We start from the raw sequence: 140741 nt of genomic DNA, 5'->3' as shown, positions 1-140741 counted from the left end.
GAGGATCCAAAGTGGGCTCTGTATTGACAGCAGACAGCCCGACGCGGGGCTTGAACTCACCAACCGTGAGATCATGACCTGAGCCGAAGTCAGATGCTCAACTGACTGAGCCACCCACGCGCCCTGAGGAAGAACAATTTTAATGTCAACTCCAGCAACCTAAGTTGATGGAGGAATTCTGCTGAAATGGAAGAAAGCCTAATGCCTGATGCTAAAGCAGAATTTTTTTTTTTAATAAACTGCCCTTTGTAACTCATCCCGCCTCTCTTTTCTGCGTTAGTACATACTCGGACGTAGCACAATACATATTTGCATTTAGTTTCAAGCCTAACTTTATGTGCTTCTTAAGGCATTTTGTAATGCTTCACAGGAATTATACTTCTTGCCCTTTGGCCATACTGGAATTACTTTGGCTTGATAGATCCTTTCTTCTTGGTTTTTCTTTCTTTTTAACCTCGTGGCTTGCTGAATAGCTTGATAGCAAAAGAAAAAAAAATTTTTTTTTTGCAATAGAGGGCTGAGGAATTCAGCTACCTGGTGACCTTTTCCCTACCCAGTCTCTGAACGTTGAGGAACTGATGTATTATTTCACTGGCAAATAAGAATTTTTGGTTGAGTATAATGTGGTTTCTATATTCTAGCTTCAGCTATTTATCTGTAGTTGCTACAAGTACCAAGTAAGCTACAGTAGTAAACCTTTATGACCACAGAGATAAGAATTAGGATTTCGAGGGGCGCCTGGGTGGCTCAGTCGGTTAAGCATCTGACTCTTGATTTCAGCTCAGGTCATGATCCCAGGGTCATAGGATCCAGCCCCACGTCGGGCTCCGTGCTGAGCGTGGAAGACTGCTTGAGATTCTTTCTCTCTCTCCCTCCCTCTGCTCCTCACCCCAGCTTGTGCACTCTCTCTAAAATAAAAACAAAAATAGATAAATAAATAACAGCAATAATGAATGGATGGATGGATACATAAATATAAATAAAATAGTAAGAATTAATGTCTAGTAGTGATAAGAACAGCTTTTCAACTTCCTGTTTCAGTTATTCTTAGTACGTCTAGCTACCTCTTATTAAATAGTTTTTACTGTTCTCAATAATACTAACTCAATATTATCAAAAGAAATAAACGTTGGATTTGAGAATAGTGTCTTGATTAACTTCCTGGTCTCAAATATTTGTTCTGGCTACTTTTACTCATCTCTGTGTCCCTCATTACCTGTGGTAACACTAGACAACCATACCACTCACTCATTATTCCTAGAAATAAGGGCTTAAATTTGAAGAAAATGTTTTCTGGGTTATTGGCTTCTACCAGTTTTTCTACTTATCTCTACTTATTTCTAGTTAACTAGTTCGCTTGATAACCTGGTTAACTGTAGTAGTAATTCATCATCCCAAAGAGAAAGAAGAAAGGGTTGAGTAGACTATGTTTTCAATTTGCTGGATTCAACTAATTATCTTAATTATCACAAACTGTAGTTTACTCATTCCCTAGGTGTCATGAATTAGCAGAATACCAATACGTTATGCCAATAGGAAGTGGGATTCATTAGGGCTGAGAAGAATGCTTTTCGTCTTACTGGCTTACTCTACTCATTCTAGTTCTCTCCAGTAATCCCTCAATATCTAGTTTTTTAGGTGCTAGTTCTTTTTTTTTAATTTTTAAAAGTTTATTTATTTGAGAGAGAAAGAGAGGGAGAGCAGGGGAGCGGCAGAGAGAGGGGGAGAGAGAATCCCAAGCAGGCTCCGCACCATCAGCGCAGAGCCCAACGCAGGGCTCGAATCCACGAACCGTGAGATCATGACCTGAGCTGAAATCAAGAGTCGGATGCTTGGGGCGCCTGGGTGGCTTGGTCGGTTGGGCGTCCGACTTCGGCTCAGGTCATGATCTCACGGTCCGTGGGTTCGAGCCCCGCGTCGGGCTCTGTGCTGACAGCTTGGAGCCTGGAGCCTGTTTCAGATTCTGTGTCTCCCTCTCTCTCTTCCCCTCCCCTGTTCATGCTCTGTCTCTCTCTGTCTCAAAAATAAATAAACATTAAAAAAAAAAAAAAGAGTCGGATGCTTGACTGAGCCACCCAGGAGCCCCTAGTTCTGTCGTCTCAATTCTAGGCTGTATAGTTCTAAGGCAATGTTCCAGCAAAGAATTACAACAGAGTATTAGAAGGCTATGTTTTTCAGCTTTCAGGCTTCAAATACCCATTCTAATTATATCCAGTTATCTCTAGTTAACTGATGAAATAAGTACACCAGCCGTCTATTGTACTAACTCATTATTATACCAAAGGATAAGAACTTAGAGTGGTGAGTCATGAATTCCCAATTTCTGGTTTTATTTATTTTAATACAAGTTTTAAAAGTAAACCCTACCCCCAGTGGGGGGCTTGAACTCACAACCCCCAGATCAAGAATTGCGTGCTCTACCGATAGAGCCAACTAGGTGCCCCCAGTTTCTGGTTTTAAAGATTTCCTGTGGCAATTTCCCATGAGCTTAATTTTATCACCCACCTAGGTACCACTATAGATATTTGATCTATAGTACACATTCATTTTTTTAAAGTAGGGATTCAGAATTGGGAAGGATGTGCTTTCCAGCTTCTGGGCTTCTCTCAAATTTTCAGTTATCTTTAGTTGTCTCCAGTTCAGTAGTTACCTAGGTACAACTAGTTATATGGAACTAACTGATTATGGTAGCAAGAGTATAAAAAGAATGTGTTTTCACTCGTTGGCTTCATCTACGTATCTCTCTAGTTATCTCCAATTAACTAGTTTCCTGGGTACAAGTAGTTATCTGTAGTACTAACTCATTATTCACACTCCAGATAAGGATGTAGCATTGAGAAGAATTATTATCAAATTCTTGGATTCAACCACTTTTCTTCAGTATCCTGGTTTTGACTCATGATTCTGAATATCATCATTTATCCCTAGGTTACACAAGGTTAAGGTATCACTAGATATATGTGGCACTAACACGTAAAGAGAATTTAGAGCTGCAGAGAACTTGAGTTTTAGCTCCCTGCCTTCAACTAGTTATTCTCATTATCTGCAGTTGTCTCTAGGTAAGTACTTACAAAAGCACAATGAAAATCTGCAGCAGTAATTCATTTTTCCAACAAGAAATGAGAATCCGTAGTTGGGCAGGTTATGTTTTTCACATCCACAGACTTAACTAGTTGTTCTTAGCTCTCGATAGCCATAGTTTACTATATACTGCTAATTATTTCTAGTAATAATTCATTCTTCCTTTTAAAAAAAGATTTTAGAGATGAGATGTATGTGTTTTTCAGCATTTGGGCTTCAAGTAGTTTTCCAGTTATATCTAGTTACTTCTAGTTAAATTTTATGTCCCATTCCATGCCTTACTTGCTTACTTACTAGTTACCTACCTTTCCAAGATCTTATTCAAGGAGAAATAAGTTGCACTTCAAAAGAATCTGCTTTTTAGCATCCTGATTTCAATTACTTTTCTAGTTTTCTGTAGTTGTCTTTGGGTAAAGTTACCCGATTACCACTAATTTTAATTATATTACTAACACATTTCAACGAGAAAAGAGAAAAAGAGAAACACTTGTTTTTCAGCTTCCTGCCTTCCCCTGATTTGTATATTCAGATAATATACAATTACCTCTATATAAACCGAACATGATAAATGTAGTTATTTATAGTACCACTTCCAGGGGCCCCTGCGTGGCTCAGTCGGTTGAGCGTCCAACTTCGGCTCAGGTTCACGATCTCACAGCCCGTGAGCTTGAGCCCCGCATTGGGCTCTGTGCTGACAGCTCAGAACCTGGAGCCTCTTCGGATCCTGTGTCTCCCCCTCTCTCTGCCCCTCCCCTGCTCATGCTCTGTCTCTCTCTCAAAAATAAATAAACATTATAGTACCACTTCCACATTCTAAAAAGATTTTTAAAAAATTATTTATTTTTATTTTTTTAGTTTCAAATTTTTAAAAAGTTTATTTAGTTATGTTGAGAGACAGAGAAGGTGAGTGGGGGAGGGGCATAAAGGGAGAGAGAATCCCAAACAGGCTCCCCATTGACAGGGTGGAGCCCGATGCGGGGCTCAAACTCACAAACCGTGAGGTCATGACCCGAGCCAAAACCAAGAGTCAGACACTTAACCGACCGAGCCACCCAGGCGCCCAAAGATATGAGAATTTATATGTGAGAAGGAAGAATGGTTTTTTCAACAGCATCAATATGCCAGTGCATCTTGTTACATCTAGATACCTCTGAGAAAATAGATGTGTAGGTATGATTAATTTCCTATTGCACTAATACACTAATCCAACAACACAGATGAATTTAGATGGGAGGATAAGTTGTTTCCCATTTCCTGATCCCATGTGATCACCTTATATTTCTGCTTAACTTGTTACCATTAACTATTTCTTGTACGAATTCATTATTCAAATGAGATAAGAAGCTAGTGTTGAAAAGAGTGATTTTACAATTTCCTGGTTTCATCAATTTTCTTAGTCGCCTCTAGTTAACTCTAGTAAAGTAGTTGCTTAAAGTATACCAGTTATCTCCTGTATTAATAATTTATTCCAACATGAAATATGAATTTGGGTTCAGAAAATGGTTTTTACCACTTGGTGACTTCAGTTTCTATAAAGGAGCCAAAACTGGCCTCAGTCTATTGGCCTCCAGGTTGCTTTGTTTCTTCACTCCAGGCTGAGACCCATTACCTCAAAAGCCTGCTGGAGCCAAACTCAAATTTTCACACATCCAAACGCTTTAGAACCTATCCGAAATAATCATAATCATTTTTAAAAAGCAAACTCTAGGGGCGCCTGGGTGGCTCAGCCGGTTAAGGGGCCGACTTCGGCTCAGGTCATGATCTCGCGGTCCATGAGTTCGAGCCCCGCGTCGGGCTCCGTGCTGACAGCTCAGAGCCTGGAGCCTGTTTCAGATTCTGTGTCTCCCTCTCTCTGACCCTCCCCCGTTCATTCTCTGTCTCTCTCTGTCTCAAAAAAATGAATAAACGTTAAAAAAAAATTTAAAAAAAAGCAAACTCTACACCCAACACGGGGCTCAAACTCATGACCCTGAGACCAAGAGTCACATGTTCTACTGACTGAGCCAGCCAGGCACTCCCCGTAGCCTTATTTTTAGCCATTTATAGCCCAGCTGCTTTACATACTCCATGAAATTGTTCCCAACAGATTCTAGCCATAGATAAAACAGGCCCCGGGCCGTAAAGACTGCAAGCCCCTTCTTTGGTGCCTTTTTTTTTTTTTTTTTAAAGCGAGCACGCACGAGGGGCAAAGGGAGAGAGAACATCTTAAGCGGGCTCCATGCCGATGCTGGGGCTCAAGCTCAAGACCACAGGATCCTGACCCGCCAACTGAGCCACCCAGGCGCCCCAAAGTTTTTTTATTTTCTTAGTAATCTCTACCCCCAATGTGGAGTTCGAACTCATGACCCCAAGATCAAGGGTCTCCTGCTCTTTGAACTGAGCCACCCAGGCACCCTGCCCTTTGGTTCTTTTTGACACAGATACTCTCCATCGTGCTGCTAAATGACATCACCTAAACTTGTAAGCCTCTCTCGTTGATCCCCTTCTCCCCCAGGAGTTAACTTACCTACCCCCCCTTCCAAATGGTGGCACCCACAAGCCTTATCCTGGGGACACAAGCCTTGCCCACTGACAAAACTGGCAAAGCCTCACCCAAATAAGTCTTGTGTATCTTACTGCCACCTTGTGGTCATACAGTTTTCCTTAGTCGGCCTAGAAATCTCTTGAACATTTACAACTCATATTTTTCTGGTTTACCTAGATCCCACTGGATGCTCTACAATGAACTCATTTTTATTTTTTTAAGTTTAATTATTTTTTTTTTTAGTAATCTCTACACCTAACGTGGGGCTCGAACTCACCACTGTGAAATCAAGAGTCCCTTGCTCTTCTGACTCAGCCAGCCAGGCGCCCCCAATGAACTCGTTTTTGGGACAAGGAATAAGAATTTAGACATGAAATGATTGTGGTTTTCAGCTTCCTGGTTTGGACCAGTTATTCTCGTTATCATTAATTATCTATGTTAACTAATCATCTGGGTCCCCCTGCATATCTATGGTACTAACTCATTGTTCCAAAAGAAAATAAGAATTCAGATTTGAGAGGAATATCTTTTTTAGCTTCCTGATATCAAGTATTACTAGCTATTTCTAGGTATCTCCTATAAACTAGATACCTGTGAACCGCTATTCATCTCAGACTTATGAGTTCTTTTTTTTAAGTTTATTTATTTATTTTGAGAGAGAGACAGAGAACAGAGGGGCAGAGAGAAAGAGAGAGGAGAGAATCTCAAGAAGTCCCTGCACTGTCAGCACAGAGCCCGATGTGGGGCTTGAACTCACAAACCGTGAGATCATGACCTGAGCTGAAACCAAGAGTCGGATGCTTAACTAACTGAGCCACCCAGACGTCCCTAGTTCTTTTTAAAAAATTTACTTTAAAGAGTGCTCAAGCAGGGGAGAGGGGCAGAGGGAGAGAGAGAATCCTAAGCAGGCTCCACGTTCAGCATGGAGCCCTATGCAGGACTCGATCCCACAACCCCAGGATCACGAGCTGAGCCGAAATCAAGAGTCTGATGACACTCAGAGGACTGAGCCACCCAGGCGCCCCTACCATTCTACTTTCTATTTCTAGAAATTTACTCCAGGTATCACCGATAAACGGAATCATACAATATTTGTCTTTCTGAAGCTTAATGCCTTCAAGGTTCATCCCCATATGCTACATGTGTCAGAATTTCACTCCTTTTTAAGGCTGAATCAAATTTTATTGTATGTGTATACCACACTGTCTTTACCCATTCACCCATCAATGGATACTTGGGTGGTTTCCATCTTTTGGCTCTTGGGAATAATGCTGTTCCGAACTTGCGTATGCAAATATCTGTTCGTGTCCTTGCTCTCAGTTCTTTGGGGTGTGTGCCCGGAAGTGGAATTGTTGGATCACGTGGTAATTCTGACAACATTTCTGAGGAGCCACTCTACCATTTTCCACAGTGACGACACCATTTACATCCCCACCAGTGATGCACAGGGTTCCAATTCCTCCACACTGCTGTTAACAGCCAACCTGCTGGGTGCGAAATTATAGCTCATTCCTTCTGTTAAGACTAATGTGTAAGAAAAATGTGCTTTTAGACTTCTGGCTTCAAATATTTATTCTGCTTTTGTAGGATTAACTCTATTTTTTCATGTTTAACTTTTTCACGTTTCTTTATTTATTTTGAGAGAAAGAGAGAGACAGAGCAAGAGCAGGGAAGGGGTAGAGAGAAGAAGAGAGAGAATCCTAAGCAGGCTCCGCGCTATCAGCGCATTGCCCGACACGGGGCTTGACCCCACGAACCGTGAGATCGTGACCTGAGCCGAAATCAAGAGTGGGACGCTTAACGACTGAGCCCCCCAGGCGCCCCCTCTCGTTATTTTTTTCAAGCAAACTCTACCCCCAACAAGGGGCTCGAAGTCACAACCCTGAGATCAAGAGTCGCATGTTCTACTGGCTGAGCCAGCCGGGCACCCCAATACTAACTCATTATGATCTCAAGAAATAAAAGCTACATCCGAGAATCAGGTTGTTCTCAAGGGCCTTGTCTCAAGGATGTACTCTGGCCATTGCGAGTCACTTTCAATGAACTCATTACCTACGTACCACTAAATGACCATCCTGTTCCCTAATTTTTCCACAAGTAATGTGAATTTAGGTTTGGAAAAAAAAATATTTTCCAGGTTCCGGATGTCTGCAAGTTTTTCTGCGTATCTCTACTTATTTCTAGGTATCTAGTGCCCCAAGGACACTTATTTAACTCTAGTATTACCTGTTTGTTTCAACAAGAAATAAGAAGGCACAGTTGAGAAAAATATGGTTTTCAGCTTTCTGGATTCAACTAATTACTTACTACGGTCATCTCGAGTTTACTCATTCTTTAGGGATCCTAAATTCTAGAATATTCACCCCCTATGCCATTGAGAAATATGATTTCAGAGTTCAGAAGTATGAGTTTTGGCTTCCTGGCTTATGCTAGTCAATATACTAAGTTCTAAGTTCTCTCTAGATTATCTCGTGTTTGTTTGTTTGTTTGTTTTTTAGGTGTCATCACTCATCTACAGTTTTAAGGCAAAATTCCAACAAGAAATAAAAACCCGGTATTGTAAGACTGGTTTTTAGCTTGCAGGTTTCAAATACTTGTTCTGATTACCTCGTGTTTCTTCCACTGAACCAATGAAATAGGTGTCACTAGAGATATATGCTACTAACTCATTATTAGAAGGAAAGGCGCCTGGGTGGCTCAGTCAGTTAGGCATTCGGCTCAGATGGTGATCTCCTGGATCGTGGGTTCAAGCCCCACGTAGGGCTCTGTGCTGGTAGCACAGAGCCTGCTTGCGATTCTCTCTGCCTCTCCCTGGCTCTCTCTCTTTCTCTTCCAAAATAAATAAACTTCTTTAGAAAAAGAGCAGAAATAAGTTGGAGCAGTGAAGAATGATGCTTTTTTTTATTAAGTAAACTCGGCGTCCTGTGTGAGGCTCGAACTCACAACCCTGAGATCAAGAGTCGCATGCTCGACCAACTGAGCCAGGCAGGTGCCCCAAAGAATGATTTTTTTTAAGATTTTATTATTTTTTAAAGATTTTTATTTATTTATTTAAAATTTTTTTTAACGTTTATTTATTTTGAGACAGAGAGAGACAGAGTATGAACAGGGGAGGGGCAGAGAGAGAGGGAGACACAGAATCTGAAATGGGCTCCAGGCTCTGAGCTGTCAGCACAGAGCCCGGACGCGAGGCTCGAACCCACCGATTGTGAGATAATGACCTGCGCGAAGAGATCATGATGCCTAACTGACTGAGCCACCCAGGTGCCCCCTCAACTTCCTGAATATTCAACTACTTTTCTTCAGCATCTTGATTTCAACTTGGTATTCTAGATATCACCACTTGTCCCTGGGTTACTGATGACTGAGTTACCACCAGATTTCTATGGTACTAATTTATTAGTTAATAAAGAAAGTTTTGAGCTGAAAGATGCTCTTACGTCTGGTTATCTCTCCTTAACTAACTACAAAAGTATAATAATAGCATATAGCAAGCATAATAGCAAAAGTTACTGAGCACGTCCTCTGTGCGAGGGATGGTTCTCGGAGGATAGGTTCAAATCATTTAAACAGTTCACTGGTACATTTCCCAAGTGAGTGACTTTAAGCAGGTTATTTAATATCTCTGTGACCCAATGACATCACCTATAAAATGAAGATAATAGCAGCTCTAAGTCCACAGCGTTGTTAAGAGAATTAAATCTGTTAATATAAATAAATCACTTAGACCATCGTCTGGAACACAGTAAGAACCAGCTTATGTGTGAGCTACTCTTATTATCTCAGTCAATACTCACAACAACCCCATGAGTTAGGTACTATTATTACTCAATTTTACCGATGAGGAAACGGAGGCACAGGGAGAAAAAGCAACTCACCAGCTTAGCCAGCTAGCAAAAGAAGAGGAAAGCCGGAATACAGATGCCAGCAGTCTGACTCCAAGGCTCTCTGCCCTCATGAATTTGGTACAGCAAACCCACGATTCTCTTCCATGCCTGTTTTTACGTAGACGAGGCTCAATTAGGTATGTAAGGCTTTCAAGAAGGGAATTAACTAAAAGTTTTAAGTAAATACTAACCTGCCTGATGCTTAGAGAGGCGACACCCAAGGAGCACATAAATGGCTGGAGTTTAGAAAGTGCTGGAATAGGGGCACCTGGGTGGCTCAGCCGGTTGAGCGTCCGACTTCGGCTCAGGTCATGATCTCGTGGTTTGTGAGTTCGAGCCCCGCGTCGGGCTCTGCACTGACAGCTCAGAGCCCAGAGCCTGATTCAGATTGTGTCTCCCTCTCTAACTGGCCCTCCCTCGCTCGTGCTCTGTCTCTGTCTCTCTCTCTCTCCCCCCAAAATAAATAAACATTAAAAAAGAAAGCGCTGGAATAAATTGTGGAAATCTCAAATATGAGAGACCACACCACGCAAACTGTAATGGGGGTTCTAGCCAGGCTAACGCACACCATGATCCTAACCACTGTAGGTCTCTCATGTTATAACTGATCCCAAGCCCAAACCGATCATAGAGTATCTAGCCGAGAGAGGGGGAGGCCTGCGGAAGCCAGCATGAGCGGCCTGAGGAGGCTTGAGTAGTTAGGGAGAGGCTGTGGAAATGAAATGGTTTGACAGCTTTTTCAAAGTGAATTCCACCACCATCCTGTAACTGTTTTTCTACTCACCCTTCGGGAACAAGAGGCATTGAGAGAGTATGTTTACTTGGCGCGCACAGTGGGTGATAATTGTTATGAATTGGAATAATGTGAGGTGGACAGGGGCCCCCATAATTTTAGGGGCCTATGAAAATGGCCTCATTTCTTTTATTAAATGGGTCTGACGACAGTGGTGGTTGTGAAAGTAAAAGCAGGATAAATCATGTACATTGTCGAGCATGGGACCCATTATTAGAGGCTATTCTCAGCACTCAGGGTACTAACACATTCCCACCTGCAAAACATTTCTTTTTTGAGGCGGGATCTAAATTAAATTTACTAATACGAGAGCTTGATGGTGCTTAATTCCAGGGACCAGAGCTCAGGTTACTGGTGCTTGATGAAAAGTAAAGAGAAATCTTAAGGACTTAATTAAAATCATGACTTTTGGGGCGCCTGGGTGGCTCAGTCAGTTAAGCATCTGACTTCAGCTCAGGCCATGATCTCCTGATTCATGGGTTTGAGCCCCACATCTCTGTGCTGACAGCTCAGAGCCTGGAGCCTGGAACCTGCTTTGGATTCTGGGTCTCCCTCTTTCTCTGCCCCTCCCCCGCTCGCGTTCTGTCTGTCTCTCTCTCAAAAATAAACAAACATCAAAAAAATAAAGAAAAACTTGACTTTCACCATCCTCGAAATTCTATGAATTCTTCACCCATCCTTGAGACATGGGTAAAATTGAAAACCATCAAAATATTTGGACTTCTTAAAAACTGGGTTGTATGAACGGTGTTTATGAGAAGGTGTTTATGAAAAATCGATGACCCTGGATCTTATCCAAGAGGACAGCACTGAATAGTTCATATGTTCCTTGAGGAACTAAGATGCTGACGTCTTTCTGACACCGGATCATTACGTGATTGCTGATTCGGCATCAGGGAGTAAGTTAGCTTTCATTCGCACCAGGTCCAGCGAGTTATTGGGCACTGGGTACATATACATACATATTTTTTGACTATAGCCAGAGGAAGTGGCAGGGGCGCGCAGACTGTCATTAAGCGGTATTCGACACTATGCAAAACATTTTTGGAAGGGAGAAACAGAGCCCTCAAAATGCCTTCTTTTTTATTAGACGTTTATCAGCGCAGAGCAAGAACTCAAAAAGATGGTTCTAGACACAGGGAGATGGAGAAAGACGAAGAGGACCAAGAGGAACAGGAGGAGAAGGAGGAGAGTAAAAACCTGGAAACTAACCCGTCCCCAGCCCCCGCCCAGCGCAGAAACACGTGCGCTTTTGCAGAGGACCTACAGCTAGAGAGGGGACAGCGGAGCTTGACATGCAGAGGTTGGCAAGCCCCACAGTCCAGGGCCAAAGGAAGGGCCGCGGGCAGTGCAAGCATTCTTGGATGCACAAAACTGGGGGCAGGGTTCTACACTTGTACTACCAACCTGAATTCCTTACTACCAATCTAGAATATTCGTTGCTTTCGCAAGAGACGGGTTGGGTTTTTTACAGCGTGCATCTGAGCACCCACGGTGCTCTGCAAACCTAGCCTCAAGCTCCCGCTCCTGATCGCGCAGGGAAGCTTGGTGGGCTCCGCTTTCAGCGCGTTATTGCAAAACCCCAGAGCAAGCAGCCCCCCCCCCCCCCCCCCCAGCTAATCGTTTCATCTGAATCGCCAGCCCGGCTCGTGGGCTCTGGGTGCGAAGGGAGCCGAACCAGAGAGTCCCGTCCATTAACTACCGACTTCTCGGCGGGGAGTGGCGCGCTCAGAGCCCACACGGCGAGGGGGACCACCGTCGCTTCCGTGCTGGGGCTGCCAGGGGCCCCGCGCTTTCTCCAGCCCTCCCTCTGAGTCCCTCGCCCTGGAGGAGCTTAGGGCGACAGCCCTGCACCGACTTCGGTGCAGCGACAGCCCGGCGGTGAGACGTTCTCGCCACACTTCTCTCAGGGCTCTGGGGGCTGGTGGGAGGTTTCGTGCCCCGCCCCCGCCCCGCCCCGGCTGGCTGGCACCGCCCAGCAAGGCCCCTGCCCCAGGGTAATGCCCCGGGTAAGCGGCTAGTTAGAGCCCTCGGGCACGCCCCCTCCCGCAGCACGCTTCCGGAAAGCGCTCCGCCTACCTCGTGGCCACGCCCCAGCCTCGTGTGCTCCCCGGCAGGTCCCGCCCACCACGCACGCAGGTGCCAGGGTAGTGGGCGTTCTAAGCGAGCGACCGTTGATCCAGGGGCAGGCGCGCGGTAACCCGGACCCCGTGCCAGAAAGACGACCCGACCCGGGGGGTTGCCGCGGGCCGCAGCGCGGAGTCTATAAAGGCGCACGGCTGCGTCGACAGCGCTCGGGACATGGAACCTCCGCCCGGGAGCCCCCTAGAAGACACCGCTTCCCAAAGCCTGGGAGACGATGAGTTCCGAGAACGGCAGGGTCGGGGCCTGAACCGGGACATCCGTTTGGCGAACCGTGGGAAACGCCCTTTCCCTGGGAGAGGTGAGGGGACGGGACGCGCGGCCAGCGTCGCTGCGCTGGGGTCGCTGCCCCACGCACCCTGGGCTCCAACGCAGTGATCTCTCTTCTTTTCCAGACGCGAAGCCTACCGTGATCTCAGTAACTGGAGGAGACATCGGGAAGGATCTACTGTCCGAACCTGAGCGGGGAGCAGCAGCAGAAGGGGAAGAAAGCCACGGCGGCGCGGGAGCTCCCGGCCCCGTAGACGAGATCCAGAAGGGCGGCGGCGGCGGAGAGGAGCCCCCGCAGCAGCAGCAGGAGGCCCACGCGGCCACCGAGGATCCGCAGCCCCAGGACAGGCAGCCACGCCTCCACCACCTGTTCATGCGGTTGGAACTGAAGGAGCTGGAGAGAGTTTTCCAACGCACCCAGTACCCCGACGTGTTCGCGCGGTGAGTGGCTCGCTCTGGAGGCGTCCAGTTCTCTAGGACGCTAGGGGCTCGGCGGCGTGGGACGCCTTTGGCTCTCTCCCGGGTCTCTCTCCCTCCCTTCCAGAGCCAAAGCTACCTATGGGCTGGAAGCCACCGAAATCTGCCAGCCCTTGCGCTCCGTCCAAGGTGGGAGTGATGCCTACAGGGCTGGGCCTCGAGGTAAATATTTTCCTGCAGTATGTAAATGAATCGTCAAGAAACTTGGGCCGCGCTCCTGTTTTCCTAAATCTCATTCTCTTGGCTCAGGATTGAGATCAGGATGAGGGGTCAGGCACCCTCATGCAAGTGCAGGGTTGGATCTGGTCTTTATTTTAAATGCTGATAATTTGGTCGTCCCGGAGTTTTTTGTGCATCCGTTTGATTCAAGTTATATTGATCTTGAACTCTGAGTTTTTCAACGTACCCTGAAATTTTGCTCACAAAGGAAAGTTGTCCCTGAAGCAAGCCCGGACTTGGGTATTACAGAAATGTGTGTTGGGGAATTGGGGAAAATAGAAATCTAAAAGCAAGCATGAACTGTGCATTGTATATCTCATTTCATCCACAACTCCAGATACTAAATATTGGCGATTCTCTTCCCTCGGAAAGGAGATTACCATCTGTATGGATGTGACTCAAACCGAGGCACAGGTCAGTAAACTTGAAAAAAGCAATGTGGCTGGGCAGCCGTTTTAAAATCTGCTTTGGGTCTTGGACACTTTTGTTCTAGACATTCTCAAGTTGTTGCTTCGGTTACCTTTTCCATGTTTGGGAACTAAGTTTTGAACTTTAGGTCTTTGGTGAATGGAAGTTGGGATAAGTACACCCCGGTTTGTGAAAATTGCCCATTACCAGAAGGATCTTGATTTCTTAAAGGAAAACAGTAAAAGAGAACCAAACTGCTTCTTCGAATTCCCTGTACAAAATCGAGGGCGGATAAAGTTCAACTCCTTTTTTGTAAAAGTTTATTTATTTTGAGAGGTGGGGGGTGGGGTGGGAAGAGAGAATCCCAAGCAGGCTCCACACCATCAGCACAGAGCCCGACATCATGACCTGAGCTGAAACTGGACACTTAACCAACTGAGCCAACCAGGTGCCCCAAGCTCAACTCCTTCTAACACGTCTTTTAGGGAGCATTTCTGTGTGGAGTCATGTTGGGCTCAGTTAAATCTGGGAACTATGCACATTAACACACAAAGGACCTAGGTTATGAGAGGGTTCGACTGTATTGTTACTTTAAATATTTAAAACCAGGCATAAGTTCTTAGCTAAATCCACACACACACAAAAGTACATTCAGGCCTTGGGGTAAGGGAATTATTCACATACAGAGAACACACGATATGAGTAACTAATGTCTGTTTAGTTACACCAAGATGAATGCAGGGAGACGGCTTTAAAGTCCAAGTGCCTGGTTCTCCTGCTGTTTTAGTCTGTAGTAAAGCATTGTAGAAAGTGGCAGCCCTACTTTTAATGTTCTGAAACTCTCATGTGTCAGCCTGAAAACATTATAGTGGAGGGTTGGAGGAAACTGGAGATTTGTTTAGAAACTGAAGCAAACAGGGGCACCTGGGTGGCTCAGTCAGTTAAGCGTCCGACTTCGGCTCAGGTCATGATCTCATGGCTCATGGGTCCGAGCCCCTTGTTGGGCCCTATGCTGACCACTCAGAGCTTGGAGCCTGCTTTGGATTCTGTGTCTCCCTCACTGTCTGCCCCTCCCCTGCTCATGCTCTGTCTCTGTCTCTCTCAAAAATAAACATTTTGAAAAATTTGAAGCAAACAATTTTTTTTGGTGCCAAAACCTGGGAAATAACCATTTTTTTTTAATTTGAGAGAGGAAGAGTGCACGTCGGGGAGAGGAGCAGAGGGGGAGAGAGAGAGATATCAAAAGCCACCAGGGTGCCCTAAGAACAATTTTTTTCTTTCTTTTTTAACGTTATTTATTTTTGAGAGAGAGAGAGAGACAGAATGCGAGAGAGGGAGGGCAGAGAGAGAGGGAGACACAGAATCGGAAGGAGGCTTCAGGCTCTGAGCTGTCAGCACAGAGCCCCATGTGGGACTCGAACTCACGAGCCATGAGATCATGACCTGACCCGATGTCAGACTGACTGAGCCACCCAGGCACCCCAACCCTAAGAACAATTTTTTTAAATATTTATTCATTTTTGACAGCAATGGAACACAGGTGAGGGAGGTGCAGAGAGAGGGAGACAGAGGATCCGAAGCAGGCTCTTCACTGACAGCAGAGAACCCGACGCGGGGCTTGAACTCACAAACCATGAGATCTGAACTGAACTGACGTCGGATGCTTAACCGATTGAACCACCCAGGCGCCCCAAGAACAATTTTTAATACAGTTTCACTGAGCTAAGAAGGGTGAAAAGCTTAGAGAAGAATTGCATACAAACATATACCTTGAAGATACGGCACAGATTGAGCTCTATGAGTGAATATTCTCGAGGACTTTCTAACATCTAAGGATTTTTTTTTTTTTTTTTTTTTGGTGGTACTATTTTGAAGAGATGGGTTTTATGGAATTTGGTGCTGGGTAGGGGGAGGGTTTCAATTTATGCCAGATTCTTACCTGTGTTAATTTGAAATATTCTTTCATTTGTTCAAGCAGTGATGTCTAATTCATGCGTCAAAAGATAACCATTTGAGACGGTAGCAGGTCATGTTGTATTAAGAGATTATTTGTGAAAAACAAAATCCGGGATGAGTTTGTTATTTTTGTTCCATGGTATGTATGTGAGTGCAGTCATGCAGATGGGGTGTAGATCTGGTGGTATGGAGTTTTAGTGAATTTGGACCCAGTTTGTCTAAATTTTCCTTAATTCTATAGACGAAAATATCATGGCAGTATTCAGGGTGTCAGCAGCTCTTACATCCCAGTAAGAAGCCACAGTCCCCCTGGGCCCTCCAAACCAGGCCTTCCTCGTCAGATCATCCTTTTAACTCTCAAGAGGTTTCAGAGGATGAATAACCCATTAGGTATCTTTGAGGGAAACCTGTTTAAAAGTCCAACCTGCTGGGGCCCCTGTTGAGAGAGAGGAACATTCAGGAATGCACCTGTGCATGCCCACTGCCACCCTCACCAGATGATTTTGAAAACAATATTTTTATTTTTATTATTTTGAGAGAGAGAGCATGTGCGCGTAAGCAAGGGAAGGGCAGAGAGAGAGGGAGACAGGGATAGGGAGGGAGGGAGAGAGAATCCCAAGCAGGCTCCGAGCCCGGTGCAGAGCCAGACACGGGGCTCGATCTCACATCCATGAGATCACGACCTGAGCCCAAACTGAGAGTCGGGTGCTTAACCGACTGAGCCACCCAGGTGCCCCAAAACAAAATTTTTAGTCGAACACGTGGCTTTGCCATGCTGAGACTGAAAGCCAGACGGCACTCAGCCCAAATCCTGCAGTTAACATTCATATCTAGTCTGACACACTAACAACATTTCTTTTTTCATGCTCAGACTGCTTGCGAGAATAACAAGTCCCTTTTCTGTTCTCTGTAGATGTTAGTTTGGGCTGAAAAGTTATAAACACAGTCTCGGGGAGGGGAGTATACAGTAGTTTCAGCATTTTACAGTAATTAAACATTCTGGATCTTTCTAAAGTTTCTAAATCTTTTTCACATCAAACAATGTAAATTTTCCTAGGTAAGTGTGAAAAGTAAGTTTTTAAACAAAGAGTCACTGCGATTACATACAAAGTAGGGGAAATGGAGTTTGTTCTGAGTCGTTTTAGTCTTTTTAAGTTTATGTATTTAATTAGAGCACGAGCAGGGCAGGGGGCAGAGAGAGAGGGAGAGATCTGTCAGCACAGAGCCCAACGTAGGGCTTGAACTCAACGAACTGTGGGATCATGACCTGGGCTGAAATCAAGAGTCAGACGCTTAGCCAACTGAGCCACCCAGGCACCCCGTTCTGAGTTGTTTTAAAAAGGACAGGAAAAAATGTTTTGGGGTGCCTGGGTGGCTCAGTTGGTTAAGTGTCTGACTCGATCTCAGATCAGGTCTTGATCTCAGGGTCGTGAGTTTAAGCCCCGCATGGGGCCTGCTTTAAATAAATAAATAAGTAAATAATAAAAAGAACAGAAATACGTTTGCCAGAATTGAGGTGATGGGGTGTCGTGCTTATCATCGGGCGTCCTCGGAGCACACACGTGGATGTGCTGACCTGCCAGGCAGTCGTTTGGTGCTGATACGATACCTCTGGGAAACGTTGGCGTCCTGGAGGTGAAATAAGAGAGCTAAAATAGAATCCTCCACTGCATTTCCTGCTAGGGAAGCTAAACTTGGCCTCATTTGACCTGCTGTAGCCCACATGTGGCCTGGGCTTCTCAACTCCTGGAGCGGACACCTCGGGAGTCAGTTGCTATGGTAACATAGCCCTCATCCTAGGAATGCTGCGTGCCATTACCTTCATCGGGGTTCAGTGAGACTTCTGCTCACCCCCATTAAGCCCAGGCGGTAAGGTGTCCCAGCGAGAGCCGGTCCTTGCCTCGGCCAGATCATCGTAGGAACCATATTCTCATTTTCCTTTGTGGAACTCTCACATGAGGTTTTTTTAATTCGGCAAGTGAGACAAACGCTCATTGGCCCTGCGGTAAAAGACGGGCATCCACGGAAGAACCAGTCCCATTGTGCCACGTGGCTCTTCCAAGCCAAGTACCTTTCTCTTCTGTACCCGGCTTAGGGGAAGAAACCTCAGTAGTCTCTGCACCGCAAGGGGCTTTCAAGGTCATCCAGTCCACTCCCTTCATTTCACAGATTTGGGACATAGGCCCAGAACAGTGGAGCAGGCAGCTCAAGAAAGCGCGCAGAGTTCCTCAGCCCCTGGGTGGCCGTGCCCTCCCCCGAGACCTAGATCATCCAGCTCTGGGCAGCACACGCCAGCTCAGGCTCAGTGCCTCAGCGCTTGCCACCTGCATCCTGCCTAGAACTCTTTTCTCCAAAGGGCTGGAGACTCAAAGTTCCCAACTCCTCGCCGAGTCATTTTACTTCTAGGAAAATAGGAAAAGTTACCAACCTCCCCTACAGACATTCAACCTCCTGGTGCTTACAATTTCAGGCCTTGAGAGAGTTATGCGATTTGTACCCTTTCCACAAAAGGCCGGGTGTGCTTCCATCATAACCGCCCTCATTTCTCCCAGTCTCCTTTCAAAACCAAGTTTGCCAACCTGTGGCGCAACCTGTGAGCAAATGCCAGCTCTGAACGTATGGCGAATTAACTTTAAAAAATGTTTATTTGTTTATTTTTGAGGGAGGGAGGGGAAGGGCAGAGAGGGAAAGAGAGAATCCCAAGCGGGCTCTACACTGTCAGCACAGAGCCCGATGCGGGGCTGGAACTCGTGAACCGTGAGATCATGACCTGGGCTGAGGTTGGACGCGTAATCAACTGAGCCATCCAGGCACCCCTAGAAATACAATTTTCAAATGCGTTGAGCTGTAGTCCACCTCCATCCCTTCCACACACAAAGGGTAGGTCTCACGGTGAATGTCTTAATTCCCAACATTTACAGGCCAATATTTTGGATTCTAAAAATACAAAAGGTGCCGCCTGCACGCACTCTTGCTTTTAAAATCAAAGGACACGGGGCGCCAGGCTGGCTCAGTCAGTAGAGCCTGTGACTCTTGATCTCAGGGTCGTAAGTTCAAGCCCCACGTTGGGCATGGAGCCTACTTTAAGAAAAAATAAAAAATATAAAATCAAGGGACACAAGAGATTTAAGGGGTGGCGTTCAGGCCTGGGTACATAACTGAGATGCCTCAACCCATCCTAAGCACAGTACCAGACAAAATTAGAGCCGCTATGAGAATTGCAGATTCGGAGCTCAACATTCTCATATTCCAGGCCCAAGAAGCTTGGCTTAGAGGGGAAAAATGGAGGCAAGATAAAGACCAAGGAAAAGCCTCTGTCCACTTCTCCCTTGAAGAAGAGAGACAAAGGACGAAACAAATGATGTTTTTAAACAGGAAGCGGAAAAAGAGACTGTGGAGACCTAGGGGAGGAAGAAATCCACGTCAACAGCTGGACCCAGAGCTATTGATGAGGTTTAGGGAGCGGGAGAGTGAGGGAGGCTGGCAGCTCATCACTTCCTCTGGGAGGTAGCCAGTGGGGCACGAGGACATGGTTCTGGCCAGCTGGGCATAGAAGGGAAAGGAAAAAACAGAACTCAGGCTCATATGCAGATGAGTTCCTTACATCTCCTTCCATAGCCCCCATCACAAGGTCAAGCAACAGAGCTGTCTTTTCTCTTTTTCTCACTTGCCTACCCTCCTTTTAACTCAACCCTGGCCCAGGTGCATAACCACAACAGCCCAAGAAACATCCAGAAGGGTCTTATTTCTTCATTTTAAGCAAAAGAAATTCCAATGAATTCTGTAGGCCCACCCACCACATCAAAACCTCAATTCCAACAGAGATTCAGGCAAAAATATTTCAAGGTGTTAAATTGGTTCTTCTGCTATTTATTTTATGTCTTTCAGGGTTTTTTTTAAATATAATTTATTGTCAAATTAGCTAACATACAGCGTGTACAGTGTGCTCTTGTTTTGGGGGTAGACTCCCATGGCTCATCGCTTCCATACAACACCCAGTGCTCATCCCAACAAGTGCCCTCCTCAATGCCCATCACCCATTTTCCCCTCTCCCCCCCATCCACCCTCAGTTTGTTCTCTGTATTTAACAGTCTCTTATGGTTTGCCTCCCTCCCTCTCTGTTTGTAACTATTTTCCCCCTTCCCCTCCCCCATGGTCTTCTGTGAAGTTTCTCAGGATCCACATGTGAGTGAAAACATAGGATATCTGTCCTTCTCTGACTGACTTATTTCACTTAGCATAATACCTTCCGGTTCCATCCACGTTGCTGCAAATGGCCAGATTTCATTCTTTCTCATTGCCAAGTACTATTCCATCGTATATATAAATCACATCTTCTTTATCCATTCATCAGTTGCTGGACATTTAGGCTCTTTCCATAATTTGGCTATTGTTGAAAGTGCTGCTATAAATATTGGGGTACATGTGCCCCTATGCATCAGCACTCCTGTATCCCTTGGGTAAATCCTGGTAGTGCTATTGCTGGGTCGTAGGGTAGCTCTATTTTTAGAGACTTAGACTTCAGGGGTCTCCACGGCCAAACCTGTCCTTCCATTAGATGAATGCATTCTATAGTTTCAAAACGCCACTTAACCTTTAGCTTAAAAGAGTGTTCAGTCCGTTTATTCCAGAAACAAGAAAGCTGACCACCATCCTGGTTGAGATGGGGGTGTGAAAGATGAGGAAAGAGAGCTCACCATCATGAGGTGACTGTCTAAGAAGAGCAACCAAATTCAAATTCAAGGCCAGAGAATTGAGGTCCATTAGCCTCAGCCTGCTCCTTGTCAATGTTCCTTCCCCTGACAACCAGGAGAAGACCTTAACCCCTGGGCAATAGACAAGTGATATTTTTGAATAATTCTTGCACGAGATTGAGTCTTCTGCATTTTTTGTTTCCCCCAATATGGCGAGGTGGTGGTTTACATGTAACAGCAATGAATAATGACAATAATAGCTACAGTTTTCTGCGGGCTTACTGTGTACCAAGTACTGTGCTAAGCAACCTGCATGAATTACCACTAATCTCTTATGCAGACGAGGAAACTAGCACAGAGGGAGGCCAAATAACATGCCTAAGACCACACAACTGACGGTGGCTCCAATGAAATTCACTGAAACAAATATACAATTCATGTTAATAAATTCTTTGAATTTGAGAGAAAAATGTAGTGCATGTTTTCACATTTCTCTTCTTTCTTTTTTTATCTTAGAAACAGAGAATGTGAGTGGGAAAGAGGGGCAGAGGAAGAGAGAGAGAGAGAGAGAGAGAGAGAGAATCCCAAGTAGGCTCTATGCTCAGCTCGGAGCCCGATGCGGGGCTTGATCCCATGACCCTAGGATCAGGACCTGAGTCAAAATTGAGAGTCGGACACTCAACTGACTGAGCCACCCAGGCCACTGGGTCACCAGAACATTTCACTAACCAAAATAACCCCATATGTTAGACGTTCTGCTGAATGACAGATTCACATTAATATACCTTTATGCAATATTTCTCGATTAAAAAGCAGATTAAAGCATTAGGTATGAACTAAGTATTTCTCAATTCTTCTTGTTCTTGCACCAGTTAAATGGATTCTCTTTTCTATGGTTTAAACTACCTTATTTGTTATTCATTCGTTCATCCATTTATTCTCTGTCTTAGGACTTAAGGCAACATATAAAGTTAATGATGTATATAATACAATAAGTAAACAAAGTGAAAAGTGGTTATTTTTTAATTTTTTTGAATGTTTATTTACTTTTGACAGAGAGAGAGAGAGAGAGAGAGAGAATGAATGAGCGGGGAAGGGGCACAGAGAGAGGGAGACACAGAATGGGAAGCAGGCTCCAGGCACTGAGCTGTCAGCACAGAGCCCGACGCGGGGCTCAAACTCACAGACCGGGAGATCATGACCTGAGTGGAAGTTGGACGCCCAACCGACTGAGCCATCCAGGTGCCCCGAAAAGTAGTTATTTTAAAAAAGTGGATTAAGCTGTGATTTTTCAGAGAAAATGCAAAGTCCCTTTCCCTGTCTGAATGGTAAGCAGTGTGTGAACACACAATATTAATGGAAATATAGAATTCTCACACTTTATTTTTAAATATTTATTTACTTTGAGAGAGAGCACTCATTGGAGGGGCAGAGAGAGAGGGAGAGAATCTCAAGCAGGCTCCGCATGTTAGTGCAGAGCCCGATGTAGGGCTCAATCCCAAAAACTGTGAGATCATGACCAGAGCCAAAATCAAGAGTCAGACGCTCAACCAACTGAGCCACCAGGCACCCCAAACTCTCACACTTTAAAAAGAAAGACAAGGACTTCCAGTTTCCAGTCCAAAATGTAAAGAATAAGGAAGGAATTCTCATCTTCATAACAAGAAAGAATGGAATAAACTGAAAACAATTCTTCTTAGATCTGTTAGAGCACTGAGGTCATAGGGCAAACTGCTGCCCTGGAAAGTAGGGAGAAGACCGATAAACACAGTTTGCCAGAAGCAGAAGCCTAAGCAGAAACCCACAGTTAGAGCCAATATGAGTTGGAACACAGTAAACTATAATTGATGAGTTTTATTTTATTTTATTTTATTATTTTATTTATTATTTTTTAAGTAGGCTGCATACCCAGCATGGAGCCCAACGCAGGGCTTGAACTGATGACCCTGATATCAAGACCTGAGCTGAGATCAAGAGTTGGACACTTAACTGACCGAGCCACCAGGCACCCTGTAATTGACAAATTTTAGAAGCTTAGTATGGATTGCCTTAAGAGTTAATACTCTGGCCAGGGAAGGGTTCCGAGGAGCTATCACTGTAAAAATTGGAGAAAACTCCACTTGCTTAAAGCAGGAAGAGGGGAAAACTATTTTGAAACATATCCAGAGCTCTCTGATTTTCTCAACCAAGGCCTACCCTGAAGGGAAACTAACCATAGCCTAAGGGACTTGGGTTTTACCAAAGCCTGGTCGTGATGGTGGAAGGGGTGGGTACACCCAACTCTGGCCCCTTCCAGCCTTCCTGTCTCACTTAGTTAAAGGAAAGGGTGGGGAAGCTGAGAAGCCCTTGTGAAGGTCACAGCCCAGAGAGACGGACTCCCTAAAGGACTGAGATCTAATCATAGGACTATAGAACGTTTTTCCTCCCCACAGACTTACCACCAAATGAATAGTGCTCCTGTTTAATAGTGGACTACACCTAAAAGAACTGCAAGCCTCAGACCCTATTTAAGAAGAAGCCTCTAGGGAAACTCAAAGATGACAGCCGAGACAAAAACAAGGACACTAAAGGGAATTTTAGCCTCTGACACAGCAAACAGTAAACACATCCTAATTCCTAGCCAGATAAACAGAAAACCTTGCACTAAAGCACTATCTACTCCAGCTCTTTTACCCAGTACATCACATCTGGCTTTCAATAAAAGGTATAAGGCATGCTAAAAAAAAACAAAAAAAAACAAAAACAAAAAAAAAACACATATTCTGAAGAGACATAGCATCAGAAGTAGACTCAAATATGGCAGAAATTTTGGAATTATTTGATGTGGAATTTAAAATTACTATGATTTGGGGCATCTGGGTGGCTCGGTCCATTAGGCATCTGACTCTTGATTTCAGCTCAGGTCACGATCTCACAGTTCATGAAATGGAGCCTTGCATCAGGCTCTGCAGTGACAGCACAGAGCCTGCTCGGGATTCTCTCTTCCTCTCTCTCTGTGCCTCCTCCACTACCTCTCTCTCTCTTTCTCTCTCAAAATAGATAAACTTCTAAAAATAATAAAATATATCAAAAAATAAAATAATAAAATAACTATGATTAATATGCTAAAGTCTCTCATGAAAAAAGTGGACAATATGCAAGAACATATGAATAATGTAAAGCCAAGAAATAAAAACTCTAAGAAAGAATCAAAAGGAAATACTAGAAAACAAAAACACTGTGACAGAACTGGAGAAGCCCTTTTTTTTTTTTTTTTAAGATTTTAAGTAATGTCTATACCCAACATGGGACTCAAACTCACAACCCTGAAACCAAGAGTCGCACATTCCACCAACTGAGCCAGCCAGGTGCCCCTGAAGAGTGCCTTTGATGGGCTTATCGATAGAATGTACAAGGCAAGTAAGGATCAATGAGCTGGAAGATATGACAACAGCAACTTCCCAATATGACAGAAGCTCCCCAATATGACAACAGAAACTTCTGAAAATGAAAAACAAAGAGAAAAAAGAATGAAGGAAACAAAACAAAACAGACCACCTAAGAGCTGTAGACAACTGCAAGAGGTGTAACATGTGTGACGGGAATGCCAGAAGGAGGAGAAAGAAAAAAGAGTGGAAGAAATGTTTAAAGTAAAATTGGCAGATCTCCAATTTAAGTCTTCAATCCATTTTGAGTTTATTTTTGTGTGTGGTGTTAGAAAGTAGTTCAAATTCATTCTTTTGCGTGTAGCTGTCCAGTTTTCCCAACACCGTTTATTGATGAGACTGTCTTTTCCCTAATGTATGTTCTTGCCTCCTTTGGCATAAGTTCATTGACCATATGAGTGTGGATTTCTTTCTGGGCTCTCTGTTCTGTTGCATTGATCTGTGTGTCTATTTTGATGCCGGTACCATACTTCTCTGATGACTCCAGCTTTGTAGTATATCTTGAAATCTGGAATCGTGATACCTCCGGCTTTGTTTTTCTTTGTCAATATTGCTTTGGCTATTGGGGGTCTTCTGTGGTACCATACAAATTTTAGTATTGTTTTAGTTTTGTGAAAAATGCTGTTGGTATTTTGGTAGGGATTGCATTAAATCACTATGCTGTACACCTGAAACTAATACAACATTGTGTGTCAACTATACTCAAAAACTCTTTTAAACCTTCAAAAAAAAAAGTTATACTGGCAGAGATTTGTTCCAAATTAATGACAGACACCAAACAACAGATCCAGGAAGTTCACAGAACATCAAGCAGGATAAACACCAAAAAAATCTATACTGGGGCATATCATATTCAAACTGTAGAAAATCAAAGGCAAAGAGAAAATCTTGAAAGAAGCCAGATCAAAAAAAAAATACCTATACAGGAGCAAGGATAAGAATCACATCAGACTTCTCTTTAGAAAACATGCAAGCAAGAAGATGGTGAAGTGGGGAAAAAAATGTTTTTGAGAGAGAGAGAGAGTACAAGCGAGGAAGAGGTGCACAGGGAGGGAGAGAGCGAATCTTAAGCAGGCTCCACGCTCAGCATGGAGCCTGATACGGGGCACGATCCCATGACCCTGGGATCATGACCTGAGCTGAAATCAAGAGTCAGATGCTCCATTGACTGAGCTACCCAGGTGCCCTAAGTGAAGTGAAATATTTAAAGTGTTGGAGGAAAAAAATCCATTAACCTAGAATTCTGTATCCATCAAAGTTATCCTTCAAAAGTGTGGAGAAATAAAGACTTTCTCAGACAAATAAAACTTAAGAAAATTTGTCACCAGTATACCTCCTTTGCAAGAAATGTTAACAGGAGCACTTAGAGAGGAGGAAAATGATATAGGTCACAAACTCAGACTTGTGGGGTACCTGGCTGGCTCAGTTTGGAGAAGCATGCGACTCTGGATCTTGGGGTTGCGAGTTCAAGTCCCACATTGGGGGGCAGAGATTACTTAAATAAATAAAAATTTTAAAAAAAGAAATTCAGATTTGCATAAAGAAAGAAAAGGTGTTAGAGAAATAATAAATGAAGGTAAGATGAAACATTTTATTTATATTTTTATGTGATCTAACAGATAACAGTTTGTCCAAAATAATAACAGTAAAAATGTCTTCAGTGATATAGATAAGTGAAATGAATGACAGCAATGTTATAAAAGACAGGAGAGAGGAATTGGGAACACTGTGCATAAGGTATTTGTACTACCAGTAAAATGATATAGTGTTATTTGGAAGTGGACTTAGACTCCTTGTAAATGCATATTGCAAATTCTAGGGCAACCACTAAAAAATTTTTTTCTAAGTGTTAATGGTATGTTAAGAGAATAGAGAAAATTGAATCATAATAAAAATCTCAATTAAAACCAGAGAAGGCAGAAAAAGAGTGAAAGATAAAATAGAAACCAAGAACAATGACAATGAATACAAAGCAATTACAAAAAACAGTAGATACTAATCTGAATATATCAATAACAATTTTAAATGTGAATAGTCTATGGCAATTAAAAGATAGAGACTGTAAGACTGGATTTAAAAAACACAAGAGCCAACTATATGTTGCCAACAAGAAACCTACTTTATTTGTTTTTTTAATGTTTGTTTATTTTTGAAAGAGAGAGACAGAGTGTGAGCAGGGGAGGGACACAGAGAGAGGGAGACACAGAATCCGAAGCAGGCTCCAGGCTCTGAACTGTCAGCACAGAGCCAACACCGGGCTCAAACTCACAAACCGTGAGATCATGACCTGAGCCGAAGTCAGACGCTTAACGGACTGAGCCACCCAGGCGCCCCGGGAAACTTACTTTACATGTAAAGAGAGATAAATTGAAGGTATGGAGGCATTGAAGGTATGGAGAAAGATATACCATGCTAACATTAAGCAAAAGAAAGCTGGAGTACTTCAGACAAAGCACGCTTCAGAACAAGGACAATTATCAGGGATAAAGAGGGCCATTACATAACAGCAAAAGATCCAATTTTCCAGAAGACAGCAAACCTTAATGTGTCAACCCAGTGTCAAAACACATGAGTCAAAATTGACAGAACTACAAGGAGAAATAGACAAATCTACTGTTGTACTTGAGAACTTTAACATCCCCTCTATTACTAATTGACAAATACAGCAGGTAGAAAATCAGTATAATCAAATATAATTGAACTAAGAGCATCATCAATAAACCAGATCTAATTGACCTTTGTAGAATACTTCAACAACAGCAGAATGCACATTGTTTTCAGGCTCACATGAAACATTCACTAAAACAGACTATATTCTGGGCCATAAAACACACTTCTAAATAACACATGGATCAAAGAATAAATCTCAAGAGAATTTGAAAAAATATTTTTAACTAAATGGAAATGGAAATACAACTTATCAAAATTTGCAGATGCAATGATATCAATGCATAGAGGGATATTTGTCACACTGAATGCATATGTTAGAAAAGAAGAAAAATCTAAAATTAATAATCTAAGTTTCTACCTTAGGAACCTAGAGAAAGAAGAGGAAATTAAATGCAAGTAAGCAGAAAAAAAGATATTAAAAACTCAGAGCAAAAATCAAAGAAATTGAAAACAAGAAAACAATAGAGAAAATCAATGAAACCAAAAGGTGGTTATTTTGAAAATATTGACAAAAGTGATAAGTATCTGTCCAGGCTAACCAAGAAAAAAAGAGAAGACACAAATTGCTACTATCAGAAATGAAAGGGGCCCATCATGGGGCCCCTGGGTGGCTCAGTCAGTTCAGCATCCAACTTCGGCTCAGGTCATGATCTCACAGTTTGTGAGTTCAAGCCCCATGTTGGGCTCTGTGCTGACAGCTCGGAGCCCGAAGCCTGCTTTTGAGAATTCTGTCTTTCTCTCTCAAAAACTTAATAAACATTAAAAAAATGTTTTTAAACAAAAAAAAAAAGAAAGGGGGCCATCACTTCTGATTCCACTGACGTTAAAAGGATAATAAAAGAATATTATGAACAACTCTATGGTCACAAATTTGATAACTTAGAAGCAATGGACCAATTCTTTGAAATACATAATCTAACAATACTCATAAAAAGAGAAATAGACTATATGAATAGGTCTATATCTATTTTAAAACTGAGCCAATAATTAGTAACCTTCCAAAACAGAAAGCAACAGGCACAAATGAGTTTACTGGGGAATTCTACCAAACATAATAAATGATACAAATTCTCTACAATCTGTTCTAGAAAACAGAAGCAGGGGGAATGCTTTCTAACTCATTCTATGAGATCAGCATCATCCTAATACTAAAACCAGACAATACATTACAAAAAAGGAAAACCAAAGACCCGTATCTCTTAATATAGATGCAAAAACCATCAACCAAATATTGGCAGATCAAATACAACAAGTTATGAAAATAATTATATACTCTGACCAACTGGGATTCATCTCAGGTACGCAAGGCTGGTTCACACTCAAAAGTCAATTAATGTAATCCATCACATCAACAGGCTAAAGAAGAAAAAATGACATGATCCTATCATCAGATGCAGAAAAAAGCACTTGACAAGGTCCACCACCAATTCATGTTAAATACGCTCAGCAAACTAGGAACAAAAAGGAAGTTCCTCAACATGATAAAGGACATCTATAAAAATGTCTACAGTTATCATACTTAGTGGTGAGAAATTAGATGCTTTCACCTTAAAATCAGGAAGAAAGCAGGGATGTCCCCTCTAACTACTTTTGTTGAACATCATACTGGTAGGCCTAACTAATGCAATAAGACAAAGTAAAATAAAAGGTATGTAGATGGGGAAGGTAGAAATAAAACTGTCTTTGTTCACAGATGACATGATTGTCTAGGTAGAAATTCCTAGGGGAATCTCCTAGGGGAGCCAGAGGGCTATAGAAAACAGGCTCCATTACTAAAGGGTCTGTGCGTGAACTCAGACCCCACACAGAGGCAACAGTTTGAAAGGCACCTGGCCCTTACATGAAGGAGATTTATTGACTAATTTTAGGGGGTGTGCTGAGGGGCAGGAATCTGTAGGAACTTTCCTTAGGACAAAAGCACTGTAAGAGAAAATAAAAAAATAAGACAAATGAAGTTGAAAATAATAACATTCCAAAATCTTTGGGACACAGCAAAAGCAGCTCTAGGAAGTAAGTTTATAACAATACAAGCCTACATCAAGAAATAAGAAAAATCTGAAATAAATAACCTAACCTTACACCTAAAGGAACTAGAAAAACAACAAAGTCCAAAGTAATAAATATATAATAATAATAAGGAATAAATATCAGAGCAGAAATAAATGAAATAGAGACTAAAAAAGCAATACGAAAGTAGTGAAATTAAGAGCTAGTTCTTTGAAAAGATAAACAAAATTGATAAATCTTTAGCCAGACTCATCAAGAAAAAAGAGAGGGGACTCAAGTGAGTAAAATCAGAAATGAAAGAGAAGTTACAAGTGACACCACAGAATCACAAAGCATCTTAAGGGAGTACTACAAAAAATATATATATGCCAAATGCCAACAAATTGCACAAGCTGGAAGAATAATAAATTCCTAGAAACATACATACCTCCAAGATTGAATCATGAATAAACAGAAAATCTGAACAGGCCACTTACTAGTAATAAAATTGAATCAATAGTCAAAAACTCTCAACAAACAAAAGTCCAGGACCAGATGGCTTCACGGGTAAATTATATTAGACACTTAAAGAGAGTCAACACCTATCCTTCTCAAACTATTTCAGAAACTTGAAGAGGAAAAAATGCTTTCAAATTCATTCCATGAGGCCAAAATTACCCTAATACCAAAACCAGAGATACTACAAAAAGGAAAATTACAGGTTAATATCCCTGATAAACATAGATGCAACAATCCTCAACAATATATTAGCAAATTAAATTCAACGATACATTAAATGGATCATACACCATGATCAAGTGGGATTTATTCCAGGGATGAAAGGATGGTTTAACATCCTTATCTCAATCAATGAGATACACCACATTAACAAAATGAAGGATAAAAATGATACTGTCATCTTCCTTAATTTTTAAATGTTTATTTTTGAGAGAAAGAGAGCGAGCAGGGGAGGTGCAGAGAGAGAGGGACAGAGGATCCAAAGTGGCTCCACGCTGACAGCAGAGAGCCCAATGCGAGACTCGAACTCACAAACTGAGATCATGGCCTGAGACAAAGTCCTGAGCCAAAGTCTGACGCTCAACCAACTGAGCCACCCAGGCACCCATGATCATCTTAATAAATTAAGAAAAAGCATTTGACAGAATTCAAAATTCAGTTATGACAAAAACTCTCAACAAAGTGAGTATAGAGGGAACGCACCTTAACATAATAAAGGCCACATGTGACATACTCATAGCTAGCACCATACTCAACTGTGAAAAGCCGAGAACTTAACTCTAAGATCAGGAACAAGACAAGCATGCCCATTCCCGTTCTTGCCAATTTTATTCAGCATAATACTGGAAGTTCTAGCTGTGGTGATTAACAAAAAAATAATAAATAAATAAATAAATAAAAGGCATCCAAATTGGCAAGGAAGAAGAAAAACTGTCACTATTTGCAGGTGACATGATATACAATATATAGAAAACCCTAGACCCCACCAAAAAACTATTTGAACTAATAAATGAATTCAGTAAGTTGAAGGATACAAAATTAATAGAAATATGTTGCATTTTTCTTTTTTTTAAGCTTATTTCATTTATTTTGAGAGAGAGATAGAGAGAGTGCGCGCAGGGGAGGGGCAAAGACAGAGGGAGAGAGAGAATCCCAAATAGGCTCCACACTGTCAGCACAGAGCCCGACACAGGGCTTGACCTCATGACCTGAGCCGAAACCAAGAGTCAGACACTTAACCGACTGAGCCACCCAGGCGCCTCTCTGTTGCATTTTTCTACACTAATAACAGTCAGAAAAAGAAATTAAGAAAACAATCCCATACACAATTGCATCAAAAAGAATAAAATACTTAGGAATAAATTTAAGGAGGTGAAAGACCTGTACTCTGAAAAGTATAAGACATTGATGAAAGAAATTGAAGATGACGCAAATATGTAGAAAAATATACTATGCTCATGGGTTAGAAAAATTAATATTCTTAAAATGTCCATCCTACCCAAAGCAATCTGCAGATTCAATGCAATCCCAATCAAAATACCAATGGCATTTTTCACAGAACTGGAACAAATAATCCTAAAACTTGTATGAAATAACATGAGACCCTGAGCAGCCAAAGCAATCTTTAGAAAAAAGAACAAAGCAGAAAGTATTATATTCTCAGATTTCAAACTATACTACAAAGCTGTAATAATCAAAACAGTGTGGTACTGACATAAAAATAGACACATAGATCAGTAGAAGAGAATAGAGAGCCCAGAAATAAACCCACAGTTATATGGCCAATTAATCTATGCCAAAGGAGGTGAGACTATACAATGGAAAAGAGACAGTCTCCTAAATAAATGGTATGGGGAACACTGGACAGCTACATGCAAAAGAATGAAACTGGACCACTGTTTTACACCATACACAAAAATAAACTCAAAATGGATTAAAAAGCTAAATGTAAAACCTGAAACCACAAAACTCTTAAAAGAAAACATAGGCAGTGGGGTGCCTGGGTGACTCAGTCAGTTAGGTGTCCAACTTTTGATTTCAGCTCAGGTCATGAGCTCATGGTTCATGAGATCAAGCCTCATGTCAGGCCTTGCGCTGACAGCACATAGCCTGCTTGGGATTCTCTGTTTCCCTCTGTCTCTCTGCCCCTCCCCCACTTGTGCACGTGCACTCTCTGTCTCTCTCTCTGTCTCTGTCTCTCTCTCTCTCTCAAAATAAATAAACATTAAAAAAAGAAAACTTGGGCAATAAACTCTTGAACATCAGTCTTAGCAATGTTTTTTGGACTTGTTTTCTCAGGCAAGGGCAAAAAAAGCAAAAATAAATGAATAGGACTACATCAAACTACAAAGCTTTTGCGCAGCAAAGGAAGCCATCAACAAAATGAAAAGGAAATGTACTTAATGGAGAAGACTATTGCAAATGATATATCTGATAAGGGGGTTAATATCCAGAATATCTAAGGAACCCATATAACTCAACACCAAAAAAAACCCCACACATAATGATTTAAAAATGGGCAGAGTAGTGGAATAGACATTTTCCCAAAGAAGATACAGAGATGGCCAACAGACACATGAAAAGATACTCAACATCACTAGTTATCAGGGAAATGCAAATCAAAACCACAGTGAGATGTCACTTTATACCTGTCAGAATGGCTAGAATCAAAAAGATAAGAAATAACAAATATTGGGAAGGATATCGAGAAAAGGGAACCCTGGTGCACTGTTGGTGTGACTGTAAATTGGTGCAGCCACTATGGGAAACAGTATGGAGGTTCCTCAAAATGTTTAAAATAGAAATACCACACAATCCGGCAATTGCACTCCTGGGTGTTTACCCAAAGAAAACAAAAATACTAATTTGAAAAGAAATATGCACCCCATGTTTACTGTAGCAGTATTTACAATAGCTAAGATATGGAAACAACTCAAGTGTCCATTGATAGATGAATCGATAAAGAAAATGTGGTAGGGGGCTTGGCTGGCCCAGTCGGTAGAGCATGTGACCCTTGATCTCATGGTTGTAAGTGTGAGCCCCAGGTTGGGTGTAAAGAATACTTAAAAATAAAATCTTAGAGGGGCACCTGGGTGGCTCAGTCGGTTGAGCGTCCGACTTCAGCTCAGGTCGTGATCTCATGGTTTGTGGGTTTGAGCCCCACATCAGGCTCTGTGCTGGCAGCTCGGAGCCTGAAGCCTGCTTCGGATTCTGTGTCTCCTCTCTCTGCCCCTCCCCCACTTGTGCTCTGTCTCTCTCTCTCAAAAATAAATAAATGTAAAAAAATAATAATAAAATCTTGGAAAAAATATGTGATATATCATCCACAAAAAAGAATGGTATCTTACCATTCATTCCCGACAAAATGGATGGACCTAGAGAGTATCATTATAAGTTAAATAAGTTATCCATAGAAAGACAAATATTAGGGGCACCTGGATGGTTCAGTTGGTTAAGCATATGACTTTGGCTCAGGTCATGATCTCCCAGTTGGTGAGTTCAAGCCCTGCGTCGGACTCTATGCTGACAGCTCAGAGCCTGGAGCCTGCTTCCGATTCTGTGTCTCCCTCTCTCTCTGCCCCTCCTGCTGTGCTCGTGTGCTCTCTCTCTCTCTCTCTCTCTCTCTCAAAAATAAATAAACATTTTTAAAAAAGAAAGACAAATAGCATATGATTTCACTTATATGTAGACTCTTTTAAAAACCCCAACAAATGAAGAAACAAAACAAAATAGAAATAGACATAAATACAGAGGACAAACTGGTAGTTTCCAGAGGGGAGGGGGCTGGGAGAACGGGTAAAATAGATGAAGGGGATTAAGAGGTACAAACTTCCAGTTATAAAATAAACAAGTCACAGGATGAAAAGTACAAACATAGGGAATACAGTCAATAATATTGTAATAACTTTGTATGGTGACAGGCGGTAACTAGACTTCTTTTTAAATTTTTTCTTATTCTTTTAATGTTTATTTTTGAGAGAGAGAGACAGAGAGACAGACCGACAGGGTGCGAGCAGGGGGGAGAGAGAGAGAGAGAGAGAGAAAGGGAGACACAGAATTCGAAGCAGGCTCCGGGCTCTGAGCCGTCAGTACAGAGCCTGATGCAGAGCTGCAACTCACGAACCGCGAGATCATGCCCTGAGCTGAAGTCAGATGCTTAACCGACTGAGTCACCCAGGCACCCCTTTAATTTTTTTTTAAATTTTTAATGTTTATTTATTTTTGAGAGACAGAGTGAGAGTGGGGAAGGTGCAGAGAGAGGGAGACAAAGAATCTGAAGCAGGCTCCAACTTCCGAGATGTTAGCACAGAGCCTGACGTGGGGCTCAAACTCACAAACTGTGAGATCATGACCTGAGCCAAAGCCAGACACTCAACCAACTGAGCCACCCAGGCACCCCAAATTTTTTTAGTGTTTATTTATTTTCGAGAGAGAGAGAGCCCACGCAAGAGCAGGGGGAAGGGCAGAGAGAAGGAGACAGAAGTTCAGAAGCAGGCTTCACATTGACAGCAGAGAGCCCTATGTGGGGCTCGAACTCACGGAACTGTGAGATCATGATCCTAGCCAGAGGCTTAATCAACTTAGCCACCCACGCACCCCAGTAATTAGACTTCTCATGATGTTCATTTTGTAATGTATATAAATGTGTAATTACTATGTGGTACACCTGAAACTAATATAATATTGCATGTTGGGGAGCCTGGGTGGCTCAGTTGGTTAAGTGTCCAACTTTGGCTCAGGTCATGATCTCATGGTCTGTGAGTTGGAGCCCCATGTCAGGCTCTGTGCTGACAGCTCAGAGCCTGGAGCCTGCTTCAGATTCTGTGTCTCCCTCTCTCTCTGCCCCTCCCCTGCTCGTTCTCTCTCTCAAAAAATAAATAAACATTAAAAATATATATAATCTTGTATGTCAACTGTACTTTAATTTAAAAAATATTTACTTACGTTGATGGGAAAGAAAATGTGTGCCCTGCAAAAGACACTGTTAAAGAATGAAAAGACAAACCACAGACTGGAAAGAAAATGAGTGCAAAACACTTATCTGATAAAAGACTTGTGTCCACAATATAGAAAGAGCTCTTAAAACTCAACAATAAGAAAACAAACAATCCAGTTAAAAAGTAGGCAAAAAGTTTGAACAGAAACTTCACCAAAGAAGATGTAAAGTTGCTAAATAAGCATATGCAAAGATGCCTAACGTTATGTGTAATTTGGAAACAACAAGATACTCGGACGCCTGGGAGGCTCAGTCAGTTAAATGTCTGACTCTTGATTTCGGCTCCGGTCATGATCCCACAGTTAGTGAGATTAAGCCCCACTGTGGGCTCTGCACTGACAGCACGGAGCCTGCTGGCAATTCTCTCTCCCTCTCTCTCTGCCCCTCTCCTGCTCACTCTGTCTCTCAAATTAAATAAACTAAAAGCTACAACAACAAGATACACTACACACCTATTAGAATGGCTAAAATCCAAAACACTGACAACAGCAAATGCTGACAAGGATGTGGAGCACCAGGAACCCTCATTCCATGCTGGTGGGAATGCAAAAATGGTTCAGCCACATTGGAAGACAATTTGGCAGTTTCTTATGAAACTAAACATACTCTTATCATATGATCCAATAATCCCATCCCTAGGCATTCACCCAAGTAGCTTGACAGTAGATATCTACACAAAACTTGCATGTGAATGTTTATAGTAGCTTTATTCATAATCATCGACACCTAGAAGCAACCAAGATATCCTTCAACGGGTGAATAGGTAAAGTATGATACATTGGTACAACAGAATATTATTCAGCAATAAAAAGAAATGAGCTGTCAACCGAGGAAAAGACACAAAGGAAACTTAAGTACATATTGCTAAGCGGAAGAAGCCAGTCTGATTCCAACTATGTGACATTCTGGAAAAGGTACAGCGGTAGCAAAGTGGAAAGATCAGTGGTTTCCCAGGAAGGGGAAACCTTTTTTTTTTTTAGGAGAAGAGGAAGAGAGCAGGAAAGGAAGGATGAGTAGGTGGAGCACAGGGGATTTTTAGGGAAATGAAACTATTCTGTATATACAGTAGTGGTAGATACAGGACATTAAGCACTTGACAAAATTGATAGAAAACACTACACAAAGAGTGAACCCTAATGTAAACAATAGACTTTAATTACAATGTACCGATACTGGTTTATCAATTGTAGCAAAGGTACCACACCCAATGCAAAATATAACAGGAACTCTCTGTACTTTCTGCTCAGTTTTTTTGTAAACGTAAAACTGCCCTAAAAAATAAAGCCTACTAATTTTTTTAAAAAAAAGCAAGACAAGATAAAAACATGAATGCTGCTAACATCTCCATTCATATGAAGCCAATGTTTTCAAGATATGCCTATTCTAGGTTTTTGGTTTATTGGTCTGGTTTATCTGATAATAAAGAAGTACTTCATGTAGTGTTGGTTAAATTGTGCAAAACTGTGTTCTCAGGCACTCCTGTTCTTTGTTTGTTTGTTTGTTTGTTTTTTAATTCGGTGTTTATTTATTTTTGAGAAAAAGAGAGACAGAGCGTTAGCGAGGAAGGGGCAGAGAAAGAGAGAGGGAGACACAGAACCCCAGGCAGGCTCTAGGCTCTGAGCTGTCAGCACAGAGCCCGACGTGGGGCTTGAACCCACGAACAGTGAGATCGTGACCTGAGCCGAAGTCGGACACTTAACTGACTGAGCCACCCAAGCGCCCTTGTTTTTTCATTTCTAAAGCAAGGGAAGGAAGAAGGAAGACCTGGAGAACTGGAGAAGGAGAACGAAGAGGAAGAGAAGAAAAAGGTGGCAGCCTGAGGAAATCAAATGCCACAGTTCCACACTTAACATTTTCTCTTAAAGAAATAGCACATGTGCAGCACGTTTCTCTCTTAATATCATCACAACAGAAGTTTTGTACCCTAAATGCCACAAATAAAGAACGTCAGTGAACTGGAGGAAAGCAACGCAGGAACAGAGGGCTGTATTACCTTTATCTCTGTATTAAACCTTCTTTCCCTTTCCTCCTCTTTCATACATAGGTGTGAATCGACAGCTGTTCGATTTTCTTTGGAATCTGTGACACCACGGGCACTGGCTGTGCTTCAGGATCTGGGTTATTTGCCAAGTTCTGGAACTTCCTTACTCTCCACCCCTCTCAGATATTGACCGCGAGCTTCATTACACTCAGCATTAGCCACTGGCATAGTTGGCCAACATCATAGTCCCATAGGGACCTAATGGGCAGCAAAGCACTCAAATTCTCCATCCAAGTCACACGCTGGGCAGGGCGACATTCGCTCTTCCTTCTCCCTGTCTTGGGCCCACGTGGGCGCGCGCACACACACCCCAGCAGAATCTTCACCTCAAATATACGCCGGAATGGTCATATCATTCCGTTTCATCCTGTGTTATTTTCAGTCATCAGAACACTCCCACAAGTTCTGACCACATTTCTACCTGTTGGCAGACACAGCTCCTCTCAGTGAGGTTAAATTAGAAATAATTGTCCATTGGTGGCTCAGTCTTTCCAATGTGAAATTCCTATGGGCTGATCCAAGAGTTAGAGAAATTTTCCATATGTCTAGAGGCCTAATATCATCAAACCCCTTCCCATAAATGGAGCACCAATTCATCATCAAAGGAGAAATCCTAGTGAGCCATGAGTTTGAGGGACTGTCAAAGCCAGCACTAGAGATCACAAGTCTGAACCAGGAACAAGAAGTATTTGGGAAGAAAATTATTTTGTGAAAGTATTTAGTTCAAATCTGGGGTTGGCGTAACCATGGTGGCTCATGTCCTCTCCACTTGTGTCTGCCAACTGTCCTCAGCCTTGACACCGCTGCCTGGGGGCTCTCACGCTGGCAGTGGCCTTGTCCCTCAGCATCACCCTGTGCGGCGCAGGGACCTGGAGGAGGCCTGGGGCTCTGCAGCCCACCTCAGTGCTCCCGCAGGTCCCAGTTACACAAGTGTGCCACCTGCACAGTGATGCACTTTGACGTGGGAGGAAATCAAGGACCGTGTTCTTTATGTCTTGAAACTCTATGGCAAGATTGACCCAGAAAAGCTCTCGGTAAATTCCCACTTTATGAAAGACCTGGGCTTAGACAGTTTGGACAAGTGGAGATTATCATGGTCAGGGAGAATGAATTTGGGTTTGAAATTCCTGATACAGATGTGGAGAAGTTAATGTGTCCACAAGAAACTGTAGATTACATCGCAGAGAAGAAGGATGTATATGAATAAAATATTAGACCCCTTTTTTTTCACTGAGAGCTCTCAAAGACTCAAAAGATGCTGGCGAGTGTCTGTAAGTGAGAACATGTTTTGGCATGATCGCTGCCTTTGACAGAGTAATTCTTTTTTTTTTTTTTTAATGTTTACTTTTGAGAGAGAAATGGAAAGTGTGAGTGAGGGAGGGGAAGAGAGAGAGGGAGACAGAGGATCTGAAGCGTTCTCTGTGCTGACAGCAGAGAGCCCGATGTGGGGCTCAAACTCATGAACTCTAAGATCATGACGTGAGCTGAAGTCCCACACTTAACTGACCGAGCCACCTAGGTGCCCCTTATTTTTAATTTTTTTAATGTTTATTTTATTTTTGAGAGGGAGAGAGAGACAGACAGAGCTTGAGCGGGGGAGGGGCAGAGAGAGAGGGAGACACAGAATCTGAAGTGGGCTCCAGGCTCCCAGCTGTCAACACAGAGCCCAACGAGAGGCTTGAACTCACGGACTGTGAGATCATGACCTGAGCCGAAGTCAGATGCTTAACAAACTGAGCCACCCATGTGCCTATAGACTTGTATTTAAATTATCTGTTCTGTCCTTTGAAAATAAATCTATACAACAAACAAAACAATTATTTAGTTCAGGTTTTGAGCTCATAACTCCTTTCAAAAACAGATCAGAGATTAAAAACTTTGTTTTGGGGGCGTCTGGATGGCTCAGTCGGTTAATCATCTGACTTCAGCTCAGGTCATGATCCCCTGGCTCACGAGTTCGGGCCACACCAGGCTCTCTGCCTGGAGCCTGCTTCAGATCCTCTGTCTCCCTCTCTCTGCCCCTCCCCCATGCTCACTCGCGCACTCTCTCTCTCTCAAAAATAAACATTAAGAAATTTTTAAAAACCCAAAACTTTCAGTCTTGCAACTTTTTTTCTTTTTAAGCTTACGTAAGTTTAAGTAATATCTACACCCAACGTGGGACTAGAACTCACGACCCCGAGATCAAGGGTCATACGTTCTTCCGACTGAGCCAGCCGGACACCCCATAGTGCACCTTCTTTAACAATTATTGGTATAAAAGAGTCCCCCTGACTCCCACTACCTTAATGCCCATTTCCACAACCTAGTGGACTTTCATTTAAAAACAGTATAAAAGGGGCGCCTGGAAGGCTCAGTCATTAAGCATTCGACTCTTGATTTCAGCTCAGGTCATGATCTCGAGATTGTGCGAGCGAGTCCTGAGTTGGGGTCTGCACTGATAGCACAGAGGCTGCTTGGGATTCTGTCTCCCTCTCTCTGCCCTTCCCCTCTCCCTCTCCCTCTCAAAATAAATAAATAAGCATTTTTTAAAAAACAGTATAAAATGAATCGAAAAAATGACCATTAACCATGTATTGCTGAGCTAGCATATGATGGGACTAGTTTATGGGGTCTGACAAGAAATGGGTTACAAATTCCTTTTGCTGGAGCACATTAGAGGAGATGGATTTCTGGGGATGAAATATGCAGTTTTCTCCAGGCTACAAACTTAACTATAGTGTATCAGGCTCAAGTAATTTTTTTTAAAAATGTTTGTTTGTTTGTTTGTTTGTTCATCTATTTAGACAGAGAGAGAGAATGGGTGTGGGAGGGGCAGAGGGAGAGAGAGAGAGAGAGAATCCCAACTCAGGACCCGAACCGAAATCACGAGTAGGTGGCTCAACCCACTGAACGACCCGGGCACCCCCATGCTCAAGTTATTAACACAGAATTTGTGCCCTCTAAGCTAACTGGGCAAAATGGGGCTGACATCATAGCTTACCACCAGTTTTGATAAACACTCCTTACTTTGTGTGAGATTAGAAAGAAAAAAAACGCGTGTGGGGGTGAGTATACTCCTACATGCATGTACATAAACACAAACATATACATATAAAGTCATACTGGGTTTGTTATTCATACGGCTGCTCAGTGGACTGTCTCCTGGGGCCTCTCGTCCTTCCCTTCAAGTATTTCGATTCGAGGCTGAAGAAAAGACAAGGTCTCTAGTCCGGTTTAGATTTGAGCCGCTTCACCCGGGACCGGAAGGATAGGTGGATCCGGTTGCCCCACCGGCTTCATTATACCTATACACACATCCTGTCCCGAAGGCAGAACCACCTAGGTCGGGGGAAGGGATTTGCCGACGTACCCGGAACTGTTTCCAAGGTTTCCTCACATTCGGTGGTGGCGCGACGGCGGGCTCTGGGATCCGAAGCAACCGAGATCTCCCTTAGCTCGCGAGAGCGCTCCCTTCTCTAGCGGCTGAGGGGACCCGGCGGCTCGGGGGACCCGGCGGCTCGAGGAACCCGGCGGCGGCGATGGCTCCGGTGTCGCGTTCGCGCAGCCCGGAGGGGGAGGCCTCGGGCTTTGGGGGGAAGCGTCGCAGTTTGTCCAAGAGCCCTAAGCCCAGCAAATCCGCCCGCTCCCCGCGGGGCCGCCGCTCCCGCTCGAGCTCTCGCTCGCACTCTTGCTCTCGGTCTGGGGACCGGAATGGTGTCAGCCATCAGCTAGGTGGCTTCAGCCAAGGGTCCCGAAACCAGTCTTACCGATCCCGCTCGCGGTCACGCTCCCGAGAGCGGCCCTCGGCGCCGCGGGGCAGCCTCTTCACTTCGGCCTCATCGACCGCGTATTATGGCGGCTACTCACGCCCCTACGGGAGCGACAAGCCGTGGCCTAGCCTTCTGGACAAGGAGAGGGAGGAGAGCCTGCGGCAAAAGTGAGTGACACGGGCACGCCTTCTCTTGCGGGAGCCCACCTGCCTCCGGAGTCGGACTTTCGGTTCGCCCCCCCCTCCCCCTTCTGACTGTCCGCAGTTCACTCTCTGCCTGCCTGGCGCCCGTTTCCGTCCCTTCTGTCCACCCACCACGACGCCTTTTTTCTCCCTTTTCTTCCCTTCGGTTTTCGCCCCTCCCCGCGGCCCCTTCATTCAGCGCCCTGGTGTCTCCTACCTCTGGCTCCTGGCGTGCAGCGCTGCTGTGCAGAGCCTCAGACCTAACGGGATTACAGTATTTACTTGGTTTTGTCATTATTACGTGTAAAGCATGCTTTTTTTTTTTCTTTTGTAAATGTTTACTTCTGAGCCGGAGAGAGAGAGAGAGCGCGCGCGCGGGCGCGAGTGAAGGGAGGGGCAGAGACTGGGAGAAAGAGGACCTGAACGGGGCTCCGTGCGGGCTGACGGCAGGCGGCGGGATGCGTGGGGCTCAAACTCGCGAGCGGGGCCGAAGCCTTAACGGACTGAGCCATCCAGGTGCCCCCGTGGAGCGGGCTTTCATTTGGCACTGGGTTGAGCTCATGGAATAGAACGGCCCCGTTTTGTTGATCACAAAGTTAGCAGAGTGCCTAGCACTTTGTAGGCGCAGAACCATTGCTCGTTGAATGATGGGACGGGTTGGAGGTGATAACGGGATGTGGAAGCGGAAACGTTTAGCGGAGAGGTGGGAAAGCTTTGAGGTCAAAGAGTTTATCTCGGAGAGGAGAAAAACCTCTGAGACTGAGACGATTGCATGTAGGGAAAGTGATCGGCGGAACTGTTGATTAGGCTACACTGAAAAGGGTCTTGTTAAATGGTTTCTAGTTTGGCCATGAAAAACGGGGTCAGGGCGAAATCAAGTGTCCTCTCAGGAGAGTGAGTATTGGAGAGGGAAAGTGAATCGTTTGAGAAAGAGAAAGGAAAAAAGGTTATAATTCATAGCTGATGCTTATTGACTGTTAAGTTATGCCAGGCACTATATTAAGTGCTTTACCTGTACTGTGTTGGAAAAGAAATTGAAAAGTTTCACAGGCATTGAGGAGGAGGTTAAGGTTCCGACCGCGGGGAGAGGTCTCCATAAATCTTTTTCTTCCAAGAATGGGAAGTAATAAAGCATTGATGAAGAGGACAGGCTCCAGGATCAGACTGCCTGAGTTTGAAGCTCTGCTTTATTATTATTATTATTATTATTATTATTATTATTATTATTAACTTTGATTATCTTTATAAGCAGTGTTCCCTTTTATCCACACACATTTTGGGTTTTTTTTTTTTTTTGAATTGAAGCCCCGTTTTGCTGCTTAATAGTTGTGTAACCTTGAGCACGTTTCTTAACTTCCCTGAGCTTTATTTCTTAACCATTTAAAAAAGGATAAAATTAGTGCCAAGGCTTTTAGAGTTGTTGTAATGATTTAGTGCCTGGAACCTAATAAATAGTCGTTGAGTGTTAGGTCTTAGAGTTTCCTGCATGGAAGCAGAAATGATAAAAACAGTACTGACTTAGGTTGGAGACCTCCCTCTCCAAATTAAATTTGTCAGCAAGTTATCTCCTGGCTGTGTTAGTCAGAAAGCAACCAGCTTCTTACCGGACAACCCTCACCAAAAGATGTCAGAACTTCTTGGATGAAATTTGCATTTGTACACTTAGGAGATGAATAACTTATCTCTTTTTTTTAATTTTTTTTCAACGTTTATTTATTTTTGGGACAGAGAGAGACAGAGCATGAACGGGGGAGGGGCAGAGAGAGAGGGAGACACAGAATCGGAAACAGACTCCAGGCTCTGAGCCATCAGCCCAGAGCCTGACGCGGGGCTTGAACTCACGGACCGCGAGATCGTGACCTGGCTGAAGTCGGACGCTTAACCGACTGCGCCACCCAGGCGCCCCAGGAGATGAATAATTTATCTTAAGAGTACAGATGAAGCTGGTGGCAGTGGGGATGAGAACTTGACTGCTCCTACAGCGTGTCATTCTTCCCCCTGTATGCATATATTCCAAGTTAGGTTATATATGACCCTTTTAATTTTTTTTTTAACGTTTATTCATTTCTGAGAGACAGAGTGAGCAGAGGAGGAGCAGAGACAGAGGGAGACACAGAATCCGAAGTAGGCCCCAGGCTCTGAGCTGTCAGCACAGAGCCCGGTGCGGGGTTCAAACTCACTGACCGTGAGATCATGACTGAGCTGAAGTTGGATGCCCAACCGACTGAGCCACCCATGCGCCCCTAAGTATGACCCTTTTAGGCTGTTTCTTCAAAAGGGAAACCTGAGTCTAATTCTGCATGATTATAATACCTTTTCCCCTGAATAAAGATGTAAAAACTAGTATAGTCAAGCAATCAAATCAATTTATTTTGTAAAAGTTTGTTTTTTGTCTTTTTTAACAAATGGAGTCACAAGCAGCTAAACTTTGAGGAATTGAGCCTTAGTTTTTTGTGTTTGTTTGTTTATGAGCAAAACTAAAAGGAACCACAGCATAAAAATTTTTTTCATGTCCTCCAAGAGTAGATGGAGGATATATCCCTTTTCCAAAAAGGAACTAAAGGGAAAATAGAGAAAACAAACCCCGTATCGCATTGAGGACAGTTTTAGTCAAAATAAAACTTTTCTTTCACTTTCAGAGCTCTCTTTATTTTCTATTTCTAATGCTTCATTTTTATTTTCTTTATTAATTCCTGAGTTTCTGAACATGGGTTTGATTAAATCAAAAGTAGAGACTGCTCTTTACTCTCATAAATGTGTATAAACAAAGAAGTTATTTCCAAATAGAAAACTGTTTGTGCCACTATTGCAGAAGATGAAATGAGCAGTTAGGAGCTGTGTCATACATGAGGTTGAACAGATGCACTTGACAGTCTTTTAGGCTGTCTGGCCTGGACTCTCAGGCTCTCTATAGTCTGTACCATTTAATAGTACTGTCAAGAACATGAGATCATAAATGTTGAGTTTACACTTAATTTATTAATTTAAATTTTAAAACGTAAAGGGAAAATAGAACTTAACTGGACCCCTTTGAATTGATTATCGATTTAGGAGACAGTTTGGCCATGGAGTTAATAATTTGTATGCCTGTATCTTCTAGGAGATTAAGTGAGAGAGAGAGGATTGGAGAATTGGGAGCTCCTGAAGTATGGGGACTTTCTCCAAAGAATCCAGAACCAGAGTAAGTGACTTGAAAATATACTTTTAAACTGTAACATTTGTTTAAATCCAGAGACTATTGTAAAAATTTTTGTTAAGTGAAGAACTTTAAGTATAGCTCACATTTTTCATCTTGTGATTTATGCTATTCTACCCCTTAACATTTAAAAACATTGAACCTACCTAATGATTAAAATATGTTGTTAGTGGATCTTAACTTATTAATTGTTCTTTTTAAATTGTAATTCATGGGGGTGCTAATTTCCTATTCACAGAAGGGCTCAGTATTAAAACAAATGTGTTTATATTATTTTGAATTATTTTTTCTCAGCATAACAGCAGATTGCATGTCACATGTTAGCCTTACAAAGGGCTTTAAAAAAAAATTTTTTTTAAATCTATTTGTGTATTTATTTATTTATTTTCAAGTTAGTTAGCATACTGTGTAGTCTTGGTTTCAGGAGTAGAACCCGGTGATTCATCACTTGCATGTGACACCCAGTGCTCATCCCAACAAGTGCCCTCCTCAATGCCCATCACCCATTTACCCCACCCCCATCAACCCTCAGTTTATTCTCTTCATTTAAGAGCCTCTTATGATTTTCCTCCCTCTCTGTTTTTATCTTACTTTTCTTTCCCTTCCCCTATGATTATCTGTTAAGCTTCTCAAATTCCACTTATGAGTGAAATCATGTGATATCTGTCTTTCTAACTGACTTATTTTGTGTAACACAATACCCTCTAGTTCCATCTATGTTGTTGCAAATGGCAAGATTTCATTCTTTTCCATTGCTAAGTAGTAGTCCATTATATAAATACCACATCTTAATCCATTCATCAGTTGATGGGACATTTGGGCTCTTTCCATAATTTGGCTATTGTTGAAAGTGCTGCTATAAACATTGGGGTGCAAATGCCCCTTCGATTCAGCACTCCTGTGTCCATTAGATAAATTCCTAGTAGTGCTATTGCTGGGTTGTAGGGTAGTTCTATTTATAATTAAAAAAATCTTTTGAACGTTTATTTTTGAGAGAGAGACAGAGTGTGAGTGTGGGGGGGGGGGACAGAGAGAGAGGGAGACACAGAATCTGAAGCAGGCTCCAGGCTCTGAGCTGTCAGCACAGAGCCCGACGTGGGGCTTGAACCCACGAATCATGAGATCATGACCTGAGCTGAAGTCGGACGTTTAACCCGCTGAGCCACGCAGGCCCCCCTCTATTTGTAATTTTTTAAAGAACCTCCACACTGTTTTTGAAAGTGGCTGCACACCAGTCTGCATTCCCACCAGCAGTGCAAGAGGGTTCCCCTTTCATCACATCCTCACCAGCATCTGTTGTTTCCTGAGTTGTTACCTTTAGCCATTCTGACAGGTGTGAGGTGATATCTCCCTGTGGTTTTGATTTGTATTTCCCTGATGATGAGTGATGTTGAGCATCTTTTCATTTGTCTGTTTGCCATCTGGATGTCTTTGGAAAAATGTTCATGTCTTCTGCCCGTTTCTTCACTGGATTATTTATTTTTCGGGTGTTGAGTTTGATAAGTTCTTTATAGATTTTAGATACTACCCTTTATCCAGTATGTCATTTGCAAATATCTTCTCCTATTCCATCAGATTGCCTTTTAGTTTAGTTGATTGTCCTTTGCCGAGCAGAAGTTTTTTATCTTGATGTGGTCCCAGTATTTCATTTTTGCTTTTATTTCCCTTGCCTTCTGTGACATGTCAAGTAAGAAGTTGCTGTGGCCGAGGTCAAAGAGGTGCTGCCTGTTTTCTCCTGTAGGATTTTGATGGTTTCCTGTCTCACATTTAGGTCTTTCATCCGTTTTGAATTTATTTTGGTGTATGGTGTAAGAAAAGTGGTCCAGTTTCATTCTTCTGCATGTTGCTGTCCAGTTCTCCCGGCACCATTTGCTGAAGAGACTGTCTTTTTCCAGTTGGATACTCTTTTCTGCTTTGTTGTTTATCTGTCCTTCTCTTCTGAATGACAGCCTTGCTGGATGAAGGATTCTTGGCGCATGTTTTTCCTGTTCATCACATTGAATATTTCCTGCAACTCCCTTACGACCTGCCAAATCTCCATGGACAGGTCGGCTACTACCCTTATGTGTCTACCCTTGTAGGTTAAGGCCTGTTTGTCCCTAACTGCTTTCAGAATTCTCTAACTTTGTGTTTTGCCAGATTGTCTATGATACGTCATGGTGTTGACCTGTTTTTGTTGATTTTGAAGGGAGTTCTCTGTGCCTCTTGGACTTGGATGCCTGTTCCCTTCCCCAGATTAGGGAAGTTCTCAGTTGTAATTTGTGCAATAAACCTTCTGCCCCTTTCTCTCACTCTTTTTCTTCTGGAACTCCTATGATAAGGATACTGTTTTGTTTTATGGAATCATTTAGCTCTCTAATTCTCCCCTTCATGATCTAGTAATTTCCTTTCCCTCTGTTTTTAGCTTCATCATTTTCTGTAATTTTATCTTCTTTTTCACCTATATTCTCCTCTACTCCTTCCATCCTCCATGTCACTGTATCTGGCTTCTTTTGCATCTCGTGTATAGCATTTCTTAATTCATTATAACTATTTGTTAGGTCTTTGATCTCTGCAGCAAGAGATTCTCTGCTGTCTTCTATGTTTTTTCAAGCCCAGCTATTAGTCTTAAGACTGTGATTCTAAATTCTTGTTCACATGTATTTTTTATATATGTTTTGCAATTCTCTGGCTGTGATTTCTTCCTGAATTTTTTTTTTGAGGAGGATTCTTCTGTTTTGCCATTTTGGCTAAGTTTCTGTCTTTTGCATGTTTTTAATAGCTCGTTATGTGGAAGAACTACTATATTAAAAAGGGGGTCATACACTGTTCAGGGCCTGGCACTTCACGAAGTGTTATGGCGTGTGTTGTGTGCACTCTGTTGTGTATTTCGCTGCTCTGTCCCACTGGTCAGTCCTCTGCAAAGCTCCTCCTTGCTTGTAGTGGTGGAATGTTTGGACTTTCCACCGGGTGTGTTTTCATTTGTTCATTGAAGTAACCCTGAAAAAAAAGGAAAGGGGGGGAAGCCTGATCCCATTCAAAGAGAAGAATGAAAAGGGAAAAAAACCAAGCAAAGGAAAAAAACTATAAGGCTAAATCCTGAGAAAGAGAAAGGAAATTAAAGAAGAGATAGAAAAGGTGTAGAAAGAATAGAGTGAAAATGCCGGATTAAACAAACAAAACAAAAAAGTGTGTGTGTGTGTGTGTGTGTATAAAATAAGAATTGACCAAAAACAAATCAGAAACTATGAGCCTGATTCCAAAAGAAAAAAAGGAGAGGGTAGAAGGAAAAAAAGAGAAGAAAAGAACAAACAGACAAAAACAGACAAAAAAACAGTCGTCTTGTTGGTGCCTGGGACCAGTGGCTATGATGGCCTGGAAGAGAGGCCCTCTGGTTCACCCAGTGTCAGTGTTCCTCCAGTAGATAAGCAGTCACCAGACACAGAGGGGTGGGGTTTGGTGTAAGCGGCCCTGGGGGCCGTTGTGCTGCTCCCTGAAGCCGTGTTGGTGTTGGGGAGAAAAATGGTGACACCCCAGTCTTTCCTCCCCAGACCCGGTGTCTCGGACCACGCTGTTCAGGCAGCCCTCACAGAGCAGCGCGGGCGGTCAGCTTGTCCTGCTCCACAGTCTCCTGCTCCTCCTAGGCGCTCGGCTGCGATTCAAAACCCGATGTCTTGAAGAATCCCGCGCCGCACGGTCCCTGTTCTGGTGTAGTGCCACTCAGCCCTGCCAGTAAAACGCCTTTGGCTGGCGCCTGCCGGGTCTTTTGCTCTTAGGGAGGCAATAAACCCTCTTCGCACGGTACTCGAGGAAGGGGACTGTTCTCTCCCGGTGCTCCCCTGGGATGGCCACAGCGCTTCGGGGCCGGCTCCTTCCCCTCCAGGTGCGTGCACACGGCTCCGGCTTCACTCCGGAAAAAATAGGGCACTTTTGAAACCTCTGAGTTTCAGCTCCTAAGCCTGTTTGCAGAATAGAAACTGGCACTCGCTGTATTCTCATTCCCGAGTCCATGGTCCGGAGAGGTTTCACAGCCCGTCTCTCTTTCTCTCCCTTTTGTCTCTCCACAGAAGGGGTTCCCTCCCCTCCATGCCTGTGCCATTTTGTCTCCCCCAATTCACATACACGCACCTTGATCCTGCCAAGCTGTCTCTCTCCACCCGTGGAGAGCCTTCTGCCACTCCACAGATTGATTTCCTGGGTGTTCCAAGTGATCTGATCTCAATACAGCTGTGTTTGAAGGATGAAGAAAATCCCGGTCCCCCTGCTTCTCCCTCAGTGTATTTATTTATTTTTTTAGAGAGAGAGTGAGCAGCGGATGGGCAGAGAGAGGGAGAGAAAGAACCCCAAGCAGGCTCTGCACTGGCTGCGCAGAGCCTGATGTGGGGCTCGAACTCACCAACCAGGAGCTCATGACCTGAGCCGAAATCAAGAGTTGTACACTAAACTTACTGAGTCACCCAGGTGCCCTAAAAGGGATTTTTTAAAATGTTTATTTATTGGGGGGGGGGGGCAGAGAGAGAGAGAGAGAGAGAGAGAAAATCCCAAGCAGACTCTGTGCTGTCAGTGCAGAGCCCACCATGGGGCTCAAACTCCTTTAACTGTGAGTTCAGGACCTGAGCCAAAATCAAGAATTGGATGCTTAACCCACTGAGCCACCCAACTGCCCACAAAGAAATTTTTTTTGAGGTACAATTGACAAACAACATGGATGGTGGAGTCTTTAGAGTTTTCTGTATGTAATATGTCTTTTGCAAATAGTGACAGTTTTACTTCTTCTTTACCAGTTTGGATGCCTTTTATTTCTTTTTCTTGTCTTCTGGCTAGGACTTCCAGTATTATGTTGAATAAAACTGGTGGGAGTAGGCATCCTTGTCTTGCTCTTGATCTTAGGGTGAAGCTTTCAGCTTTTTCACTGTCGAGTATGAGGTTAGCTGTGGGTTTGTCATATCTGGCCTTTCTTAATTTGAGGTATTTTTTCTCTATATCCACTTTGCTGAGAGTTTGTATCTTATTTGGATGTTGAATTTTGTCAGATGGTGTTTCAGCATCTATTGAAATGATCATATGATTTTTATCCTTTATTTTGTTAATGTGGTATATCCACATTGATTTCTGGATATTGAATTATCCTTGCAATTCTGGAATAATTCCTACTTGAGTGTGGTGTATGATCTTTTTAATGTAGTATAAAATTTGGTTTCCTAATATTTTGTTGCAGACTTTTGCATCTATATATACATGCATCAGTGATATTGGCTTCTAATTTTTTTTGTTTGTGGTGTCTTTGGCTTTGGTATCAGGTAATGCTGGCCTTGTAGTAAGTCGGTGAGTGAGTGAGTTTGTTCTTCAGTGTTTTAGAATTAAGAAGGATAGGTATTATCTCATTAAATAACTGGTAGAATTTACCTGTGAAGCCATTTGGTCCTGGAGTTTCTTTTGTTGAAAGTTTTTTTATTAATGATTCAATTTCATTAGTAGTAACCAGTCTGTATTGTAATCTTCCTCATTTGGACAATTGTTATATTTCTAGAAATTTATCTGTTTCTTCTAGTTTGTTCCCTTTGTTGGCATGTAATTGTTCTTAGTAGTGTCATGATTATTTTTGTATGTCTGTAGTATTGGTTGTAACTTACCCTCTTTCATTTCTTATTTTATTTATATGGGCACTCCCTTTTCTTCATCCTGAGTCTGGCTAAAGGTTTTATCAATTTTATCTTTTCAAAGAACCAACTCTTAGTTTCAGTGGTATTTTCTCTTGTTTTTTGGGGGGGTCTGTGTTTCATTTATTTTTACTCTGATCTTTTTTTAAAAAATGCTTATTTATTTATTTTGAGAGAGAGAGAGAGAGAGAGAGAGAGCATGCGCACACACGTGTGTGCTTTCACTTGGGGGAGAGGCAGAGAGAGAGAATCCCAAGCAGGCTCTGTGACAGGGCTCAATATCCTAAATCATGAGATCATGACCTGAGCCAAAATCAAGAGTCAGATGCTTAACCGACTGACCTTTATTATTTCCTTCCTTCTACTAACCTTGGGCTTTGTTCTTTTTCTAGTTCCTTTAGGTGTAAGATTAGATTGTTTATTTGATATTTTTCTTGGTTCTTGAGTTGGGCCTATATCCTATAACCTTCTCTCTTAGAACTCCTTTTGCTGCATCCCATAGATTTTGTACTGTTGAGTTTCCATTTTTAATTTCCTCTTTGATTTCTTCATTGATCCATTGGTTGTTTAATTCCAAGTTGTTTTGCCTTTATGTGTTTGTGTATTTCCAGCCTTTTTTTTTTAAGTGTATTTATTTTTGAGAGAGAGAGAGAGAGTGCGCAAGCAAGGGGAGGGGCAGACAGAGGGTAACAGAGGATCTGAAACAGGCTCTGCGCTGACAACAGATTGCCCGATGTGGGGCTCAAACTCATGAACTGCAAGATCATGATCTAAGCTGAAGTCGGACATTTAACCGACGGAGCCATCCTGGTACCCCTCCAGCTTTCTTCTTATAATTGATTTCTAATTTCATACTGTTGTGTTCCGAAAAGATGCTTGATATGATTTCAGTCTTTTTAAAATTATCAAGATTTGTCTTGTGGCCTAACATGGGATCAATCCTGGAGACTGTTCCATGTGCACTTGAAAAGAATCTGTTTTCTGCTGTTTTTGGATAGGATATTCTGTATATATATGTTAAGTCCATGTAGTCTAATGTGTTATTCAAGGCCACTGTTTCCTTATTGATTTTCTGTCTGAATGATTTATCCAGTGATGTGAGCGGGGTGTGAAGGTCCCCTACTATTATTCTATTACTGTCCGTTTCTCCCTTCACGTCCATTAATACTTGGTTTATGTATTTAGGTGCTTCTATGTTGGGTGCATGGATATTTACAAGTTTTATGTCTTCTTGTTGGATCGATCCCTTTATCATTATGTAATGTCCTTCTTTGTCTCTTTTTATTGAATTTGTTTTCCAGTCTATTTTGTCTGATATAACTATTGCTACCCCAGCTTGTTGTTGTTGCCATTTGTGTGGAATATCTTTTTCCATCCCTTCACTTTCAGTCTGTATGTCTCTGAAGTGAGTCTCTTGTAGGCAGCATCTCCTGTTTTTTTAAATCTATTCAGCCACCCTATGTATTTTAATTGGAGCATTTAATAAATTTACATTTAATGTAATTATTGATAGGTATGGACTTATTGCCATTTTGTTGACTTTTTCCTGATTATTTTTGTAGCTCTTCTCTGTTCCTTTCTTCTCTTGCTCTCTTCCTTTCTTTTTCTCTTGATCTCTTCCCTTGAGATTTGGTGACTTTCCTTAGTGTTAGGTTTGTATTCTTTCATTGGTTGTGTATCTGTTTTAGGTATTTGGTCGGTGGTTACCATGAGGTTCATATATAATGTCTTAGGTATATAGTAATCTATTTTAAGTTGATGCCCACTTAAGTTCAAATGCATTCTAAAAGAATTACATCCCCTCCCGCAAATATTTATGTTTTGATATCATATTTTACATCTCATTATTTTGTTTCCATTGACTAATTATTGTAGGTCTAGCTGATTTTACTACTTTTGTCTTTTAACCTTCATACTAGCTATGTAGGTGGTTGATCCACTACCTTTAATATGTTTACCTTTACCAATGAGGTTTTTCCTTTCATAATTTTCTTACTTCTAGTTATGATTTACTGTTCTACTTAAAGAAGTCCCATTAACATTTCTTGTAAGGCTGGTTTAGTATTGATGAGCTCCTTTAGCTTTTGCTTGTCTGGGAAACTCCTTATTTTTCCTTCACTTCTGAGCAAGAACCTTGCTGAGTAGAGTAATCTTGGCTGTAAGTTTTTTCCTTTCAGCACTTTGAACATATCATGCCATTCTCTTCTGATCTATAAAGTTTCTACTGAAACCAGCTTATGGGCTTACGGTTCTTATGGTTCTTTGGTATATAACTGGTTGTTTTCCTTTTGCTACTTTTAAGATTCTCTCTTTATCTCGAACTGTTGACACTGACTATAACATGTCTTGGTGTAAGTCTCTTTGGATTCATCTTTTCTTTTTTTTAATGTATTAACATTTTTTAATGTTTATTTATTTTGAGAGAGAGGGGGGCAGAGGGGCAGAGAGAGAAAATCCCAAGCAGGCTCCATGCCCTCAGCACAGAGCCTGATGCAGGGCTTGAACCCACAAACCATGAGATCATGGCCTGAGCCAAAATCAAGAGTTGGACACTTAACCAACTGAGCCACCCAGGCATCCCTCTTTTTTTTTTTTAATGTTTATTTATTTATTTTGAGGGGTGGCAGAGAGAGAGAGAGAGAGAGAATCCCAAGCAGGCTCCGTGCTGCCAGCGCAGAGCCTGACAGGGGGCTTGATCTCACAACTGTGAAATCAGGACCTGAGCTGATATCAATAGGCGTGGGGTGCCTGGGTAGCTCAGTCGGTGAAGTGTCAGACTCTGGGTTTCAGCTCAAGTCATGATCTCATGGTTCATGAGTTCGAGCCCCGCATCAGGCTCTGCACTGACAGCACAGAGTCTGCTTGAGATTCTCTCTCCCCCCCTTCTGCCCCTCCCCGCTTATGCTGTGTCTGTCTCTCTCAAACAAGTAAATAAACTTTAAAAAAATGAAGTTTATTTATTTTGATAGAGTGAGAAAGAGCAGGAGAGGGGCAGAGAGAGGGAGAGACAGAAACCCAAGCAGACTCCATGCTACCAGCAAGGAACCTGATGTAGGGCTCAGACCCATAAATCGTGAGATTGTGACCTGAGCCGAGATCAAGAATCAGACACCCAACTGACTAAGCTACCCAAGCGCCCCCCAAGGTTTTTGTTTAATGTTTATTTTTGAGGAGGAAGAGGGACAGAGAGAGAGAGGGGACAGAGGATCCAACAAAGCAGGCCCTATGCTGACAGCAGACAGCCCGATGTAGGGCTTGAACTCGTGAACCGTGTGATCATGACCCAAGCCAAATTCAGACGCTTAACTGACTAAGCCACCTAGGCTCCCCCCAATATTTTATTTTTAAGAAATGTTTACACCCAGGGGCACCTGGGTGGCTCAGTCGGTTAAGCATCTGACTTCGGCTCAGGTCATGATCTTGTGGTTCATGAGTTCAAGCCCCACGTCAGGCTCTGTGCTGACAGCTCAGAGCCTGGAGCCTGTTTCAGATTCTGTTTCTCCCTCTCACTCTGCCCCTCCCCCACTCACGCTTTGTCTCTGTGTCTCTCAAAAATGAATAAGTGTTTAAAAAATTAAAAAGAAAAAAGAAATGTTTACACCCAGCATGGGGCTCAAACTTACAATGGCAGGATCAAAACTCTCATGGTCAACCAGCTGAGCCAGCCAGGTGCCCCTAGTTAGTTTTCTTGTATTAAATAGTACCTAGGTGCACCTAGGTGGCTCAGTTGGTTGAGTGTCTGACTTTGGCTCAGGTTATGATCTCCCAGTTCATGAGTTCAACCCCTTGTTGGGCTCGCTGCTGTCAGCACAGAGCCCACTCCAGATCCTCTGTTCCCCTCTCTCTGCCCCTTCCCTGCTTGCATGTGTGCACTCTCTCTCTCTCTCTCTCAAAAATAAAATTAAAATTAATACAATATCTGAAGGCCTAATTATTTTTTTCCTTATTTTTTTCCCCTTTGGTGCTGTTCATGAGGTTCTTCTTCCCTCTCCTCTATCTGTGTCTACTTTGAGTTGAAACAATGTGCTTGACAGGTAAACTTGTATCCTGTGACAGTGATAGCATTATTATCTGAAACTTGTTCTTATAGATACCTTGGAAAATGGTCAAAGAATCTGAACTGAAAGAATGAGTTGGAAAGAACCCTAAAAATAATTTTCCAGGCAATACCTAAATTATTCCAGATGTGATCTTCAGATTAAAAGGTTATATGATAGGGGCACCTGGGTAGCTCATTTGGTTAAGCATATGACTCTTGAGTTTGGCTCAGGTCATGATCTCACAGTTGGTGGGATTGAGCCCCAAGTCAGGCTCTGCACTGACAGTGTGGAGCCTGCTTGGGATCCTCTCTCTCTCTCTCTCTCTCTCTCTCTCTCTCTCTCTGCCCTCCCATGCTCTCTCTTTATATGTCTGTCACTCTCTCAAAATAAATAAACTTTAAAAAAATTTTTTTTAATGTTTTTTATTTATTTTTGAGACAGAGAGAGACAGAGCATGAGCAAGAGAGGGGCAGAGAGAGAAGGAGACACAGAATCCCAAGCAGGCTCCAGGCTGTGAGCTGTCAGCACAGAGCCCGATGTGGGGCTCAAACTCACGGAGTGTGAGATCATGACCTGAGCTGAACTCGGATGCTTAACTGACTGAGCCACCCAGGTGCCCCAAATAAAACTTTTTTAAAAAGATTATATGGTATGAAAACTTCTCTTCTAAACTATTATAGAATTTTAATATATTCATTTTCGGAATTATCTACAATAGAATTAAATCTCTGTATCTTGTAGTGTGTTAGGTTCTAATTGCTCTGGGGAGACAGAACAGTTGCTGTTCTACCATATGTCCTTTATACACTGAGATTAAAATCATGAAGTCTTCCTTTAGCCTTCCTGTCTCTAGTTTTTTCCATCTTTCCTTATGGTTCCATACATTTGCCCTGTGATTTCTTCTGAAAATATAAATCGTACATATTGCTTTCAGTTTGAATAGTGTTTTGTAAACTCTAAAGCATTATGCAAATGTAAGTGATTATTATATTATTTTGAATGTGATAGACCCTCAAACTATACCCTTACCAAGTTATTTCAGTGTTTGCTTTTAATGGTTCTTGGACAATCAGTGTCATCACTGAAAATTTTTTTTTATTTCTTATTTTGACAGAGAGAGAGATAGAGAGTGAGCAGGATAGGGGCAGAGAGGGAGAGAGAGAGAATCTCAAACAGGCTCCCTGTTGTTAGCACAGAGCCCGATGCGGACTCAAACTCATGAACTGTGAGATCATGACCTGAACCGAAACCAAGAGTCAGACGCTTAATGGACTAAGCCACCCAGGCACCCCCAAAATTTTTAATTCCATATTTTTATATTCCTCATTTTATCACTTTTCTGATTCTTATAACCATCTTCTTTAAATTCAGCTCTGATGAACACACACCAGTAGAGGATGATGAGCCAAAGAAAAGCACTACTTCAGCTTCTACTTCAGAAGGTATTTTTAAAATACAGAGCTTTTTAATTGAGAAGTTGAAAAAAGTGTTTATAAATAGCTGAATATACTTCACTTTTACTCAAATTGCCTATCATTTGTTCTTTATCAGTATTTCAAATACAATAAAACTGATAATCATAATATTTAGAAGTTAATTTTATGTCCGTGTTTTATATAGAAGAAAAGAAGAAGAAGAAGAAGAGGAAGTCTAGTCATTCAAAAGAAAGGTCCAAGAAAAAGAGAAAGAAAAAATCATCTAAAAGAAAACGCAAGAAGTATTCTGACAGCGACAGTGACTCTGACTCTGAAACGGACTCCAGTGGTAAGAAGGCCGGCATCGCTCTGCGAGCCTGGCTTCACGACTCATTCTACTTAGAATTTATTTCCGAAGAAGGTTCTTAAACGCGATAGCGGCAGCCAAGAGTTGTGGAACGCTCGCTGCCTCCGTGCCAGGCACCCTGCCAAGCGTTCGGTGTTCGTTGTCGCTGCTTGCCCCGCGCGGTAACTGTAGAATGTGTCCTAGAGCCGAGGACGCAGGGCCCAGAGCAGCTGGTAAGCGCGGCACTCAGGGTCGCACAGCTGGGATTCAAGCCTGAGCAGCGTGGCTCCCGACTGGCTGTGTGTGGCTGCACAAGGCGTGTGGCAGTGAACCGGGGCGAGGTTGGGCTGGGAGACGTGTGGCAGCGAGCAAGCCATAGGGCCGCATCGGCCCCGAGGAGCGGCCCTTGTGTGTCATCCTCACGCTCGGTGGGCACCTCGGTGCCGTTGTCAAAAAGGCACATCATAGGGGCGCCTGGGGGGCTCAGTCGGTTAAGTGTCTGACTTCGGCTCAGGTCGTGATCTCGCGGTTCGTGAGTTCGAGCCCCGCATCGGGCTCTGGGCTGACAGCTCAGAGCCTGGAGCCCGCTTTAGATTCTGTGTCTCCCTCTGTCTGCCCCTCCACTGCTTGCACTCTGTCTCTCGCATTGTCTCAAAAATAAATAAACATTAAAAAATATATATTTAAAAAAAAAAAAACAAAAAGGCACATCATAGGGGTGCCTGGGGGGCTCAGTCGGTTAAGCGTCTGACTTCGGCCCAGGTCATGATCTCGCGGTTCGTGAGTTCGAGCCCCGCGTCGTGCTCTGCGCTAATAGCTCGGAGCCCAGAGCCTGCTTCAGATTCCGTGTCTCCTTCTCTCTCTGCCCCTCCTCCGCTCACACTCCATCTCTCTCTCTCTGTCTCTCAAAAATAAATAAACATTAAAAAAATTAAAAATAAATAAATAAATAAAAAGGCACATCATAAAGGACCCTTTCGGGCCAGCAGCTGGTTTATGGAAGACACCCCCTGTGGGGTGGTGCCTCTCAAAAAGCCACCTTTTTGTACCCTCTCCTGGCTGATGATTGACAGAGGGTGCCACCTCTGGGGACACATGACATGAAGGTGTCTTTTCCTCTGATGTCACCTGGGTTTCCTGGCCCCCGTTGTCACTTTCCTTCCTCACTGCTGGAAGAGCGAACTTCCTTAGAGCACAAGTGTGAGCGTGTCTGTCCCCTACGTACAATCCTTCAGTGGCTCTCTGTGGCCTTCAGGGTAAAGTTTGGACCCTGCTGGCTCCCTGTCTAATCACACGTGCCCTGTCACTCTTGCAGCGTCCTCTGTAGCCTGAGACGTGCTTTCCGTCTCCTCAGTAGTCCGTGTTCTTTCTCTCGCTTCTGTTACTTGGTACAGAAGTCCATCTGCCTGTGATGCCAGTCTCTCCCTGCGTGCGGCGTGCCTTCCTCGCTTGAACAGCGGGCATGCAGTGCTTTTGTAATAAAACTGACTTTAAAAAGAACTAGCTTGGGGCATCTGGGAGGCTCAGTCGGTTGAGTGTCCGACTTTGGCTCAGGTCATGATCTCGCGGTTTGTGAGTTTGAGCCCCACATTGGGCTCTCTGCTGTCAGTACGGAGCCTGCTTTGGATCCTCTGTCTTCCTCTCTCTGCCCCTCCTCTGCTTGCCCTTTTTCTCTCTCAAAAAATAAATAAACGTTAAAAAAAAAAACTAGTGGGACACCCGGGTGGCTCAGTCGGTTAAGCTTCTGACTTCGGCTCAAGTCATGATCTCACAGTTCGTGGGATTAGTATTTTGACATTTGCTTTAAATATCATCTTTTTTGTTGAGATATTCAAAGTAAAGTAGAAATATCATACTGCCACCCTAAAAATTTCTGTGTACATCTCTAAAAAATGACATTTTCCTACTTATCACCATACTATTATCTCACACAGTGAAGGCTTAGTATGACTTTAATTCCTGTGTCCCTGGTGCCTAACACATATTTTGATCAGTAGCAATAAATTTTTGAATTGATAAATTTCTCTGTAACAGCAAATAGGGCAGCAGTAGGATATTTAATCAAAATTACTAGGGTTTTAGAGTTAAGTTTTTGTTTTTAATTAAAATGTGCTTTAATTTGCAGATGAAGATACAAAAAGAAGAGGAAAGAAAGCCAAGAAAAAGGAAAAGAAGAAGAAACACAGATCGTCAGTTTTTCTCTTCAATTTTTATCATGGAAAAGTTAAAATATATATAAAATTACATAAAGTTATAAGTAAATAATGATAAATAAAATAGTATAATGGTACCCTGTATAATCATCACCTAGCTGAACAATTTCAACTCTTTGGCAATCTCCACTGCCCACCCCCCATTATTTCAGAACCAATCCCAGATGTCATTTTGTCCATAATCTAGCATGTTTCTCTAAAAGATAGAGAAAATCATAACTGCAGAGCTGTTATCATGCCTAAGAAATTTAGCAATAATTCCTCAATTCTCAGCAGATTTTTATTACAGTGTATTCAAATCTGGGTCTAAATAATGCCCATAAGGGCACCTGGGTGGCTCAGTCGGTTAAGCATCCACCTTCGGCTCAGGTCATGATCTCATAGCTGGTGGGTTAAGCTCCGCGTCAGGCTCTGTGTTGACAGCTCAGAGCCTGGAACCTGCTTCAGATTCTGTCTCTCTGCTGCTCCCCCGCTCATGCACTCGCTCGCACTCTCTCTCTCTTTCTCTCAAATATAAAATAAAAAAATAGAAAATAAATAAATAAATGCATGATGTCCATAAATTGTGATTATTGATATGTCTCTTATACCTCTTTAAATCAATTGATTCCCCTTCCATTTTTGTTTTGCTGTTTACTTTTTAAAAAACCAAATCATTTACCTGTAGAGTTTCCTATAGTATGGGTTTTGCTGATTGTACTTTTAAGTATTTATTTTGAGAGAGAGAGCACAAACACAAGCCTGGGAGGGAGCAAGAGAATCCCAAGCAGGCTCCAAGCTCAGTTTGGATGGAGCCTGACATGGGGCTTGATCTCACAAACCATGAGATCATGACTTGAGCCGAGATTAAGAGTTGGACACTTGACCAACTGAGCCACCCAGGTGCCCCTGATTCTGTTTTTTAAAATTCTTCTTATTTTTAAAGACTTTATTTTTAAGTAATTTCTATAGCCAGTGTGGGGCTCAAACTCACGACCCTGAGATCAAGAGTCACATGCTCCATTGACTGAGCCAGCCAGACACCCCTGATTATAATTTTAATTGTGTGCTTTGTAACATGTTCTCTGTCCTCTGTATTTCATATATTTTGATAGTAAGGTCTAGAGACTTGATAAGGTTCAGATTTGAGTCTTTGGCACACATACTTCATAGGTGGTGCATACTTCATCAGGAGGCAGATAATGTCTGATTGTCTCTTTTTGTCCTATTAATAGCCATGGATGGTCATTGCCTAGATCCCTTATTTCATTAGGGATTGCAAAGTGGTGATAGTATAATTCTGGCTTTCTTAGGTAGAATAATTTTATAAGAGAAATCAACCCTCATCAACTATTTGGTTGCCCTGAAGTAGTTTGTATAGTAAAGGCAAGATAATTACTTTTTTAAAAAACTTTTTTTGTTTTATGAATTTTCAAAATAATGATTTGGACTTTTTTAGTATCATTATGAACCCAAGGATTCAGACATATCTGACGTATTTTAATCCATTACACTTCAAATTATTGATGCTCAAATTGGTAAGAGCTGGTTTTTAAACTGCTTTATTTGTTATCTTTCTACAACATGAGAACTGTATTTCATTGTTCCCTTGAGGGATCTTTCTTATAGTGAAACATGATTTGGTTAAAGAAGTTAAGATTTTTTAATTAAAATTCTCTAAAAATTTTAATGAGCTGAAAATTTAAATATTTTTATCAGTCTTTCATTGCCTTAAAAAATGAGATTCCCTTTAATGTGGGGCTATTAATTGTATTTGTATAAAATTATAATCATTACAGGAAGAAATATAAGAAAAAGAAGTCTAAGAAGAATAGAAAAGATTCCAGTGATTCAAGCTCTAAAGATTCCCAAGAAGAGTTTCTGGAGAATCCCTGGAAGGATCGATCAAGTAGGTTCTTCTGGTAGACTTTGACTCAGAACAGATAAAAAAAACATTAAATTAACATGGGGTGCCTGGATGGCTCAGTCGTGATCTCACATTTGTGAGATCGAATCCCATGTCAGTCAGTCGTGAGATCGAGCCCTGTGTTGGGCTGCTCCATGCCCAACATGATTAAGATTCTCTCCCTGTCTTTCTACCCCTTCCCTGCTCATGCACACATGCGTTCTCTCTCTCTCCAAAAAAAAAAAAAAAAACATTAAATTAACTGATTAGTCAAAATGTGAATCTGTTTATGAACATCTTTTCCTGCAGAGCCTGAAGAACCCTCAGACTTAATTGGCCCAGAGGCTCCGAAAACACTTGCCTCTCAGGATGATAAACCTTTGAAGTAAGTAACTGTGTACTTAAAATAACTAAAGTCCCTTCATCAAAGTATGGCCCTGACTTACCTTTCCAACCCTATCACCCTCTACTCCTTTATTTACACCCCAGGTTCCAAGTGAGCGGAACTAAAACTTCCTGCATTTACTGTGCACTTTCCCATGTCATGCCTTGTTTACCTTATGCTTCCCCCAACATGCCTTCCCTTTTTTTTCCCAGCCCTAGTTTCTTTACTACTTCCAATTTCTTCCTGTCAAAATCCTTACCATCTTTTAAAACCCCTTTCAAAAGGAGGGATCATGTGCTGATTCCCAGTACCTTCCCTCCACAAGTAGATGTAATTCCTACCCTTCTTTAACCCTTTCGTCCTCAAAGTATTTTCTGTTTCTTTTGTGTGTTGTTTCATGTGTTCTACCTTGTATTGCAGTTATGTCCTTGTTGGGATGTAAATTCCACAAGAACAGAAATTATTTTTGTATTCTAAGCTTTGAGTTTAATTATGTATTTAAGATGCAGTCAATGACTTGAATGAAGGGATGGTAGTTTTTATTTTATTTTATTATTTTTTTAATATATCAAATTTATTGTCAAACTGGTTTGCATACAACACCCAGTGCTCATCCCAAAAGGTGCCCTCCTCAATACCCATCACCCATCCTCCCCTCTCTCCTACCCCCCATCAACCCTCAGTTTGTTCTCAGTTTTTAAGAGTCTCTTATGCTTTGGCTCTCTCCGGGATGGTAGTTTTTAAAGTCCCCTCAAATAAAAGTTAATAGATAATAGTTACTGGATAGCATTATTACTGGTTATAAGCTTAAAAAGTATGTTAATTTGAGATATTTCTTTTTTTTTTCTTCAAAGGGAAAGAAGGGGAAAGGAATTAGCTGGGGGCAGAAGCTGTAAAGGCAGTGCTTATAGACATAAATTGATCCATAATTGTAAACCATGAATCTGTACTCACTCATTTCAGTTCTTTTGTTCTTCCAAAGCATGTCTTTATTTCTGGGTTAGTTATATAGGTCAGAGTGCAATGTTCACTAATTAAAGTAATTCACATTGGGCTTCCCAGCCTGCTGCTGCCCAGCAACTGTTATTTTTGTGCTGTTTTCTGAGAGATGTTTTTGTGCTCTCTTTAGATGATGAGTTTTTTATAATGAACTTTTCTGAATTCTGAATTACTTTGTAGCTATGGCCATGCACTGTTGCCTGGTGAGGGTGCAGCTATGGCTGAATATGTAAAAGCTGGGAAACGTATCCCAAGAAGAGGTGAAATTGGCTTGACAAGTGAAGAAATTGCATCATTCGAATGCTCGGGTTATGTAATGAGTGGTAGCAGGTAAGTTATTGGCATCGAGGTCAGTTTCCATGGTTAGATCTTTTCCTTTCTCACTATCATAATTGTACTTTGGTAAGTGATTTTCATTAAGTGATCATTCCTAATGAAACGTAGAGTATACATTTTGGTTTAATACTGGTTTTATTTGGTTTACATAAACCGTTTTGGTTTAATACTGGTTTTATTTGGTTTATATAGTACTGGTTTTACTGGTTTATTGGTATAAACATGGTTGTCTAAAGTTGCAACTGTGTGTGCAACTCAGCCTCAAAATCAGCTCTCTCTCCAACTTCAAAGAATCAGTCTTTCCAGTGTCCTTTCCTAGTTTGTATTTTGGTACGGATAGTTTTGTTTTCTAGAGGATATAGTTAATTCAGTCACTTAACACTGCTCCATGAAGAATGTGGCATTCTGGTAGGAGGAAATCATTTTCGTGAGACAGTGTTTCCTGTTTTCTGAGTTTGCCTCTAGTTCTCTGTAGAGTCAGAGGATGTGGAGTCTCTAATTCTCTGTGGATTCTGAGAATGAAGAGCAGAAAACGATTATGACAGACATCAGGTTCAGCATAGGGAAATGAAAATAAAATTATGGAAGAAAAAGCAAAGTACGAAGAAGAATGATTAGAGTGAACTAACAGGGCATCAGTACCAAGATCAACCTGAATTTTGGATTTTTAAAAACTTTATAAACTTTTAAAAATAGTTAAATATTTTAAAATAAAGTTGGAGGCAAATATTTGCAGAACACCTGAAGCTACTCCAGAATCTTGGAATTCTGAGGACTAGCACAGTAAGACAGAAAGAAATGAGTCATAAGCATTGGAAAGGAGGATATAACTGTCATTTTTTGTGAATGATATGACTTTTTTTTCCATAGAAAATCCTTAAGAATCCAGATGATTCTAAATAATAGGAGGGTTTAATAAATGGTCCAATGTAAGGTTAATACATAAAAATGAATTGCATTTCTATGTACCAGGAAACAATTAGAGAATGTAATTAAATAAAAAGAAACCAACATTATAATAGTATCAGAGAATATTAAGGATTTAGGAATAAATGTTAAAAGATGCCTAAGACATCTATAGAGAAAACTATAAAACATTATTAAGAGACATTAAAGAGGAAGGCATTATATAAAGTTGTCAGTTCTTCCCAAACTGATCTGTAGATTCAGTACAGTTCTAGTCAAAATCACAACAGAGTTTTATGTGAAACTTAATGTTTTATAAGTTAGACTAGAGGGCTGAGAATAGCCCAGTCACCTTTGAAGAAGCAGAACAGGAAGATAAGATGTGCCATCCCAGATATGAGGACTTAAGAAATTTACAGAACTTTAGAAAGCACAGGGGAACAAATGAATTGTTCAGTGGAATAAAATACAGAGCCCAGAGGCAGAGCCATACATGTGTGGAACTTAAGTTATATGAAAGAGATGGTATGTCAAATCATTGGGGAAAGAAAGAACTGTCAGTAAATGGAGCAGGAGAAAAATGGTTATCCGTTTGGAAAAAGATGAAAGTAGAACCCTGCATCACCATATTTAAAAATCAGTGCAGGGGCGCCTGGGTGGCTCAGTTTGCTGAGCGTCCGACTCTTGCTTTCAGCTCAGGTCATGATCTTACGGTTTGCGGGATGTAGCCCCGTGTCAGCTTTGTGCTGACAGCATGGAGCATGCTTGGGTTCTCTCTTACCCTCCCTCCCTATGTCTCTCTCTCTCTCAAAAATAAATAAATAAACTTCTAAAAAAGTGCAGCTAGATAAAGGACTTAAATGTCAAAACAACTTTTAACACTCTTAGTATAAAATATGAGTAGATATCTAATAGATCTTGGGGTGGGAAAGTGTTTCTTAAACATAAAATAAAATAGTGATAAATTTGCCTAGGTTAAAAGTAACAACTTTGGTTCATCAAAAGACACCACTTAAGGAAAAAGACAAGTTTCAAGCTGGGACAAGATCTTACAACTGATAGTATTGAGGATATTTAAATACCTATAAACCACCCAAAAGAAAAATGGGAAAATGACACAAACAAGCATTTGTTAGAAGAAAAATATATGGCTTACACATACATAAAAAGATGTTCATTATCATTGGAAATAGACATCAAGAACATACCGAAATACCATTTTACATCTATTTGATAGACAAAAGTTCAAAGTTCTAACAATACCAAGCATTGGAGAAGATGTGGATCTACAGGATCTCTTAAATATTGCTAGTGGTAATATAAATTGGTACCACCACTTTGGAAAAGTCTCCTATCATCTTGGGAAGTTGAACATTCATATACTTTATGACCTAACAACTCTATTCCTAGATACCCAAGAGAACATCTTTCCCACGTACTAGGAGACGGGTGCATAAATGTTTTATAGCATTGTTCACATAGCACTTTGTGTTCCAAATAAACTCACTGTACCCTGAGCGACCTTGAATACATTGTCATCTCCTTGTCTCTCCATCCTGCTGCTCCCCCACCTTCACACTAACCTGAAATGGTTCTCCCCTTTTCCTTACTCAGTTTTCTCTATTTTTCTAGACATACCTCAAGCCTGATCGCAAACCGATTGTGTAGGGTTGGTTTACATATACATAAAAGAGTTTCTTGAAGTTTTCTCTCTAAGCAAGGAGACCTTTTGAAGATGATACAGTAGTTTCCCTCAGCCCCGGCCCCCCATGTTCCTTATTTGGCCCTTGTGCTAAATCCCTTCTTTTCTTTGAGCTGCTACTGGATTCTAAGGAAGTTATTAAATCCACTCACGAAATTCCTCAATTCTATTGTAGTATTAGACCTGGTTCTTTTGATTGTGTGATAAATTAGAACCCTGAGGAAGTTCCACCTGATCGATGACAAGTTAAATCTTTCTTCTGTCTTACTGTCAGTTCCCCAAAGGTAAATTCCACATATCACATAGGAAGTTTAATAGTTTGCTAGTTTTGGTTGTTTTTACGCCCTTAGTATTTGAAGTTGATAACCTTCGTGATGTTGACAGAGCATCAGATCATTATTTGAATACTACAAATGAATCAAAGGACACATCGGCAGATAAAATGAATGATCTTTTGAAAATCCGACCCATGACCAAAACAATTTCTGTCGGTCAGTTTTTTAACTAGGCCCCTCTGTATTAAGACAGGATTAGTGGGGAAGTACTATAAGAGTAATTACTGAGAAATTAAGCCAAAAATAAAATTATCTCCAGGCATCGCCGAATGGAGGCCGTGCGACTGCGGAAAGAGAACCAGATCTATAGTGCTGATGAGAAGAGAGCCCTGGCGTCCTTTAACCAAGAAGAGAGGCGAAAGAGAGAAAACAAGATTCTGGCCAGTTTTCGAGAGATGGTATACCGAAAAACTAAAGGGAAAGATGACAAATAAGGATTTTCTGATTGTTCAGCAGACATTTTTAACAACAAAAAAAAGTCTGGGTTCCACATATACATACAAAAAGATTATTATGATCTGAAAAATGAAAAAGCTTTACAGTGCTACTGTGCCTTCTATTTAATTCTTTTAGTCCTTCAATAAAAAGCTGCTTATTGATATAATTTTAGCAAGATCTTTGGGTTATTTTTGGATTGACTGTAATAACTTTCTGGTTTAAAAATCCAAATTACGAATGAGATCATACTGTATTCGGGGAGGTGGCATTGAGAGGAAGTGTCAATAAGACAAGAAACTTAACTCTCACACCATGGGCCAGTGCTACTCTTAGCTCTACATCGTGCCCACCCTCCACCCTTACCCCTACCCCCACTGCAACTGAACTTGTGGGAAATTAATCACTTCTCTCTGTTGAATGTGTTATAAATGGTCTTGATAGAAACATACGGGAGGCCACTTGTGTTAATAAGATGAAGGCATTGCTGAAAAGAGGAAATCTGGAATTTGAAAATTGACCTGTATAATACATAGTCCGCCCTGGAAATAATGTATTTTGTTTTCAGTCCCTACCTCTCTATCCCCAAATCCAACAAACAAGCCAAAAAGCAAACTAACCCACAGACGTACTGAGTTGAAGACGTGAACATTAGTGTTTTAAATTCTTAAAGGTTTACTTAAAAATGGTTCTTCCGAGTATAAAATGTTAGGAAGTCTACTGTTGTGCCAGTGTGAGTACATTATTTCCATCTGAGTTGTGCTTAGGTCATTATTTGAATACTGGAAATGAATCGGAGTCCACTGCGGTTAGGAGTTTCATAGGAAAAAATTTAATGAAGTATTGTTTTCAACATCGTTGTTTCGTAAGGATGAAGCTAAAATGATAGTAAACGTATTTTAAGTCTGTCCTTTGTGTAATAAGCATATTTTATTTTAAACATTGTTAAACCTTTCAGTTTATTTTTTACATCTGTCATTCAGTTTAACTTTGTATAGAACTCCTCACTTTATCACTTTTTGTGGCTACTGTTGACTTTTAAGTTTGGGAGAAATGGAAAATTCTGGGACTAGTTCATGATCTTTTTCTTCCGTTATTTTGTTCAGTTTGAGTTGTTAGGTCACAAGAGTGAAGGGGAAAGGGGACAAGGGAAGTTTTGGCTGTTTTTGTTAAGTTTGTTTTGAGCTGTGTTGTTATGTGTCTAGGATAAATCTAAATTACCTGGGGGATGGGGAAGTTCTAACTCTGAGCTTATAAAATGCCCTTTCTCCTTGTAATAGTTGAAAGTGTTTTTTTCCAAAGTTTTAAAATAAGGCAGTCGTATTTCAAAGTATAGATGAAAAGTTTTACTATCTAACATATATTCTAGGAAAGTGTCTACCTTTAACCCACAGCTAAACCATTTGGCGTGTAGCAACATTTATGACCCCTGAATCTGAAGTGATTTCTGTTTATCGTTGTTGCCGCTGCCTAACCTAGTAAATCTCTTACTTCCAAAAGACAAAAGGAAACTAAGTTTCCAAATTTATGAGGTGTAATCCATTTACTTCCTGTGTAGTAAAACCAAAATTTATAATCCCTACTCAAGAATTTTGTTCTCTAAGAACATTATTTTTTATTACTGGTTCCTAGAGACTGAATGAGTTGACACTCTTATTTTCAGTAGGCAAGGTAGTTTAAATGCAACAGCTCTGATCTAGGATTATTGTGGATTTTTATTGGATTCTCCTGTCTCCTCCACAGACTAGATAGTCAACAAATGCTTGTTGACTAAATGAAAAAAATATATTAATGTATTTCAGAACTTTTCATTTCTTTCATCAGGGGTTTGTTCAGGAAAGATCTACCAAAGAACAGCTTCAGTAGCGTATTCTTTGGGGAAGAGGAGGGAAGAAGAAAAGGGCTAAAAGTATTTTATTTTGAGCTCATGAGAGTTACTGCTTCAAACTGTGCTTAGTCATCTGAGCCATAAATCAAATAGGAGGGGTGTTGTGTTTGAAATTTATGTTTTATTCTTCAGGGAGACTTATCTAGTTTTCCACCTCCTTGCCTGTTGTTCTGATCAGATCTTCCCTCCTTTTGTATCTGTTGCACAAATGTAAGAGTTAAAAAAAGAAGAAAAATATTACCCACAGTCTTACCACATCAATTGCCTTTAGTATTCTGTGTTCCCTTCCAGGGCTTATCTACGTAAATACGTATTCTGACGTACTTGTAAGTAATCACCTGTAATGCTATCTTGTCTTTGGTGTTTTAAAACTTTACAGCCGGGTAAGACAGCCTCATAGGGATGGTAAGAACAAGTGATGATCTGGTGTTAGGCTGGAAGAAGACAAAGTAAGGGTGGCTATCGAACATTCCCTGTTTTATTGCCTCCTGTCCTCAGGCCACCCTGTTGCCGTCATGGTTGTGATGCTGTATTGCGGTAGGCGGCATGCCCGGTTTCAGAGTTTCCGAATGTATTATTTAACTTACTCACTTAAGTGAAGGAAGGGGTCTGTTAGTAGGGAAATATTATGAGCTGTAGAACTACCACCACTTTTCTTTTCCCCAGTTATGCCCATAAAGAGGTATGTGTGCACTAGTGAATTGGGCTCATATGGGGGAACAAGCAGCCAAGTGTCCACCTCCGTTTAGTCTGACAGGTGAATTTTACAAATCTCTAAACTTGGCTTCTATACCTGTTAAGACTAAGTGATACAGGTAGTGATGGGAAAAACCATTTAGAAAATGGAAAACAACTTACTGGTTACTCTGCTAATGTGATGGAAGTTGCCAAATGGAAAATGAATGAATGCAAAAAAAAAAAAAAATACAGTTGGATTGTTTGCCAAAAGTTTATTATTCAATAAACATTCTGTGGTTTGATGTGCAGTATCGTATTTTTAATACATTGTAATTAGAAATCCCATCCTAAAACATTCTATAGGAATTAGACACCATTGAATTAGAAGGCAATTGACTCCATTAAAATACTTTTGGCCTCAGTAATGTCCCTCAGCCATTTTTCTCGAAAGCGAGTCATTCCTGGTCTGCAGAGGAAGAAAAACAAACATACTAAAACCTTTTAAAATAAAACAAAACATTGAGACAGGGATTCCCTGTTTATTCTGTTACATTCCTAGTAAGCAAAAAGTCTTTTGGGGGTGGGGAATGAAGGTTGTCTCTATTCCATAGACCCAATCAATAAAAGCATTGAGTTGATATGGAAAGATTCTTTAAAAGAGGTCCTGTACAAATAAAAGATTATTATATAGGACCTACTTCCATGTGATTGTGAAGTTTCCCATAGAAACAACAGACATGACCCACTTTGTTCCCACCCTACTTCAGCAACTCGTCCTCAAGTTTCTAATTGCTGGAAACCAAGCCATTAAAAAAGTTTTTCTAGAACAAGGGCAGAATCCTACTTTTAGCCCATCGTAATGGGGTAGGTGGTTCAAAGAAGAAAAGTAACCATTACGTGAATTATCTGTGGCTATGGGCCTGCTAAGTTCCTGGGGTGTGATGACCTTTTCCCACCACCTTTTTAAAAGTAAGTCTCTAGGGGCGCCTAGGTGGCTCAGTCAGTAGAGCATGCGACTCTTGATCTCGAGATGTTGAGTTATAGCCTCGTTGGGGGTAGAGATTATGAGAAAAAAAAAAAGCCTCCAACTGTTCGTTACCTGTGAACTAACGAATGGCCCTCAAAGACGTAAGAGACCTCAATGGGCATATCCTAAGAGAGAAAAGGGCAACTGTTAGCCTAGACCAATCATACCAACTCAGAATTCCTTCCATCCCTACCCTTGTCCATATATGTATACTCTTAAGTTTCTAGAATTTACCCTCCTTAGCGGGATGTCTATCGGTTCTCTGTCACTTCAAATCTCTGTTCCCCAAAAGATCTTTTTGGCAACAAATAACCTAAAGAATCTCATAAAAATTGAAAACAAGTCAGGACAGGCTTGTGTTCTTCATGAATAGTCATTTACCTTCTCTACATGTTCCACTCTACTCAGTTGGCCGTATTTCCCTCTTAGGAATAGAGTAAGAACGAAGTAATATAGGTAAACAAGTTGGAAAACGTTTTTAAAGCCACATAAAAATGTAGGGTGTAAAATTGTCTCGGTGGCCCCCACCCATTCTCCCTTCCAAAATTATACTTGGAATTCTAATCAAGAGCCCTTCTCCTAAGCGCTCAGTGCATGGGCACTGATCATGGTCTTACTGACCTCCACCAGCCTTCCTTTCCAATCTCCAACCTTGCCACTTAGCAAGACAGCTGATGGCAGGATATATGACCAGGGGAAGGGAGAGCTCCACCTACTTTACCTTTTTACATTACTGCAGGTTAAAATAGGTAAGTTTGTAGTAGGCTAGGAGAAACATAAGACATAGTTGGCTCACTGTGTAGCCATATATAAAGCTTGAGAGTCAGACGAAGCCTCAGATAACTTCTGTGAAAGGATGGAAGACAAGGGGAGAAATGACATTTTTATGTGTGCTGTGTTCCGGGCATTATGCTTGGTACCAGCCCTGCTCCTCTGATGACCCGAGCCCTAGATTCATGGGTGTTATTTTAACTCCTTTCACACTAGCTATCAATATTTCATATTCATCGTCTACATGGTGGCTACAGGCAGTCATTCCTTCAAGTATTTACTGAGTGCCTACTGTTTGCCAGGCCTCGTTTTACAGCAAGACAAACATTCCTGCCTTTGTGGAACTCACATTCTGGTAGGGGGAGCAGGCCATAACAAGATAATAAATTACGTAGACTATCAGAAGGTAATAAAGTGTTACAAAGTGTGGTCTAGGAGGTGAGAGCAGGATATGCACATACCAAGGGGAGAGCGGTCCAGTCGGAGGGGACAGCAAATGCAGAGGCGCAGAGGCGGGACTATAGCTGGATTGTTAAAGAATAGCAAGATCACAGTAGCTAGAGGAGAGTAACTGAGGGAGGAGGAGGAGGAGAAGGAGGAGAGGGAAAAAAGCAGAAATAACAAGGGACTAGGTCACGCAAGGCCTTGTAGGCCCTCAATACTCAAATTGTGCTCTGTGGACCTGTGGCATCAGCACCGCCTAGGATCTTGTTAGTAATCTCCGGCCCTACCCCAGACCTGCTGAATCGGAACCTTCTTTTGACAAGATCCGCCGTTAATTTGCATGTGCTTGGAAGTTTGAGAAACACATTGTAAACAGAGGAGTGACATAAATTCATCTCACAAGGCTCACTCTGGCGGCCGCTGGGTTGAAAAGATACACGACGAGGGCAAGGGTGGAAGCAGAGAGACCAGTTAGAAGGCCATTGAAATACTCTTGGTAAGAGTCGATGGGGTCTTGCACCAAGGTGGTAAAAGTGGAGTGGTAAGAAATTGTTGGATTCAGGACCTGTTTCTGAAGATAGGGCCAACAGGACTTCCTAGTGTGTTGCATCAGGGATGCGAAAGTCAAAGGTGATGCCAAGGATGTGGGCCGTGAACCGAGATGAGATGTCTGCAGGTAGGTCAGGTTGGGAAGGGTAAATGGCAAGTTCAGTTTGGGATACAAGAAGTGAGATGTGTATTAAGCAGTGGCAGAGGTCTGGGCTGGAGATATAAATTTGGGAATCGTAAGCTAGAGGTGGCATTTGGAGCCTGGAGACCATAAGATCCCCAAGGAAATGAGTCTAGAAGAGAGGCTCGAGGCCAGGAGAGACTGAGAAGGAATGGTCGGTGAGGCGGGCGCAAGGCCAGGATAGTATGGTGTTTTAGCAGCCAAATGGAACACTTCCTGAAGAAGGGAGTGCGCAGCCAGGGCAAGTGCTACAGATTGGCCAAGCAAGATGAGGACAGAAGGAACCGTTGAGAACTAGTTTGTAAAACCATTAAGTTGTACCGAAAAGAAAAAAAAAAAAAGAGGTCATCGATGACCTTGACAAGAGAGGTCTCCGTTCTCATTGGAGTCTCATCGACGTGAACAGGGCAGAAAAGGAAGAGCTTACTGGAGGTTTGTTTTTGGTGATCTTGATGGTGAAGTAGGCAGAGGCGGAGACTTGTAGCATGGGTCTCATAGCAGTCGGGATGCTCCAGCGTACACAGTAGAGGTAGTAGTAGCTGTGAACCACGTCTTTCCTCTCTATGAACTGTGTGTGGTGCACCCAGCGTTCTTGATACTCCCAAGTCTGTTTCACAGAAAAAAGAGCACTCAGAACGAAAAGCACGCTTCTATGCAAGTCCTCTAGGCAAAGGCAGTGCACAACAGTAGGGGTCACAGCCCCGCTTCTGTCATCCGTTCTTAACATTGTTAAGATTCACACCGGAGTCAACTCCACAGGGGAAGAGGGAAAAGGGGAAGCGGACACGAAATGAGTCAATAACGCGACATCGCCTAAGAGCAGGCTCTGGAACACAGAGAGGCACATGCTCAGATGCGTAGGTGTACGTGCCCGCCACACTCGGCGTGCACACTGACCATCCAGACTCTGGCTTGGGAGGCCAGTTTGGCTCCTTGGAAAATAATTAGAAAGTGGTTCGAACATGTGTTCTGCCCACTCCGCGTAAAGGTATGACTAGAGGGTAATGAGGCCACAAGGCGCCTGGGTGGCTCAGTCGGTTAAGCCTCCGACTCTTGATTTGGGCTCAGGTCGTGATCTTACGGTCGTGAGATCGAACCCCCGAATCAGGCTCCACGGTAGGCATGGAGTCTTAGGATTCTCTCTCTCCCTCTCCCTCGGCCCCTCCCCGGCTCTCAGTCTCTCTGTCTCTCAAAAAGAAAAACAAAATGTAATGAGGCTGATTTCACAAGCTGTTTCTGAAAAGCAGAGTCGCCTCACGGCAACCATCGGTGGTATAGAAAGTGAGTTCAGAAGAGGAACGGGTCAGGCACGAGGATCATCCGACCCCTCAGATCCCTGTCTCCCCCCTCCAAGATGTTTCTGTCCCCAAGCATGCATCTTACTAGTGCCTCGGGCCCACAGAAGTCATAACGCAGCCCTGCTTCGCTGTACAGGGCCTCGAATGCTGTTGGTATTCGACAAGTTCAATTCAACTGAGTCCCCTTGGCTTGGCTATTGGGGCACAGGAAGCTTCCAAATCAAAATTAAAAAAATTTTAAAAAAGATCCTGAATTACGATGAAGGTCCACAGAAGGAAGGGAGTGAGATAGTTTAACAGTCTCAGTGATGTGAGGAGGGACAGTAGGAGGCTGATGGCAAAAAGATTTCTGGCGCTCCTTTAAAAAAAAAAAAAGCAGGCTGGGGGGGGGGGGGTCGGCTTACTTTATTTCAGACTTACACCCAACCGATTGTTTCAGTCAGCCACACAAGAGCACCAGGCACCAGATTCCTTGAGATCAGGGACTGTGTTTTACACAGATTATCGTTCCTCTTAATGAAGGGGCCCGACAGGTCACCCTTTGTGTCCCCACTGGAGCAATGCCTTTCTTTCCAACCTTTCTATGTTATTCTATGTTATTCTATTTCTTCAGCCCTAATGTTTCCTCTGGCACACAAAGACTTTGTACCATCGGAAGGTCCCTAGACCTCATTTAAGGAGGCCCCTTTGCAGATGAGCATATTGGGGCCTAGAAACGGCAAGGGACGGCCCACAACAGCTGGGGCTGGGACCCAGGGCTCCCAAGCGGCCGGCCCAGTGCTCTCTCCACCCGACCAGACGTCTCAATTCTAAGATTTTCTTCCCCTCCGTGTGGTGTCGCAGTGGTTGGTCTTGTTTTCTTTTCTTTTTCCTTTTGTGAACTCAGGCAGCCTTAGACGCATTAAATTTTTTTTTTAATTTTTTTTTGAGAGAAAGAGACACAGAGTGAGCAGGGGAGGGGCAGCGAGAGAGAGAGAGGGACAGACAGACAGACAGACAGAATCCGAAGCAGGCTCCAGGCTCCAAGCTGTCAGCACAGAGCCCGACGCGGGGCTCGAACTCACAAACTGTGAGGTCATGACCTGAGCCGAAGTCTGATGCTCAACCGACTGAGCCTCCCAGGCGCCCCAGCCTTAGACACATTAAATTCAGCTATCTCCATCAGGCCAATCTCTTCCCATTTTTATCAGTGTTCAGGCAACTGATTTTGTGTAGCTCCAGTGAGTGTGTGTTGTCCTGGTATTTTGTAATTTTTACATAACGTTGCTTCATATACTCGCTTCCAGGGAACAATATGTCGTTGTGCTACTCTACCATGGATGGCTTAGCCAATTACATATTATTGGACACTCAAAATCAACAGGCACCTGGAAGTATATGCACAAAACTGTTGTCAACGGTAAGTGACCTCTGAGGGAGTAGAACTGGGTATTGTGGGGGCGGAAGGGGAACCTTCATTTTCTACTCTGTCCTTTTGCTCACTGGGGCTTTTTTATAATGATGTCTTATTTCTATTATAACAATAATTTGTAACTGTACGTTAGAAATTGGGGATTTTCCAACTCTTATTTGTTTGTTTTTTTAAATGGTTTTTATTTTTTTCCAACTTTTCTCTTAGAAAGAACTTATTTGTAATATTCCTGTTTCCAGATTGTGTTTCTTCAAAGAATAAACTACTTGTGCTCATTGGCAATGTAGGAGTATACGTGTTCCCTCCCCAAAACACACAAGACTTCGGATACCAGGTTTAACCATTCTTATTCACGTTGCAGTACCTTAAAATCCTTTGAATTTGCATTTTTCACTCATAGTAAAACTCTGCATTATTTCTGTCATCAAAAAGAACTGTTCTTACTATCTGGTAGCAAAAATGTACCAGACCTGTGATCCAGAACTTTAGTTTGCTGCTTAATCAGAAAAACCTTGGGCAAATTGTCCAACCTCTCTGAGCCTCAGGGTTTCTCATCTGCAGAATGGGCACATTGATGTACCTACATACAGGTTTGTTGTGGGGATTAGATGAGATCGTGCATGTGACGTGCTTAGCAGTGCTTGGCATGTGGTAATGCGCAGCAAACGGTAACTACTAATTTGCCATCCCCTGGTGTCTGGTGGATTCTGGGAAATCTGCAGTAAGCTTGAGAAAGCTCCTCATCAGAAATAGCTGACCCTTAGGGGCGCCTGGGTGGCTCCAGTCGTTAAGCATCCAACTTCAGCTGAGGTCATGATCTCGTGGTTCATGGGTTCGAGCCCCACGTCGGGTTCTGTGCTGACAGCTCAGAGCCTGGAGCCTGCTTCGGATTTTGTGTCCCCCACCCCTGTCTCTCTGCCCCTCTCTGCTCGTGGTCTGTCTGTCTGTCTCTCTCTCTCTCTCTCTCAAAAATAAATAAACATTAACAAAAAAGAAATATCTGACACTTAGACGGGAGACTACTTGTAGGACTCATTTCATTAGCAGGGTTGGGAACAAGGTGATTTTATGTCAGTCGCTATATAGGGCTTTCAGCTTTTTAGTCACCTTCTACTTTTCCTTTTTTAATTTGAAAAGCATTTTTTAACGTTTATTTATTTTTGAGAGCGAGTGCAAGTAGGGGAGGGGCAGAGAGAGGGGGAGACAGAGACACAGGTCTCCAACTCACGAATCATGAGATCGTGACCTGAGCCAGTCGGATGTTCAACCGACGGGGCCACCCAGGCGCCCCATCACCTTCTACTTTCTAATTGTCTTATCTTCCTAACAGTCCTACAAAGTAGGTAAGCTCTTCATCTGTGAACAAATAATGGTATGGAGAGAAGAAATCTGTTCATGTAGTCAACATCTCTGCGTACCTGACCTTTCTGGGGCTGAGGGCAGAGAAAGGGACAAAAGCCTCTCCTTCATGGACCATATGATCCAGAGGTAGAAGAAAAGCAAAGAGTGAATAAGTAAAATCTAGCGTCTTGGGTAGAGCTGAATGCGAAGCGGAAAAGTAAATCAGAGAAGGAGAAAGGGTTGTAATTTTCAATGAGATGGCCAGGAAAGGCCTCGGTGAGCAGGTGGGATCTTTTTTAAATTGAACTATAGTTGCCATTCAGTATTATATTAGTTTCAGCCATAAAACATGGTAATTGAACATTTATATACATTATAAAATGATCACGGTGGGTCTGTCCCCATCCAAAGCTACTACAATATCAATGACTGTGTTTTCTCTGCCATGCTTTTCTTTCCCGTGACTAGTTTATTTGATAACTGGAAACTTGTCCCTCTTAATCCCTTTCGCCTGTTTCACCCAAATCATACCCCTGTCCCCTCTGAAATCATCCGTTATTTGTCTTTGACTTACTTCATCTAGCATAATACTCTCTCAGTCCATCCATGTTGTCGCAGGTGGCAAGATTTCAGTTTTATTTATGGCTGAATAATATTCCATTGTGTATACATACCACATCTTTGTTATCCACTCATCTATTGATTGGCACTTAAGTTGCTTCCACATCTCGGCTGTGGTAAAGAATGCTGCCGTGAACAGAGGATGCGTGTACCTTTTCACGTTAGTGCTTTTGTTCTCTTCGGATACATAAGCAGAACGGGAATTGCCGGATCATACAGTATTTCTATTTTAAATTGTTTGAGGAACCTCCGTCCTGTTTTCCATAATGGCTGCCCCAACTTACATGCCCGCCAACAGGGCCCGGGGGTTCTTCTTTCTCCTCATTCTCACCAACATTTGTTATTTCTTGTTTTTGTGATACTAGCCACGCTGACTGGTGTGAGGTGGCATCTCACTGTGGTTATGATTTGCATTTCCCCGATCAGTGATGTTGAGCATCTTTTCATGTGTCTCTTGGCCATCTGTATGTCTTCTTTGGAAAATTTCCATTCAGGCCCTCTGCCCGTTTTTTAAGTGGATTCTCGTTTTGGTATTGAGTTACAGGAGTTCTTTATATATTTTGGATAGTAACCCTTTATCAGACATATCATGTGTAAAATGTCTTCTCGCATTCAGTAGGTTGCCTTTCATTTTGCTGGCTTCCTTCACTGCATGAAAGTTTTTTAGTTTGATGTAGTTGCAATTGTTTATCTTTGGTTTTGTTCCCCTTGCCTGAGGAGACAGACCCGGAAAAATATTGCTGAGGCTGATGTCCAAGAGTTTATTTCCTGTGCTTTCTTCTGGGGGTTTTATGGCTTCAGGTCTCACATTTAGGTCTTTAATCCATTTTGACTTTATTTTCATGTCTGGTGTTAGAAAGGGGTCCAGTTTCCTTCTTTTGCAGGTCGCTGTCCACTTTTCCCAACACCTTTTATTAAAGAGACTGTCTTTTCCCCATTGGACGGACATTCTTGCCTCCTTTGGCGTAGATTCATTGACCATCTAAGTGTAGGTTTATTTCTGGACTCTGTTCTGTTCCACTGATCTGTCTGTTTTTGTGCCAGTACCATACTGTTTTGACTACTGTAGCTTCATAGTATAGTTTGGAATCTGGGAGCATAATACTTCCTGCTTTGGTCTTCTTTCCCAAGATTACTGTAACGAATCGGGGTTTTATGTTGTTCCATGTAAATGTTAGGATTATTTGTTCTAAAATATTAAAAATGCCATTGGTATTTTTATTGGGATTGTATTGAATCCTGTAGATTGCTATGGGTAGTATGGACTTTTTTTTTAAGTTTACTTACTTATTTAGAGAGAGTGTGTGTGTAAGTGTGGGAGAGGCAGAGAGAGAGGGAGAGAGAGAGAGAGAGAGAGAGAGAACCCCAAGCAGGCTCTGCACCACCGGCGCAGAGCCCAATGCGAGGCTCGAACCCATGAACCACGAGATCATGACCTGAGCTGAAGTCTGATGCGTAACCAACTAAGCCACCCCTGGCAGCCCAGTAGGGTAGACATTTTAACAATATTAATTCTTCCAATCCATGAGCATGGTATATTTTTCCATGTAGTTGTCATCTTCAGTTTCTTTCATCATTGTCTTCTAGTTTTCAGGGGGTCTTTCAACCCCCTGGTTAAATTTATTTTATTCTTTTTGATGCAATTATATGTGGGATTGCTTTTTCAGTTTCTCTTTCTGATAGTTTGTTTTAGTGTATAGACAGATTGCTATATATTTTGTATCCTGCAATTTCACTGAATTCATTTATTAATTCTAGTAGCTTTTTGGTGGAGTTTTTAGGGTTTTCTATATATAGTATCATGTCACCTATAAACCATGACAGTTTTACTTCTTCTTTACTAATTTTGATGCCTTTTATTTCTTTTTCTTGTAACATTGCTGCAGCTAGGCCTTGCACTATATGTTGAATAAAAGTGGCGAGAGTAGGGGCACCTGGGTGGCTCAGTCGGTCAAGTGTCCGACTTCTGCTTAGGTCACGATCTCGTGGTTCGCGAGTTCGAGCCCCGCATTGGGCTTGCTGCTGTCAGCACAGAGCCCACTTTGGATCCTCTGTCCCCTTCTCTCTCTCTCTGCCCCTACCTGGTTGCTCTCTCTCTCTCTCAAAAGTAAACATTTAAGGGGTGCCTGGGTGGCTCAGTCAATTAAGCATCCAACTCTTGATTTCAGCTCAGGTAATGATATCATGGTTCATGAGTTTGAGCCCCACATCTGTGCTGTGAGCGCAGAGCCTGCTTGGGAGTCTCTTTCTCCGCCCCCCTCCCCCTCTCTGCCTCTCCCCTGCTCTCTCACTTTTTCTCTCAAAAATAAATTTTAAAATGAGCATTTAAAAAAAAAAGTGATGGGGCACCTGGGTGGCTCAGTCGGTTAAGCGGCTGACATCAGCTCAGGTCATGATCTCACAGCTCATGAGTTCAAGCCCTGTGTCGGGCTCCGTGCTGACAGCTCAGAGCCTGGAGCCTGCTTCAGATGCTGTGTGTCCCTCTCGCTTTGCACTTCCCTCACTCACACTCTCTCTCAAAAAACAAATAAACATTAAAAAAATTTCTTTTAAGTGGCAAAAGTAGACATTCTAGTCTTGTTCCTGATCTTAGAGGGAAAGCTTTCAGCCTTTCATTCTTGAGCATGATGTTAGCTCTGGGTTTGTCATATCTGGCCTCTCTTATGTGCTGGTATGTTTCCTCTGTGCCCACTTTGTTGAGCTTTTTTATCATATTTGGATGTTGAATTGTGTCAAATGCTTTTTCTGCATTTATTGAGGTGGTCATATGATTTTTATCCTTTATTTTGTTAACACGGTGTATAACATTGATTAATTTGTGGATATTAAATTATCCCTGCATCCCTGGAATAAATCCTACTTGATCATGGTATATGATCCTTTTAAGGTATTGTTGAATTCAGTTTATTAATATATCGTTGAGGATGTTTTCATCTATGTTCATCAGGGATATTGACCTGGAATTTTCTTTTGTGTAGTGTCTGTCTGGTTTTGGTATAAGGGTAATGCTGGTCTTAGTGATTTGGAAGCCTTCCTTCTTTAATGTTTTGGAATAGTTTGAGGAGGATAGGTATCAACTCTTTGAAATGTTTGGTGAAATTCACATGTGAAGCCATCTAGTCCCAGACTTTTGTTTGTTGGGAATTTTTTGAGTACTGATTCGATTTCATTATTAGCAATTTGTTTTTCAGATTTTCCATTTCTTCTTCTTTAAAAAAAATTAAGTTTACTTATTTATTTATCTTGAGAGAGAGAAAGCAAGAGTCGGGGAGGGCAGAGAGGGAGGGAGAGAGAGAGAATCCCAAGCAGGCCCCACACTGTCAGCACGGAGCCTGACACAGGGCTCAAATCCATGAACCGTGAGATCATGACCTGAGCCGAGGTTGGATGCTTAACTGACTGAGCCACCCAGGCGCCCCCATTTCTTCTTGATTCCAGTCTTGGAAGATTGTTTCTAGGAATTTATCCATTTTTTCTAGGTTGTTTAAAATGTTTGCAAGAAATAATTTTTCACAGTAGTGTCTTATAATCATTTGTATTTCTGTGGTGTCATTTGTAACTTTCATTGATCATATTCTTCATTCCAGTCCTCTCTCGTTTTTTCTTGATGAGTCTTGCTAAAAGTTTTCCAATTTTATCTTTTCAAAGAACCAGCTCTTCGTTTCATTGACCTTTTCTAATGTTTTCTTTTCAGTTTCTGTTTCATTTTTCTCTCTGATAGTTATTATTTCCTTTCTTCTACTAATTTTGGGCTTTGCCCTTTTTCTCATTCCTTTAGGTGTAAGATTAAATTGTTTATTTGAGATTTTCTTGTTTCTTGAGTTGGGCCTGTATCACTGTAAACCTCCCTCTTAGAACTGCTTCTGCTGCATTGCATAAATTTTTTACTGTTGTGTTTCCATTTCTATCTGTCTCAAGGTATATTTTTATTTCCTCTTTTTGAGTTCTTTGTTCACCCACTGGTTGTTTAGTATCACGTTTAGCCTCCAGGTGTTTGTGGTTTTTTTCTAGTTTTCTTCTCATAACTGGTTTCTATTTTCATGCCATTGTGGTAAGAAAAGATGTTTGATATGATTTCAGTCTTCTTAAGTTTATTGAGACTTGTTTTCTGGCCTAACATGTGATCTGTCCTGGAGAATGTTCCATGTCCATTTGAAAAGAATGTGTGTTCTGTTTTTGGATGGAATGTTCTGTTAAGTCCATCTGGTCTAATGCGTCATTCAAAGTCACTGTTTCCGTATTTTCTGTGGTGTCTTACTGTCAATTTCTCCCTTTATATTTGTCAGTATTTTCTTTACACATTTAGGTGTTTCTGTGTTGGGTGCATAGGTATTTACAAGTGTTATATCTTCTTGTTGGATCGATCCCTTTATCATTATGTAATGTCCTTCTTTGTCTCTTGTTATAGGCTGTGTTTTAAAGACTACTTTGTCTGGCATAAGTATTGCTACCCCAGCTTTCTTCCCCCTCCCCCATGTGTTTGGAATCTCTTTTCCCATTCCTTCCCTTTCAGCCTGTATGTGTCTTGAGGTCTGAAAGTGAGTCTCTTATAGGCAGCATATAGGTGGGTTTTGGTTTTTTATCCATTCGGTCACCCTGTGTCTTATGATTGAAACATTTAGTCTGTTTACAGTGAGAGTACTGCTGGGCATGTACTTATTATTTTGTTAATTGTTTTCTGGTTGTTCTTGTAGTTCTTCTCTGTTCCTTCTCTTGCTCTCCTCCCTTGTGATTTGATGACTTTCTTTAGTGTTCGGTTTGGATTCCTGGATCTTTCATGTGTCTAGCATAGGTTCTTGGATTGTGGTTACCATTAGGTGTATATACAACACATGATATACATCCATATATATATATATATCGGCATATTTTAAGTTGACGGTCACTTAATTTTGAACACATTCTAAAAGCGCTTACGTTTTTACTCCCTCCTATTTTATGTAGACATCATATTTTACATCTTTTTGTGTACCACCTTAACTAATTATTGTAGCTATAATTGATCTTACTACTTTTGTCTTTTAACCTTCATACTAGCTTTATAAGTGATTGGTCTCCTACCTTTACTATATGTTTGCTTTTACCAGTGAAATTTTTTCTTTCTTAATTTTCTCACTTCTAGTTATAGCCTTTTCTTTTCTACTTGAACAAGTCCCTCTAACATTTTTTGTGAGGCTGGTTTAGTGGTGATGAACTCTTTTAACTTTTATCTAGGAGCTCTTTATCTCTCCTTCAATTCTGAATGATGACCTTGCTGGGTAGAGTATTCTTGGTTGTAGGTTTTTCCTTTCAGCACTTTGAATGTATTGTGCCGCTCCCTTCTGGCCTGCAAGCTCTGCTGAAAAAGCAGCTGATCGATCGCCTTCTGGGGGTTCTCTTATACGTAACTATTTGTATTCTCTTGCTGCTTTTAAGATTCTGTCTTTATCTTTAATTTTTGCCATTTTAATTATTATGTGTCTTGATGTAGACCTCCTTCGGTTCCTCTTATCTGGAGGTCTCCGGTCTCTGTGCCCCCTGGACCTGGATGTCTGTTTCTTTCCCCAGGCTAGGGAAGTTTTTAGCAATTATGTCTTCAAATAGGTTTTCTGCCCCTTTCTCTCCTTTTTTTTCTGGGACCCCTATAATGCAAATGTTAGGATGCCTGACGTTGTTCCAGTGGTACCTTATCCTACCCTCATTTCTTAAGAATTCCTTTTTGGTTTTGCTGTTCAGCTTGGATGATTTCCACTACCCTGGCTTCCAGATCACTGATTTGTTTTTCTGCGTCTCCTCATCTGCTGTTGATCCCGTCTTGTGTATTTTTTATTTCAGTTATTGTATTCTTCAGTTCTGATTTTTTTTAAGTTTGTTTATATTGAGAGAGAGAGCATGAGCAGGGGAGGGGCAGAGAGAGAGAGAGAATTCCAAGCAGGCTCCGTGCTGTCCGCACAGAACCAGACACGGGGCTTGATCCCACAAACCATGAGATCATGACCTGAGCCGAAATCAAGAGTGGGACGCTTAACTGACTGAGCCACCCAGGCGCCCCATTAAGCTTCAATTTTAAAAACTATTTTCTATCTCTGCGTTGAAGTTCTCACGGAGTTCATTCGTTCTTCTCCCAACTCTTGTGAGCACCTTTATGACCATTACTGTGAACTCTTTATCAGGTAAATTGCTTATCTCTGTTTTATGTGAGGTCTTTTTCTGTGCTTTCGTCTTGTTCTTTTGTTTGGAACATATTCCTCCGTCTCCTCATTTTGTCTGATTCCGTGTGTTCGTCTCTATGTATTAGGTACGTCAGCTCCGTCTCCTGCTCTTGAAAGTAGTGGCCTTATGTAGAAGGGCCCTGTGGGGCCCAGTAGTGTAATCGCCCCTCGTCACCAGAACGAGAGACACTCCAGGGGGGTGTCCCACGTGTGGGCTGTGTGCACGGTCCTGTTGTGACTCAGCTGTGACTGCTGTGGAGGCGCTGGTGAGCGGGGCTGGCCCTCGGCCCTGCTGGCTGCAATGCCTGGTGACTATTGTGGGTGTGCCAGTGGATGGGGCTAGGCGCCCCCTCCCCGGGGCACGAGTTGCTTTGGAGGGGACACCGATCTTGGCCAGTGCTCCCCACCCGGTGGGGCAGGGTGGTAATTGCTTTGGGGGGATGCTGGTCCCGCGTGAAGCTGCCTGCCACTTGTGGTGGGGCAGGAGCCGCTTTAGAGGGGTGGCTGCCAGGGCCTGTCTGCAGGGCAATGCCAGGGTGGGGTCAGCAGTGCTAGCAAGGTAGATAGAGAGTGGCAGAACTGGGACCCGCCCATGCTTTCATTCCCGGAGGAAGTTCCTACAGATCCCCGCCCCTCTGGCACATAGCCCTAGAATTAGTCGATAAAGGTTCACCTATAGCCCAGGCACCACTCAAATCACCGCCTCTGTGCTTGGTCTTAGGGTGATTGTGTATGGGCCCTTGAAGAGCAGGGTCTTGGTTTCCTACAACAGTCTGGCTCTCCCACAGTTAAGCAGCCCCATTGATTTTCAAAGCTCCTGGGATTAAACCCTGCTGATTTTCAAGGCCGGATGTTATGGGGCCTCATCTTCCTGGTGCAGATCTATCTCCAGGGTGGATAGTGGTGCCCAATGTGGGGCTTGAACCCCCCCCCGCCCCCCCCAGGCCAGGGAGGACCTGCACGCCTGTGCTGTCCCTCCCATTTGTGGGTTTAGTTCCCGACTTTGCCTCTGTCCCTGCTACCCTTCTTCATATGGCTTTTTCTTTATATATTTAGCTGCGGAAGAGCTCTTCTACTAGTCCTCAGGTCGTCCTCAGAGTGAGCGAAGAGAGGTAAGGCATGAACCATGAGAATAGGTCGCAGGGGAGAGGGTTCCGGGCAGAGAGCACTGCAAGTGCAAAGGCCCTGAGGTGGGAGCATGCGTGGCAGTTGAACGGGAAGGAGACGGGTGTGGCTGGAGTGAGAAAGGTGAAAGGACAGTAGGTCATAGGTGATGAGTCTGAGCAATAAGTTGGGAGGGAGAAGGGGACTCAGATCCCATCAAGCTCTCTAGGCCATTGTCAGGACTGTGTTCGCCTTTTACTCAGAATAACCGGTGGCATTGTGGGGGGACGTGTTTCTGCCTGTTCTGTGTCCCATTCCAGCCCGATTCACAAACCCCGGGTGCAGTAGGCGGAGGCTTTCGCCCAACTCCAAATGGAGACGTTCTCCAGAGCAAGAAGGTCCAAGAGTAAGTAGTACTTTGCACCACACATCATCACTGTGCTCTAAATACCCCTTGTCATTGGAGGGGTGAGTTGTGCCTGCTGGGACATAAGAGGGCGTGGAGCCACCTCGTTTCCACCTGACCAGGCCTTCCTGGGGCCTAGGAAACTGCCCTTGGGGCTGTAGGCTTCGATGGAGCCGGCCAGAGGAACAGAGACAGTGGGGAGTCTTCTCCGAGGGCTGGGGAGCTTGCCTCCATCTATTTCGACTCGTCTCTCTTCTGAGGAAATACAGTGAGTAGGGATTTCAAGCCATTTTTTATTCCACCCTGCCAGTTAGGCAAAGCAGCCCAGGGCCTTCTCTCCAAAGCTGCCAGGATAAGCCACGCGAACGGTTCAGAGCCAGGCACAGGCGGAAAAGGAAGAGGAATTCCCAGGCAGGTACATCACAGCGTGCGGGCAGTATGTTCCCAAACTAAATCTAAAAGTTCCATCGGCAGCCCCTTTGTTAACGAGGCGATTGCTAAGGTTGGTGACGGACAACTCCTGTTTTGGAAGAGCAGCTCCCTCCTTAGGTCACTAGGCCCCCATTTAGAGCACCGGCGTGGGAAAGTTGCTTAACTGGGAGTATCAGGCTTTCCTGGTCGGAAATGTAAGGTTAGGACGATAAAAACAGGGCAATACGATTGTGCCTTTCACCTTCAAAGACTATCCCATGTTGGTTTTGGGACCCAGATGGGGACAGTGTTTATGTATTTAGCGACCTTTGAGATCATCTAGGGGTCCTGGATTTCAAACTTTTCATAAAACACTCCTTTTCATTGTTCTTTGCCCTTGTATGCCAACCTGGAGTGGTCAACTAACTTACCAAAACAAACTTCTCAATTTGTCTACGGCCTTTCTCTGCTGTGAATTCACCATGGGTGAGCCACTGGATGTTCTTGATGGGGTTTTTAGTTTCTGTGAAATAAAGGGAGGGGAGAGTCTGTCAGTTGCCTGGTAGTGTGCCATTGTAGAATGAGACATTCCTCCAAATAGCCAAACAGGATTACTACCTTCCACAAACTTGATAGCAGCAGCAATGGCACGCTTAACTATCTCCAGAGCTAGTTCATTCACATTGCTGCTGTCTTCTGTGTCCGTCTTCTGGCGCCTGGAACTTTCAGTCACATCCGTTTTCTCCTGGATTGTGACTCTTTTAGTCCCAACCATTTTCTTTTGCCTGCAAAAAAGGAACTCAAGAAGACACCTTTTACGCATGTGCGCATGAACCCACTCCTCTAAATACGGACCATCACGTGAAGAATAACAAGACATAGGAAAAGGTTGTTGCCTCTAGGGGGCAACAGGGACTTAAGGCTCAGGATAGGACCCTGAATAAGGCATTGTGGTTTATCCTTTGTGCCTGGCTTCAGAGATCTATTTTTCCTGAAAACCAAGGATTTTCAGATTCCCATAATCATGAACACCTTCATCAGGACGTAGTAGAGGGGCTCCTGGGTGGCTCAGTCGACTAAGCGTCTGACTCTTGATGTCGGCTCAGGTTATGATCTCACGGTTTCTTGAGTTCGAGCCCCATGTTGGGCTTTGCACTGACCCTGCAGAGCCTGCTTGGGATTCTCTCTCTCCCTCTCTGTCTCTGCCCCCTTCCCCCTGCGCCCCCGCCCCGCTCACATTCTGTCTCTCTCAAAACAAATAAACTTTAAAAAATTATATATATATATATATATATATATATATATATATATATATATGTAGTAGAATGAGTCCTAACTTCTTTGGAGTTCTAACAATATTGATTTCTAGTTGAGTCTCAATCCCTACTTAGGTGACTCAGGGCATGTGGCTCTTTAAAGTGAATTAGGGGCTCTTGGGTGGCTCAGTTGGTTAAGCGTCTGGCTCTTGAGTTCTGCTCAGCTTCGGCTTCTGATCTCCTGATCGTGAGATCGAGCCCCATGTCAGACTCTGAGCTGGGTGTGGAGCCTGCTTGAGATTCTCTCTCTCCCTCTCTCTGCCCCACCCCGTCAAAATAAATAAACATTAAAAAAATGAAGTGAATTAAAGTCATTAGAGGCAATATAGCCTAGGAGGGGTGGATTTTCAGTTTTTTCTCTTGGATTTTCCAGGTGTACGAATTATACCATCCATCAGGAACTATCATTTTTTACCATCTTTTTTTCCTGACACGTATACCTCTCCTAAGTATTCGCTTTGGTTAACACTACCAGACAAATGTTAAGTGAAAGTGGAGACAATGTGCATCCTTCTTTTGCGTCTGACCTCAGGGGGCGTGCTTTCTGCTGCTACATCACAAAGTATGTTGCTGGTTTATGGCTGGAGATTTATCACATCAAGAAATTACGTTTGCTTCTGTTTTTGTACAACGTTTGTCATAGATGATCGCTAAAATTTTCCATATGTCTTTAACATCTGTGGAGATTGTGAAAGTTATAGTTATTAGGCCTGCGAACAAGGCTTCCTCACAGCGCTAGGAACTTCTGCACATTTTCCGTCTTTTTCACATCTTTTCTTCTCTGTCTTCCCTGGCTACCACTTAAGTCTCTTCAGTTATGAGAAATCAGTTCTAGCACAGTTAAACATCCCTGTAGGCAGTCCTTACATGGTGGGGTGCTGTGTAAACGTGGATCTCTCCAGGGGCACCTGGGTGGCTCAGTCGGTTAAGTGTCTGACTTCGGCTCAGGTCATGATTTCACGGTTCATGAGTTCGAGCCCCGCGTCAGGCTCTGTGCTGACGGGCTCAGAGCCTGGAGCCCGCTTCGGATTCTGTGTCCCTTTTTCTCTGCCCCTCTCCTTCTCACTCGCTCACTCTCTCTCTCTCTCAAATGTAAACATTTAAAAAAAATTGTTTTAATTTAAAAAAAGTAGATCTCTCTCTCCCTTTACTTTTCTATAAATAGCAACTCCCAATTTTGGGTGTTTAATGTACATTTCGTTTAACTCACCCCCGGCCCCACGACATTGTGCACTGGCCACCTTTCATTTGCCCCTTTCGGATCCACTCCTCCCCGTGCACCCTGCTCTCTGCCTTGGAAGGCTGACCTCACTGGACTGCATCTGTGGACTCTCCCATGTCCTCTGGCTTCCAGGAGATTCTGCACAATGTGGAGACCAGGATGAGAGAGGAGAGTGCGGGCAAGTTATATATTCCCAGGGTAGCTGTCTCACTTCTCAGTCCCGGAAAGGAGTTTATCCTCACCCCCCCAGCCCAGTGGATCCGCCATTCTAGCCCCCGGGGAGCTGCACTTGCCCTTGTCTCCCTAGTTCTGCCCACGCCTTTGTAAACACTCCCTCTACTTAACCCTTCTCTACCTGCCCTACTTTTAGTATGCCAAGTTTCCTGCTGGGACCCTGAGTCATAAAGAGAGAGACTCTCGTTACCACATGAAAAGAAGAAGGCCAAGTTCACACCCAGACTATCTGGCTCCACAGTCCCAGCGAGAGCGAGAGCGAGAGCGCGCTTAGCCACCCGGCTCTCCTCCCTCCAGGATTCACAAAGGGTTGCGGGGCCCTGTTCTCACATTTCCATCTGAAGTCCAGAATGGGCTCAGTTGCTTTCCGTGGGCCTCTTTCAAGAAGGGTCACTCTTTGTTCCCTTTCTCAGTGTCATCGTTGGTTCCGGGGCGTGGCGGGTGCTGCGTGGGGCAGCCCGGTTGCTGTGGCCATCAGCCCAGCAATGGATTGAGCGGCCTTTTAAACATTCAGTAATAATGCTGACCCGTGTGCATTTGAGTCTTCACATTAGCATTTGGAGCTCCGTTTGCATCTGCCTCGGTGCCCTGTTGCTGCATCCAGCGGGTGGACAAGGCCGTGTGCTGGAGGAACGGAGTCTCCCCAGGCTGTCCGTCCCAGAGTGAGGAGAGACTGGAGGCTGGCAGACGAGGGGACCTGAAGGCCCTTAACCCTGGAGAACCGGCTCTGCCCAGCCTAAGGGCTGTGCCAATGCGGCCACAGCAATTTGCTATAAACTCCGCAGTTAAAGACAACAATGGAGTTTTTTGGTAAACCGGTAAATTTAGTCTGTTAATGCTTATGTATTTATTTTTGAGAGAGAGAGAGACAGGGAGACAGAATCCCGAGCAGGGTGTGCACTGTCAGCACAGAGCCCGATGTGGGGCTCGAACTCCCAAACCGCGAGGTCATGATCTGAGCCACAACCAAAAGTTGGACACTTAACCGACTGAGCCACCCAGGAGCCCCTGGGCACAAATCATTCTTAAGCATCCCTCCCACTGGCCTGTCCTAGTTCTTTCTCCCCCCTTCCCTTCCTAACGAGAGGCCAGATGCGCAAGCGTGGGTGAAAAGGGCCAGGGTGTGGTCAAGTCTGGGGTCTGGGTGATGACGGGGGACGCCCCATTGCAAGGCCCTCCCACCCTTAACAACACCAGGTACCTGACTGGCCACATCCTTGTTTGGAACAGTACTGGCCAAGGAAGCCTCAGAAAGAGATTCCCAGCTGCTTTTCCCCTGGGTTCCCAGGCAGAATGTTTACAAATGCTGCCAGGGCAACACCAGTTTCCACCAATGAGAAACAATTTCTGGCTGTTTCTGTTAGTGAAGGAGGGGGACAGTCGGTCACGCAACAGCATGACCTCCAGAGCAGGCCCACACAGTAGAATCCGTGCCCAGTACGTCTTGCGGGGCTGTGCCAGGAGGAACAGCAACGATAAGCCTCACGGCTGGTAACTACAGGGGTCCTTTTTATGTGCCAGCTGCTGTGCAAAGGAGCTCTGGATGTGTGAAGTCTTTTATTTCTCTCAACAACCCATGAGGCAAGTGTTAATATTTTCATTACAGGGGAACAGACTGAGGCACAGAGAGGGTTCAACCCAGTGCTGCCTGACTACACTGACTGAGCTCCTTATGTCTTCTTTTATGTATTTATTTTGAGAGAGAGAGCGAGCGGGGGAGGGGCAGAGAAACGGGGGAGAGAGGATCCCAAGCAGGGGCCGCACTGTCAGCACAGAGCCCGATGTGGGGCTCGAACCCGCGAACTGTGAGATCATGACCTGAGCTGAAGTCGGACGCCTAACCGACTGAGCCACCCGGGTGCCTTCTTACTTCTTTATACCCAAATTCTGAGGTGGTGACCTCCCTTGTGTGCTTGATTGTTTTCAAAGATGCCCTTTATGAATCCAGGATGAGCTTCTGCCATAATGGTTATCAGCATAGACCCAGGAGCAAATGACGTAACATTTCTTAGTTTTCTCATCGACAAAATGCCTATGGAGTAAGGTTTTTTGTGGGGATCAAATCAGACAATTCATGTAAAGACCAAGAACAGTGGGGCTCCTGGGTAGCTCAGTTGGTTGAGCATCTGAGTCTTAATTTCTTTTTTTTTTTTTTAATGTTATTTACTTTTGAGAGAGAGAGAGAGCATGAGCGGAGGAGGGGCAGAGAGAGATGGAGACACAGAATCCGAAGCAGGCTCCAGGCCCTGGGCCATCAGCACAGAATCCGACATGGGGCTCGAACCCACGAACCGTGAGATCATGACCTGAACCGAAGTCTGACTGTTAATTTCGGCTCAGGTTGTGATCTCACGGTTCGTGACTTCAAGCCCCACATCGGGCTCTGCACAGTGCAGAGCCTGCTTGGAATTCTCTCCCCACCCCCCTTCCCTGCTTGCTCTCTCTCAAAATAAATAAATAAACAAACAAACAAAAAAGACTGAGAACAGTGCCTGGTGCATCATAAGCTGTCTTTACGATGGTTAGATACTATTTCTAGCATTATTATTGATAGCGGTAGTAGTAGAAAATTTTTTTTATGCGGTGAAATCAAAAGTCGTTGACCCTACGTTAGGACCCAGTTTTATTAATTTGATTGATCTGTGAAGTCCCTCCGTCTCACAACCCCTGCTTTTAACCACTGTGCTTTGTGTATGAAGTGCTTGGCTCCCCGCCCCTTGGACATTCCGTCTCAGTCGCAGTAAAGAAAGGAAGGTGATTCGCCGAGTGTCCCCTCCTCACCCAGGATGAAACGCTCAGCTCACTGCCCGGAAGCCGGCACACACATCAAGGTCCCACGCACGGAGCCTGCCCCCAAGATAGTGCGGGAGGCAGAGCAACGGGACTGGGGAGGGACGAGGGGGTAGGTACTGTGGCTTACAGGGACTCAGACTCTGATCGCAGACAGAGGGTTTCACGTCCCAGCTCTGCCACGTACTGGCTGTGTGACTTTAGGTAGGTTGTTTCACCTCTCTGAGCCTCATGTGTGCAATGGGAATCTTTTTTTTTTTAATGTTTTTATTTATTTTTGAGACAGAGAGAGACAGAGCACGAGCAGGGGAGGGGCAGAGAGAGAGGGAGACACAGAATCCAAAGCAGGCTCCGGGCTCTGAGTGGTCAGCACAGAGCCAGATGCGGGGCTCGAACTCACAAACCGTGAGATCACGACCTGAGCCGAAGTCGATGCTTCACTGACTGAGCCACCCGGGCGCCCCAAGCGACTGGCTCTTGATTTCGGCTCCCGTCGTGATCTCACAGTTTGTGAGATGAAGCTGCGCATCGGGCTCTGTGCTGACCGAGTGGAGCCTGCTTGGGATTTTCTCTCTCCCTCTGCGTCTCTCTGCCCCCCCTCCCCCACTCTCTCTCTCTCTGTCTCTCAAAATAAAGAAGTAAAAACATTAAAAACATAAAATAAAACAAGAAGGAAAGGCACACCGAAAGTGCGCAACAGGCAGTAGTTAGGAGGAATAGAGGAGTCGAGTCCAGTGCTCCCCCAACGCTGGGCGAATTTGCCTGGGACAAATGTGTGTGTTGAGCTCTCGCCGTTTAGGCCCAAGGCCCAGCAGCCAAGCCAGGAAGGGATTTGCCTGACACTGTCGCTGGTGAGCACGCGGGCTCCAGAGCAAAAACACACCCGGTGCTGATGACCGGCCTCAGTGCCACTCGCTGGTCTGACTCCCATGCGGCCCGCCAGACCAACTGCCGTGAACCTTCTAGGGCCACGGTGGGCCCGGATCCACGGCAGCCGCGTTCCCAAAGGGCAGAGCTCCGGCCTCCTTTGTGTCAAGGTTTCGTGGGTGGCCGAAGGCAGCAGGGCCTTTCCTAAGAAGCGGGGGTGGGGAGCTGGTGAGAGGCGTGCGGTGAGAACCCCACGCAGGAGGCCGGGCGCTGGGATCCTTAACGGCCCGGAGCAGAAGGACAGGCGGCCAGGTGACGAGAAACTCCTTGTAGGCAAAACGCTTTCATGGGGGAGGCCGGGAGAGAAGGCGCCTCCTTGAAGTGGGAGCTTGAACTCCGTGGGCCAGGACTTGACCTCCTCCCCCAGTCAAGCCCCTGACCTAAGCCACAGATTCCGGCCCTGGGCTCTCCAGATTGGACTCGGGCAGTGCCGGCGACAGGTTCTCCCAAACGCCGGATGCTTTCGCTCTCCCTGGCGCAGGTGTGTGTGGCCCAGAGACGGAGGCAGAGGAGCGAGCGGGACGGTGGAGGACGAGCCCAGCCCAGCCCCTGGTTCCCCAGGAAGCAGATGGATGCAGCGGACCGGGAAGCCCCAAGTCCGCACCTGCCCCCCACCCCACCTCTCCACGGGCCTCCCCTCACCTAGCCCTGCCTCCTCGGAGCCCCCAAGCCCTGGTTCCCGGCTCGGACACCAGCGTGCGGTCCAGTGACGCACCTGTGTTCACCTGAGAGCACGCGGAGCCCGTGCCCACAGACGTGCCACCACAGAAGCCCACGGGGCTCTTCCAGAACGCGCCGAGGGCGCCTTCTTGGCCGCCGGAAGGCCAGTCCGCAGTGAGTGGGTGTTGCATCCCCTTCCGTGGAGACCAAGGGGCAGATCTTGTTGGACAGGCGTCGCCCTGTCCATCCGGGCGTCCCGAGGCTGCCTCACGGGACACAGCGCCAGCGGAGAGGGAGGTAGGCACCTCACTGGCCCTGCGTGTGGGAAGTGGGGGTGAATTTGTACCAAGGATATTGTGCTCCCGAGAGAGAGTTGCTCTGGAGACCCAGGTCTCTGTTAGCTTCTCCCCGAGTTGAGCACAGGGTGGGGAGAGGCCTCCAGGTGGAGGTGGGTGACATCAGAGCACAGGGAAGAGAGGCCAGAGCTCAAGTCGGGGGCCCGCTCCGAGGGAGTCCACACCGTGGGCCCCGAATTGGATTCTTCCCTCTGTCCCTGCAGTCATTTTCGTTCCCGCTCAGTCTCTGCCCTCCCCTCCGCTAATACCCTCACGCTCACCTCGTCACCCTCTGCCTCATTTATCCTCTTATCTGTGAAGCACGGGCGGCAGGCACTGGGGGCGCGTGAAGGGGAGAAGACAAGGCCCCCACCCTCGGCGCGCTGACGGTCTAGTTGGGAAGATAAGGCAGGCCCACGCTAGAAGAGAACTAGCGGGGTGCCTGGGTGGCTCAGTCGGTTAAGCGTCCGACTTTGGATGGGGTCACGATCTCGCGGTCCGTGGGTTCGGGCCGCACGTCGGGCTTTCTGCTGTCAGCGTGGAGCCCGCTTCGTATCCTCTGTCCCCCTCTCTCTTCTCTGCCCTCACTTGCACTCTCTCTCCCTTAAAATAAATACATTTTTAAAAAGAGAGACAACTAGTAAGTCAAATGTGGCAGGGCACGTTGGGTTTGGACAGGTTCTAAGCCAGTATGGCTCTATGACCTTCTTGCTCCCAGTCTAAAAGGCCACCAGACTGTCCCAGGAAGGGGCAGGAGGAGGTAGGAGGCCCAGGGCCTTTCCCCAGCTGAGGCCCATCCCCTAACATTAAAGGTTAGGGACCCTGAGCACTGTGCTGCCCAGTGACCTCTCAGAACGTTCCAGCCATCCTGAGCACACAGGTCTGCCATTGAGCGAGTGCCTCACTGAACAGTGCCTTGCTCAGAACAAAAGCACTGTGGCAGAGCGGTTTCTGGATCGCTGGACTTTTTTTTTTTTTAAGTTTATTTATTTATTTTGAGGAAGAGCATGAGCAGGGGGGAACAGAGAGAGGGAGAGAGAGAGAATCTCAAGCAGGCTCTGCACTGCCAGTGCAGAGCCCGATGTGGGGCTCGAACCCACGACCCTGAAATCATGACCTGAGCCGAAATCAAGAGTCGGACACTTAACTGACAGCCATCCAGGCACCCCTCGGATCGCTGGACTTTTTGACGGTGATGCCTTGATTCTCATCCACGGTTGTAAGTACGGTGGGCCGCTCTTACAGGCCCTGGATACAAATTCCAAGGTTGCTGTAGAGACCTGACCCACCCCGCCCCAAAGACAGTGCTCTTTAAAAAAAAATTTTTTTTAATATTTTATTTATTTTTGAGACAGAGACAGAGTATGAGCAGGGGAGGGGCAGAGAGAGCGAGACACAGAATCCGAAGCACAGAGCCCAACGCGGGGCTCGAACTCACGAACCGTGAGATCATGACCTGAGCCGAAGTCGGACGCTCAACCAACTGAGCCACCCAGGCGCCCCAAGACGGGGCTCTTACAGGTAAGAGAGGGCAGTGGGCTTCTAGGGGGCTACCCTGTTTTCGGGCCTTTAGAAACACAAGGTATTAGGCCCAGAAGGCAAAATCTTATCTTCCTGTCTTCTGGGACTAAAGAACATCTGCCAAGAAACAGGACAACAGAGGAAACAAAATGTATCCCAACTAATAAAGCACGGAACAGTTACAGGGCCTTTTCTTCCCAGTTGCATGGGTTTACACAAGTTAAGATCGGCTAGGCCCTTTTCTGAAGCCGTGCCCAGAAAAGAACAATTAGGGCTGTGATCACGAATGAAGATTTGTGGAAATCCCCAAAGCAGTGATTTGGCTCTTTGTTGCAAAAGGGCCTTTGCGGGTGGGGAAGCGTATTCCAGCCAACGGCATCGGACACCGAGGGTACACAGATATGCCAGGGAGACCCTTAGCAATTAGAGTGTGCAAACACAGCCCTGGATTTCTTCACAGAAACTTCCTTCTCTTGTCTTTGAGCAACAGTGCACCCAAAACGCGAAGGTTCTAAGAGCATGGTGAACCCCAGCGCAGTATGCCCGCGGGCTGTGCATGAGTTGGGGGGAGGAGAGGGGCGTTCCACAAGCACACACAGACCCCAGCCAAGAAGCTGAGAGCCAGACTCTGGGTATCTGACGTCCACATCGACATAACCTGGGAAGAAAAAGCTCTGTAACTGCTCCTTGTGACCTGTGTCTCACAAAAGGCTGGTATAAAAATTTGTGTTCTCGGGTCACAGAAGTATCAGCACGATGGGAAATCTTGGAAAAGCAAGTGGTGCTCAGCGCTCAGCCCCCACCCCCTACCTTCATCCAGAAGCTTCCTGTCGAGGATGGCCGGCTTCAATCCCAGCCACTCGTCACCTTCCCTTGGAAGGGGGAGAGTGGCAGCTGCTGAGAGGGGTAAGCCAGCACTTGGTTCTCACGGTGGCGGTGGCGTTAAGCTGGTTCTCCTCTCTGCTTTCAGAAAATACCTTCAGAGCGATCAGTGTCTTTGTTGAGCTTTGTAAGGCCTGTTGTCTTTGCAGTGCTCTGGAAAGACCTTAGTTGCGATCCCTCATTCTAAGAGGGAACCCCCAGACCGCTCCCTGCACTTGGTTACACGCTGGGCCTCAGGGGCCCCCGACGCCACACTTGGGTGACTTTTGGGGACCTAGGGGTGGACTGGCCAGCCACTTGAGGGGTGCGTGCAGTGCCGGCAACGATCCCTTCCGCATGTGCGGGGCTGTGGGTGCAAACCATTTCACGGACACGACTTCGTGGCAGTCTCATATCCGCAGGGACGTGTGCGGGGCACATACTATCCTCACGTGAGAGATGGGAGACCTGAGGCTCAGAGCAGTGAAGTGACTTGCGTAAGGTCACACAGCCGACAGGCGGTGGGGCTGCCTGACACATCCCCGGCGCTGAGGCTCCACGGCACACGTCAGCCCTTCGGAAAAGGAGCCGTCCTGGGTCGGGCGTCCTGTGCATCCTAGAAGGTTTAGAAGCACTGCTGGCCTCGTTCCACTAGGTGTCAGCAGCGCCCCAGGAAAAGTAAACTTTCCGCGGCGGGGGCGGGGCTGAAGCACGGCTTTCTGTCCCTCGCTCTGCAGCGCGGCCAGGCAGGAATGGGCCCGTCACCATCTCACTCCTGCTTCCCGCCCTGCAGGGGCTCCCAGCTGTCCCAGGAAGCGAGTCTGACAGCCTGAAGGAGACAGACCAGGCCCCTCGGGTTCTGGGCGCTGCCGGCCTCTCCAGTCCCTCTTCCCCCCTCCTTCCCGCCCCACGCTCCGCTCCAGGGCACAACCACTCATAGCTCTTTCCCACACGGCTGTGCCAGTCTGTGCGCCCACGTTCATGCCCTTTCTCTGCGTGCCGTGCCCTCCCCCTCGCTTGCTTAGCTCGCAAATCCTACCCAACCTTCAAGACATGCCTAGCAGCGTAGGCATCGCCCGGAAACTTACCCTAAGCCCGTGGCCTTCCCCTCTCCCCTCCTCAAGCCCCACCTCCGTGCTCCCGCACCTTCTGCAGCTTCCGTTCCGAGCACGCCTCACCCCGTCCTGTCATCAACTGCCCTTCACGCTACTGGGAGCTCCTGAAGGGCGAGGCTGTGTCTTATTCGAGTCTGAGGCACAGTGCCTGGCAGGCAGCATTTACTCATCGGTGTTTACAGACGCGAACCCCCCAAGAAGAGATGAAAGCACGCTGGGTTGGGAGTGAGAACACCAGGAGTCTGCTCCCACTTGCGCCCCAGCTAAGTGATTGCTTCCCGCCCCTGAGCCTCTGTTTCCTCCTCTGAGGAATGGGAGTTTGGACGAAATGTCTAAGGGTCCTTAGAAATTGGGTTGCTGGGGCGCCTGGGTGGCTGTCGGCTAAGCGTCCTGAGCCCCGCATCCGGCTCTGCGCTGACAGCGCAAAGCCTGCTTGGGGTTCTCTCTCTGCCCCTCCCCTGCCCGCACCTGCGCACGCGCTCTGTCTCAAAAAAAAACAAAACAAAACAAAACAAACCACATATTTAAAAAAAAGAAAAAGGAATTGGACTGCTGATTCTAGAAGGTTTTCTCAAAGATGTTCCACTTAAAAATGCTTCCCAAAGGGCAGGATCATCCTCTTCCTCCCCTTCTGAACGTGTAGGACCTTTAACCTTTTTCAAAGTCTTTTCCTATCGACTGTTATTTGACCCTAGAAATAACTACAGCAGCCTGGCAGACGTAATTTCAAGCAAGAACCATTCTTCCAAACAAGTGACGAAAAGGTAAACTGTGTGTCAGCTGTTACGCGCTTACCGACGTGTGTTTGTATGTATGCGCACACAGATCCTTCAGGGTGGTGTGTCGATGGGGAGGGGCTGGGCAGGGCGTTGGAACAAGTCTTTTCACTGAATACCTTATATTGTTAGATGTTTGAGCTGTGTGACTAGAGTATTTAAAAAATTAAAGATAGTGAATAAAACCAAATGAATGGCGTCATTTCCCGAGCATCATTTCAACCTGAAGAGCAGGTGGCTATGGACCAGGGGTGGGAGAGGGGTCAGTGCCCTGACCACCTGTCAGAGCTGCTGGAAGAAAACACTTCTGGCTAATTGCACCTGCAAAGAATCGAGGGAGACGCAGGCGACCAAACACCACTGTCATCTTCTACCTACGGTGTTTTCACCTGGTTCACTCCCTGGCCGCAGACTATAATGATGAAGTGAAATTTCATGGCAGGTTCCAGAAAAGAGGGAGGTGAAGGATTCAGACCCTCATGCTGAACCTGACCGACTGATTTCTACCTGTCATTTTGTGGCCCTCCACTGAACAGCCCCGAATCCATCTAAGCAGATACCCTTAGTGGATGATCCCCACCTTGAGGCACAGTAGACAGAACAGACCTAAAAATCCAGAGACTTAGCGATGGATTTAGTAATGCTGTCAAGGTCTTCCACATCCCCATCCTTACTCCCTGCCTCTTCCGTTCCAGAGATGGTTTTCATGACAGTCAACAAAGTGAGCCTGTGTGGTGCTAAATGCGGACTAGAGGTTGCATGAAGTGTGTCATCGGGGCCGTGGCTTTCCTTGAACAGTTTCTCATCCCCGGGCAGCACAACAGAGAATAACGCTCGAAGCATGAACACCGCCACCTGCTTCCTCTGTAAGCCCTGCCCGGCGGCAGGAGTTCAATGGAAAGCGCACAGTGCGACAGCGGGCCAGGTCACGTCAGACGTTAAGATGGAGAAGAGAACGGGTCCTGTGGCCGCCTTGGGGGTTGATCTACACACACATCTACACACACGGGACAGCACCATGTCTCTAGGGGTTACAGCTTTTCAGATTATCTGCTTACCTTTAGTGGTGAACGTGCAAGTGTTTATTTCAAGCAGTGTACTCATTTTAATAGAATGACGAGTCTTGCCGCTGCTCCCCACTAAGACAACAATCGGCACTTGAGTGAATCCTATGTGTCAGATGCAGAGTGTATGGAAGTTCAAGGTGCAAGCTCAGCTTTAAAAACATCCTACCTGGGGGCGCCTGGCCGGCTCTGTAGGAAGAGCGTGCGACCCTTGATCTCAGGGTTCTGAGTTCAAGCCCCATGTCGGGTGTAGAGATCACTAAACACTTTAAACTTAATATAAAAGCATTCTACCTGGAACTTAACACAATAGGAATCACCCAGAAAAGGAACTAGAAAGGAACTATATTTTACTAGCAACCGCTGAAGGAATGAGGTCTTTGTTCATGTATTCCTATCTACTCCAATAGTAACAACTACCATTTATGACACATTAGGCACTGACAGGTGCTTGGTGTACATTACATCTATCATTTTAAGCCTCAGCTGCCTTCTACTTTTTTTTTAAGAGGAAAGATCCTTTTTTTTAAAGTTTATTTATTTTGAGAGAGAGACAGAGCGAGCAGGGGAGGGACAGAGAGAGAGAGAATCCCAAGCAGGCTCTGTGCTATCAGCGCAGAGCCTGACATGGGGCTCAATCTCATGAACTGTGAGATCACGGACTGAGCCACCCAACGCCCCTAGTTTTTTTTAAAGTGATAAAGCTACACTGGGTAGATTGCTTGAGATTGTTTAGTACTATTTAAAAAAAAAAAGTAAAGAAAGCCTTTGGTTTTGCTTTTTTGTTTTTATTATGTACTACATTGATAGACTGCATAACCTTCTAGAAAGGGCAGATGAGCATAACTGAGTTAATCTTCATCGGTCAGGAAAAGGCTTCTTTAATCAATATTTTCCAAACCCTGAAAAACAGTATAAAAAGGAAAATGTGAGAATTCTGTTCCCACCAAAGATGTGCATGTACTGGCATACATCAGAGATCTTGAAGGTTTGGTTCCGGACCACGTCAGTAAAGTCAGTCAAATAAATTTTTTGGTTGCCCAGTGCATATAAAAATTATGTTCACACTATACTGTAGTCTCAACTGTGCAATAGCATTAGGTCTAAAAAAACAGTGTACAAACCTTAGTTTTAAAGTACTTTAGTGCTAAAAAATGTTTTCTTAAAAATAAAAAGTACTTTAGTGCTAAAAAATGCAACCATCACCTGAATTTTCAGTGAGTCATAAGCACTGATCACAGATCACTGTAACAAATATATTCATAATGACAAGTTTGAAATATTTCGAAAATTACCAACATGTGGTACAGAGACACGAACTGAGCAGATGCTGTTGGAAAAATAGTGCTGACGGACTTGCTCGATGCAGGGCCACCCCAACCCTTCAATTTGTAAAAAAGCACAGTACTGTATCGATAAGTGCAATAAAATGAGGTATGCCTGTACCCTTACTTCCAGTGTCCCCAAATGGCATTTTATTAAAGAAAGTACTTGCACATCCGTATTTCTCTAACTGCAACAATAAAGTGAACTGAATGTTATAATCACTAAAGTAAAAAGAGTAAGCTATAAGGATGTCTAGTTTTCATTTTCTGACAGCAGCAAACATATCACTTTATATGAAAAGACCCCCCCCCCCAACCCACCCCATCAGAACTAAAGTCAAGCAACTATTAACCATCTGGATCCTTCAGAGAGTCAGAGGACAGTAAGGTAAAACCATTAAAAAAAATAATAACAGCCAACGTGAGGAAAATACTGTCAACCTCATTCTACTTTTTTACACACGGACAAATGGAGACTGCTTAAAAGTCTCTTGCTTAAGTCAGTAAGAAAGTGGCAGAGCCAGAATTCAAGGTCAGGGACCCCCACCTCCAGAACTCTTGGCTCTGTAAGCAAGACACTGTTTATTCAGAAGACCCACTCTTTCTAACTTAGCTCACAACCAAATACCTCAGAAACCATAGAGTAAAAGACTAATCAGCGATGACATTTCTTCCAAGTGTTAAAATAACACAGTCCAGGTATCTTGTTTACTATTGCGGGAAGAATCACCTTGCGAGAAATAAAAACTGCACGGCCCAGGGAGCCACCCTGTAGAAATTCTAATTAGGAATCTTCATTTTATCTCCTACGCCAACTGATTGTGATGGTTATTGGACCGTGCTTTGAGAAATACCGCTTTAGTTGAGTAGAGATCGATCGTCACATTCATTACATTAGATTCTCAAATAGCACTATACTGACAGGCAGATCACCTAGCTTGAGTCCTTAGAGTGTTATTTATAGTCACCGACCCTGTTTTCTCATCTATAAAATGAAACTAATATTAACCTGGGTTCACTGTGAAGAATAAATGAGCCAGGAGAGAATATTAAAAAGTAACTACAATTTTTTAAAAGAATAATGGGAGATGAACTCCTACAAGATGGAGGAATATACTATTAGGTTTATCAGATTAAAATGCTATTGCTTGGCCATTTTGTATCTACAAAAAACTGCAATTCCATAGGATTCAATCAAATTTAAAATTAGAGTAATTCTTTAACCTATGGCATTGGGTGCAGGAACTGGCAAACTAATGGAGTACGGAAGAGTGTATTTGTGAAACAGGACCATGTGTACGTGGAAATTTAGTTTATTAGAATGGTATTTCAAACTAAAAAATGGACTGTTCAGGGCACCTGGGTGGCTCAGTTAAGCGGCCAACTTCGGCTCAGGTCATGATCTCACAGGTTTGTGAGTTCGAGCCCGGTATCTGGCTCTGTACTGACAGCTCAGAGCCTAGAGCCTATTTTGGATTCTGTGTCTCCCTCTCTCTCTCTGCCCCTCCCCTGCTCATGCTCTATCTCTCTGTCTCTCAAAAATAAATGTTAAAAAAAAAATGGACTGTTCTACAAATGGACAATTGTGACAACTGGCTATCCCTTGGAAAAAAGTACAGTTAAAATCTGATTTCACATTATACCCCCAAATGACCTGTAGATGGGTCAAAGCACTAAATGTAAAAAATATATATATATATATGTACATATATATTTTTTTTGGGGGGGGGGAGGAATTTTTAAAATATATAAATAATCTTGGGTAGGAGAGTCATTTGTGAGCCAAAATCCAGAATGACAAAATATGATAAACTGAACACCAAAATTAAAACCTATCTGATGAAAGACATCATAAAGTGAAGAAGCCAGACTGGGGAAAAGATCTACCACATATGCAACAGACAAAAGATTAATAGTCATTACATGTAAATAACATATATGTGTAGGTGCGTGTATAAAAAGAACAAGCAAAGGGCACAGGCAGACAATCCACAGAATAAAAGACACAAAGGAAATTAGCACTGTGAGACATTTGGCAAAACATTACTAGAACCCATCTCAACTGACACATGGCTAGCATCAGAGCTATCTTACCTTTGACACATAGTAACGATTAACTCCAGAGATGCGCCTGTCTCTTTGCATCAAACTCCACTGATACCGATAATAGGCAACCCTTTTTTCCTACAATTAAAAGAAAGTATTATTGCACAATGTTTATGAAAATGAATGACCCAAGAGAGGGCTATCGGAACTTATAAGTGACATTCTAGAAAAGGAATCATCACTGAAACAAAAACCAAATCGATATTAAGACCGGATCCTAAATAAAATCGGATCATTAAACTTCATAATTAAGATGGTAACCATGAGTTCTTACCCTTTATATTTTAACCAGCATCTGGTTTTTTTCCCCTTTCCTCCTTCCCCTCGCCCCGCCCCCACCCCTGCTTTTTTTTTTTTTTTTTTTTTTTTTTTTAAGACACCTGACTAGTCGTTTCCTTTTGGGACCCTAATGAGAGGAAACAACAGCGGCAGATCACACGTGAAGAAAAGTCACAAAACCAGAAAGCAAACACATTTATACCCTGCACTCTAGAGATAACGTGAACGAGTAGAAGGAGAAGAAAATTACAACCCTGATGTGAAAAGCAGGATCTTGCGGTAAATACCTAGAGGCTTGGGGGGGAAAGGTGGGGGATAAAAAAATGTCAAGGGAAAAACCTAACTACGGGTAGGGAGGTAAAAAACCGTGAAGCTACCAGGATGTGGATGCGAGAAATTTAAAAACAAAAACAAAAAACCATCCAGCAAGAAAGATCAGAGATCCGAGGAAGTGGAGGCAAGACTAGACTGACGCCCAGGAGTTCGGACCTACCTTCTAATCTACCTTTCCAGCCCCCGAACCCACTCTGCCCTCTAGCCCACTCTTCGCACGACAACTAGCTGCTCCTTGCTAGAGGAGGATGTGGTTTCCGTCGGGTTTCGTTCCGCAAGCCTCCGCTTGCAGGCAACACTAAGGGGAGGGCCGCCCCTGGTGTTCCCCAGCCCAGAGAGGCTCCGCGCCCCAACGGCCTCCCGCCGCCCGTTTTGTAACGCCAGTCCGCGGAGTCAGCCGTCGCGCCGGAGAGGCCGCCTTACCTTGCCCCCGTTACAGAACCTGTGGATGTGCGCAGTGGCTATGCCGGGGATGGCCAAGCACACGGCCATGACGCCGAGGCCGGGCAGAATCTCGAACCACATCGCGCCGCGGCTGCCAGGACCGAGCCCCTCCTTCCCGGCCCCCGAAAGGTGACCCGGCCTCGGACCCTTCCCGGTAGGCTCCGCGGCAAGCTGCGAGCGGGGCGGGGCCGCACACGCCTCCGGAGGAAACGACGGAGGCCGACGGGGCTCAGGGGTGGCGCGCGCTCGCCCCCTCGCCCCCTAGCGCTCCCGCAGTCGGCTTTGGGCCGCCGGGTTGGCTCCGACTGGCGGCCGGGCGCGCGACGTACGATGACGTGAAGAGGCCCCGCGCAGCCGAGCACGCCATAGCCGTTCCGGAGCTCGGGACTCTAAAATGGCAGAGCAACTTTCGCCGGGAAAGACCACGGACCAGGTGTGCACCTTCCTCTTCAGAAAGCCCGGTGCACGAAAAGGGGCTGCAGGCCGCAGAAAGCGCCCGGTCTGCGACAAGGAGTCCGGAGACAGCAGCGGCAGCAGCGACGAAGGCAACACAGTGGTTCGCCCGGAAAAGAAGCGGGCGATCCACAACCCGATGATACAGAAGACTCGTGGCAGTGGTAAACAGAAGGAGGCTTACGGCGACTTGAGCAGCGAGGAGGAGGCGACCGAGCCTGAGAGCCTTGGCGTGGTGTACAAGTCCACCCGCTCGGCCAAGCCCGTGGGACCAGAGGATATGGGCGCGACTGCGGTCTACGAGCTAGACACAGAGAAGGAGCGTGACGCGCAAGCCATCTTTGAGCGCAGCCAGAAGATCCAGGAGGAGCTGAGGGGCAAGGAAGATGACAAGATCTATCGGGGGATCAATAATTATCAGAAATACATGAAGCCCAAGGATACGTCTATGGGCAATGCTTCCTCCGGGATGGTGAGGAAGGGCCCCATCCGAGCTCCCGAGCATCTACGCGCCACCGTGCGCTGGGATTACCAGCCCGACATTTGCAAAGACTACAAGGAGACTGGCTTTTGCGGCTTCGGAGACAGCTGCAAGTTCCTCCATGACCGTTCAGATTACAAGCATGGGTGGCAGATCGAACGTGAGCTTGATGAGGGTCGCTATGGCGTCTATGAGGATGAAAACTATGAAGTGGGAAGCGATGATGAGGAAATACCATTCAAGTGTTTCATCTGTCGCCAGACCTTCCAGAATCCAGTTGTCACCAAGTGCAGGCATTATTTCTGTGAGAGCTGTGCGCTGCAGCATTTCCGCACCACCCCTCGCTGCTATGTCTGTGACCAGCAGACCAATGGCGTCTTCAATCCTGCGAAAGAATTGATTGCTAAGTTGGAGAAGCACCGAGCTGCGGAAGTGGGTGGTGCTTCCGATTTCCCAGAAGACCCCGATGAGAGTCCAAACCCCATCACTTAGTTTTCCTATTATTCTCATACCTCAAAATAAATACTTTCGTTGTTTTGGAAAGCGTAATTCGCCGTGTCCTTCCTTTCTAGGGAAAGTGAGTGGAAGAGGCGGGTGGTGAAGTAGGTTCCTGGATGGATGGCTTGTAAAAGCCTCGAGGTAGGTACAATCTGGATTTTTGCCTGGTAAAAATGCTGCCTGGGTGTAACATAACTTCTCAGAACCTTTGGCATGAATTCCGGGGAGGGGAGAAGTTGGAAAGAAGAGCTAGAAGTTGCTAGAACTAATCAAAGCTGTGATGAAAGCAAGAACTGAACCTATCGTGTCACGTTTCTGTATCACTTAATAGGTTACAAAAGTACCTTCCGTGCATTATCTCTGTTGGGAGTCTGTACTGCTTCAAAACCTGCCCCAGCCAAGGTGTGTGTTTGGGGGCTGGGGGGTGAGTGGGAGGATCGGGTGGGCGAGCTGCTAGCCAGCACCAGGGTGCGTGCCTGGGAAATGGTCCTTGCTCTCTTTAAAGCACCATAGGTGACCCTGCTTCCACGAACGATTGAAATGGCCTATGCTGTGCTGTCCAGTAGGATAGCCGCTAGCTTCATGTGGCAGCTGAGGACCTGAAGTGTGGCAAGTTAGCCACTATACTGGACACTGCAGCGCTAGACCCAACTTGTAAACCAAGTTCGCAGGGCAGAAACCCAGCATTTTATAATCCATTGTCTGAAACCGTGTCCTCACAGACTGTAACGGAGCCGATCACGGTCATCTACGTACCTGTCTTCCCAACCAGTCTGTGAAGTCTTCAGTGACAAGCCCAGTGCTTGGCATGTAACAAACAATAAACCCAGAGACACTTGAAAAGGGATATTGGGGCCAAAGCCTTGAATCCAGGCCGAGGAGCTTTGACCACATTCTGTAGGTAATGAGACAGCAGAGGTTTGGGGAGGGGAACACAATCAGACTTTTTTTTTTCCCAATGTTTATTTATTTTTGAGAGGGAGAGAGACAGAGCGCAAGTAGGGGAGGGGCAGAGAAAGAGGGAGACACGGAACCCAGAGCAGGCTCCGGGCTCCGAGCTGCCAGCACAGAGCCCCGATGTGGGGCTTGAACTCATGAACTGCGAGATCACGACCTGAGCCAAAGTCGGAACCTTAACCAGCTGAGCCACCCAGGTGCCCCCAGGCTTTTTGGTTTTCTTTTAATGTTACTGGGGCCACAGGCTGTTGGATAGATTGCAGGAAGATGGAAGACACGAGGCAGGGAGGCCAGTTAGACCAAATGATGAATACATTTTTACTGATTAGTATTTGTGCTGATCCCAGGAAAGAGATGCAATAATTAATTGTGGGTTAGAGTTTTTAAATTCACATTAATTAATCCATTTAAATATATTCTTTGAGGGGCGCCTGGGTGGCTCAGCCAGTTGAGCGTCCGACTTCAGCTCGGGTCATGATCTCATGGTCCATGAGTTCAAGCCCCTCGTCAGGCTCTGTGCTGACAGCTCAGAGCCTAGAGCCTGCTTCAGATTCTGTGTCTCCCTCTCTCTCTGCCCCTCCCCTGCTCATGCTCTGTCTCAAACATAAATAAAAACATTAAAAAAATTTTTTTAATAAAATAAAAAATAAAAAAATAAATATATTCTTTGAGCGGCAACTGTGTGTCAGGCACTATGTTTGGCATAGGACATATTAGCAAACAAGATAGACACAGCCCCTGTCTTCACGGAGCTGGACATCAAACAGTGGCAGGTGTGATAAGCAGGAGGGAAAAAGTGCACTGGGTCGATCTCTCAGGATTAACCCAATCCCAGCCTCGGAGTTCAGAAGCATCGTTTTACTTTCTACAAAGTGATACATTCTATAAGAGAATGGATAAAGTCCAGTGGGGATACGTAATAACCCATTGGGAAAGGGTTTAAGAAAGTCTGGCCAGAGGAAACAGCACTCAAGGGATGAGACAAAGAAGCAGCCAAACAGGAAACAGGACGCTGTGGGGACAAAGATGGAGAAATAGAAGCAAACACTGTCGGGGTGCCTGGGTGGCTCAGTCGTTTGGGCATCCGGCTTCGGCTCAGGTCATGATCTCACGGCCCATGGGTTCGAGCCCTGCATCGGGCTCTGTGCTGACAGCTCAGAGCCTGGAGACTGCTTTAGATTCTCTGTGTCACTCTCTCTCTGCCCCTCCCCCGCTCAAGCCCTGTCTCTGTCTCTCTCAAAAATAAACATTTAAAAAAAAACTAAAAAAAAAGCGAACACTGTCACGGAAGGCAAAGGAAGAGAGTGAAGTGTCGTGAAAGATACATGGTGATGAGGAGCAAAAGAATTATAAAAATGTTTCTTTCTTTTTTCTTTCTTTTTTTTTTTTTTTACCCTTCCTGAGAATTGATATTCAGGAAGTTAAGCTGATGGAAAGGGTCCAGGAGAAAAAGATGAAAGAGAAAGAATGCTGCCGAAGACTAAGCTCTAGAACTGACCAGAGATGAGATTGAAGGCACAGATCAAGTTAGTCTGAAACGGGAACCCTCTTGCACTGTTGCTGGGAATGCAAACTGGTGCGGCCACTCTGGAAAACAGTGTGGAGGGTCCTCAAAAAATTAAAAATAGATCTACCCTATGACCCAGCAATAGTACTGCTAGGAATTTACCCAAGGGATACAGGAGTGCTGATGCATAGGGGCACTTGTACCCCAATGTTTATAGCAGCACTCTCAACAATAGGCAAATCGTGGAAAGAGCCTAAATGTCCATCAACTGATGAATGGATAAAGAAATTGTGGTTTATATACACAATGGAATACTACTTAGCAATGAGAAAGAATGAAATATGGCCCTTTGTAGCAACGTGGATGGAACTGGAGAGTGTGATGCTAAGTGAAATAAGCCATACAGAGAAAGATACCATATGTTTTCACTCTTACGTGGATCCTGAGAAACTTAACAGAAGACCATGGGGGAGGGGAAGGGGGAAAAAAAGTTAGGGAGGGAGCCAAACCATAAGAGACTCTTAAAAACTGAGAACAATCTGAGGATTGATGGGGGGTGGGAGAGAGGGGAGGGTGGGTGATGGGCATGGAGGAGGGCACCTGTTGGGATGAGCACTGCGTGTTGCATGGAAACCAAGTTGACAATAAATTATATTTTAAAAAACAGAAGTCTTTTTTTTAATGTTTATTTATTTATTTTGAGAGAGAGGAAGACAGAGCATGTGAGTGGAGGACAGGCAGAGAGAGAGAGAGAGAGAGAGAGAGAGAGAGAGAGAGAATCCAAGCAGGCTTACCGCTGTCAGCACAGAGCCTGAAGCAACGTGGGGCTCCATCCTGCCAACCGTTGAGATTGTGACCCGAGCAGAAATCAAGAGTTAGACACTCAACTGACTGAGTCACCCAGGCTCCCTAAGAAGTTGGTCTTAAAGTGCTGAGAGAAAGAATAGGAGAAAGACATTTGTCTACTACTCCACATATTGTTTAATACCTGCCTCTGAATCTTAAGAATATACAAGATACATGCAAATGAGCATTAATCTTAGGATCCACAACATCCAGCATTTTCTTAAAAGGGACCATAACCACAAAAGCACACGCATCAATAGTGTACTCAAAATATCTTTCATATTTACCAGTTTATGATTACACTTTAAAAGTCAGAACTAGTTTTTATCACCTTTAATTAAACGGTGCAACTTCATTTCATAGGTGGAAATGAAACATTTGTTCTTTCAAATATTTTTTTATTTTTAATTTTAATTTTAATTTTTTTAAATTTACATCCAAATTAGTCAGCATATAGTGCAACAATGATTTCAGGAGTAGATTCCTTAGTGCCCCTGACCCATTTAGCCCATCCCCCCCACACCCCCTCCAGCAGCCCTCAGTTTGTTCTCCGTATTTAAGAGTCTCTTCTGTTTTGTCCCCCTCCCTGTTTTTATATTATTTTTGTTTCCCTTCCCTTATATTCATCTTTTTTGTCTCTTAAAGTCCTCATATGAGTGAAGTCTTATGATTGTTGTCTTTCTCTGACTAATTTCACTTAGCATAATACCCTCCAGTTCCATCTACGTAGTTGCAAATGGCAAGATTTCATTCTTTCTGATTGCTGAGTAATGCTCCATTGTATATTACATACCACATCTTCTTTATCCATTTATCCATCGATGGTCATTTGGGCTCTTTCCATACTGTGGTTATTGTCGATAGTGCTGCTATAAACATGGGGGTGCATGTGCCCCTTCGCAACAGCACACCTGTATCCCGTGGATAAATGCCTAGTAGTGCAATTGCTGGGTCATAGGGTAGTTCTAGTTTTAATTTTTTGAGGAACCTCCATACTGTTTTCCAGAGTGGCTGCACCAGTTTGCATTCCCACCAGCAATGCAACAGCATCCCTCTTTCTCCGCATCCTCGCCAACACCTGTTGCCTGAGTTGCTAATGTTAGCCATTCTGACAGGGGTGAGATGGTATCGCATTGTGGTTTTGATTTATATTTCCCTGATTCTGAGTAATGTGGAGCATGTTTTCATGTGTCAGTTGGCCATCTGGATGTCTTCTTTGGAGAAGTGTCTATTCATGTCTTTTGCTCATTTCTTCACAGGATTCTTTGTATTTTGGGTGTTGAGTTTGATAAATTCTTTATAGATTTTGGATACTAACCCTTTATCTGATATGTTGTTTGCAAATATCTTCTCCCATTAGGTCAGTTGCCTTTTAGTTTTGCTGATCGTATTTTTTTTTTTAACTTTTATTTATTTTTGAGGGAGAGACAGTGTGCATAGAGGGAGACAGAGAATCCGAAACAGGCTCCATGCTATCAGTGCAAAGCCCGATGTGGGGCTCGAACCCACGAACTGTCAGATCATGACTAGAGCCAAAGTAGGACACTCAATCGACTGAGCCACCCAGGTGCCCCACAAATAGTTTTTTAAAGTATGTACGGGGGAGGGGGGAGGGGAAAGCAAGCATGTGAGCAGAGATAAGATTGCTCTAAAGAAGCTAACCTAGTCTGAGAGGTCAGAGGAGGATGCCCTAGGAAATGACCCTCAAACTGAGACCTAAAAGGGGAGCGGGAGAGAGTATCCCAGGCAGAGGGATAAGTACACACTGAAGACCTGAAGTGAGCGACTGGCTTGGGCTAAGAATACAAAGCAGTCCAGCACGGCTGCAGGAAAGAGGTAATCAGGGGCCAAAGAGCAGACACCGTGCGAGTCACCTTAAGGACTCTGGACTTTATCTGAATGGCAAAGGGATGCCATCAAAGGGTTTTAAAAAAGAAAGTGAAGGGGCACCTGAGTGGCTCAGTCAGCTGAGTGTCCGACTCTTAATTTCGGCTCAGGTCATGATCTAGCTCATGGTCGTGGGATCCAGCCTCCATGTCTGGCTCTGAGCTGAGCATGGAACCTGCTTGGGATTCTCTCCTCTCTCTCTCTCTGCGCGCTCCCCACTTGTATGCATGTGCACGTGCTCTCTGAAAATAAATAAACATAAAAAAAAGAAAGTGAGATGATCAGATTTTTTTGAGAGAGAGAGAGCATGAATGTGAGCAGGACAAAGTGAGAGAGATTTTTTTTTTCACGTTTATTTTTGAGAGAGAAAGAGTGGAAATGGGGGAGGGCAGAGAGAAAGGGTGACAGAGGATCCCAAGGAGGCTCTTTGCTGACAGCAGAGAGCCTGATGTGGGGCTCGAACTCACGAACCGAACCGTGAGATCATTACCTGAGCTGAAGGCTTAACCAACTGAGCCACCCAGGCACTCCCCGATTTGAAGTTTTAAAAAGAGAATTCTGCAGTGTGGAGAATGGATTCAAGGAACCAGACAGGAGACACGGAGACCACTTAGGAGGCTGGAGCACTAGTCCAGGTGACACGATGGTGGACTGGACTAGACTGGAGGCTGTGGACATGCGTTTAATAAGTAGTTTTTGAGCATCCACTATATGCCAGGCATTGATTTAAGTAATAGAGACACAGCCATAACAAAAGTGCACAAGTCGGGGATGCGCCTCTTGATCTTGGGTTATGAGTTCGAGCTCCACGTTGCGTGTAGAGAATACTTTGAAAAAAAAAAAGTGGCACTCAGTCGGTTAAGCGTCTGACTCTTGATCTCGGCTCAGGTCATGATCTCACAGTTTATGAGATCGAGCCCCGTGTCCAGCTCTGCACTGGCAGTGCGGAGCCTGCTTGGGATTCTATCTCTCCCTCTCTCTGCCCGCCCCCCGCCACCGACTCTCTCTCAAAATAAATAAACTTAAAAAAAACTAAAAAAAAGAAAGATGCACATACTGAAAAGCACATAAAACACAACTTTGCAGAACAAGTAATTACACAGGAACACCCGCATAACCACGACCCTGGTCAAGGAATACAAAACGGAGAACACTCAAGGAGCCTCAGTGCACCCTCTTCAGATCACACCCCTCCACCCGTAGAGGTTACACAGAGATAACCCCTGTGCTGACTTTTACGGTAATCGGTCCTTTGCTTTTTTCCGTCGACCCAGCCTTCCTCTTTAGCTATTTCTCTCTCCTTCCCTCTCGCCAAACCAAGAAAAACCGCACACTCAATGTCCCTCCTTTCTCATCTCCCATTTAGTCTTTCTTTGTAACAGCTTTGGTGAGAGATAGCTCATATCTCAGTACGAATATATTCATAGTCACCATTTAAAAGTATATACTCCAGTGGCTTTTAGCATCTTCACAAGGTTGTGCAACCATCCCCACTAATTCGAGAACATTTTTGTAACATACAGAATTGTTGGATCACTATATTGTACACCTGAAACTAACTGAACACTGTACATTAATTCTACTAGAATGTTTTTAGGGGAACATGTTCAACACCCCAAAAAGAAACCCATAAACACTAGCGGTCGCTCTCCACTCCCCCTCGTGCCCCACACCTCACTGGCGACCACTCAACTTTCTGTCTCTATGCATTACCCCTTTCTGGACATTTCGTATCCATGGAATCATATAATATGTGGTATTGTGTTACTGGCTGCTTTCACTAAACATGTTTTCAAAGTTGATCCATGCTGTAACACATATCAGTACTTTTCTCAATATGGTTGAATACTACTCCATTGTGTGGACATACTACATTTTGTGTATTCATTCATCAGTCGATGGACATTTGGGCTCTTTCCACATTTTGGCTATTACGAATAATGATGCCATGAACATTCATTTTTGTGTGGACACAGGTTTCCATTTCTCTGGAGGAGATACCTAGGAGTGGAAATGCTAAGTCATGTGGTAATTTTGTTTAAACTTTTTTTTAATTGAAGTGAAATTCACATAAAATTAACCAGTTTACAGTGAACAATCCAGGAGCACCTGGGTGGCTCAGTCGGTTAAGTGTCCGACTTCGGCTCAGGTCATGATCTCGTGGTTTGTGATTTCAATCCCCATGTCGGGCTCTGTGCTGACAGCTCGGAGCCTGGAGCCTGCTTTGGATTCTGTGTCTCCCTCTCTCTCTGCCCCTCCCCCGCTTGCGTGCGCGCTCTCTCTCTCTCTCTCTCTCTCTTTCTCAAAAATGAATAAACATTAAAATTTTTTTTAACTTAATCTGAAATAATTAAGATGGGGGGCGCCTGGATGACTCTGTCAGTTAAGCATCCGACTGTTGATTTTGACTCAGGTCATGATCTCACAGTTTGTGGGTTCGAGCCCGACATCTAGCTCTGCACTGGTGATGAAGTTTTGGGGTGATTGGGGGGTTTGTGGGGTCCGGATCCAACGGCCAAGAAAGAATTCTTGAAGACGTCTTTGGTGTAAAAAGGTGATTTTGTTAAAGCAGGGGGACAGGACCCATGGGCAGGCAGAGCGGCACTGTAAGTGTGTGTGTTGGGGGGGGTGGTTACTGGTTTATGGAGTGGGGGGAGAGGGAGTTTGCAAAGAGACTTTCACATGCTAAAGATTTACTGGAGGCCTAGCTACCGTCAAGCTAAAGTTGTCTTTCCCTCCAGCAAAGCACTCAACATTAAGACATTTGGGAGTTCCTGGACTTCAGGCTATGATGGGACTGCTTTTTTCTGGTAAATTGGTGGAGGCTCTTATCAGTTTAACCATTTGTTTTTGTCCTTTCCTGTTTGGGGGTAGCCTGGAGTGTCCAAGGAGTATCACACATGTCCCACCTGGGGGTGGGGGGGGTGCTGTTAGCCTGCACTTTGTCCTCCGCTCGCCCCACGCTCCCTCGCGCCCTCATCATTGGTAGCACTAAGCACGGAGCCCACTTAGGATTCTTTCTCTCTCTCCCTCTCCGCCCCTCCCCTGCTCACTCGCTTGTGCTCTCTCTCAAAATAAATAAACATTAAAAAAACAATAAGAAATTAAGTTGGGAACACCAAAAACAGAAGAGAGTGGATTGAAGAGCAAAACAGAATCCTAGGATGTATGAGGTACTTTGCATAACAGTAATGGATGTAATGCCAGGTGAGGAGGGAGCACAAGGCAAGCTGATACCCCGCAAACCACCCCCCTCCCAGGTGGGATCTGTGTGATATTCCTCAGGCACTCCCGACTGCCCAAGAACAAAGGAAAGGACAGAAAACAAATGGTTAAACTGAGAGTCTCTGCCAGTTTACAATGATCTCATCAATAGCCCGATTTCCAGGAACTCCCACTATCTTAATAATGTTTTGCTAGAGGGAAAAACAACCTTAGCTTAACAATACAATACCTAGGCCTCCAGTAATCTGTAAACCCTCTTTAGCACAGGAAAATCCCTTTAAGAAACTTTCTCTTGACTTTCCTTCCCCCAACTCCACAGTATACACACAGTCACTCCGCACAACCCCAGTGCAGCTCTTTCTGCCCACGGGTCCTGTCCCGTGGTTTTATAAGATCACCTTTTTGCACTAAAGATGTCTTCAAGAATTCTTTCTTGGGGCGCCTGGGTGGCTCGGTCGGTTGAGTGTCCGAATTCGGCTTGGGTTGTGATCTCGTTGCTTGTTGGGTTCGAGCTCCATGTCGGGCTCTGTGCTGACGGCTTGGAGCCTGCTTCGGATTCTCTGTCTCTCTCTCAAAAGTAAATAAAACATTTTTTAAAAATTAAAAAAAAAAAGAATTCTTTCTTGGCCATCGGCTCCGAACCCCACCATCACCCCAAAACCTCACCAAGGATACCTCATGCCCAGAGGTGCTTGGGAGTAGGGTTTAAATTCCTCACATCCACAAAGTGTAGGGTCCCACAATATGAGAACCAAACAATAGTAACAATAAAAATGATAGTAAAACAGCTCTGAAACGGTGGGAATCATAGGGCCCAGTAAAGGCAAACACAAAATTGCCCTGTAAGGACATTTTCATACCCAGGCACGTGGAACTTCTACAGAGAGTAAGTGCACTGAAAATGGGCTCATAGCCAAGATTACAGACCACATCAGGAAATTAATTGCCTTAAGGGAGGAGTCAGAAGAGGCAACAAATGAGATAATTTATATCTAAGGAACTAGGAATATTAGAACAATCCAAAAAAAGCCTCTGGGAAAAGGAAGGAACAGGAGTTATAAAACAAAAAACTTAAAGCATTAAGACAGATGGATGTCAAAAAGCACCCAAATAGAAATTTTAACATGGTATCATTAAATTTTGAAAAAATTCAAAAATTAACAGATGAACAATAGACTACATACAGCCAAGGAAAGAACCAGCGAATTGGAAGACAGGTCTGAAGAAATCACCTAGAATCCGACGCAGTAAAACAACGAAAGAGAAAAAGCAAAAGAAAACTGGTTACATGGGAGACAGAATGAGACATTCCAACATACATCTATGAGGGCTTCAAGGAGAGGATGGAAGACAGACAATATCTGAAGAGATAATGACTCAGACATTTTTAGAAATAAGTCTTCAAGCTAAAGGAGCAACCTCAAGTACTTAGCCAGATAAATACAAACAAATCCACACCCAGACAAGTTGTAATAAAACTGCAGAGCACAAAAAGCAAAGAGAAAATCTTAAAAAAAAAAAAAATAAGAGATATAGATTACCTGCTAAGTAACAACAGAAGAGTAACTATAGACTTTTCAAGAAAAAAAAAAGATGTCAGGGGTGCCTGGGTGGCTCAGTTCATTAATAGTCCCACTCCTGATTTCGGCTCAGGTCAGGATCTCAGGATTCCTGAGATCCAGCCCCACATCAGGCTCTACGCTGACAGTGGGGAGCCTGCTTGGGATTCTCTCTTTCCCTCTCTCCCTGCCCTCCCTTGTTCATTCCCTCTCTCTCTCAAAATAAATAAACATTTTTTTAAAACATGTCAGATAATAGGATAATAAAATGATAGAATAATATGTTCAGAGTGCTGAAGAAAAAAGTCAGTCAAGAATTCTATAATTAGGGCGCCTTGGTGGCTCAGTCGGTTAAGCGACCAACTTCTGCTTAGGTCACGATCTCAAGGTTCGTGAGTTCAAGCCCTGCATCCGGTTCTGTGCTCACAGCTCGGAGCCTGGAGCCTGTTTCGGATTCTGTGTCTCCCTCTCTTTCTCTGCCCCTCCCCCACTCGTACTCTGTCTCTCTCATTCTCAAAAAATTAAGGAAAAAAAAAAAAGAATTCTATAATCAGGGGCCCCTGTGCAGCTCAGTCAGTTAAGCATCCAACACTTGATTTCGGCTCACGTCGTGATCTTGTGGTTCGTGGGTTCATGCCCTGCGTCAGGTTCTGCGTGTGGAACTTGCTAGGGAGACCCTCTCTCTTTCTCTCTCAAAGATAAATAAATAAACCTTTAAAAAAATCTTAAAAAAAAAAGAATTCTTATTCATTCAACAAACTCAGCAAGTGCAATGAATTTATTTTTTTAAAAAACTCGACACCTTCTCTGTGCCTGACATTTTTTTAAATGATTGGGATACACAGCAAATGAAATAGACAGAAATCCATGTCTTCGTGGAAATGATATTCTACTGGAGAGAGACAGGAAATAAGCAATAAATAAATAGGTGAATTATATAATAGGTAAAAACAGGTGAGGGAGGCGGCTGGCTGGCCCAGTCAGAAAAGCATGCGACTCCTGATCTTTGGGTTGTGTGTTCAAGTCCCACGTTGGGCATAGAGATTATTAAAAAACAAACAACACAACAACAACAAACAAGTAAGGGAACTGAGATGGTCTGGGGCAGGAAGTGGGCTGAAAGTTATAAAAGGGTTGTCAGGGTCACCTCATCAAGGAGGTGACATTGGAGCAAAGATTTGAAGGAGGTAAGGTACTTGTTGGAAATGCATCCAGGTAAATTTTTATTTAGGAATGAGGGAAATAATAGCATTTTTAGGCATATAAAGGTTGTGGGTGTTTACTATTCACAGACACTCACTGACATAACTATTAAAATGAAGATTTTTTTTGCAAGAAGGAAACTGAACTCAAAAGGAGAAAAAGGCAAAAAGAAATGGTGAGCAAAAGCTTTGCAAAAAGCGAATGTGTACTAGCTGTTAACATATAAAGGGGAGGTTAAAGAATGAAACCCAAATACCTTACAATCATAACATAGAAACATGGATGGTGTGATGGGAAGGACTGGAGTTCAAGCACCGAAAACTCCATGTATTGTTTGGAAGAATGATGTAGTTGCTTATTAACTCTAAACTTATTAAAGCATGCATGTTGATATTTTAAATCAATACTAAAAGAGACAGTCAAAACAAAAACATACACCTGAAAACTAAAAATACAACCCTAAATAGCCAATGAGTTCATGAGAAAATCTTCATGGAAATCATGAAAAAGTTAAACCTCAATGACAATAAAATACGTGTAAAAACATGTGACATGCATCTAAAATGGAATCACGAAGACAGTGCATAGTGTTTTTTTTAATTTTTTTTTAAATATGCCAAATTAATGCATAAAGATTTCCATTTTTATTTTATTGATTGATTGATTTTTAAGTAGGCTCCATGCCCAACGTGGGGCTTGAACTCAAGACCCTGAGATCAAGAGTCACATGTTCTACAGGCTGAGCCAGACCGGTGTCCCACGAGTTCCATTTATGAAGCTAAAAAAAGAGGAGGACAAACCTAAAAGGACAGTGGGAAAAAGTAATAGAGAAGAGCAGGAGTTAATAAAAACACACACAAAAATTGGAAATGATCAATAAAACCAAAAGCTGGTTCTTAGGAAGAAATTAATTAACAGGCATACCTCTATGAAGACTGACCTATTTAAAATGATGAAAGGTATACATAAATAATATTGAAAAAAAAGATATAGCTATGGATTCAATTTAAAATTAAAGCCACATAGAACAGGTTGGAAACATGGCAGAATAAACATGTTTTCATTTCCACAACATTCTGAAATCACACTAAAATGATAATAGATAATTGTATGGGACACCTGGCTGGCTCAGTTGGTGGAGCATGTGACTCTTGGTTTTTTTGTTTTTTAACACAAATTCCATGGCAAAGGGAATTAAGGTGGATAATTACCTGACATTAACATAGGAAGAGTACTTTGGATTATTCAGGCCAGTATAATCACAGGGGTCTTCAAAGTGGAAGGGGGAGGCAGAAGAGAGAGTGAAAAAGAGGTAGATGAAGCAGAGTCAGAGAGAGATGCTATGTTGCTGGCTCTGAAGATGGAGGAAGGGGCCATGAGCCCCCAGCAGCTTCAACACCCTGAAAATGGGGCACCTGGGTGGCTCAGTTGGTTAGGCATCTGACTCTTGATCTTGGCTCAGGTCCTGACCTCACCGTTTGTGAGATTGAGCCCTGCGTCGGGGCATGGAGGCTGCTTGGGATTCTCTCTCTCCGTCTCTCTCTCCCCCTCCCCCGCTTACTCTCACTCTCTCTCAAAATAAATAAGTAAACTTAAAAGAAAACTCTGAAAATGACAAAAAAAAAACTAGATTCTCTCCTAGAGCCTCCAGTAAGGAACTCAGTCCCACCTGTACTTCAATTTTAGTCCAGTGAGATCCGTGTTGGGCTTTTTTTTTTTTTTAAGTTTGTTTTGAGAGACAGAGAGAGAGCATGTGCGCACATGCAAGTAAGGGAGTGGCAAAGAGAGAGGGAGAGAATCCCAAGCAGGCTCTACACTGTCAGTACAATGCCCGATGCAGAGCTCAAACTCACCAACTGTGAGATCATGACCTGAGCCAAAATCAAGAGTCGCACACTTAACCGACTGAGCCACTCAGGTGCCCTGATATCCATGTTGGACTTTTAATTTACAGAACTGTAAGCCAATAAATGTGTGTTATTTTAACCCACTAAATTCGTCGTAATTTGTTACAGCATCAATAGGAAACCAACACAGGGGTGCCTGGGTGGCTCAGTCGGTTAAGCATCCAACTTCAGCTCAGGTCATGGTCTCATTGTTGGTGGGCTCGAGCCCTGTGTCGGGCTCTGTGCTGACAGCTCAGAGCCTGGAGCCTTCTCTGGATCCTGTGTCTCCCTCTCTTTCTGCTCCTCCCCCACTTGCTCTCTGTTTCTTTCTCTGTCTCAACAAGAAATAAACATTAATTTAAAAAATAGCAACTAATATAGTTGGTGTGGGAAAAGCTCAAGTGTTCAGTTTTGGATGTGTTCAGAGAACCTGAGCATGTTAAAGATCTATGTAGAAGATACCAAATAGGCAGATGGATAAGAGTCTGGAATTCGGGGGAGAGGTATGGGATGCAGATAAAAATTTGGAGTCGTCAGCGAAGAGGGAAAAGCCAAAAGAATGGATGAGGTTAACAAAGGAGCAAGTGTAGATAGAGAAGAGGTCTAAGGAGTGAGCCCTGGAACACCCAAGTCTGACAGCTGACATCCAGCCGGTGGTTTCAAGGTAGCGAGCACTCCAAAACACAGGCAGGCTCCAAGACGTAAATGCACAGCTAAGCAGTAGGTCAGAGGCAGATACTTAACACTCGGCTTGTGAGAACAGGCAGGTGCTGGAGACAGGAGTGAGTCACAGATCTCAAATACAGGGAAACAGTCTTGTCAAGAGGAAATAGGCATAGGCCTGGCAATAGAGGTTGAGAAAAACATAAGGACAGAGTCAGGGCAATATATTTTAGACGTTGGCAAAGATGGGACCTTGGCCCTGAACCAGCTTTCTGCCTTGGGCTTCCACTGCATCCTTAACTTGATTCCTGGCCCCTGTGGGTGTTTGTGTATCTTTCTAGCTTATCATTTTCCCTTCTCTCCCATTTCTCCTCCTTTTTCCTTCATTGCACATAACATACAAATAATATATTCAATTGATTCTGACATTTTTTTTCACGTTTTAACACCTCTGAAATCAGATGAATCGTGTCACAGTTTAATTGGCAGCATTTTTTTCCTTCTTGGTATATAAAATAATGATGGTCTTGGGGGCGCCTGGGCGGCTCAGTCGGTTAAGCGTCCGACTTCAGCTCAGGTCACGATCTCACAGTTTGTGAGTTCGAGCCCCGCATCGGGCTTTGTGCTGACAGCTCGGAGCCTGGAGCCTGCTTCGGATTCTGTCTGTCTGTCTGTCTGTCTGTCTCTCTCTCTCTGCCCCTCCCCCACTTGTGCTCTGTCTCTCTCAAAAATAAATAAAAATGTAAAAAAAAAATAATGGTGGTCTTAGAGTCAATGGTATCTTTGGTTTCATGAAATACAATTGCTCTCTCACTTAGGGAGCATTTCAAATTTTTCAAATTTTGCATTTTTTTTCAAATTTTGCATTTTTTTTAAATTTGGAGGGGGCTGAACTTTATTGAAGTTTCACTTACTGAAAATAATATCTGCCAATTTTAAGTGTACAACTAAACGAGTTTACACAAATGCGTGCAGTCATGTAACCATCAGCACAATCATGATAAAGAGCATTTTCATCACTCCAAAATGTTTCCTGGGGTCTCTCTGTGGTCAGTCCTTTCTCCCTACCCCTATCCCCAAGCAATCATTGATCTGCCATCTAGCACTATAGTTTTACCTTTCCTAAAATTTCCGATAAATGAGATTGTACAGCCTGTACTCTCTTTGCGTCTGGGTCTTTTCACTCAGCATAATCATTCTGCGATTCATTCATGTTGACAGACGTTATCAGTTCATTTTCACTGTTGAGTATTATTTCATTCTGTGGATGTGCCACATTTTGTTTGCTCGTTCGCCAGTTGGCAGACATTTGGATCGTCTCCAGTTTGGGGCTATTATAAAAAGCGAATAATTGACCTTTTTCAAAGCGGGAGAAAGGGTAATCCCATGTAAAGCAAGTGGGTTTTATTTTATTTTCTCCTCATGAAGCATGAGAGAATTCTTTTACTTAAAAAAGGATAAGGGAAACAAATCTCATACATTTTGGTCATATTTGTCCTTTAAATACCAGTGAACGGTGAGTGTTCATTAAGTATCTGTGAATCCTAATCAGGGTAAGGAAAGGAAATTCCAAAGTTGCTCAGAGTACACCTTAGAATGAATAGAAAATACAAGTCTTAAAAAAGAAAACACAAGTCGCTCCCCCAGTGAGATAACCTTTGGATAACATTGGGCTACTTGAGGAAAACGAAGCCTGCAGAACCTATCTTTTGATCTGAAAAACACTAAACTTTCAAGAGTAAAAATTCCACTTACTTACAGATAGGAATACTGACCCATCTGTGGCTCCAGACGCCTGGCTAGGAGGAGCTAGCTGCGTTGTATGCCGGGATTTGTAGTCCTCGAAAGAGTCGTTCTAGCCAAGATGGCGGAGTTGCTAATGACGTGCGAAGAGCGGCCCCGAGGGAGTCTGGGCCACCAGGGGATTGGGCTGTGCGGACCTTCCGCCGGCGGGAAGTTAAGACCAGGTGCTAAGACCTTTCTATCAAAGGAAGCCTGGCGCCCTGAAGTCTCGCGAGATCCTGGCCGGGCCCAATGGAACGCGGGGCCTGGTTTATCACTAGGGGCGTTTGTTGGGGGCGGAGCTAGACGGGAGTGGGCCGGGCGTCGTAGGTGCCCGGCGTAGCGGCGTTTAGGCCGAGCTGCGGTTCTCAGGAGCGAAGCCGTGGCCATGAAGGAGGAGAAGGATCACAGGCCTAAAGAGAAACGAGTAACCCTGTTGACTCCCCCGGGGGCCACGGGCAGCAGCGGTGGAGCTTCGGGGGACAGCGCCAAAGGGGAAGATAAGCAGGATCGAAATAAGGAGAAGAAGGAGGCGCTGAGCAAGGTGCCTGGCCGGCTGTTGGCCCGGGAGAGGGCGGGACGGGTCCGCCACCCGCGAGGATGGTTGGGAGTGGGGCCGCCCTCTTTCCCCTCCCAGTCTGCCCCTCTGTTTCTTTACCTGAGTGAAAATCACGTCACCTAGTCTTCACCCACTCGCCCGAGATCGAGGGAGCCCCTGTCGGCCAAGCCCCGGGGTACGAGTGAGGGAAAAGGGAGGGATTCCTAGATGAGAAGGTGGAGATCCGAGCTGTGAGAAGAGTGCAAGAGGGATCGATAGTAAAGAGAATGAGGAATTAGAAGGTTAATGGGGGTGGGGGTGGGGGGGTGGATTATTAAATAGTGAAGGGGCCATCGGGGGTGGGAGTAGTTTGTGATCAGAGTCGTAATGGAGGCGAGTTGAGCGGGAGTGGGGGGATTCATGGTCGGAGGGGGGGGCGGGGCGGGTTCATCTTATTTTGGGAGCAATAAGGAACTTTTGGTATTCCTTAGAGTTTTGAATTCTCTATGCTGAATGAGGAAGGATTCTGTTTTAGGATATGTTGGCTGTGATAAGGGGATCATAAGTCAAATGTTCATGGTACCCACAAAAGACCAGGATTGGCCTATTAATTTCTTGTTACTACATCTGTCGAAAAATGGGTGATAGAAAATGATGCAAAAACCTGGTAAACGGCTGGGTTCTGTTTAACAGAACCTAAGATTTTCCTTGTTCTCTGCTGTTCTTATTTCTAAGAGTTTGTAAAAAACAACAAAACAAAACAAAAACAAAGCGTTACGATTAGTCTTGACTAATTCTGAACGTTAGAATAATTTTCTGCTGGGTTTTTAATATGTGAGCTCATCCTTTAAAGACCAACTTTTTTTCAGGGCTGGTGATTCTTTCAGGTATGACAGGAAATGGATTTGTACTAATTTTATTTTCCTTGTTCGTTTCTTAAGGTGGTCATTCGGAGATTACCTCCCACTTTGACCAAGGAGCAGCTTCAGGAACATCTTCAGCCTATGCCGGAGCATGATTATTTTGAGTTTTTTTCTAATGATACTAGGTAAAATGAATAAATAAAAGAGGGCGGGGGTAAATGAAAATTTTTCTTTCATTCTTTTTTACCCTACTGTTTCCATTTGATTTTTGAGCCTGTCTCTTTAATATATGCATACTTGTAATTCAGACACCTGCAAGCACATTTACATAATTGCTTTCCTCTCTGCAGTCTGTATCCTCATATGTATGCCAGAGCATACATCAACTTTAAAAACCAAGAGGACATTATTTTGTTCAGGGATCGCTTTGATGGTTATGTATTCCTTGACAATAAAGGTGAGTCCTTGTAACTGAAGGGGAGTTTCTTTGTCATTTGTATGTTTAAGACAATGTGTGTATCACAGTGTTTTCTCAGTGCCTTCATAGCTTTTCTAAAACTCGGTGATAAAATGTGCAGCATCTAAAGAGTTTTACACATTTACTAAGCTTATTGCAGTCTTATAAATAGATGTGTGACTTTTCACAGCCCTTGGATATTTTTATTAACCTGTTATTTCTGTAGTTTGATCGACTGAATGAAATTGCCACTGTTTTCTCTTCCTGTGGCCAATTTTTTTCGCCCTGGATTAGGCGATCTGTTGTTTTGACTATTTACCAGCTTCAACAGCAATACTGATAAACGGCTCTTTAAACTTGTACAACAAATTTTAAATATTTACTTGTCATCTCACTTCAAGGACCAACATTGATTGATTTAGGTTAAATCCTTTAAGCCAGTAATTCCCAGTTGGGAACGCTGTTCAACGTTCCGATTCGTATTTGTGCTTAAAACATCCAACTTCATGATCTCCCACTTTGTATCCAGGATTCTATAGGGAAGAAAAACTTCTGCCTTAACTCTCTCTTTATTATCTGCCACTTGCAACATTGTAGCTAGAGGATATCCAAGCTGCTATTTCCCACTTACCTTTTTTGTCTTTGTAACTATTATAGGCAAAGTACCTTTTTGTTGGACTGTTTTTCAGTATTACTTCAGAGTTGGTAAAAATGAAATCTTTGTGAGGGAATATGCCAGGAAAAGTTGAAGGATTTCCACTGTGTTTCACCAGATTTTATTAATCCCTGTGCCCCCACAGACCCCTGAAACCACTTACTTCTCCACTCCCAACTTTATTCCACTAGATAGCAATGTTTTCCTGGAAACGTGAGTTATGTTTAACTTTTTTCCTCTCTTTTTTATCCCTTATATTTAAACAAGTGATGAATTTTTCCAGTTTATTTTTTAATGTCTCGTTCATCTACTTATTAATACTTTTCACACTGTGTCCTTGCCTCCCAACGCTTAGACAACCCATTGTCTCTAAACTTACAGAATTTTCCTTTTTTTTCATTTCTGTATAAGTTCAGTCTGTTACACTGCTATGAAATTAATGTTTTTGAAAATAGTGATTTAAGGCAGCAGTTACGGGGGCGGGGGGGGGGGGTGGAGTCCAAATTCCATAGCCTGGTAGTCAGGGTCCTTCATAGGCTGGCCTCACTTCTGGGGTTTTTGTTTGTTTTTTTTTTTAATTTTTCAGCCTCTCTTACCACAATTCCTTCTGCTTTAGTCTGATTTATTTATTCCTTCTCAAATATATCAGTTAATAAACTAATCTGATTCTGTATTCAGTAGGATTTCCAAAACCATGCTTCCTCCCTGACTTCTTTGTGATGCCTTCTGGTCATTTCTATTTATTCTATTCTGGCTTATGTCTACATGCCAATGATAGTATTTTATACCCTTTATGACATCATTCTATAACAGGGGTCTGGTGTATTTTCTTTTTCCAGCAGTCACTTGGGTATTTTTTTACTGAGATACAATCCACATACCATAAAATTCCATGGTTTTTAGTATATTCACAAAGTTGTACAACCATCACCACGATGTAATTCCAGAATGTTTTTATCACTCCAAAAAGGATCCTATAACCATTAGTCATCTCCCCTTCCTCCTCCTGTAGATATTTCCTAGAAACAGATTTACACAATATGTAGCCTTTGTGACTGCTTCTTTTACTTAACATGTTTGCAAGGTTCATCCATGTTGTAGCCTATAATCATTACCTCATTCCTTTTTTTTTTTTGTACACATTTTTTAAAAATTGTGGTAAAATACACAAAATTTACCATCTTAACCATTTGAATTCTACAGTTCAGTTGAGTACATTCACACTGTGCAACCAATTCCTAGAACCTGTTTATCTTGCAGGACTGGAACTCTATACCCATTAAACAATAAATCCCCATTTCTTCCTCCCCCCAGCCTCTGGCAACTACCATTCTACCTCTATGAGCCATCATTCTGTCTCCATAAAGTTGGCCATTCTAGGTACCTCATATGAGTGGAACCACATAGTGTCTGACTTTCTGTCATTGGCTTGTTTATTTAGCATAATGTTCTCAAGGTTGAGCCATGTAGGGTGGGTCAGAAACTCCTTTTTAAGCCTAAGTAATATTCCATTGTATGTCTATACTACATTTTGCTTAACCATTTCTCTGTTGGAGGACATTTGGGTTGCTCCCACCTTTTGGCTATTGTGAATAATGCTCCCATGAACGTGGGTGTACAAATACCTACGCAAGTCTCTGCTTTCACTTCTTTTGAATATATACCTGAAGGTGGAGTTGCTGGGTCATATGGTAATTCTAGTTTTAATTTTTTAGAGGAGCCACCATATTGTTTTCCATAACAACCGCACCATTTTGTGTTCCTACCAGTAATGCACGAGGATTCTAATTTCTTCATGTCTTCGTCAACACTTGTGATTCTCTGTGGTTTTTTTTTTTTCTTTAGTAGCTACCTTTCTAATGGGTGTGAGGTGATCGCTCATTGTGGTTTTGATTTGCATTTCCCTAATGATTAGTGCGGTAATATTTTAATCTTTTCATATGCTTGTTAGCCATTTATATATCACCTCTGTAGAAACGTCTATTCAAGTCCTTTGAACATTTTTCAATTGGGTTTTTTGTTGCTGGGGAGTTGTAGGAGTTATTTATATATTTTGTATATATTGACCCCTTATCAGATGTATGATTTACAAATATTTTCTCCCATTCTGTGGGTTGCCTTTGTACTCTGTTAACTTGTCCCTTAGATAAACAAAAGTTTTTAATTTTGATGTAGTTCAGTTATCGATTTTTCACTTTTATTGACTGTGCTTTTGGTGTCTCCTGGCATATTTTTTATAACAGCTTTATTGAGCTATAATTCATATGCCATAAAATTCACCCTCTTAAAGTATACAGTTCAGTGGGTTTTAGTATATTCACAGAGTTGTGCAGCCGTCACCACAATCTGATCTTAGAATACATTTTGCTCTCCAAAGAGAAACCCCGTATTCATTAGCTCTCACTCTCCATTCTCCCCCAACTATGCCCCAGCTCTAGGTGTCCACTAATCTTCTTTGTATCTCTCCAGATTTGCCTATTCTAGAGATTCCTGATGTATTTTTAAAAACATTTTTAAATGTTTCTTTTTTGAGAGAGCACGAGTGGGGAAGGGGCAGAATCCAAAGCAGGCCCCAGGCTCCAAGCTGTCGGCACAGAGCCCAATGCAGGGCCTGAACTCACGAGCTGTGAGATCATGACCTGAGCCAAAGTCGGACACTGAACCGACTGAGCCACCCAGGCGCCTCTCTGATGTATGTTTTAAACGAACATTGATTTATAGATTCTTCCCCCCTCATATCAAAATATCATACTTTAAAAGTTGAAGTTAAATGATTATTTTACTTCCCTGCCATATCTTTTCGTTATGTTATCAGTGTGAAATTGGGGCTCCTTTGGTAGCATACTGATGTTAGTTGTGCCCATGTGATTTGTGCCCTTGTGATTCATTCCCATTGAGGGGCCCTATTCAGTTGACTGCTGTCAAAGGAGGCCTAGAGAATGGTGGGTTGACTCTCTTGTATCCACTTTTGGCTTTTTTGTTGTTATAGCAAGTGTGGTATTTTTTTCTAAACAGGTCAGGAATATCCTGCCATAGTAGAATTTGCACCTTTTCAAAAAGCTGCAAAAAAGAAGACTAAGAAAAGAGATACCAAAGTTGGGACTATCGATGATGGTACAGTATAGCTCTAGTTATGTAATGCTATTGCCCTGGGTTTTTTAAAAAAATTACTACCTTTGTGGGAATTAATTGGATTCCAGTCTTTTAAATAGGAAAACACACAGAATAAAGTTTGTGAGAAATGTAATTCACTGGTGAAAGCTTTGCTTACTTGTCGGAATAGAAGTGGGTTTCCTGTAGAGTTCCCACTCTGGCTGGTGCCATCTCATTCCTTCACCATCAAGCAATATAGCATTGACTGTCGGGCAGTAAATTACCTTTGGTTTGTTGACTGGAAGACAATGGTGAAAAATCAGATGTAGCAAAGTACAACTCTTTGAGGTCTCAATGTATTTTATGATGATGATTATTTATTTACATATTTTTTAACGTTTATTTTTATTTTTGAGAGACAGAGAGAGACAGCATGAGTGGGACAGGGGCAGAGAGGGACAGAGACCCAGAATCTGAAGCAGGCTCCAGGCTCTGAGCTGACAGCACAGAGCCCGACATGGGGCTTGAACCCACGAGCCGTGAGATCATGACCTGAGCCAAAGCCGGACGCTCAACCGACTAAGCCACCCAGGCGCCCCTTATTTATTTCTTTTGATTTCCATTTTTATAGAGAGGGAAGGTTTATCATTGAGAGCTGGGATGGAAAATTTTCTATACTTGAGGAACATAACCAAAAGTAGTGGAAGCGGCTAGTCCTATTTTCCTGGGCTTTGAATATGCAGTTAACTGCACACATAGCAATTACATTGAACTGGAATACGGGAACCGAAAAACTAGAATAATTGCCACGTAAGGTAAACTGGATCCAGATTTTGAGCTCTGTGTAATGTTATGTTGGATATGGACTTAGCTGTAACATTTTGTATCTGATATTTTGGAATCCTCTAGTTTGATTTCCATTACTTATTATTAGAGTGGGTATTATAAAGAAAACACAGAAAAGATTCAACACACAGCTAGTGACTGATTATATCATAGATTCGGATCTGGAAGACTAGATCAAGTGACATGCCCCACAGTGCACAGAAACTCCAAATACCAGTAATGGGATGGCGCCAATGTGTTACCCTTTCTGATGTCAGATGCATCAAGAAAACTCCAGGAATCATCAGCTCCAGTGCAACATCTAGGACACCCCCCCCTCAATATGTTGGGTTTACTTAATGTGTATTTATTTTTGAGAGACACAGAGCTCGAGCAGGGGAGGGGCAGAGACAGAGAGGGAGGCAACAGAATCTGAAACAGGCTCCGAGCTGTCAGCACAGAGCCCGATGCGGGGCTCGAACTCGGGAACGGTGAGGTCGTGACCTGAGCCGAAGCCAGCCGCTTAACCCACTGAGCCACGCAGGCGCCCCGTGTTGGGTTTACTTAAAGTGAGGTATGCCCATACAGGAATTGCTTACGTGCCGTCTGTAATACTGTGCAGGTCCCATAACGACAACTTGCAGTTCTCACGTAAGTGTGAGTCTGGATTAGGTGGACAGTAACTTTTAAAAGCAAACTACTTAACATGCCTGGAGGTTCTGTTACACCGTGTGGTGTCTGCTTATCCCTGACTTGAGTGAGTATAGGGAATAGGAATTCCGAGAGTAATAGGCCAATAAAGCCCTGAATGGTCTAGTGGGTATGTTTAGGTTTATTTTTAATCTTCCATGATGTAGAAAGTTTTTTTTAAAGTCTGCTATATTTTCTGTTTACCGAAACAATTATTTAGATCCAGAATATAGGAAATTTTTGGAAAGTTATGCTGCAGATAATGAGAAAATGACATCTACTCCAGAGACACTGCTAGAGGAAATAGAAGCAAAAAATAGAGAATTAATAGGTAAGTGGGCAACAGGAATTAAGGGCAACGGCTTTTTCATCAGAAGACCTGACTCCTACTTCTGTCACTTGCTAGCTGTGTGACCAGGGGGAAGGCCCTAACTTCTCTGAGCCTCTGTGCTATAAAGTGCAGACGATAATACCTGCCTCACAGGATTATGTAAATGCATTGATAAGATGGGAAAAATGCTCCGTGACCTATTTTAATGCCACATAAATATAAGTAGAAAAAGTTTGAAGACTCATGGGACGTTTTGACGTCGGCAAGCCTTTGAAGATCAATTGGTATTTTCTGGTAACAAGCAGCTCACGTTGCTGAAAAACATGTGAACTGCAAATATCAAAAAATGAAGTCAGTTACTGCCAAATTGAAAACTCCTTGAGAAATTCTAGTTTGGACGTTGGCCCTAGCAGTAAATTGTCACTCTTCTCTCAGCTCCAAACATAAGCATAGCCCCTGACCCAGGATTTCCACGCCTAGGAATTTGTCCAAAGGAAGTAGGCTTTCAAAAATGCTAACTACTAGGCTAGATAGCATTGTTCAGGGTATTGGAAATTAAATTATTTTTCTAAAATGGATCTTATTAATGGATGCAGAGTCTAAGCCCATCTCTGATAATTTCCTTAGAATAAATTCCTGGAAGTGGAATTATGGGGACAAAAAGATGAGATATTTTTAGCGCCTTCCCCCAGTTTCTTCCCAGTTGAACAAATTTATATTGCCATCTGAAACAAGAGACTATCCTTTGCACTTAATTCTCACTGACAGTGGGAATTAGTCCGTTAAAAAACTGCTTGAATTTGGATTTCTTCACTTTTGAAAAATGTATTTCAGACCTTCAGAATTGAAGCAAACTACCGTAAAACTCTTTTCTGATAATGTACTCGTGAACTGTTTTAAGGGGTATAGTTTTCCCACCTTGGGTGGTTGGCAGGGAATGTCAGAAAATGGAATCCTTTCTAGGGGTTGATAAGTATTATTAATAATCTGTTTACATTTATGTAGCTAAAAAGACAACCCCACTTTTGAGCTTCCTGAAAAACAAGCAGGTAAACCTTTTGTTTTTATAGTTCTCTCGATACTTTATATTTTCACTAGTTCGTAGTCCATAAGCATACGAGCATTGAATTGGGATCCTAGCGGAGAAACAGCTACCTTTTCTGCCATGATTCTTTGAAAGATGTGGCTCATTGGCCTCACTCTCTGGCCCTCTCCTTCGTGTTGTTGGGCCAAGGATGCACTGTGCAAACCCAGAGAGTCTTTAGATTATTCCAGAGACACTCCCTTGGTTTCCTAAAAGCCTCTGGAGATATGGCATGTAGGCAACAGTGGGGAGATTCTGATACTGGCAGGCCCTGGTCTTTATTCTCAGATTCTCAGTGGGGTGGCGAGGGGGTTAAAGAGGTAGAAAGTAGGAAGGAAAGACAGTCCCGTCTAGTGGGTGCCCGCCATAACTTTTGGATTAGGTTTTTGGTGATGATTACCTTGTTTGAAGGCTTATGTGGATGTTTCTTTCCAGAGAATGAGAGAAGAAAAAAGAGAAGAAAGAAGGAGGCGAGAAATAGAAAGAAAAAGACAAAGAGAAGAAGAGAGGAGGAAGTGGAAGGAAGAAGAAAAACGAAAAAGGAAAGATATAGAAAAGCTAAAGAAGATAGACAGAGTTCCAGAAAGGGACAAATTAAAGGACGAACCAAAGATAAAGGTATGAAAATGATGTGAGCTGACTGCATGTTGCTAAAAATTGCATGTACTTCTTTAAATATGCATGCATCTTGTGCTGTTGTAAACATAATTTTTTTAAATTTGTTTTTGTCTTTGTGGGGGGGGGGAGGAGGTGAACCAATAGAAATCCTTCCTATGATGTGAATGGTATTGTTTTTAAAAATTCAAGATAATCTAAAAGAATTAAGTAATTTACATGATATTTTTTCATGAAGATGTTATTTTTATCACAGAAAATGTTCAATGTTTGGATTATTATTCTCAGTTCTTCATAAGTAAGGGCTTAGGGCTGGCTGGCATGAATTACGGGTTTTATTCAGCTTTTCCTTCATATTTGATACATGAAGTTGCCTCATCTGTTTGTTTTCCACTGTCTTCAGGTACACAGGTTTCTGTTACAAGCTGTGAATCAGAAAAATGTAAGGACCCAAGTACATGATACAGAGCACCTAGTATCATGTCACACACACAGGTCTTAGTTCATAATAAGTCCTTTTGGTGGTGGTGGTAGTGATACCTGTAGAAAACTCCTTCCAACTGACTTGAGTCTTCTTGAAATCTGAGCCATTTTCAATTCCTACCTTAGAAGGAAGCCCCAATGACTTCCTGATGCTCTGCTGGGTACCCGGAAGCTTTAACAATCTACGGCTAGAGGACAACCATGCCTAAATCGCTCTTTTCTTTCCATATGCCTCTCCTAACGGGCTGCCTTGTGGGAGTATTAGGGATAAATATAGCCTGTGTTACACGCTTCCCTTTCACATGATTCTCCCCGTTACCGTCTCTCATCTGCCTGGGGATCTGGGAGCAGCTGATTGTGATGAACGCATCGTACCTAGGAAGAGGCGAGCTTGTAGAAAGCTCCCAGCCTTACCGCTTCCCTTCTGAGGGCATGGCTGAGGCAGCTCTTGCTTCCAGCAAACTTCCTGGGGAAGTACTGCCTAGTCCTTCAGAGAAAGGGAAAATCTCACGGAGATGGTGGCAGGGTCTCCTCCTCTTACCTCCTCAAAATGAAGCAGTTTATGGCCAGAGCGTGTTCCCCCAAGTCTCTCCTGGGCTCATTACAGGCGATAAGGAGCTTGGGCAGCAGGGTGGGGAGATTCCCATCTTAATTCTTTCCAGCGATCTCTCTCTGTCTGCCGTGGCACAAGTGACCTGACTTGCTGTTCCTATCAGCAAGGCAGAAGGTTGAGCCAGCCACACTAGAAACTTTCACGATTGTTCTTAATAGAGTAATGAACATCCTGGCTTCTAACAAAGATGTTCATTAGAAAAAATAAGAACACTTCCAATGAAACCTGCACATGGTATCCTCACTACATCGATGCTCCGTAGCGTCCAGTGTGGACTGGCCATTTGCCGTGGCTACGTGCTGCAGGCCTTCATGCTCAAGTCTTTCTTGTGGTGCTTTGCCTCTTGCTTGCTGACTCGTGTGATGCCTTCACCCTGAGATGAACCTTTGTATGATGCCTTCGCTCTGAGACTCGAAATTCTTCTATTCTGCCTAAGAATCACTCTGAATATCCAACACTTGGGGATATTCTAGAGAGGTCTGTGGCAGCGATGGGAGAAAGAGACTGTTTTGTTAGCAATTTGGACTTCGTAAGGCACGTTTATTTTAGAATTGCATTTTGTCATATGTATGTGTGTCATATATATGCATGTGTATGTATATATATGTGACATTGAGCAGAGTTCGTACTCCGTAGAGATGGAACCTCACCGTTCTGTGAGGCCTTTGGATTTTTAAATCAAATGATGAAAATTATGTCTGATCGTACCATCATAAGTGTGTTATTCTCAGGCTCAAGGCAGAATTATTCTTGCAATGGATCCCTCCTTTGGTGACAAAGGTATCGGTCACTCCAAGCACGACAGGCAAACGGCTGTCCAACATTACTGTCCAACAGTAATGATCTGCCCGGCATCTTCGATTTGTGGCCTATTTTCCCATCAAGTTACATCAGTATGCTAGCTGGCTACAGAAGGCATACTTGGAAGCGTGCACTGTTTCACTAAAAGGTTGACCCATTTCAAGCCAAAGGAGTCTTGATCCTATTGCCACAAGTGATTAAACCACCTGGAGTGGATAACACTTTCCACGTTCATAGCCTCCTTTTAGTCAATTACTGCTCTCCGTGCGCTAGTTCTTAACCTGGAAGTTTAAGAGTAGCTGCAGAAAAAGGCCTCCTATAGCCTAAATTTAAATCACTTGGAATATTGTTTTCTCGGGTAGAATCAGAAGAGAATGTCCCACCCTTGAAAATAAGAATACGTTTGTTCTCTTTAAAGCTACTCAAGAAGCCAGAAAAGGGAGATGAAAAAGAATTAGACAAAAGAGAAAAAGCCAAGAAACTAGACAAAGAGAATCTGAATGATGAAAGAGCCAGCGGGCAAAGTTGTACACTGCCCAAGCGCTCTGACGGCGAGCCTAAAGACGAAAAGCCTAAGAGGTCAGTGGCCGAGGGCTCCTTGGGACACTCCGTTTTCAGCCTGTTTCAACGTGCCAGTTTTACCGCTGTGTCCTGGCTGGTGCCCGAAGGGGGGCGGGAGCGCAGGGGATGAGGAGGAAAGGTTTCAGATATTCTAGCATCTTAGTCTGGGCGAACGAATTTATGGGTTTTGTTACTGGTTTGCAAAACGCTCGCGTCTTTTCACCCTGCTCCAAAAGCACAAGGTCACCTGTCGTGGCCGTGTCCTAACCGGAGCGCCTCCGTGCACGGGAGCAGGCCACAGGGAGCAGGCGGCGTTTGGAGGTGCCATCTGAGATCTGTTCCCCACGCAGGCCCGAAGACGAGGGCGGCCGAGACTACCGGGAGCGGGAGCGGGAGCGGGACTACGAGCGGGACCAAGAGCGCCTCCTGCGGGAGAGGGAGAGGCTGAAGCGGCAGGAAGAGGAGCGCCGCAGGCAGAAGGAGCGTTATGAGAAGGAGAAGGCTTTTAAGAGGAAGGAAGAGGAAATGAAAAAAGAGAAAGAAGCGGTTCGGGACAAAGGAAAGAAGCCGGAAAGTACCGAATCCGTAGGCAGCTCCGAAAAAACTGAAAAGAAAGAGGAAGTGGTTAAGAGAGATCGCATAAGAAACAAGGTGGTGCTTTTTGTTCTGTTTGTTTCCATGAGGACTTTTGCTCTCCTCTCGCACGTGTAGAGGCGAGGGCCAGCTCGCTGTGTGTGGCAGACTTTTTACAGGGGATCTTTAACTGTCTGCAACCTTTTTTCGGTCTCGGTGCGGTCCTTTGATTAATTTCTTGTAGGCATTTCAGACACACACAAAAGTAGAACAGAGAAGAACAAGACACACGCTTCAGCAGTTACCGGCTCCCGGCCAAGCTTTCTACTCTACCCCATCCCTGCCCCTACTGATGCTTTTCGAGCAGATCCTAGACACAGAATTTCTTCTTTAAATACGTCGATATTAGAGACAGAGATTCTTTTTCTTCATAGAACCCCGGTAGCATTTTCACACCAACCCCACCCCCCCAACACACACTAGTAAGTCCTCAGCGCCCTACCTACTGCGTTTTTCCCAATCGCCTCATTAGTAACTTCTTGATAGGCTCCAAGCAAGGTCCACCAATTGTATTGTATCCTTAGGTCTCTTTTAACCTAAACAATCCCTCCTCCTTTTGTTTTCCTGCCCTTTATTTGCTGCAGAAACCACTTTGTCCTGTGGAACGCTCAGCTCTAAATGGTCTATCTTCTACGTTTCCTTGAAAACTGGTAGTTCTATCTTGAAAAACAGGGGTCGGCCGATTTTTTTTCTGTAAAGGGCCCGATGGTAAGCACTGTAGGCCTTGTGGGCCATATGGTCTCTATCACAACCACTAAGCTCCATAGGAAAGCAGGTATAGATAATGTGAAAAGAGTGAGTACGGCTGTGTGCCACACTCTGTTCATGAAAACAGGCGGCTCCTCACCCACAGGCCTGAATATATTCAGGCTCAATTTTTGGCGAGAACACTTCATAGATGGAGGGGCGCCTGGCTGGCTCGGTTGGTAGAGCACACGACTCTTGATCTCGGGGTTGTGGGTTCGAGCCCCGTGTTGCATATAGAGGTTACTTAAAAATAAGATAATTAAAAAAAAAAAAAAAAGAATACTTCATAGACGGGTGTTGTGTACTTCCTATCGTATGATGTCAGGAAACATGTGATGCCCGGGCGCCCCGTTAGTGTAATGCTATGATCAATCCATAGCAATTGCATTGTGGTTATGGAATAGGATGTCCTTGTTCTTAGGGTATATGAGCTAAAATATTTAGGGATGAAGGGTCATGATGTGTGCAACTTAAATGGAAAACAATACGTACTAGAGGCTGAAAAAGCACATGACAAAACGTTCATAATTGCGAATCCAGGAGAAGGGTACTAGGTGTTCACTATGCAGGTTTTGCAACATTTCTATAGATTAAAATTTTCTCAGGGTGAAAAAATTGAACAACCAACCAATCAGTAGGTTCAGGTATTGTAAGCCTGACCCATGTATTCTAAACATTTTTAGCCTGAAATTCAGTGTATCCAGGAAAGGCAAGATAGACACTTGATCCTTTCCCTTTATGCACCAGCATTCAGAGTAATGAGTTGGGGTCCCAGCAACTTCTAGGTCATCTGTGAGTTTTGCCTTGTCATAAGAACTTGTGGATTTAGAAATATTTGATGGATTCCAACTTGGTTTTATCAGTTATCATCCTTGTTGATGTTTAAATTGTCCCATCTTTGCACAGTGGGAGCCCCATCATCCGTTTCTTCAAATACTGTGCAGAAATCTTTATCTGTTTTAACATCTCATCTTATAAAAATATTGAGACATTTTGCTGGAATTATTCAGTTGAGACTAATGCTTTAAGGCTAGCTTTCAGACGCTAGGGAGAAAGGGTAAGGAAGGCTCATGTAATCTTTTTGTTGAGTTCTAAAAAGGACCTATACATCTAAGTTTTCCAGGATCACACTATCATAAACCACACACATGACTTGAACCGAGAGGTACATGATGACTTTGTTGAGGCTTATTAGGAATTGGAGATCGAAAGAGCCACCTAGAGAGTCTCAAGCTGGGGTGTTAAACTGTCATACGTGAATTAAGAAATAACCATGCTTTGTGGCAAGTTGCATGGGGTATGAGCTTGTAATTTCAGGGGGGTCTTCACTAAGACTTTGCATTGTTTTTTTTAAGGTTTTTATTTATTTGGGAGAGAGAGAGAGAGAGAGAGAGAGAGAGAGAGAGAGAGAGAATCCCAAGCAGACTGTGTGCTGATAGCTTGTCTACTGTGGGTCTAGAACTCACGAACTGTGAGATCAGGACCTGAGCTGAAATCCAGTCGGACACCTAACCGACTGAGCCACGCAGGCGCCCCAAGGCTTTGCCTTCTTCATTTTGGTTTTCCTCCTAAAACTTTGCTATGTGGTAGCGAATGTTAAAGTCCATTTACGGATGAGGAGGAGAGACAGGCGATGGCTGAGGTTTCTAAGTAAAGAAAATTCAAGCTAATTCAGCTCATCTTGAGATGGTTATAAAAATTAGACTTATTGGAAACTTACCCTCAGCATACACAATAATACTTAATAAACGGTTGCTCTTTGGAGAGAGGGGAAAGGAGGCGGGAGGTTAAAAGCAAGTTAACCATCAACACTGTCGTGTCCTGTGCCCTCACGTTTCTGGTCTCGTAGGGGTTGTTTCGGGGTACATACCAACCTATAATTCGTGACTCCGAAGACCCCCTGGGAATGTCTGGCGGCGATGTTGTGACATTAACATTTCATTTTACTTTAGGATCGCCCGGCAATGCAGCTTTACCAGCCAGGAGCTCGAAGCCGAAACCGACTCTGTCCGCCTGATGACGGCACCAAGTCTGGAGATGCGGCGCTAGAAAAGAAGCAGGAAAGTGGTATTAGCCATAGGAAAGAAGGAGGAGAGGAGTGATAAGTCCAAACGGCCTTAGGTGTCCTGACTGTCTAGGCAGCCAAAGAGCACGTATTAAGCAATCCAGAAGTGCCTTCAGGGCAAAGGAATAGAGACAGAGGAAGGGATCGCTGGGCTGGTGAGGTACACTGCAGAGGAGTACGTTCTTTTTTTTTTGTTCTTTTTTTTTGCGTCCGAGCAGGAGCCCGGTTGCAGGTTCAGGTTGGAAATACACTTTCACTTTCTTATGCAGTTCCTACAAAGTCATTTTAAAGTGTCAAAGATGAGGGAGGGGCCACGCAGTGCGGTTTGCAGGCAGGAAATGTCCAGTGAGGAGTTAATTAGGTGCAACCCGAGGAGAGTAAAAAAAAGACAGCTCGTTCTGTAATCAAAGGTTTTGGTCAAACCCTGGATTGAACTTTTCTGAATCCGAGTGGAACAGAGTCACTGTGAAGTCTTGTTCAGATCTAATTACATTCATTGTTGGTGATAACTGTTGACCGTGTAGCGTAGACACAACGAGCATGTAATTGTAGTACAAGGACAGTGAAGGGTATAACACATTTGCGCCTGTGCAAAAACTTAATTATGTCGTGTCTATATCCTGGGTCCTGAAGTTTGGGGATTAGTTGTAGTTTTTTATTTGCTTATGTGAGCTTAGCGCCAAGAATATTTTTAAACCTCTCCTTTTTGCCTTTAGCGATTTTGATATTAATGAGTAAAATTTAACCTGTGTTTTGTTCTTGACAATCCAGTCTTTGTTTTATCTTAGGTCCGATGATCTGAGGGCATACCCTCTCCAGGAAGGAAACTGTACCAGTTTCTGCTCCTGTCAGATAGCTACTTTTAGTCCTAGCTTGTTTTGCATTGATGTCAATAAATACCAATATCACTCAAGTATGAAGCTAAGTGTTTGGTTTTTTTTATGACCTTTACTAACTAGCTATTAATTTGGAGAGATGAGCCTTTTGATACTGAATTCACCTCTCGGGAATTTTGAAGGGGGACGAGCGATATTCGCTTCTGCCTTCGCCAGCGTTAGGCCTTTGCTTTGCCCACCAAGATCAAATCATGGTTCGCTACTCTTGTTCCTCAAGAACCGGAATGTCCGGACGGCATCCTGCCAGCCTCCCCTAAGGTGGCGTCGCTCTGCCGTTACCGAAGTCACCGCTTCATGTTTTCCTCAGCTTTGAGAAAGCAGTTTCCCAAGAAGCAGGGAAAGAGGAGGAGCCATCAAAGGTTCCCTGAAGGGAATGCTCCTCAACTGGGAGACAGCACCCAAATACGGGCAGGGAGACCGTCAGAGAGAGTGGCTGCCGGTGTTCCGTGCCGCGTGGCGGTGATGGAAGACGAGAAAGGTGCTCGTTGCGCTTGGCGGTATTGAGGTCACCGGTGAACTGATGGGGGCAGAAACCATGTTATAGTGAGGGGTGAGTGGCGTGTAGGAAATAGAGATGGGGGCAGCTGGATAAGTGGACCTTGGAGCTCAGAGAAGAGATTTGGGCTAGAGATACAGGTTTGGAATTCATCTGTTTTTTTTTTTTTATTTTTTTTTTAACATTTATTTATTTTTGAGACAGAGAGCATGAACAGGGGAGGGGCAGAGAGAGAGGGAGACACAGAATCCGAAGCAGGCTCCAGGCTCTGAGCGGTCAGCACAGAGCCCGACGCGGGGCTCAAACCCACGGACCGCGAGATCATGACCTGAGCTGAAGTCGGACGCTTAACCGACTCAGCCACCCAGGGGCCCTGGAATTCATCTGTTTTTAGGTGATCGCTGAAGCCATGGGTCTAGATTTAGTCACTTAGGGTGAGACGGTAAAGAAAGAACAAGCAGACCTAGGGCCCAGCCTTGAAGAACGCGAAGGTGACAGGGAAGGAAAAGTATCTACATGGGGCGCCTGGGTGGCTCACTCGGTTGAGCGTCGAACTTTGGCTCAGGCCAGGATCTCACAGTTGGTGAGTTCGAGCCCCGCGTTGGGCTCTCTGCTGTCAGTGCAGAGCCTGCTTGGGGTTCCCTGTGCCCCTCGCCAATCTCTGCCCCTCCCCCGTGCTCTCTCTCACACAAGTAGAAAATAAACATTAAAAATATCTACAAAGACAGAAAAGGAGTAGCCAGAGAGTAGGTGAAAAACCAGAAGACTCTGGTATTACCTAACCCAAGAGAAAAGAGTGAAGAAGGAGAGGGAAGTGACCATTAGGGTTGGATGCTGCTGGAAGGTCAAGCGTGATGCCTGAAAAAAGGCCACGGGGTTCAGTGACCCACGAATCACTGATGACCTGGAATTACAGGGAACGGAAGCCAGACTACGTTGAGAATGGAAACCGCATAGAGGGAAGTTTGGCAGTGAAAAAATGGAGATAGGTAAATGGTGTGGATGAAGGATTATCTTATTTTATTATTACTATTTTTAAGTAGGCTCTAATGCCCAGCTTGGAGCCCACCGCAGGGCTTGAACTCACAACCCTGGGGTCAAGACCTCAGCTGGGATCAAGAGTCGGACGCTTAACCACCTGAGTCACCCAGGCGCCCCAATGGAGGATTATTTTAAATATGAGAACTCCTAAAGCATGTTTAGAAGCCACAAGGAAAGCCCCGAGAAAGAGGATGAAGTCCCAGGGGGGAGTGACCATCAATAGTGCAGGTTTCCTGAGAAGGCAGGTGAAAACGGGGCGGCAGTGGCAGAGCTGGCCTTAGGAGGAGCGATGCTCCGCGGCCATCGGCCATCAGTCCTGAGTCACATCGCTTGCCTCCTGACCCAGCCTGGGGCCGGTTGCCAGGCCTCTGGAGGCTGTTTTCACATCAGCACCTCCCTCTTTTGTTCCACTTGCCTTGCCAGTCCAACTTGGTAAACCACACTTCCCTACGCCCCTTAAATTTCTTCACGTACGTAGTCATTTTTGCCAACATTTACTAATCACTGACTGTGTGCCAGGCCCCGGGGGTCAAGGGCTCGAGTCCTTGTCCTTGAGAGACCATGGTCCAGTGGTAGGAGGAAACAGCTAGAAATGACCAGAGCACGGCTGCCGAGTGTTGCTGGAGAAAGCCCCTAGGCCAGATCAACAGGTGAGACGACAGGAGGGCCCTCCCTCCTGCCAATAATCTGCTTTTCAAATCCACCTTGACTTCCTTTTCCACAGCGCACCTTGCTTTCTCTAGTTGGCCCCCTTGCTCTCGTGTCAGGAGGAAGGAGGTGAGGACTCTTCCTCCTAACTCATAATTTCATGTTCCTCATGAAAACAAACTGCTGCAAGAAGAGAAAAGTAAGCATCCATTCCACTTTTGCCTACTTCAGACAAAGGTTTCATTTGGAAATAACGACGGGATGGAGACAGCTCACACATCTAAACGTTCATTGAACACCTACGGGCTTGCCACCAAGATGATGGTAGTGAACAAGGTCCCTGCCCTCATGATATTTACAGCCATTGGGAGTTTGCTGCTCTCATGGAGAGAAGTGATACTAAGGGAAATAGGCAGGAAAAATTGAAGGGGTGAGGGCAGTGGGAATAGGTATCTCCAGGGCAGTGACAAATGGGTGGCTTTGGGCATTCATGCCCTCGGAATCGGGAACCGCACCCCCCTTTCCCCAGCAGGCAAACACAAGGTAGTCCTGAGGTAGTAACTTAACTCTGCTTGTAAATGAAAATCTAACTCTCTGTGGTATTCACAGATGCTATCTTTAATTCCACAGGACAAAGGTTAATAGGAGTTTTGTAGCCTTTTGCTAGTGTATAGAAACTCCGATGGGGCGCCTGGGTGGCTCAGTCGGTTGAGCGTCGGACTTCGGCTCAGGTCATGATCTCACGGTCCATGAGTTCGAGACCCGCGTCGGGCTCTGTGCTGACGGCTCAGAGCCTGGAGCCCGCTACGGATTCTGTGTCTCCCTCTCTCTGTGTCCCTTCCCCCGCTCGCACTCAGTGTCTCTCTTTCTCAAAAATAAACACACACAAAAAAAGTAAGTGACAAGTGGGGGCGCCTGGGTGGCTCAGTCGGTTAAGCATCTGACTCTTGATTTTGGCTCAGGTCATGATCTCACAGTTCGTGACTTTGAGCTTGAGCCCTGCATCAGGCTCCGCACTGTCAGTGCAGAGCCTGGCCTGGGATTCTCTCTCCTCCCTCTCTCTCTCTCTGCCCCTCTCTCTCTCTCTTCTCTGCCCCTCCCCCATTTGCTCACACGCTCTCTCTCAAACTTAAAAAAAATTACAGTTTCTTTAAAAAAAAAACTGACAGGTGCCTGACAGAAATAATACATCAGGGAAAGGTAATACGATGTTCACAGTTGGGGGTTGCAAGTCCTAAATGAGCAGGTGACTTCTGAGTAGACTTGAGAAGGACACAAGGTAGAAGCCTCCAAAAGAAAAAGCATGTGAAAAGGCTCTGGGGCAGGAGCATGCCTGGCCTGCTCAGGAATGGCAAAGAGGCCCCATAATGTCTGGGGTAGAGTGAGCAAGGCGGGGGGCAGCCAAAACGGATGGAGTGAAGTCAGAGAGCTCACAGGGGCAAGATCTTACAGGTCATAGTTAGGACTTGGGCTTTTCTTCCAGATGTTATAGGAACCACCACACAGTTTTGAGCAGAGGTGTGATATAATCTGACTTAATATTTAAAAATAAAAGGATCACTCTGGCTGCTGTGTTGAAAACAGACCAAAACAGAGGAAAGAAGGGCAAAGAGACCTTAAGCTGTCACAGTAATCTAGTAGAGAAATGACAGTTGCCTGGACCAAGATGGCAGCAGCAGAAGTAGTCAGAAGTGATCACATTCTGAGCACATTTTGTAGGTAGAGCCCACAGAATTTGCTGACTGACCAGATGTGGGGCGTGAGAGAGTCAAAGATTGTTTAAGCACCTGGGAGGATGAGGAAAGGATTGAGATGGAGAAAACTGCAGGAAAAAGTGTGTGTGTGTGTGTGTGTGTGTGTGTGTGTGCGCGCGCGTGCGTGTGCGGTGGTGCAGGGGGCTATCAGTTTCGGACATGTGAAGCCATGGGATTAAGATCACCATGGGAGTAAGTATAGATGGAAGAGAAGAGATTCAAGGAGTGAAGTCTGGAGCCCTCAAGCATTTAGACACGACAAAGAACCAGAAAAAGAGGGTCTGAACGAGGAAGAAAACCAAGCAAGTATACTGTCCTGGGAGCCAAGCGAACCGAGTATTTCAAGGAGGAGTCAACTCAGACAAATGTTGCTGATGGGTCAAATCAGACCATACCAGAGACATTAACCTAGGATTTGGCAACAGAGAAGTCACGAGTGATCTTCAGAACAGGTGAAAACCTGATTGGAGGGGCGCCTGGGTGGCTCAGTCGGTCGAGCGTCCGACTCTTGATTTCAGCTTCACGCCAAGTCCTGCTCTCACGGCTTCGTGGGTTTGAGCCAGGCATCGGGCTCTCTCTGCTGGCAGCGCAGAGCCTGCTGGCGATTCTCTCTCTCTCTCCCTCTCTCTCTCTCTCTCCCCCTCGCGCTCTGCTCCTCCCCCACTCATACCGTCTCTGTCAAAATAAAGAAACTACTCAAAAAAACAAAACCAGGATCACTCTGGCTGCTGTACCGAGAAGTGACTGGAGAGGGTAAGGTCAAAAGAAGGCAGAAGAGTTAGGAGGCTTTTGTCATGACTCAGGTGGGGGATGGTGGTATCTTGGGCCAGGCTGGGGGCCGCGGGGGCTCGTGGATTCTAGCTGGAGAAGAGAGCTGTTGAAGATGTTGTTCTAGATGTTGAGGAGAGCACGAACAGGGCTTGCCGGCAGATTAGAACAGAGGGGTAAGAGAAGAAGAGTCAAGGGTGGATCTCTATAGACCATGCCTTTTAAAAACGCAGAATTGTTCTGCTCAAGAAGTTGCAGATTGCTGGCCTCCAGGATGAAGCTCAGACTCCCGGGCCTGCCCCGGGAGGCCCGGGACACCTGCTCAGGGTCTCTGCCCCTTTGCACACACAGAGTTCCCTCTTTCTGGAAAGCCCTCCCTCCGTCCCCTTCTCTGCCCCGTCCTATTCCTTCATCAGGATTGCCCTCGAGCAGCCCCTTCTCTGAAGGCCTTTCCGTGGCCTTCCACTGCCCAGGCTGGGGGCACTCCCAGCATCCCACGCATCCCTCCCAGCACGTGGGCCACTCCCTGCCGCCAAGGACAGGGCCCTGGATCCCACTACGGCACACACGGTGCGGTGCGGGCCTTCGGCTTTATTCCGCTTCCTCCACCGCGTTACTCCCTGCAGAGGGCTGGTGAGCCCAAGTCCCCCCCCCCCTCCAACCCACCTGCTGTGCGCCCCGTCCATCTCCTTCTCTCCCCCCTCACTGGCTCTCTCTCCTACCTACCAGGCTGCTTTTGTCCTAGGAAGGCAGGGGTGGGGGTTATTCGAACAAATATATGAATATCTGAAATGACATGAAAGTGAAAATACTCAGATATTTCCCAAAGACACAATGGAAATTACCTATGGGGTAAACGTAGCCTAGGGAGTCGGGAGGGGGCGGGGGGCTCAAACTCCCCAACGGTGAGATCATGACCTGAGCCGAAGTTGGACGTTCAACCGACTGAGCCACCCAGGTGCCCCTCATTCATAGTTTTGTCTGTAGACCCATATAAATGTGCTTTTAACTTTCTGCTGAAATATAACACCCATACAGAAAACCGTGTAATCCCGAAGGGTACGGCTAGATGCATTTTCACAAAGTAAACACACCCATACAAACAGCACCCAGATCCGGAGAAAGAGTATGATCAGCGTCCCCTGCCCCCAAAGATAGCCACTGTCCTGACTTCCCATGGCACAGATTCCGTTCCCCTGGTTTTGGTCTTTACGTAAATGGAATCACACAGAATGTGTGCTCTTGTCTGGCTTCGTTTGTACCACATTTTTGTGGACGTTGATGAGATCATCCGTGCCATGGTGGTTTTGTCGTAGTTTATTTCCACTGCTGGATAGGAGCAGTTTGCAAATGTTTTGGTCTTAAGCCTCCTTAAGGCCACTTACCTCATGGACCTCTGTGTATGTAGATAGATATATACTGTATTAGAAAGTAAAACAGGAATTTTTTTTGAGAGAGAGAGAGGGCACAAGTGAGCAAGGGGCAGAGAGAGAGACGGAATCCCAGGAGGGGCAGAGAGAGGGAGAGAGAGAGAGAAGCAGGGCTCACCCAATGTGATGCGGGCCTCGCGTTCACCCAAAGTTGGGCTCGAGCTCAGCAGATGTGGGACTTGAACTTACGAACTGTGAGATCGTGACCTGAGCTGAAGTCAGATGCTTAATGACTGAGCCACCCAGGTGCCCTAAAACAGGAATATAAAAAACACACAAGCACACATTCTATTGTCTGTGAGAGCAAGGAGGTCATTCTAGTTACATAGCCCCTTGAAAACGCCACGCTACGCTCATGAGAGCACGAGAGTAAAAGAAGCAAGTGATGTCTTTGTATTATTAGAAAAGTCATGCTGACCCTCTGTGTTGCCGCCCTTGGGAAACACGCGGTGTATCTGCTCACGTGGCGATAGATTAGGACAGTTTCCAGCTTGGGGCTCTCATAAATAATTCTGCTACAAGCAATCTAGTACCTACCTCTGCAGGCGCATTTGTTCCCCTTCCCGTTGGGGAAAGGCCTAGGACAGGAAATGTAGGGTTAGATAGGAGGGAACCACGTAAAACATTTACATAATTTAAAAACCAGGGGCGCCTGGGTGGCTCAGTCAGTTGAGCTTCCGGCTTCGGCTCAGGTCACGATTTCACAGTTTGTGAGTTCGAGCCCCGCGTCGGGCTCTGTGCTGACAGCTCGGAGCCCGGAGCCTGCTTCGGATTCTATGTCTCCCTCTCTCTCTGCCCCTAACCCACTCGCATTCTGTCTCTGTCTCTCTCAGAAATAAATAAGCATAAAAAAAAAAGAACTAAATTTACAAAAAACATTCTCTCTTCGTGTCTTTCTTGTCCAGGGAAGCTCCTCTCCTGATGCCCTTCGGCCTGCCCCCGCATGCCCGCCGAGCCCCCCCACACTGTCCACTATACCTGCGTCTTCGTGCATTGTTACTCTCTCTTCTTCCCATCTTCTTCTCCATGATCTGCCAAAACCCACCAACTCTTGAGCTCAGCACTCTCTCGCGCGGCCCTTCTTTGTCTCCTTCCCTTCACACCCAAATGTCCTCAGAGCATCTCCTCCCTTCAAGCCCTGCCCCACCTCACCCCCCACTCTATTCCCTTCTTGCCACCTTCCTCACGTCCCATCTATACTGCCCAACTTTCACGGGCACCAAGGAGCAGCACCATGATGGCCAATCCCGGAGCCTCTTCACAGCCCCTGTCTTTTCGGACACCTGTGGGACCCAGCTCGGTGGCATTCTGGTCCCTGAAATGTGCCTCCGGCAAATCTGGCTCCGCCCAATCAGAATGTACCACACCTCGACTCTTGTCTCTTGTGGCTGGCAGCGTGAGGCTCCTTCTGGCTGGAAAGCCCTCCTCCCCGTCTCCCCATGTCCTGATCCCACCCGTATCAGTCTGCCAGGGCTGCCATAACAGAATGCCAGACTGGGTGGCTCAAACGACAGAAATTTGTCACAGTTCCGGAGGCTAGAAGTCCAATGATGATCATGGGCATAGGCGGGTTTGGTGTCTCCTGAGGCCTCTCTGGGGCACCTGGGGGGGCTCAGTCGGTTAAGCGTCCACCTCTTCTTGGTTTTCCGCTCAGGTCCTGATCTCACAGTTTGTGAGCTGACGCCCCGAGGGGGACTCTGCACTGACAGGGCAGACCCTGCTTGGGATTCTTGTCTCTCCCTCTCTCTACCCCTCCCCCGCTCACGCTAGCCCTCTCTCAAAATAAATAAACTAAAAAAGTTTTTTCTAAATCTCCTGAGGCCTCTGATTGGTTTGCAGTTGGCCGGCCAGCTTCCATCGTGTTGTCACATGGCCTTTGAGGGTCTCTGGTGTCTCTTGGTGTATCCCAAAGGACATCAGTCAGATTGCTTTAGGGCCCACACCAGCAAGCCTCATTTTAAGTTAATCACCACCATAAAGGCCCTGCCTCCAAAGAGTCATGTTGTGAAATACTGGGGTTAGGGCTTCCACATAGGAATTTTAAGTGAACGCAATTCAGCCCATAACACCACCACTCACCTTCTAAGGCTGGATTTAGATGCCATCTCCTCCCCTTAGCTGGCAATCCGCACCCCTTCAATATTTAAAAAAAAAAAAAAATTTATGTTTATTTTTATTTGAGAGACAGAGACAAAGTGTGAGCAGGGGAGGGGCGGACGGAGAA

The 140741-nt window shown here is 44.1% G+C and overlaps 6 protein-coding genes, 1 long non-coding RNA gene and 1 pseudogene across 11 annotated transcripts; 6 read left to right on the top strand and 2 right to left on the bottom strand.

Moving 5' to 3' along the window:
- Nucleotides 1-12257: 12257 nt before the first annotated feature.
- On the top strand, nt 12258-21452 carry LOC113597606 (rhox homeobox family member 1-like). Of its 2 annotated transcripts, XR_008289843.1 has the most exons (4): nt 12268-12665; nt 12823-13142; nt 13766-13807; nt 15329-21452. XR_008289843.1 is itself a non-coding variant. In XM_027054222.2 (3 exons), the coding sequence occupies exons 1-3, from the start codon at nt 12587-12589 to the stop codon at nt 13363-13365; spliced, it is 519 nt and encodes a 172-aa protein (XP_026910023.1). In that variant the 5' UTR covers nt 12258-12586; the 3' UTR covers nt 13366-13758. The 2 variants fall into 2 exon arrangements, 1 of the variants encoding a protein (XP_026910023.1); XM_027054222.2 differs by lacking the exons at nt 13766-13807; nt 15329-21452 and adding an exon at nt 13242-13758 and having other exon boundaries at nt 12258-12665; nt 12823-13138.
- A 14640-nt stretch (nt 21453-36092) lies between these two features.
- Nucleotides 36093-37357, top strand: LOC106985701 (acyl carrier protein, mitochondrial-like; annotated as a pseudogene).
- A 2064-nt stretch (nt 37358-39421) lies between these two features.
- NKAP (NFKB activating protein) lies at nt 39422-66728 on the top strand. The gene is made up of 9 exons (XM_027054404.2): nt 39422-40007; nt 43123-43203; nt 54269-54339; nt 54518-54661; nt 56784-56847; nt 58650-58759; nt 59066-59141; nt 60321-60470; nt 63679-66728. The coding sequence occupies exons 1-9, from the start codon at nt 39610-39612 to the stop codon at nt 63851-63853; spliced, it is 1269 nt and encodes a 422-aa protein (XP_026910205.1). The 5' UTR covers nt 39422-39609; the 3' UTR covers nt 63854-66728.
- AKAP14 (A-kinase anchoring protein 14) lies at nt 66686-86263 on the bottom strand. Of its 2 annotated transcripts, XM_015083889.3 has the most exons (6): nt 86149-86263; nt 82794-82960; nt 82607-82698; nt 69820-69999; nt 67520-67572; nt 66686-66886 (listed from the first exon to the last, which is right to left on the bottom strand). In XM_015083889.3, the coding sequence occupies exons 1-6, from the start codon at nt 86160-86162 to the stop codon at nt 66802-66804; spliced, it is 591 nt and encodes a 196-aa protein (XP_014939375.2). In that variant the 5' UTR covers nt 86163-86263; the 3' UTR covers nt 66686-66801. The 2 variants fall into 2 exon arrangements, with proteins under 2 accessions (XP_014939375.2, XP_053057591.1); XM_053201616.1 differs by lacking the exon at nt 86149-86263 and having other exon boundaries at nt 82794-83220.
- A 9500-nt stretch (nt 86264-95763) lies between these two features.
- On the bottom strand, nt 95764-99664 carry NDUFA1 (NADH:ubiquinone oxidoreductase subunit A1). The gene is made up of 3 exons (XM_027054250.2): nt 99463-99664; nt 98416-98505; nt 95764-95898 (listed from the first exon to the last, which is right to left on the bottom strand). The coding sequence occupies exons 1-3, from the start codon at nt 99562-99564 to the stop codon at nt 95878-95880; spliced, it is 213 nt and encodes a 70-aa protein (XP_026910051.1). The 5' UTR covers nt 99565-99664; the 3' UTR covers nt 95764-95877.
- LOC128311429 (uncharacterized) lies at nt 98808-105821 on the top strand. Its single transcript, XR_008289841.1, has 4 exons — nt 98808-98985; nt 100990-101056; nt 101247-101317; nt 103277-105821. It is a non-coding gene; the product is annotated as an uncharacterized LOC128311429 (long non-coding RNA).
- RNF113A (ring finger protein 113A) lies at nt 99778-100966 on the top strand. Its single transcript, XM_027054249.2, has one exon. The coding sequence runs from the start codon at nt 99878-99880 to the stop codon at nt 100907-100909; it is 1032 nt and encodes a 343-aa protein (XP_026910050.1). The 5' UTR covers nt 99778-99877; the 3' UTR covers nt 100910-100966.
- A 10750-nt stretch (nt 105822-116571) lies between the features above and the next one.
- UPF3B (UPF3B regulator of nonsense mediated mRNA decay) lies at nt 116572-132404 on the top strand. Of its 3 annotated transcripts, none has more exons than XM_053201609.1 (11): nt 116572-116974; nt 117910-118016; nt 118182-118288; nt 121959-122057; nt 123772-123882; nt 124888-124931; nt 125402-125584; nt 125985-126023; nt 127897-128057; nt 128390-128752; nt 131372-131510. In XM_053201609.1, the coding sequence occupies exons 1-10, from the start codon at nt 116819-116821 to the stop codon at nt 128748-128750; spliced, it is 1368 nt and encodes a 455-aa protein (XP_053057584.1). In that variant the 5' UTR covers nt 116572-116818; the 3' UTR covers nt 128751-128752; nt 131372-131510. The 3 variants fall into 3 exon arrangements, with proteins under 3 accessions (XP_053057584.1, XP_026910043.1, XP_026910044.1); XM_027054242.2 differs by having other exon boundaries at nt 116578-116974; nt 128390-128690; nt 131372-132404; XM_027054243.2 differs by lacking the exon at nt 125985-126023 and having other exon boundaries at nt 116579-116974; nt 128390-128690; nt 131372-132404.
- The last annotated feature ends 8337 nt before the right edge of the window (nt 132405-140741 follow it).

The sequence above is a fragment of the Acinonyx jubatus genome, chromosome X (genome assembly GCF_027475565.1).
Source record: "Acinonyx jubatus isolate Ajub_Pintada_27869175 chromosome X, VMU_Ajub_asm_v1.0, whole genome shotgun sequence".
NCBI lineage: Eukaryota > Metazoa > Chordata > Mammalia > Carnivora > Felidae > Acinonyx > Acinonyx jubatus.
The sequence above is the reverse complement of the archived record's forward strand: the minus strand, read 5'-3'. Positions and strand labels throughout refer to the sequence as shown.

What these genes read in the sequence shown, in the direction of transcription:
- LOC113597606 (XM_027054222.2), top strand. Translation starts at nt 12,587, where the DNA reads ATGGAACCTCCGCCCGGGAGCCCCCTAGAAGACACCGCTTCCCAAAGC. An exon ending in TGAGTTCCGAGAACGGCAGG is followed by an intron (nt 12,666 to 12,822) that starts GTCGGGGCCTGA and finishes CTTCTTTTCCAG; the next exon opens with ACGCGAAGCCTACCGTGATC. An exon ending in TACCCCGACGTGTTCGCGCG is followed by an intron (nt 13,139 to 13,241) that starts GTGAGTGGCTCG and finishes CCTCCCTTCCAG; the next exon opens with AGCCAAAGCTACCTATGGGC.
- NKAP (XM_027054404.2), top strand. Translation starts at nt 39,610, where the DNA reads ATGGCTCCGGTGTCGCGTTCGCGCAGCCCGGAGGGGGAGGCCTCGGGC. An exon ending in CCAAAGAATCCAGAACCAGA is followed by an intron (nt 43,204 to 54,268) that starts GTAAGTGACTTG and finishes CTTTAAATTCAG; the next exon opens with CTCTGATGAACACACACCAG. An exon ending in CAGGATGATAAACCTTTGAA is followed by an intron (nt 59,142 to 60,320) that starts GTAAGTAACTGT and finishes ATTACTTTGTAG; the next exon opens with CTATGGCCATGCACTGTTGC.
- AKAP14 (XM_053201616.1), bottom strand. Translation starts at nt 83,055, where the DNA reads ATGTCTTGTTATTCTTCACGTGATGGTCCGTATTTAGAGGAGTGGGTT. An exon ending in AAATTGAGAAGTTTGTTTTG is followed by an intron (nt 70,000 to 82,606) that starts GTAAGTTAGTTG and finishes TCTGTGAAACAG; the next exon opens with ACTTGGGAGTATCAAGAACG. An exon ending in TCACCAAAAACAAACCTCCA is followed by an intron (nt 67,573 to 69,819) that starts GTAAGCTCTTCC and finishes TTTCTCTCTTAG; the next exon opens with GATATGCCCATTGAGGTCTC.
- NDUFA1 (XM_027054250.2), bottom strand. Translation starts at nt 99,564, where the DNA reads ATGTGGTTCGAGATTCTGCCCGGCCTCGGCGTCATGGCCGTGTGCTTG. An exon ending in GGTTCTGTAACGGGGGCAAG is followed by an intron (nt 98,506 to 99,462) that starts GTAAGGCGGCCT and finishes TTTTAATTGTAG; the next exon opens with GAAAAAAGGGTTGCCTATTA. An exon ending in ATCGTTACTATGTGTCAAAG is followed by an intron (nt 95,899 to 98,415) that starts GTAAGATAGCTC and finishes ACTGTTTTTCAG; the next exon opens with GGTTTGGAAAATATTGATTA.
- RNF113A (XM_027054249.2), top strand. Translation starts at nt 99,878, where the DNA reads ATGGCAGAGCAACTTTCGCCGGGAAAGACCACGGACCAGGTGTGCACC.
- UPF3B (XM_027054242.2), top strand. Translation starts at nt 116,819, where the DNA reads ATGAAGGAGGAGAAGGATCACAGGCCTAAAGAGAAACGAGTAACCCTG. An exon ending in AAAAAATAGAGAATTAATAG is followed by an intron (nt 123,883 to 124,887) that starts GTAAGTGGGCAA and finishes ACATTTATGTAG; the next exon opens with CTAAAAAGACAACCCCACTT. An exon ending in GAGATCGCATAAGAAACAAG is followed by an intron (nt 128,691 to 131,371) that starts GTGGTGCTTTTT and finishes ATTTTACTTTAG; the next exon opens with GATCGCCCGGCAATGCAGCT.